We start from the raw sequence: 144,179 nt of genomic DNA, 5'->3' as shown, positions 1-144,179 counted from the left end.
GAGTACAGAAAAACTTTTACTACAAAAGTTGTAGCAAATTGTGCCCTTAACGCAATGGTCTGTAACATTTTTGCTCCCAGATGCATCAATATCGAGAATTTTTCAAAAATGTGGAAAATAGAAGAGTGTTGAAAAAAAACGGTATCGGAAGCAGAGTACAGAAAAACTTTTACTACAAAAGTTGTAGCAAATTGTGCCCTTAACGCAATGGTCTGTAACATTTTTGCTCCCAGATGCATCAATATCGAGAATTTTTCAAAAATGTGGAAAATAGAAGAGTGTTGAAAAAAAACGGTATCGGAAGCAGAGTACAGAAAAACTTTTACAACAAAAGTTGTAGCAAATTGTACCCTTAACGCAATGGTCTGTAACGTTTTTGCTCCCAGATGCATCAATGTCAAAAATTTTTCAAGAATGTTAAAAATAGAAGAGTGTTGAAAAAAAACGGTATCGGAAGCAGAGTACAGAAAAACTTTTACTACAAAAGTTGTAGCAAATTGTACCCTTAACGCAATGGTCTGTAACATTTTTGCTCCCAGATGCATCAATATCGAGAATTTTTCAAAAATGTGGAAAATAGAAGTGTTGAAAAAAAACGGTATCGGAAGCAGAGTACAGAAAAACTTTTACTACAAAAGATGTAGCAAATTGTGCCCTTAACGCAATGGTCTGTAACATTTTTGCTCCCAGATGCATCAATGTCGAAAATTTTTCAAGAATGTTAAAAATAGAAGAGTGTTGAAAAAAAACGGTATCGGAAGCAGAGTACAGAAAAACTTTTACTACAAAAGTTGTAGCAAATTGTGCCCTTAACGCAATGGTCTGTAACATTCTTGCTCCCAGATGCATCAATATCGAGAATTTTTCAAAAATATGTAAAATAGAAGAGTGTTGAAAAAAAACGGTATCGGAAGCAGAGTACAGAAAAACTTTTACTACAAAAGTTGTAGCAAATTGTGCCCTTAACGCAATGGTCTGTAACATTTTTGCTCCCAGATGCATCAATATCGAGAATTTTTCAAAAATGTGGAAAATAGAAGAGTGTTGAAAAAAAACGGTATCGGAAGCAGAGTACAGAAAAACTTTTACTACAAAAGTTGTAGCAAATTGTGCCCTTAACGCAATGGTCTGTAACATTTTTGCTCCCAGATGCATCAATATCGAGAATTTTTCAAAAATGTGGAAAATAGAAGAGTGTTGAAAAAAAACGGTATCGGAAGCAGAGTACAGAAAAACTTTTACAACAAAAGTTGTAGCAAATTGTACCCTTAACGCAATGGTCTGTAACATTTTTGCTCCCAGATGCATCAACGTCGAAAATTGTTCAAGAATGTTAAAAATAGAAGAGTGTTGAAAAAAACGGTATGGGAAGCATAGTACAGAAAAACTTTTACTACAAAAGTTGTAGCAAATTGTGCCCTTAACGCAATGGTCTGTAACATTTTTGCTCCCAGATGCATCAATGTCGAAAATTTTTCAAAAATGTGGAAAATAGAAGAGTGTTGAAAAAAAACGGTATCGGAAGCAGAGTACAGAAAAACTTTTACTACAAAAGTTGTAGCAAATTGTGCCCTTACCGCAATGGTCTGTAACATTTTTGCTCCCAGATGCATCAATATCGAGAATTTTTCAAAAATGTTGAAAATAGAAGAGTGTTGAAAAAAAACGGTATCGGAAGCAGAGTACAGAAAAACTTTTACAACAAAAGTTGTAGCAAATTGTACCCTTAACGCAATGGTCTGTAACGTTTTTGCTCCCAGATGCATCAATGTCAAAAATTTTTCAAGAATGTTAAAAATAGAAGAGTGTTGAAAAAAAACGGTATCGGAAGCAGAGTACAGAAAAACTTTTACTACAAAAGTTGTAGCAAATTGTACCCTTAACGCAATGGTCTGTAACATTTTTGCTCCCAGATGCATCAATATCGAGAATTTTTCAAAAATGTGGAAAATAGAAGTGTTGAAAAAAAACGGTATCGGAAGCAGAGTACAGAAAAACTTTTACTACAAAAGATGTAGCAAATTGTGCCCTTAACGCAATGGTCTGTAACATTTTTGCTCCCAGATGCATCAATGTCGAAAATTTTTCAAGAATGTTAAAAATAGAAGAGTGTTGAAAAAAAACGGTATCGGAAGCAGAGTACAGAAAAACTTTTACTACAAAAGTTGTAGCAAATTGTGCCCTTACCGCAATGGTCTGTAACATTTTTGCTCCCAGATGCATCAATATCGAGAATTTTTCAAAAATGTTGAAAATAGAAGAGTGTTGAAAAAAAACGGTATCGGAAGCAGAGTACAGAAAAACTTTTACAACAAAAGTTGTAGCAAATTGTACCCTTAACGCAATGGTCTGTAACGTTTTTGCTCCCAGATGCATCAATGTCAAAAATTTTTCAAGAATGTTAAAAATAGAAGAGTGTTGAAAAAAAACGGTATCGGAAGCAGAGTACAGAAAAACTTTTACTACAAAAGTTGTAGCAAATTGTACCCTTAACGCAATGGTCTGTAACATTTTTGCTCCCAGATGCATCAATATCGAGAATTTTTCAAAAATGTGGAAAATAGAAGTGTTGAAAAAAAACGGTATCGGAAGCAGAGTACAGAAAAACTTTTACTACAAAAGTTGTAGCAAATTGTGCCCTTAACGCAATGGTCTGTAACATTTTTGCTCCCAGATGCATCAATGTCGAAAATTTTTCAAAAATGTGGAAAATAGAAGAGTGTTGAAAAAAAACGGTATCGGAAGCAGAGTACAGAAAAACTTTTACTACAAAAGTTGTAGCAAATTGTGCCCTTACCGCAATGGTCTGTAACATTTTTGCTCCCAGATGCATCAATATCGAGAATTTTTCAAAAATGTTGAAAATAGAAGAGTGTTGAAAAAAAACGGTATCGGAAGCAGAGTACAGAAAAACTTTTACAACAAAAGTTGTAGCAAATTGTACCCTTAACGCAATGGTCTGTAACGTTTTTGCTCCCAGATGCATCAATGTCAAAAATTTTTCAAGAATGTTAAAAATAGAAGAGTGTTGAAAAAAAACGGTATCGGAAGCAGAGTACAGAAAAACTTTTACTACAAAAGTTGTAGCAAATTGTACCCTTAACGCAATGGTCTGTAACATTTTTGCTCCCAGATGCATCAATATCGAGAATTTTTCAAAAATGTGGAAAATAGAAGTGTTGAAAAAAAACGGTATCGGAAGCAGAGTACAGAAAAACTTTTACTACAAAAGATGTAGCAAATTGTGCCCTTAACGCAATGGTCTGTAACATTTTTGCTCCCAGATGCATCAATGTCGAAAATTTTTCAAGAATGTTAAAAATAGAAGAGTGTTGAAAAAAAACGGTATCGGAAGCAGAGTACAGAAAAACTTTTACTACAAAAGTTGTAGCAAATTGTGCCCTTACCGCAATGGTCTGTAACATTTTTGCTCCCAGATGCATCAATATCGAGAATTTTTCAAAAATGTTGAAAATAGAAGAGTGTTGAAAAAAAACGGTATCGGAAGCAGAGTACAGAAAAACTTTTACAACAAAAGTTGTAGCAAATTGTACCCTTAACGCAATGGTCTGTAACGTTTTTGCTCCCAGATGCATCAATGTCAAAAATTTTTCAAGAATGTTAAAAATAGAAGAGTGTTGAAAAAAAACGGTATCGGAAGCAGAGTACAGAAAAACTTTTACTACAAAAGTTGTAGCAAATTGTACCCTTAACGCAATGGTCTGTAACATTTTTGCTCCCAGATGCATCAATATCGAGAATTTTTCAAAAATGTGGAAAATAGAAGTGTTGAAAAAAAACGGTATCGGAAGCAGAGTACAGAAAAACTTTTACTACAAAAGTTGTAGCAAATTGTGCCCTTAACGCAATGGTCTGTAACATTTTTGCTCCCAGATGCATCAATGTCGAAAATTTTTCAAAAATGTGGAAAATAGAAGAGTGTTGAAAAAAAACGGTATCGGAAGCAGAGTACAGAAAAACTTTTACTACAAAAGTTGTAGCAAATTGTGCCCTTACCGCAATGGTCTGTAACATTTTTGCTCCCAGATGCATCAATATCGAGAATTTTTCAAAAATGTTGAAAATAGAAGAGTGTTGAAAAAAAACGGTATCGGAAGCAGAGTACAGAAAAACTTTTACAACAAAAGTTGTAGCAAATTGTACCCTTAACGCAATGGTCTGTAACGTTTTTGCTCCCAGATGCATCAATGTCAAAAATTTTTCAAGAATGTTAAAAATAGAAGAGTGTTGAAAAAAAACGGTATGGGAAGCAGAGTACAGAAAAACTTTTACTACAAAAGTTGTAGCAAACTGTACCCTTAACGCAATGGTCTGTAACATTTTTGCTCCCAGATGCATCAATATCGAGAATTTTTCAAAAATGTGGAAAATAGAAGTGTTGAAAAAAAACGGTATCGGAAGCAGAGTACAGAAAAACTTTTACTACAAAAGATGTAGCAAATTGTGCCCTTAACGCAATGGTCTGTAACATTTTTGCTCCCAGATGCATCAATGTCGAAAATTTTTCAAGAATGTTAAAAATAGAAGAGTGTTGAAAAAAAACGGTATCGGAAGCAGAGTACAGAAAAACTTTTACTACAAAAGTTGTAGCAAATTGTGCCCTTACCGCAATGGTCTGTAACATTTTTGCTCCCAGATGCATCAATATCGAGAATTTTTCAAAAATGTTGAAAATAGAAGAGTGTTGAAAAAAAACGGTATCGGAAGCAGAGTACAGAAAAACTTTTACAACAAAAGTTGTAGCAAATTGTACCCTTAACGCAATGGTCTGTAACGTTTTTGCTCCCAGATGCATCAATGTCAAAAATTTTTCAAGAATGTTAAAAATAGAAGAGTGTTGAAAAAAAACGGTATCGGAAGCAGAGTACAGAAAAACTTTTACTACAAAAGTTGTAGCAAATTGTACCCTTAACGCAATGGTCTGTAACATTTTTGCTCCCAGATGCATCAATATCGAGAATTTTTCAAAAATGTGGAAAATAGAAGTGTTGAAAAAAAACGGTATCGGAAGCAGAGTACAGAAAAACTTTTACTACAAAAGTTGTAGCAAATTGTGCCCTTAACGCAATGGTCTGTAACATTTTTGCTCCAAGATGCATCAATGTCGAAAATTTTTCAAGAATGTTAAAAATAGAAGAGTGTTGAAAAAAAACGTTATCGGAAGCATAGTACAGAAAAACTTTTACTACAAATGTTGTAGCAAATTGTGCCCTTAACGCAATGGTCTGTAACATTTTTGCTCCCAGATGCATCAATATCGAGAATTTTTCAAAAATATGTAAAATAGAAGAGTGTTAAAAAAAAACGGTATCGGAAGCAGAGTACAGAAAAACTTTTACTACAAAAGTTGTAGCAAATTGTGCCCTTAACGCAATGGTCTGTAACATTTTTGCTCCCAGATGCATCAATATCGAGAATTTTTCAAAAATATGTAAAATAGAAGAGTGTTAAAAAAAAACGGTATCGGAAGCAGAGTACAGAAAAACTTTTACTACAAAAGTTGTAGCAAATTGTGCCCTTAACGCAATGGTCTGTAACATTTTTGCTTCCAGATGCATCAATATCGAGAATTTTTCAAAAATGTGGAAAATAGAAGAGTGTTGAAAAAAACGGTATCGGAAGCAGAGTACAGAAAAACTTTTACTACAAAAGTTGTAGCAAATTGTGCCCTTAACGCAATGGTCTGTAACATTTTTGCTCCCAGATGCATCAATGTCGAAAATTTTTCAAGAATGTTAAAAATAGAAGAGTGTTGAAAAAAAACGGTATCGGAAGCATAATATAGAAAAACTTTTACTACAAAAGTTGTAGCAAATTGTGCCCTTAACGCAATGGTCTGTAACATTCTTGCTCCCAGATGCATCAATATCGAGAATTTTTCAAAAATATGTAAAATAGAAGAGTGTTGAAAAAAAACGGTATCGGAAGCAGAGTACAGAAAAACTTTTACTACAAAAGTTGTAGCAAATTGTGCCCTTACCGCAATGGTCTGTAACATTTTTGCTCCCAGATGCATCAATATCGAGAATTTTTCAAAAATGTTGAAAATAGAAGAGTGTTGAAAAAAAACGGTATCGGAAGCAGAGTACAGAAAAACTTTTACAACAAAAGTTGTAGCAAATTGTACCCTTAACGCAATGGTCTGTAACGTTTTTGCTCCCAGATGCATCAATGTCAAAAATTTTTCAAGAATGTTAAAAATAGAAGAGTGTTGAAAAAAAACGGTATCGGAAGCAGAGTACAGAAAAACTTTTACTACAAAAGTTGTAGCAAATTGTACCCTTAACGCAATGGTCTGTAACATTTTTGCTCCCAGATGCATCAATATCGAGAATTTTTCAAAAATGTGGAAAATAGAAGTGTTGAAAAAAAACGGTATCGGAAGCAGAGTACAGAAAAACTTTTACTACAAAAGTTGTAGCAAATTGTGCCCTTAACGCAATGGTCTGTAACATTTTTGCTCCCAGATGCATCAATTTCGAAAATTTTTCAAGAATGTTAAAAATAGAAGAGTGTTGAAAAAAAACGTTATCGGAAGCATAGTACAGAAAAACTTTTACTACAAATGTTGTAGCAAATTGTGCCCTTAACGCAATGGTCTGTAACATTTTTGCTCCCAGATGCATCAATATCGAGAATTTTTCAAAAATATGTAAAATAGAAGAGTGTTAAAAAAAAACGGTATCGGAAGCAGAGTACAGAAAAACTTTTACTACAAAAGTTGTAGCAAATTGTGCCCTTAACGCAATGGTCTGTAACATTTTTGCTCCCAGATGCATCAATATCGAGAATTTTTCAAAAATATGTAAAATAGAAGAGTGTTAAAAAAAAACGGTATCGGAAGCAGAGTACAGAAAAACTTTTACTACAAAAGTTGTAGCAAATTGTGCCCTTAACGCAATGGTCTGTAACATTTTTGCTTCCAGATGCATCAATATCGAGAATTTTTCAAAAATGTGGAAAATAGAAGAGTGTTGAAAAAAACGGTATCGCAAGCAGAGTACAGAAAAACTTTTACTACAAAAGTTGTAGCAAATTGTGCCCTTAACGCAATGGTCTGTAACATTTTTGCTCCCAGATGCATCAATGTCGAAAATTTTTCAAGAATGTTAAAAATAGAAGAGTGTTGAAAAAAAACGGTATCGGAAGCATAATATAGAAAAACTTTTACTACAAAAGTTGTAGCAAATTGTGCCCTTAACGCAATGGTCTGTAACATTCTTGCTCCCAGATGCATCAATATCGAGAATTTTTCAAAAATATGTAAAATAGAAGAGTGTTGAAAAAAAACGGTATCGGAAGCAGAGTACAGAAAAACTTTTACTACAAAAGTTGTAGCAAATTGTGCCCTTAACGCAATGGTCTCTAACATTTTTGCTCCCAGATGCATCAATATCGAGAATTTTTCAAAAATGTGGAAAATAGAAGAGTGTTGAAAAAAAACGGTATCGGAAGCAGAGTACAGAAAAACTTTTACTACAAAAGTTGTAGCAAATTGTGCCCTTAACGCAATGGTCTGTAACATTTTTGCTCCCAGATGCATCAATGTCGAAAATTTTTCAAGAATGTTAAAAATAGAAGAGTGTTGAAAAAAAACGGTATCGGAAGCATAATATAGAAAAACTTTTACTACAAAAGTTGTAGCAAATTGTGCCCTTAACGCAATGGTCTGTAACATTCTTGCTCCCAGATGCATCAATATCGAGAATTTTTCAAAAATATGTAAAATAGAAGAGTGTTGAAAAAAAACGGTATCGGAAGCAGAGTACAGAAAAACTTTTACTACAAAAGTTGTAGCAAATTGTGCCCTTAACGCAATGGTCTCTAACATTTTTGCTCCCAGATGCATCAATATCGAGAATTTTTCAAAAATGTGGAAAATAGAAGAGTGTTGAAAAAAAACGGTATCGGAAGCAGAGTACAGAAAAACTTTTACTACAAAAGTTGTAGCAAATTGTGCCCTTAACGCAATGGTCTGTAACATTTTTGCTCCCAGATGCATCAATATCGAGAATTTTTCAAAAATGTGGAAAATAGAAGAGTGTTGAAAAAAAACGGTATCGGAAGCAGAGTACAGAAAAACTTTTACAACAAAAGTTGTAGCAAATTGTACCCTTAACGCAATGGTCTGTAACATTTTTGCTCCCAGATGCATCAATATCGAGAATTTTTCAAAAATGTGGAAAATAGAAGAGTGTTGAAAAAAACGGTATCGGAAGCAGAGTACAGAAAAACTTTTACTACAAAAGTTGTAGCAAATTGTGCCCTTAACGCAATGGTCTGTAACATTTTTGCTCCCAGATGCATCAATGTCGAAAATTTTTCAAGAATGTTAAAAATAGAAGAGTGTTGAAAAAAAACGGTATCGGAAGCATAATATAGAAAAACTTTTACTACAAAAGTTGTAGCAAATTGTGCCCTTAACGCAATGGTCTGTAACATTCTTGCTCCCAGATGCATCAATATCGAGAATTTTTCAAAAATATGTAAAATAGAAGAGTGTTGAAAAAAAACGGTATGGGAAGCATAGTACAGAAAAACTTTTACTACAAAAGTTGTAGCAAATTGTGCCCTTAACGCAATGGTCTGTAACATTTTTGCTCCCAGATGCATCAATGTCGAAAATTTTTCAAAAATGTGGAAAATAGAAGAGTGTTGAAAAAAAACGGTATCGGAAGCAGAGTACAGAAAAACTTTTACTACAAAAGTTGTAGCAAATTGTGCCCTTACCGCAATGGTCTGTAACATTTTTGCTCCCAGATGCATCAATATCGAGAATTTTTCAAAAATGTTGAAAATAGAAGAGTGTTGAAAAAAAACGGTATCGGAAGCAGAGTACAGAAAAACTTTTACAACAAAAGTTGTAGCAAATTGTACACTTAACGCAATGGTCTGTAACGTTTTTGCTCCCAGATGCATCAATGTCAAAAATTTTTCAAGAATGTTAAAAATAGAAGAGTGTTGAAAAAAAACGGTATCGGAAGCAGAGTACAGAAAAACTTTTACTACAAAAGTTGTAGCAAATTGTACCCTTAACGCAATGGTCTGTAACATTTTTGCTCCCAGATGCATCAATATCGAGAATATTTCAAAAATGTGGAAAATAGAAGTGTTGAAAAAAAACGGTATCGGAAGCAGAGTACAGAAAAACTTTTACTACAAAAGATGTAGCAAATTGTGCCCTTAACGCAATGGTCTGTAACATTTTTGCTCCCAGATGCATCAATGTCGAAAATTTTTCAAGAATGTTAAAAATAGAAGAGTGTTGAAAAAAAACGGTATCGGAAGCATAGTACAGAAAAACTTTTACTACAAAAGTTGTAGCAAATTGTGCCCTTAACGCAATGGTCTGTAACATTTTTGCTCCCAGATGCATCAATATCGAGAATTTTTCAAAAATATGTAAAATAGAAGAGTGTTAAAAAAAAACGGTATCGGAAGCAGAGTACAGAAAAACTTTTACTACAAAAGTTGTAGCAAATTGTGCCCTTAACGCAATGGTCTGTAACATTTTTGCTTCCAGATGCATCAATATCGAGAATTTTTCAAAAATGTGGAAAATAGAAGAGTGTTGAAAAAAACGGTATCGGAGGCAGAGTACAGAAAAACTTTTACTACAAAAGTTGTAGCAAATTGTGCCCTTAACGCAATGGTCTGTAACATTTTTGCTCCCAGATGCATCAATGTCGAAAATTTTTCAAGAATGTTAAAAATAGAAGAGTGTTGAAAAAAAACGGTATCGGAAGCATAATACAGAAAAACTTTTACTACAAAAGTTGTAGCAAATTGTGCCCTTAACGCAATGGTCTGTAACATTCTTGCTCCCAGATGCATCAATATCGAGAATTTTTCAAACGTATGTAAAATAGAAGAGTGTTGAAAAAAAACGGTATCGGAAGCAGAGTACAGAAAAACTTTTACTACAAAAGTTGTAGCAAATTGTGCCCTTAACGCAATGGTCTCTAACATTTTTGCTCCCAGATGCATCAATATCGAGAATTTTTCAAAAATGTGGAAAATAGAAGAGTGTTGAAAAAAAACGGTATCGGAAGCAGAGTACAGAAAAACTTTTACTACAAAAGTTGTAGCAAATTGTGCCCTTAACGCAATGGTCTGTAACATTTTTGCTCCCAGATGCATCAATATCGAGAATTTTTCAAAAATGTGGAAAATAGAAGAGTGTTGAAAAAAAACGGTATCGGAAGCAGAGTACAGAAAAACTTTTACAACAAAAGTTGTAGCAAATTGTACCCTTAACGCAATGGTCTGTAACATTTTTGCTCCCAGATGCATCAACGTCGAAAATTGTTCAAGAATGTTAAAAATAGAAGAGTGTTGAAAAAAACGGTATGGGAAGCATAGTACAGAAAAACTTTTACTACAAAAGTTGTAGCAAATTGTGCCCTTAACGCAATGGTCTGTAACATTTTTGCTCCCAGATGCATCAATGTCGAAAATTTTTCAAAAATGTGGAAAATAGAAGAGTGTTGAAAAAAAACGGTATCGGAAGCAGAGTACAGAAAAACTTTTACTACAAAAGTTGTAGCAAATTGTGCCCTTAACGCAATGGTCTCTAACATTTTTGCTCCCAGATGCATCAATATCGAGAATTTTTCAAAAATGTGGAAAATAGAAGAGTGTTGAAAAAAAACGGTATCGGAAGCAGAGTACAGAAAAACTTTTACAACAAAAGTTGTAGCAAATTGTACCCTTAACGCAATGGTCTGTAACATTTTTGCTCCCAGATGCATCAACGTCGAAAATTGTTCAAGAATGTTAAAAATAGAAGAGTGTTGAAAAAAACGGTATGGGAAGCGTAGTACAGAAAAACTTTTACTACAAAAGTTGTAGCAAATTGTGCCCTTAACGCAATGGTCTGTAACATTTTTGCTCCCAGATGCATCAATGTCGAAAATTTTTCAAAAATGTGGAAAATAGAAGAGTGTTGAAAAAAAACGGTATCGGAAGCAGAGTACAGAAAAACTTTTACTACAAAAGTTGTAGCAAATTGTGCCCTTACCGCAATGGTCTGTAACATTTTTGCTCCCAGATGCATCAATATCGAGAATTTTTCAAAAATGTTGAAAATAGAAGAGTGTTGAAAAAAAACGGTATCGGAAGCAGAGTACAGAAAAACTTTTACAACAAAAGTTGTAGCAAATTGTACCCTTAACGCAATGGTCTGTAACGTTTTTGCTCCCAGATGCATCAATGTCAAAAATTTTTCAAGAATGTTAAAAATAGAAGAGTGTTGAAAAAAAACGGTATCGGAAGCAGAGTACAGAAAAACTTTTACTACAAAAGTTGTAGCAAATTGTACCCTTAACGCAATGGTCTGTAACATTTTTGCTCCCAGATGCATCAATATCGAGAATTTTTCAAAAATGTGGAAAATAGAAATGTTGAAAAAAAACGGTATCGGAAGCAGAGTACAGAAAAACTTTTACTACAAAAGTTGTAGCAAATTGTGCCCTTAACGCAATGGTCTGTAACATTTTTGCTCCCAGATGCATCAATATCGAGAATTTTTCAAAAATGTGGAAAATAGAAGAGTGTTGAAAACAAAAGATATCGGAAGCAGAGTAGAGAAAAACTTTTACAACAAAAGTTGTAGCAAATTGTACCCTTAACGCAATGGTCTGTAACATTTTTGCTCCCAGATGCATCAACGTCGAAAATTGTTCAAGAATGTTAAAAATAGAAGAGTGTTGAAAAAAACGGTATGGGAAGCATAGTACAGAAAAACTTTTACTACAAAAGTTGTAGCAAATTGTGCCCTTAACGCAATGGTCTGTAACATTTTTGCTCCCAGATGCATCAATGTCGAAAATTTTTCAAAAATGTGGAAAATAGAAGAGTGTTGAAAAAAAACGGTATCGGAAGCATAGTACAGAAAAACTTTTACTACAAAAGTTGTAGCAAATTGTGCCCTTACCGCAATGGTCTGTAACATTTTTGCTCCCAGATGCATCAATATCGAGAATTTTTCAAAAATGTTGAAAATAGAAGAGTGTTGAAAAAAAACGGTATCGGAAGCAGAGTACAGAAAAACTTTTACAACAAAAGTTGTAGCAAATTGTACCCTTAACGCAATGGTCTGTAACATTTTTGCTCCCAGATGCATCAACGTCGAAAATTGTTCAAGAATGTTAAAAATAGAAGAGTGTTGAAAAAAACGGTATCGGAAGCATAGTACAGAAAAACTTTTACTACAAAAGTTGTAGCAAATTGTGCCCTTAACGCAATGGTCTGTAACATTTTTGCTCCCAGATTCATCAATATCGAGAATTTTTCAAAAATGTGGAAAATAGAAGAGTGTTGAAAAAAAACGGTATCGGAAGCAGAGTACAGAAAAACTTTTACTACAAAAGTTGTAGCAAATTGTGCCCTTAACGCAATGGTCTGTAACATTTTTGCTCCCAGATGCATCAATATCGAGAATTTTTCAAAAATGTGGAAAATAGAAGAGTGTTGAAAAAAAACGGTATCGGAAGCAGAGTACAGAAAAACTTTTACAACAAAAGTTGTAGCAAATTGTACCCTTAACGCAATGGTCTGTAACATTTTTGCTCCCAGATGCATCAACGTCGAAAATTGTTCAAGAATGTTAAAAATAGAAGAGTGTTGAAAAAAACGGTATGGGAAGCATAGTACAGAAAAACTTTTACTACAAAAGTTGTAGCAAATTGTGCCCTTAACGCAATGGTCTGTAACATTTTTGCTCCCAGATGCATCAATGTCGAAAATTTTTCAAAAATGTGGAAAATAGAAAAGTGTTGAAAAAAAACGGTATCGGAAGCAGAGTACAGAAAAACTTTTACTACAAAAGTTGTAGCAAATTGTGCCCTTACCGCAATGGTCTGTAACATTTTTGCTCCCAGATGCATCAATATCGAGAATTTTTCAAAAATGTTGAAAATAGAAGAGTGTTGAAAAAAAAACGGTATCGGAAGCAGAGTACAGAAAAACTTTTACAACAAAAGTTGTAGCAAATTGTACCCTTAACGCAATGGTCTGTAACGTTTTTGCTCCCAGATGCATCAATGTCAAAAATTTTTTAAGAATGTTAAAAATAGAAGAGTGTTGAAAAAAAACGGTATCGGAAGCAGAGTACAGGGTGTCCCAATTTCGATGTCCGCATAGGCTATCTCCGAAACTAAAAGAGATACAAAAAAAGTAGCTTACATGTCATGATCTCGTTTTTCGAGAAAATGCTAATGCCGAAAACTGCGAACAGCTATCGTCTTTTGTTTTCGCCCTAGCGGCAAAAATTGAAAATTTTGCGAAAACGACATTCGCGAATATCTCACTTATTATCAAAGATGGAGTATTATAAATAAAACATTATATGGGCAACTTTTTACGAAGAATTCAGTGGCGTAGGTAGAATTTTTTTCCCATCTTTTATTTTCGAGATTTTAGACGTAACTTTATTTTTTTAAATGGAAACCATAGTTGGCTATGACCTAAAATAATTTGTTATTTTCTTCTGATAACAAATATATATAGTTTGTGGGGTATATTTCTTATAGTTATTGAATAATTAACAAAAATTCATTTTGTCCTATCTAAAACTAATGTATGTGTTTAAAAGTTAATGTTGTTATGGTGATAACCATACCATGATGGAAATCATTGTTTCCAATTATTGCCAAAGTTTGTAGTAGTATTTAAAAATTCACTAACAACTCTGGCATTATGTTTTGGTGCTCCGTCATATTGAAAATATATCATTTGAAACATATTTAATGGCAAATTGTCGACCAAAGGCTCAATGTGCTGCCTTAATATATTGAGATATTTACCATAGTTTAGGTTTTTATGGTAGATACTATATGCCAAAATTCTATTATCTAAAAGAGCACACCATACATTGAATCCTAATCTTCTTCGAACACTCAGAGACTTCATCGGTCCAGATGATATTTTGAACAAATAGCAGATTATTTAATTTTTCTAAGTATCATCTAAAAAATTCTAATCTTAGATTGACGGCACGTAAATAATGAGTTAGCCCCGCTTTGTATTGTTTATACTTATTTTTCTTTCATATTCGGAAGCAGCGGTTTTTGGGTCAGACGTCTTGTTCAATTTCTCTGCAAGATGTTGATGGATTTATCGCAACTGAAGCCAACACATTGACTTCATCTTCTTGCAGGTCATTTTGGTATGTTTTTGCACATGCTTTCCGGATACCTTGTGAAATACAATTCCGCGGCTAACGTCGCATTCTTATCTGATAACATATAGCATTCCATCATGTTACATTTTTCATAATTTTCGAAGTTCATTGTAAAGTTTTATTCAGTTTTGTTATACTTTGACACTTAACATGCTGGTGGTTCATAACAGCACATAATGCCAGAGTTGTTATCGAATTTTTAAATACAAACTTAAGCAATTATTTGATACATTATGTGCCATCATAGTATGTATGGTTATCACCATAGCAACATAACTTTTAAATACATACATTACTTTTAGATAGAACAAAATGAATTTTTGTTAATTATTTAATAACTATAAGAAATATACCCGACAAACTATATATATTTGTTATCAGAAGAAAATAACAAATTATTTTAGATCATAGCCAACTATGGTTTCCATTTAAAAAAATAAAGTTACGTCTAAAATCTCGAAAGTAAAAGATGGGAAAAAAATTCTATCTACGGCACTGAATTCTTCGTAAAAAGTTGCCCATATAATGTTTTATTTATAATACTCCATCTTTGATAATAAGTGAGATATTCGTGATTGTCGTTTTAGCAAAATTTTCAGTTTTTGCCGATAGGGCGAAAACAAAAGACGATAGCTGTTCGGAGTTTCCGGCATTAGCATTTTCTCGAAAAACGAGATCATGACATGTAAGCTACTTTTTTTCTATCTCTTTTAGTTTCGGAGATAGCCTATGCGGACATCGAAATTGGGACACCCTGTACAGAAAAACTTTTACTACAAAAGTTGTAGCAAATTGTACCCTTAACGCAATGGTCTGTAACATTTTTGCTCCCAGATGCATCAATATCGAGAATATTTCAAAAATGTGGAAAATAGAAGTGTTGAAAAAAAACGGTATCGGAAGCAGAGTACAGAAAAACTTTTACAACAAAAGTTGTAGCAAATTGTACCCTTAACGCAATGGTCTGTAACATTTTTGCTCCCAGATGCATCAACGTCGAAAATTGTTCAAGAATGTTAAAAATAGAAGAGTGTTGAAAAAAACGGTATCGGAAGCATAGTACAGAAAAACTTTTACTACAAAAGTTGTAGCAAATTGTGCCCTTAACGCAATGGTCTGTAACATTTTTGCTCCCAGATTCATCAATATCGAGAATTTTTCAAAAATGTGGAAAATAGAAGAGTGTTGAAAAAAAACGGTATCGGAAGCAGAGTACAGAAAAACTTTTACTACAAAAGTTGTAGCAAATTGTGCCCTTAACGCAATGGTCTGTAACACTTTTGCTCCCAGATGCATCAATATCGAGAATTTTTCAAAAATGTGGAAAATAGAAGAGTGTTGAAAAAAAACGGTATCGGAAGCAGAGTACAGAAAAACTTTTACAACAAAAGTTGTAGCAAATTGTACCCTTAACGCAATGGTCTGTAACATTTTTGCTCCCAGATGCATCAACGTCGAAAATTGTTCAAGAATGTTAAAAATAGAAGAGTGTTGAAAAAAACGGTATGGGAAGCATAGTACAGAAAAACTTTTACTACAAAAGTTGTAGCAAATTGTGCCCTTAACGCAATGGTCTGTAACGTTTTTGCTCCCAGATGCATCAATGTCAAAAATTTTTTAAGAATGTTAAAAATAGAAGAGTGTTGAAAAAAAACGGTATCGGAAGCAGAGTACAGAAAAACTTTTACTACAAAAGTTGTAGCAAATTGTACCCTTAACGCAATGGTCTGTAACATTTTTGCTCCCAGATGCATCAATATCGAGAATTTTTCAAAAATGTGGAAAATAGAAGTGTTGAAAAAAAACGGTATCGGAAGCAGAGTACAGAAAAACTTTTACTACAAAAGTTGTAGCAAATTGTGCCCTTAACGCAATGGTCTGTAACATTTTTGCTCCCAGATGCATCAATGTCGAAAATTTTTCAAGAATGTTAAAAATAGAAGAGTGTTGAAAAAAAACGGTATCGGAAGCATAATACAGAAAAACTTTTACTACAAAAGTTGTAGCAGATTGTGCCCTTAACGCAATGGTCTGTAACATTCTTGCTCCCAGATGCATCAATATCGAGAATTTTTCAAAAATATGTAAAATAGAAGAGTGTTGAAAAAAAACGGTATCGGAAGCAGAGTACAGAAAAACTTTTACTACAAAAGTTGTAGCAAATTGTGCCCTTAACGCAATGGTCTCTAACATTTTTGCTCCCAGATGCATCAATATCGAGAATTTTTCAAAAATGTGGAAAATAGAAGAGTGTTAAAAAAAAACGGTATCGGAAGCAGAGTACAGAAAAACTTTTACTACAAAAGTTGTAGCAAATTGTGCCCTTAACGCAATGGTCTGTAACATTTTTGCTCCCAGATGCATCAATATCGAGAATTTTTCAAAAATGTGGAAAATAGAAGAGTGTTGAAAAAAACGGTATCGGAAGCAGAGTACAGAAAAACTTTTACTACAAAAGTTGTAGCAAATTGTGCCCTTAACGCAATGGTCTGTAACATTTTTGCTCCCAGATGCATCAATGTCGAAAATTTTTCAAGAATGTTAAAAATAGAAGAGTGTTGAAAAAAAACGGTATCGGAAGTATAGTACAGAAAAACTTTTACTACAAAAGTTGTAGCAAATTGTGCCCTTAACGCAATGGTCTGTAACATTCTTGCTCCCAGATGCATCAATATCGAGAATTTTTCAAAAATATGTAAAATAGAAGAGTGTTGAAAAAAACGGTATCGGAAGCAGAGTACAGAAACACTTTTACTACAAAAGTTGTAGCAAATTGTGCCCTTAACGCAATGGTCTCTAACATTTTTGCTACCAGATGCATCAATATCGAGAATTTTTCAAAAATGTGGAAAATAGAAGTGTTGAAAAAAAACGGTATCGGAAGCAGAGTACAGAAAAACTTTTACTACAAAAATTGTAGCAAATTGTGCCCTTAACGCAATGGTCTGTAACATTTTTGCTCCCAGATGCATCAATGTCGAAAATTTTTCAAGAATGTTAAAAATAGAAGAGTGTTGAAAATAAACGGTATCGGAAGCATAGTACAGAAAAACTTTTACTACAAAAGTTGTAGCAAATTGTGCCCTTAACGCAATGGTCTGTAACATTTTTGCTCCCAGATGCATCAATATCGAGAATTTTTCAAAAATATGTAAAATAGAAGAGTGTTAAAAAAAAACGGTATCGGAAGCAGAGTACAGAAAAACTTTTACTACAAAAGTTGTAGCAAATTGTGCCCTTAACGCAATGGTCTGTAACATTTTTGCTCCCAGATGCATCAATATCGAGAATTTTTCAAAAATATGTAAAATAGAAGAGTGTTAAAAAAAAACGGTATCGGAAGCAGAGTACAGAAAAACTTTTACTACAAAAGTTGTAGCAAATTGTGCCCTTAACGCAATGGTCTGTAACATTTTTGCTTCCAGATGCATCAATATCGAGAATTTTTCAAAAATGTGGAAAATAGAAGAGTGTTGAAAAAACGGTATCGGAAGCAGAGTACAGAAAAACTTTTACTACAAAAGTTGTAGCAAATTGTGCCCTTAACGCAATGGTCTGTAACATTCTTGCTCCCAGATGCATCAATATCGAGAATTTTTCAAAAATATGTAAAATAGAAGAGTGTTGAAAAAAAAACGGTATCGGAAGCAGTGTACAGAAAAACTTTTACTACAAAAGTTGTAGCAAATTGTGCCCTTAACGCAATGGTCTCTAACATTTTTGCTCCCAGATGCATCAATATCGAGAATTTTTCAAAAATGTGGAAAATAGAAGTGTTGAAAAAAAACGGTATCGGAAGCAGAGTACAGAAAAACTTTTACTACAAAAGTTGTAGCAAATTGTGCCCTTAACGCAATGGTCTGTAACATTTTTGCTCCCAGATGCATCAATGTCGAAAATTTTTCAAGAATGTTAAAAATAGAAGAGTGTTGAAAAAAAACGGTATCGGAAGCATAGTACAGAAAAACTTTTACTACAAAAGTTGTAGCAAATTGTGCCCTTAACGCAATGTTCTGTAACATTTTTGCTCCCAGATGCATCAATATCGAGAATTTTTCAAAAATATGTAAAATACAAGAGTGTTAAAAAAAAACGGTATCGGAAGCAGAGTACAGAAAAACTTTTACTACAAAAGTTGTAGCAAATTGTGCCCTTAACGCAATGGTCTGTAACAGTCTTGCTCCCAGATGCATCAATATCGAGAATTTTTCAAAAATATGTAAAATAGAAGAGTGTTGAAAAAAAAACGGTATCGGAAGCAGTGTACAGAAAAACTTTTACTACAAAAGTTGTAGCAAATTGTGCCCTTAACGCAATGGTCTCTAACATTTTTGCTCCCAGATGCATCAATATCGAGAATTTTTCAAAAATATGTAAAATAGAAGAGTGTTAAAAAAAAACGGTATCGGAAGCAGAGTACAGAAAAACTTTTACTACAAAAGTTGTAGCAAATTGTGCCGTTAACGCAATGGTCTGTAACATTTTTGCTCCCAGATGCATCAATATCGAGAATTTTTCAAAAATGTGGAAAATAGAAGAGTGTTAAAAAAAAACGGTATCGGAAGCAGAGTACAGAAAAACTTTTACTACAAAAGTTGTAGCAAATTGTGCCCTTAACGCAATGGTCTCTAACATTTTTGCTCCCAGATGCATCAATATCGAGAATTTTTCAAAAATGTGGAAAATAGAAGAGTGTTGAAAAAAACGGTATCGGAAGCAGAGTACAGAAAAACTTTTACTACAAAAGTTGTAGCAAATTGTGCCCTTAACGCAATGGTCTGTAACATTTTTGCTCCCAGATGCATCAATGTCGAAAATTTTTCAAGAATGTTAAAAATAGAAGAGTGTTGAAAAAAAACGGTATCGGAAGCATAGTACAGAAAAACTTTTACTACAAAAGTTGTAGCAAATTGTGCCCTTAACGCAATGGTCTGTAACATTCTTGCTCCCAGATGCATCAATATCGAGAATTTTTCAAAAATATGTAAAATAGAAGAGTGTTGAAAAAAAAACGGTATCGGAAGCAGTGTACAGAAAAACTTTTACTACAAAAGTTGTAGCAAATTGTGCCCTTAACGCAATGGTCTCTAACATTTTTGCTCCCAGATGCATCAATATCGAGAATTTTTCAAAAATGTGGAAAATAGAAGTGTTGAAAAAAAACGGTATCGGAAGCAGAGTACAGAAAAACTTTTACTACAAAAGTTGTAGCAAATTGTGCCCTTAACGCAATGGTCTGTAACATTTTTGCTCCCAGATGCATCAATGTCGAAAATTTTTCAAGAATGTTAAAAATAGAAGAGTGTTGAAAAAAAACGGTATCGGAAGCATAGTACAGAAAAACTTTTACTACAAAAGTTGTAGCAAATTGTGCCCTTAACGCAATGTTCTGTAACATTTTTGCTCCCAGATGCATCAATATCGAGAATTTTTCAAAAATATGTAAAATACAAGAGTGTTAAAAAAAAACGGTATCGGAAGCAGAGTACAGAAAAACTTTTACTACAAAAGTTGTAGCAAATTGTGCCCTTAACGCAATGGTCTGTAACATTTTTGCTCCCATATGCATCAATATCGAGAATTTTTCAAAAATGTGGAAAATAGAAGAGTGTTGAAAAAAACGGTATCGGAAGCAGAGTACAGAAAAACTTTTACTACAAAAGTTGTAGCAAATTGTGCCCTTAACGCAATGGTCTGTAACATTTTTGCTCCCAGATGCATCAATGTCGAAAATTTTTCAAGAATGTTAAAAATAGAAGAGTGTTGAAAAAAAACGGTATCGGAAGCATAGTACAGAAAAACTTTTACTACAAAAGTTGTAGCAAATTGTGCCCTTAACGCAATGGTCTGTAACATTTTTGCTCCCAGATGCATCAATATCGAGAATTTTTCAAAAATGTGGAAAATAGAAGAGTGTTGAAAAAAACGGTATCGGAAGCAGAGTACAGAAAAACTTTTACTACAAAAGTTGTAGTAAATTGTGCCCTTAACGCAATGGTCTGTAACATTCTTGCTCCCAGATGCATCAATATCGAGAATTTTTCAAAAATATGTAAAATAGAAGGGTGTTGAAAAAAAAACGGTATCGGAAGCAGTGTACAGAAAAACTTTTACTACAAAAGTTGTAGCAAATTGTGCCCTTAACGCAATGGTCTCTAACATTTTTGCTCCCAGATGCATCAATATCGAGAATTTTTCAAAAATGTGGAAAATAGAAGTGTTGAAAAAAAACGGTATCGGAAGCAGAGTACAGAAAAACTTTTACTACAAAAGTTGTAGCAAATTGTGCCCTTAACGCAATGGTCTGTAACATTTTTGCTCCCAGATGCATCAATGTCGAAAATTTTTCAAGAATGTTAAAAATAGAAGTGTGTTGAAAAAAAACGGTATCGGAAGCATAGTACAGAAAAACTTTTACTACAAAAGTTGTAGCAAATTGTGCCCTTAATGCAATGGTCTGTAACATTCTTGCTCCCAGATGCATCAATATCGAGAATTTTTCAAAAATATGTAAAATAGAAGAGTGTTGAAAAAAGACGGTATCGGAAGCAGAGTTCAGAAAAACTTTTACTACAAAAGTTGTAGCAAATTGTGCCCTTAACGCAATGGTCTCTAACATTTTTGCTCCCAGATGCATCAATATCGAGAATTTTTCAATAATGTGGAAAATAGAAGAGTGTTGAAAAAAAACGGTATCGGAATCAGAGTACAGAAAAACTTTTACTACAAAAGTTGTAGCAAATTGTGCCCTTAACGCAATGGTCTGTAACATTTTTGCTCCCAGATGCATCAATATCGAGAATTTTTCAAAAATGTGGAAAATAGAAGAGTGTTGAAAAAAACGGTATCGGAAGCAGAGTACAGAAAAACTTTTACTACAAAAGTTGTAGCAAATTGTGCCCTTAACGCAATGGTCTGTAACATTCTTGCTCCCAGATGCATCAATATCGAGAATTTTTCAAAAATATGTAAAATAGAAGAGTGTTGAAAAAAAAACGGTATCGGAAGCAGTGTACAGAAAAACTTTTACTACAAAAGTTGTAGCAAATTGTGCCCTTAACGCAATGGTCTCTAACATTTTTGCTCCCAGATGCATCAATATCGAGAATTTTTCAAAAATGTGGAAAATAGAAGTGTTGAAAAAAAACGGTATCGGAAGCAGAGTACAGAAAAACTTTTACTACAAAAGTTGTAGCAAATTGTGCCCTTAACGCAATGGTCTGTAACATTTTTGCTCCCAGATGCATCAATGTCGAAAATTTTTCAAGAATGTTAAAAATAGAAGAGTGTTGAAAAAAAACGGTATCGGAAGCATAGTACAGAAAAACTTTTACTACAAAAGTTGTAGCAAATTGTGCCCTTAACGCAATGTTCTGTAACATTTTTGCTCCCAGATGCATCAATATCGAGAATTTTTCAAAAATATGTAAAATACAAGAGTGTTAAAAAAAAACGGTATCGGAAGCAGAGTACAGAAAAACTTTTACTACAAAAGTTGTAGCAAATTGTGCCCTTAACGCAATGGTCTGTAACAGTCTTGCTCCCAGATGCATCAATATCGAGAATTTTTCAAAAATATGTAAAATAGAAGAGTGTTGAAAAAAAAACGGTATCGGAAGCAGTGTACAGAAAAACTTTTACTACAAAAGTTGTAGCAAATTGTGCCCTTAACGCAATGGTCTCTAACATTTTTGCTCCCAGATGCATCAATATCGAGAATTTTTCAAAAATATGTAAAATAGAAGAGTGTTAAAAAAAAACGGTATCGGAAGCAGAGTACAGAAAAACTTTTACTACAAAAGTTGTAGCAAATTGTGCCCTTAACGCAATGGTCTGTAACATTTTTGCTCCCAGATGCATCAATATCGAGAATTTTTCAAAAATGTGGAAAATAGAAGAGTGTTAAAAAAAAACGGTATCGGAAGCAGAGTACAGAAAAACTTTTACTACAAAAGTTGTAGCAAATTTTGCCCTTAACGCAATGGTCTCTAACATTTTTGCTCCCAGATGCATCAATATCGAGAATTTTTCAAAAATGTGGAAAATAGAAGAGTGTTGAAAAAAACGGTATCGGAAGCAGAGTACAGAAAAACTTTTACTACAAAAGTTGTAGCAAATTGTGCCCTTAACGCAATGGTCTGTAACATTTTTGCTCCCAGATGCATCAATGTCGAAAATTTTTCAAGAATGTTAAAAATAGAAGAGTGTTGAAAAAAAACGGTATCGGAAGCATAGTACAGAAAAACTTTTACTACAAAAGTTGTAGCAAATTGTGCCCTTAACGCAATGGTCTGCAACATTTTTGCTCCCAGATGCATCAATATCGAGAATTTTTCAAAAATATGTAAAATAGAAGAGTGTTAAAAAAAAACGGTATCGGAAGCAGAGTACAGAAAAACTTTTACTACAAAAGTTGTAGCAAATTGTGCCCTTAACGCAATGGTCTGTAACATTTTTGCTCCCAGATGCATCAATATCGAGAATTTTTCAAAAATGTGGAAAATAGAAGAGTGTTGAAAAAAACGGTATCGGAAGCAGAGTACAGAAAAACTTTTACTACAAAAGTTGTAGCAAATTGTGCCCTTAACGCAATGGTCTGTAACATTTTTGCTCCCAGATGCATCAATATCGAGAATTTTTCAAAAATGTGGAAAATAGAAGTGTTGAAAAAAAACGGTATCGGAAGCAGAGTACAGAAAAACTTTTACTACAAAAGTTGTAGCAAATTGTGCCCTTAACGCAATGGTCTGTAACATTTTTGCTCCCAGATGCATCAATGTCGAAAATTTTTCAAGAATGTTAAAAATAGAAGAGTGTTGAAAAAAACGGTATCGGAAGCATAGTACAGAAAAACTTTTACTACAAAAGTTGTAGCAAATTGTGCCCTTAACGCAATGTTCTGTAACATTTTTGCTCCCAGATGCATCAATATCGAGAATTTTTCAAAAATATGTAAAATACAAGAGTGTTAAAAAAAAACGGTATCGGAAGCAGAGTACAGAAAAACTTTTACTACAAAAGTTGTAGCAAATTGTGCCCTTAACGCAATGGTCTCTAACATTTTTGCTCCCAGATGCATCAATATCGAGAATTTTTCAAAAATATGTAAAATAGAAGAGTGTTAAAAAAAAACGGTATCGGAAGCAGAGTACAGAAAAACTTTTACTACAAAAGTTGTAGCAAATTGTGCCCTTAACGCAATGGTCTGTAACATTTTTGCTCCCAGATGCATCAATATCGAGAATTTTTCAAAAATGTGGAAAATAGAAGAGTGTTAAAAAAAAACGGTATCGGAAGCAGAGTACAGAAAAACTTTTACTACAAAAGTTGTAGCAAATTGTGCCCTTAACGCAATGGTCTCTAACATTTTTGCTCCCAGATGCATCAATATCGAGAATTTTTCAAAAATGTGGAAAATAGAAGAGTGTTGAAAAAAACGGTATCGGAAGCAGAGTACAGAAAAACTTTTACTACAAAAGTTGTAGCAAATTGTGCCCTTAACGCAATGGTCTGTAACATTTTTGCTCCCAGATGCATCAATGTCGAAAATTTTTCAAGAATGTTAAAAATAGAAGAGTGTTGAAAAAAAACGGTATCGGAAGCATAGTACAGAAAAACTTTTACTACAAAAGTTGTAGCAAATTGTGCCCTTAACGCAATGGTCTGCAACATTTTTGCTCCCAGATGCATCAATATCGAGAATTTTTCAAAAATATGTAAAATAGAAGAGTGTTAAAAAAAAACGGTATCGGAAGCAGAGTACAGAAAAACTTTTACTACAAAAGTTGTAGCAAATTGTGCCCTTAACGCAATGGTCTGTAACATTTTTGCTCCCAGATGCATCAATATCGAGAATTTTTCAAAAATGTGGAAAATAGAAGAGTGTTGAAAAAAACGGTATCGGAAGCAGAGTACAGAAAAACTTTTACTACAAAAGTTGTAGCAAATTGTGCCCTTAACGCAATGGTCTGTAACATTTTTGCTCCCAGATGCATCAATGTCGAAAATTTTTCAAGAATGTTAAAAATAGAAGAGTGTTGAAAAAAAACGGTATCGGAAGCATAGTACAGAAAAACTTTTACTACAAAAGTTGTAGCAAATTGTGCCCTTAACGCAATGGTCTGTAACATTTTTGCTCCCAGATGCATCAATATCGAGAATTTTTCAAAAATGTGGAAAATAGAAGAGTGTTGAAAAAAACGGTATCGGAAGCAGAGTACAGAAAAACTTTTACTACAAAAGTTGTAGTAAATTGTGCCCTTAACGCAATGGTCTGTAACATTCTTGCTCCCAGATGCATCAATATCGAGAATTTTTCAAAAATATGTAAAATAGAAGGGTGTTGAAAAAAAAACGGTATCGGAAGCAGTGTACAGAAAAACTTTTACTACAAAAGTTGTAGCAAATTGTGCCCTTAACGCAATGGTCTCTAACATTTTTGCTCCCAGATGCATCAATATCGAGAATTTTTCAAAAATGTGGAAAATAGAAGTGTTGAAAAAAAACGGTATCGGAAGCAGAGTACAGAAAAACTTTTACTACAAAAGTTGTAGCAAATTGTGCCCTTAACGCAATGGTCTGTAACATTTTTGCTCCCAGATGCATCAATGTCGAAAATTTTTCAAGAATGTTAAAAATAGAAGTGTGTTGAAAAAAAACGGTATCGGAAGCATAGTACAGAAAAACTTTTACTACAAAAGTTGTAGCAAATTGTGCCCTTAATGCAATGGTCTGTAACATTCTTGCTCCCAGATGCATCAATATCGAGAATTTTTCAAAAATATGTAAAATAGAAGAGTGTTGAAAAAAGACGGTATCGGAAGCAGAGTTCAGAAAAACTTTTACTACAAAAGTTGTAGCAAATTGTGCCCTTAACGCAATGGTCTCTAACATTTTTGCTCCCAGATGCATCAATATCGAGAATTTTTCAATAATGTGGAAAATAGAAGAGTGTTGAAAAAAAACGGTATCGGAATCAGAGTACAGAAAAACTTTTACTACAAAAGTTGTAGCAAATTGTGCCCTTAACGCAATGGTCTGTAACATTTTTGCTCCCAGATGCATCAATATCGAGAATTTTTCAAAAATATGTAAAATAGAAGAGTGTTAAAAAAAAACGGTATCGGAAGCAGAGTACAGAAAAACTTTTACTACAAAAGTTGTAGCAAATTGTGCCCTTAACGCAATGGTCTGTAACATTTTTGCTCCCAGATGCATCAATATCGAGAATTTTTCAAAAATGTGGAAAATAGAAGAGTGTTGAAAAAAACGGTATCGGAAGCAGAGTACAGAAAAACTTTTACTACAAAAGTTGTAGCAAATTGTGCCCTTAACGCAATGGTCTGTAACATTCTTGCTCCCAGATGCATCAATATCGAGAATTTTTCAAAAATATGTAAAATAGAAGAGTGTTGAAAAAAAAACGGTATCGGAAGCAGTGTACAGAAAAACTTTTACTACAAAAGTTGTAGCAAATTGTGCCCTTAACGCAATGGTCTCTAACATTTTTGCTCCCAGATGCATCAATATCGAGAATTTTTCAAAAATGTGGAAAATAGAAGTGTTGAAAAAAAACGGTATCGGAAGCAGAGTACAGAAAAACTTTTACTACAAAAGTTGTAGCAAATTGTGCCCTTAACGCAATGTTCTGTAACATTTTTGCTCCCAGATGCATCAATATCGAGAATTTTTCAAAAATATGTAAAATACAAGAGTGTTAAAAAAAAACGGTATCGGAAGCAGAGTACAGAAAAACTTTTACTACAAAAGTTGTAGCAAATTGTGCCCTTAACGCAATGGTCTGTAACATTTTTGCTCCCATATGCATCAATATCGAGAATTTTTCAAAAATGTGGAAAATAGAAGAGTGTTGAAAAAAACGGTATCGGAAGCAGAGTACAGAAAAACTTTTACTACAAAAGTTGTAGCAAATTGTGCCCTTAACGCAATGGTCTGTAACATTTTTGCTCCCAGATGCATCAATGTCGAAAATTTTTCAAGAATGTTAAAAATAGAAGAGTGTTGAAAAAAAACGGTATCGGAAGCATAGTACAGAAAAACTTTTACTACAAAAGTTGTAGCAAATTGTGCCCTTAACGCAATGGTCTGTAACATTTTTGCTCCCAGATGCATCAATATCGAGAATTTTTCAAAAATGTGGAAAATAGAAGAGTGTTGAAAAAAACGGTATCGGAAGCAGAGTACAGAAAAACTTTTACTACAAAAGTTGTAGTAAATTGTGCCCTTAACGCAATGGTCTGTAACATTCTTGCTCCCAGATGCATCAATATCGAGAATTTTTCAAAAATATGTAAAATAGAAGGGTGTTGAAAAAAAAACGGTATCGGAAGCAGTGTACAGAAAAACTTTTACTACAAAAGTTGTAGCAAATTGTGCCCTTAACGCAATGGTCTCTAACATTTTTGCTCCCAGATGCATCAATATCGAGAATTTTTCAAAAATGTGGAAAATAGAAGAGTGTTGAAAAAAACGGTATCGGAAGCAGAGTACAGAAAAACTTTTACTACAAAAGTTGTAGCAAATTGTGCCCTTAACGCAATGGTCTGTAACATTCTTGCTCCCAGATGCATCAATATCGAGAATTTTTCAAAAATATGTAAAATAGAAGAGTGTTGAAAAAAAAACGGTATCGGAAGCAGTGTACAGAAAAACTTTTACTACAAAAGTTGTAGCAAATTGTGCCCTTAACGCAATGGTCTCTAACATTTTTGCTCCCAGATGCATCAATATCGAGAATTTTTCAAAAATGTGGAAAATAGAAGTGTTGAAAAAAAACGGTATCGGAAGCAGAGTACAGAAAAACTTTTACTACAAAAGTTGTAGCAAATTGTGCCCTTAACGCAATGTTCTGTAACATTTTTGCTCCCAGATGCATCAATATCGAGAATTTTTCAAAAATATGTAAAATACAAGAGTGTTAAAAAAAAACGGTATCGGAAGCAGAGTACAGAAAAACTTTTACTACAAAAGTTGTAGCAAATTGTGCCCTTAACGCAATGGTCTGTAACATTTTTGCTCCCATATGCATCAATATCGAGAATTTTTCAAAAATGTGGAAAATAGAAGAGTGTTGAAAAAAACGGTATCGGAAGCAGAGTACAGAAAAACTTTTACTACAAAAGTTGTAGCAAATTGTGCCCTTAACGCAATGGTCTGTAACATTTTTGCTCCCAGATGCATCAATGTCGAAAATTTTTCAAGAATGTTAAAAATAGAAGAGTGTTGAAAAAAAACGGTATCGGAAGCATAGTACAGAAAAACTTTTACTACAAAAGTTGTAGCAAATTGTGCCCTTAACGCAATGGTCTGTAACATTTTTGCTCCCAGATGCATCAATATCGAGAATTTTTCAAAAATGTGGAAAATAGAAGAGTGTTGAAAAAAACGGTATCGGAAGCAGAGTACAGAAAAACTTTTACTACAAAAGTTGTAGTAAATTGTGCCCTTAACGCAATGGTCTGTAACATTCTTGCTCCCAGATGCATCAATATCGAGAATTTTTCAAAAATATGTAAAATAGAAGGGTGTTGAAAAAAAAACGGTATCGGAAGCAGTGTACAGAAAAACTTTTACTACAAAAGTTGTAGCAAATTGTGCCCTTAACGCAATGGTCTCTAACATTTTTGCTCCCAGATGCATCAATATCGAGAATTTTTCAAAAATGTGGAAAATAGAAGTGTTGAAAAAAAACGGTATCGGAAGCAGAGTACAGAAAAACTTTTACTACAAAAGTTGTAGCAAATTGTGCCCTTAACGCAATGGTCTGTAACATTTTTGCTCCCAGATGCATCAATGTCGAAAATTTTTCAAGAATGTTAAAAATAGAAGTGTGTTGAAAAAAAACGGTATCGGAAGCATAGTACAGAAAAACTTTTACTACAAAAGTTGTAGCAAATTGTGCCCTTAATGCAATGGTCTGTAACATTCTTGCTCCCAGATGCATCAATATCGAGAATTTTTCAAAAATATGTAAAATAGAAGAGTGTTGAAAAAAGACGGTATCGGAAGCAGAGTTCAGAAAAACTTTTACTACAAAAGTTGTAGCAAATTGTGCCCTTAACGCAATGGTCTCTAACATTTTTGCTCCCAGATGCATCAATATCGAGAATTTTTCAATAATGTGGAAAATAGAAGAGTGTTGAAAAAAAACGGTATCGGAATCAGAGTACAGAAAAACTTTTACTACAAAAGTTGTAGCAAATTGTGCCCTTAACGCAATGGTCTCTAACATTTTTGCTCCCAGATGCATCAATATCGAGAATTTTTCAAAAATATGTAAAATAGAAGAGTGTTAAAAAAAAACGGTATCGGAAGCAGAGTACAGAAAAACTTTTACTACAAAAGTTGTAGCAAATTGTGCCCTTAACGCAATGGTCTGTAACATTTTTGCTCCCAGATGCATCAATATCGAGAATTTTTCAAAAATATGTAAAATAGAAGAGTGTTAAAAAAAAACGGTATCGGAAGCAGAGTACAGAAAAACTTTTACTACAAAAGTTGTAGCAAATTGTGCCCTTAACGCAATGGTCTGTAACATTTTTGCACCCAGATGCATCAATATCGAGAATTTTTCAAAAATGTGGAAAATAGAAGAGTGTTGAAAAAAACGGTATCGGAAGCAGAGTACAGAAAAACTTTTACTACAAAAGTTGTAGTAAATTGTGCCCTTAACGCAATGGTCTGTAACATTCTTGCTCCCAGATGCATCAATATCGAGAATTTTTCAAAAATATGTAAAATAGAAGAGTGTTGAAAAAAAAACGGTATCGGAAGCAGTGTACAGAAAAACTTTTACTACAAAAGTTGTAGCAAATTGTGCCCTTAACGCAATGGTCTCTAACATTTTTGCTCCCAGATGCATCAATATCGAGAATTTTTCAAAAATGTGGAAAATAGAAGTGTTGAAAAAAAACGGTATCGGAAGCAGAGTACAGAAAAACTTTTACTACAAAAGTTGTAGCAAATTGTGCCCTTAACGCAATGGTCTGTAACATTTTTGCTCCCAGATGCATCAATGTCGAAAATTTTTCAAGAATGTTAAAAATAGAAGAGTGTTGAAAAAAAACGGTATCAGAAGCATAGTACAGAAAAACTTTTACTACAAAAGTTGTAGCAAATTGTGCCCTTAACGCAATGGTCTGTAACATTCTTGCTCCCAGATGCATCAATATCGAGAATTTTTCAAAAATATGTAAAATAGAAGAGTGTTGAAAAAAAAACGGTATCGGAAGCAGTGTACAGAAAAACTTTTACTACAAAAGTTGTAGCAAATTGTGCCCTTAACGCAATGGTCTGTAACATTTTTGCTCCCAGATGCATCAATGTCGAAAATTTTTCAAGAATGTTAAAAATAGAAGAGTGTTGAAAAAAAACGGTATCAGAAGCATAGTACAGAAAAACTTTTACTACAAAAGTTGTAGCAAATTGTGCCCTTAACGCAATGGTCTGTAACATTCTTGCTCCCAGATGCATCAATATCGAGAATTTTTCAAAAATATGTAAAATAGAAGAGTGTTGAAAAAAAACGGTATCGGAAGCAGAGTTCAGAAAAACTTTTACTACAAAAGTTGTAGCAAATTGTGCCCTTAACGCAATGGTCTCTAACATTTTTGCTCCCAGATGCATCAATATCGAGAATTTTTCAATAATGTGGAAAATAGAAGAGTGTTGAAAAAAAACGGTATCGGAATCAGAGTACAGAAAAACTTTTACTACAAAAGTTGTAGCAAATTGTGCCCTTAACGCAATGGTCTGTAACATTTTTGCTCCCAGATGCATCAATATCGAGAATTTTTCAAAAATATGTAAAATAGAAGAGTGTTAAAAAAAAACGGTATCGGAAGCAGAGTACAGAAAAACTTTTACTACAAAAGTTGTAGCAAATTGTGCCCTTAACGCAATGGTCTGTAACATTTTTGCTCCCAGATGCATCAATATCGAGAATTTTTCAAAAATATGTAAAATAGAAGAGTGTTAAAAAAAAACGGTATCGGAAGCAGAGTACAGAAAAACTTTTACTACAAAAGTTGTAGCAAATTGTGCCCTTAACGCAATGGTCTGTAACATTTTTGCACCCAGATGCATCAATATCGAGAATTTTTCAAAAATGTGGAAAATAGAAGAGTGTTGAAAAAAACGGTATCGGAAGCAGAGTACAGAAAAACTTTTACTACAAAAGTTGTAGTAAATTGTGCCCTTAACGCAATGGTCTGTAACATTCTTGCTCCCAGATGCATCAATATCGAGAATTTTTCAAAAATATGTAAAATAGAAGAGTGTTGAAAAAAAAACGGTATCGGAAGCAGTGTACAGAAAAACTTTTACTACAAAAGTTGTAGCAAATTGTGCCCTTAACGCAATGGTCTCTAACATTTTTGCTCCCAGATGCATCAATATCGAGAATTTTTCAAAAATGTGGAAAATAGAAGTGTTGAAAAAAAACGGTATCGGAAGCAGAGTACAGAAAAACTTTTACTACAAAAGTTGTAGCAAATTGTGCCCTTAACGCAATGGTCTGTAACATTTTTGCTCCCAGATGCATCAATGTCGAAAATTTTTCAAGAATGTTAAAAATAGAAGAGTGTTGAAAAAAAACGGTATCAGAAGCATAGTACAGAAAAACTTTTACTACAAAAGTTGTAGCAAATTGTGCCCTTAACGCAATGGTCTGTAACATTCTTGCTCCCAGATGCATCAATATCGAGAATTTTTCAAAAATATGTAAAATAGAAGAGTGTTGAAAAAAAACGGTATCGGAAGCAGAGTTCAGAAAAACTTTTACTACAAAAGTTGTAGCAAATTGTGCCCTTAACGCAATGGTCTCTAACATTTTTGCTCCCAGATGCATCAATATCGAGAATTTTTCAATAATGTGGAAAATAGAAGAGTGTTGAAAAAAAACGGTATCGGAATCAGAGTACAGAAAAACTTTTACTACAAAAGTTGTAGCAAATTGTGCCCTTAACGCAATGGTCTGTAACATTTTTGCTCCCAGATGCATCAATGTCGAAAATTTTTCAAGAATGTTAAAAATAGAAGAGTGTTGAAAAAAAACGGTATCGGAAGCATAGTACAGAAAAACTTTTACTACAAAAGTTGTAGCAAATTGTGCCCTTAATGCAATGGTCTGTAACATTCTTGCTCCCAGATGCATCAATATCGAGAATTTTTCAAAAATATGTAAAATAGAAGAGTGTTGAAAAAAGACGGTATCGGAAGCAGAGTTCAGAAAAACTTTTACTACAAAAGTTGTAGCAAATTGTGCCCTTAACGCAATGGTCTCTAACATTTTTGCTCCCAGATGCATCAATATCGAGAATTTTTCAATAATGTGGAAAATAGAAGAGTGTTGAAAAAAAACGGTATCGGAATCAGAGTACAGAAAAACTTTTACTACAAAAGTTGTAGCAAATTGTGCCCTTAACGCAATGGTCTGTAACATTTTTGCTCCCAGATGCATCAATATCGAGAATTTTTCAAAAATATGTAAAATAGAAGAGTGTTAAAAAAAAACGGTATCGGAAGCAGAGTACAGAAAAACTTTTACTACAAAAGTTGTAGCAAATTGTGCCCTTAACGCAATGGTCTGTAACATTTTTGCTCCCAGATACATCAATATCGAGAATTTTTCAAAAATATGTAAAATAGAAGAGTGTTAAAAAAAAACGGTATCGGAAGCAGAGTACAGAAAAACTTTTACTACAAAAGTTGTAGCAAATTGTGCCCTTAACGCAATGGTCTGTAACATTTTTGCACCCAGATGCATCAATATCGAGAATTTTTCAAAAATGTGGAAAATAGAAGAGTGTTGAAAAAAACGGTATCGGAAGCAGAGTACAGAAAAACTTTTACTACAAAAGTTGTAGTAAATTGTGCCCTTAACGCAATGGTCTGTAACATTCTTGCTCCCAGATGCATCAATATCGAGAATTTTTCAAAAATATGTAAAATAGAAGAGTGTTGAAAAAAAAACGGTATCGGAAGCAGTGTACAGAAAAACTTTTACTACAAAAGTTGTAGCAAATTGTGCCCTTAACGCAATGGTCTCTAACATTTTTGCTCCCAGATGCATCAATATCGAGAATTTTTCAAAAATGTGGAAAATAGAAGTGTTGAAAAAAAACGGTATCGGAAGCAGAGTACAGAAAAACTTTTACTACAAAAGTTGTAGCAAATTGTGCCCTTAACGCAATGGTCTGTAACATTTTTGCTCCCAGATGCATCAATGTCGAAAATTTTTCAAGAATGTTAAAAATAGAAGAGTGTTGAAAAAAAACGGTATCAGAAGCATAGTACAGAAAAACTTTTACTACAAAAGTTGTAGCAAATTGTGCCCTTAACGCAATGGTCTGTAACATTCTTGCTCCCAGATGCATCAATATCGAGAATTTTTCAAAAATATGTAAAATAGAAGAGTGTTGAAAAAAAACGGTATCGGAAGCAGAGTTCAGAAAAACTTTTACTACAAAAGTTGTAGCAAATTGTGCCCTTAACGCAATGGTCTCTAACATTTTTGCTCCCAGATGCATCAATATCGAGAATTTTTCAATAATGTGGAAAATAGAAGAGTGTTGAAAAAAAACGGTATCGGAATCAGAGTACAGAAAAACTTTTACTACAAAAGTTGTAGCAAATTGTGCCCTTAACGCAATGGTCTGTAACATTTTTGCTCCCAGATGCATCAATGTCGAAAATTTTTCAAGAATGTTAAAAATAGAAGAGTGTTGAAAAAAAACGGTATCGGAAGCATAGTACAGAAAAACTTTTACTACAAAAGTTGTAGCAAATTGTGCCCTTAATGCAATGGTCTGTAACATTCTTGCTCCCAGATGCATCAATATCGAGAATTTTTCAAAAATATGTAAAATAGAAGAGTGTTGAAAAAAGACGGTATCGGAAGCAGAGTTCAGAAAAACTTTTACTACAAAAGTTGTACCAAATTGTGCCCTTAACGCAATGGTCTCTAACATTTTTGCTCCCAGATGCATCAATATCGAGAATTTTTCAATAATGTGGAAAATAGAAGAGTGTTAAAAAAAAACGGTATCGGAATCAGAGTACAGAAAAACTTTTACTACAAAAGTTGTAGCAAATTGTGCCCTTAACGCAATGGTCTGTAACATTTTTGCTCCCAGATGCATCAATGTCGAAAATTTTTCAAGAATGTTAAAAATAGAAGAGTGTTGAAAAAAAACGGTATCGGAAGCATAGTACAGAAAAACTTTTACTACAAAAGTTGTAGCAAATTGTGCCCTTAACGCAATGGTCTGTAACATTTTTGCTCCCAGATGCATCAATATCGAGAATTTTTCAATAATGTGGAAAATAGAAGAGTGTTGAAAAAAAACGGTATCGGAATCAGAGTACAGAAAAACTTTTACTACAAAAGTTGTAGCAAATTGTGCCCTTAACGCAATGGTCTGTAACATTTTTGTGCCCAGATGCATCAATATCGAAAATTTTTCAAAAATGTGGAAAATAGAAGAGTGTTGAAGAAAAAACGGTATCGGAAGCAGAGTACAGAAAAACTTTTACTACAAAAGTTGTAGCAAATTGTGCCCTTAACGCAATGGTCTGTAACATTTTTGCTCCCAGATGCATCAATGTCGAAAATTTTTCAAGAATGTTAAAAATAGAAGAGTGTTGAAAAAAAAACGGTATCGGAAGCATAGTACAGAAAAACTTTTACTACAAAAGTTGTAGCAAATTGTGCCCTTAACGCAATGGTCTTAACATTCTTGCTCCCGGATGCATCAATATCGAGAATTTTTCAAAAATATGTAAAATAGAAGAGTGTTGAAAAAAAACGGTATCGGAAGCAGAGTACAGAAAAACTTTTACTACAAAAGTTGTAGCAAATTGTGCCCTTAACGCAATGGTCTCTAACATTTTTGCTCGCAGATGCATCAATATCGAGAATTTTTCAAAAATGTGGAAAATAGAAGAGTGTTGAAAAAAAACGGTATCGGAATCAGAGTACAGAAAAACTTTTACTACAAAAGTTGTAGCAAATTGTGCCCTTAACGCAATGGTCTGTAACATTTTTGTGCCCAGATGCATCAATATCGAAAATTTTTCCAAAATGTGGAAAATAGAAGAGTGTTGAAAAAAAAACGGTATCGAAAGCATAGTACAGAAAAACTTTTACTACAAAAGTTGTAGCAAATTGTACCCTTAACGCAATGGTCTGTAACACTTTTGCTCCCAGATGCATCAATGTCGAAAATTTTTCAAGAATGTTAAAAATAGAAGAGTGTTGAAAAAAACGGTATCGGAAGCATAGTACAGAAAAACTTTTACTACAAAAGTTGTAGCAAATTGTGCCCTTAACGCAATGGTCTGTAACATTCTTGCTCCCAGATGCATCAATATCGAGAATTTTTCAAAAATATGTAAAATAGAAGAGTGTTGAAAAAAAACGGTATCGGAAGCAGAGTTCAGAAAAACTTTTACTACAAAAGTTGTAGCAAATTGTGCCCTTAACGCAATGGTCTCTAACATTTTTGCTCCCAGATGCATCAATTTCGAGAATTTTTCAAAAATGTGGAAAATAGAAGAGTGTTGAAAAAAAACGGTATCGGAAGCAGAGTACAGAAAAACTTTTACAACAAAAGTTGTAGCAAATTGTACCCTTAACGCAATGGTCTGTAACATTTTTGCTCCCAGATGCATCAACGTCGAAAATTGTTCAAGAATGTTAAAAATAGAAGAGTGTTGAAAAAAACGGTATCGGAAGCATAGTACAGAAAAACTTTTACTACAAAAGTTGTAGCAAATTGTGCCCTTAACGCAATGGTCTTAACATTCTTGCTCCCAGATGCATCAATATCGAGAATTTTTCAAAAATATGTAAAATAGAAGAGTGTTGAAAAAAAACGGTATCGGAAGCAGAGTACAGAAAAACTTTTACTACAAAAGTTGTAGCAAATTGTGCCCTTAACGCAATGGTCTCTAACATTTTTGCTCGCAGATGCATCAATATCGAGAATTTTTCAAAAATGTGGAAAATAGAAGAGTGTTGAAAAAAAACGGTATCGGAATCAGAGTACAGAAAAACTTTTACTACAAAAGTTGTAGCAAATTGTGCCCTAAACGCAATGGTCTGTAACATTTTTGTGCCCAGATGCATCAAAATCGAAAATTTTTCAAAAATGTGGAAAATAGAAGAGTGTTGAAAAAAAAACGGTATCGGAAGCATAGTACAGAAAAACTTTTACTACAAAAGTTGTAGCAAATTGTACCCTTAACGCAATGGTCTGTAACACTTTTGCTCCCAGATGCATCAATGTCGAAAATTTTTCAAGAATGTTAAAAATAGAAGAGTGTTGAAAAAGACGGTATCGGAAGCATAGTACAGAAAAACTTTTACTACAAAAGTTGTAGCAAATTGTGCCCTTAACGCAATGGTCTGTAACATTTTTGCTCCCAGATGCATCAATATCGAGAATTTTTCAAAAATGTGGAAAATAGAAGAGTGTTGAAAAAAAACGGTATCGGAAGCAGAGTACAGAAAAACTTTTACAACAAAAGTTGTAGCAAATTGTACCCTTAACGCAATTGTCTGTAACATTTTTGCTCCCAGATGCATCAACGTCGAAAATTGTTCAAGAATGTTAAAAATAGAAGAGTGTTGAAAAAAACGGTATCGGAAGCATAGTACAGAAAAACTTTTACTACAAAAGTTGTAGCAAATTGTGCCCTTAACGCAATGGTCTGTAACATTTTTGCTCCCAGATGCATCAATATCGAGAATTTTTCAAAAATGTGGAAAATAGAAGAGTGTTGAAAAAAACGGTATCGGAAGCAGAGTACAGAAAAACTTTTACTACAAAAGTTGTAGCAAATTGTGCCCTTAACGCAATGGTCTGTAACATTTTTGTGCCCAGATGCATCAATATCGAAAATTTTTCAAAAATGTGGAAAATAGAAGAGTGTTGAAGAAAAAACGGTATCGGAAGCAGAGTACAGAAAAACTTTTACTACAAAAGTTGTAGCAAATTGTGCCCTTAACGCAATGGTCTGTAACATTTTTGCTCCCAGATGCATCAATGTCGAAAATTTTTCAAGAATGTTAAAAATAGAAGAGTGTTGAAAAAAAAACGGTATCGGAAGCATAGTACAGAAAAACTTTTACTACAAAAGTTGTAGCAAATTGTGCCCTTAACGCAATGGTCTTAACATTCTTGCTCCCGGATGCATCAATATCGAGAATTTTTCAAAAATATGTAAAATAGAAGAGTGTTGAAAAAAAACGGTATCGGAAGCAGAGTACAGAAAAACTTTTACTACAAAAGTTGTAGCAAATTGTGCCCTTAACGCAATGGTCTCTAACATTTTTGCTCGCAGATGCATCAATATCGAGAATTTTTCAAAAATGTGGAAAATAGAAGAGTGTTGAAAAAAAACGGTATCGGAATCAGAGTACAGAAAAACTTTTACTACAAAAGTTGTAGCAAATTGTGCCCTTAACGCAATGGTCTGTAACATTTTTGTGCCCAGATGCATCAATATCGAAAATTTTTCCAAAATGTGGAAAATAGAAGAGTGTTGAAAAAAAAACGGTATCGGAAGCATAGTACAGAAAAACTTTTACTACAAAAGTTGTAGCAAATTGTACCCTTAACGCAATGGTCTGTAACACTTTTGCTCCCAGATGCATCAATGTCGAAAATTTTTCAAGAATGTTAAAAATAGAAGAGTGTTGAAAAAAACGGTATCGGAAGCATAGTACAGAAAAACTTTTACTACAAAAGTTGTAGCAAATTGTGCCCTTAACGCAATGGTCTGTAACATTCTTGCTCCCAGATGCATCAATATCGAGAATTTTTCAAAAATATGTAAAATAGAAGAGTGTTGAAAAAAAACGGTATCGGAAGCAGAGTTCAGAAAAACTTTTACTACAAAAGTTGTAGCAAATTGTGCCCTTAACGCAATGGTCTCTAACATTTTTGCTCCCAGATGCATCAATTTCGAGAATTTTTCAAAAATGTGGAAAATAGAAGAGTGTTGAAAAAAAACGGTATCGGAAGCAGAGTACAGAAAAACTTTTACAACAAAAGTTGTAGCAAATTGTACCCTTAACGCAATGGTCTGTAACATTTTTGCTCCCAGATGCATCAACGTCGAAAATTGTTCAAGAATGTTAAAAATAGAAGAGTGTTGAATAAAACGGTATCGGAAGCATAGTACAGAAAAACTTTTACTACAAAAGTTGTAGCAAATTGTGCCCTTAACGCAATGGTCTTAACATTCTTGCTCCCAGATGCATCAATATCGAGAATTTTTCAAAAATATGTAAAATAGAAGAGTGTTGAAAAAAAACGGTATCGGAAGCAGAGTACAGAAAAACTTTTACTACAAAAGTTGTAGCAAATTGTGCCCTAAACGCAATGGTCTCTAACATTTTTGCTCGCAGATGCATCAATATCGAGAATTTTTCAAAAATGTGGAAAATAGAAGAGTGTTGAAAAAAAACGGTATCGGAATCAGAGTACAGAAAAACTTTTACTACAAAAGTTGTAGCAAATTGTGCCCTAAACGCAATGGTCTGTAACATTTTTGTGCCCAGATGCATCAATATCGAAAATTTTTCAAAAATGTGGAAAATAGAAGAGTGTTGAAAAAAAAACGGTATCGGAAGCATAGTACAGAAAAACTTTTACTACAAAAGTTGTAGCAAATTGTACCCTTAACGCAATGGTCTGTAACACTTTTGCTCCCAGATGCATCAATGTCGAAAATTTTTCAAGAATGTTAAAAATAGAAGAGTGTTGAAAAAGACGGTATCGGAAGCATAGTACAGAAAAACTTTTACTACAAAAGTTGTAGCAAATTGTGCCCTTAACGCAATGGTCTGTAACATTTTTGCTCCCAGATGCATCAATATCGAGAATTTTTCAATAATGTGGAAAATAGAAGAGTGTTGAAAAAAAACGGTATCGGAATCAGAGTACAGAAAAACTTTTACTACAAAAGTTGTAGCAAATTGTGCCCTTAACGCAATGGTCTGTAACATTTTTGCTCCCAGATGCATCAATGTCGAAAATTTTTCAAGAATGTTAAAAATAGAAGAGTGTTGAAAAAAAACGGTATCGGAAGCATAGTACAGAAAAACTTTTACTACAAAAGTTGTAGCAAATTGTGCCCTTAACGCAATGGTCTGTAACATTTTTGCTCCCAGATGCATCAATATCGAGAATTTTTCAATAATGTGGAAAATAGAAGAGTGTTGAAAAAAAACGGTATCGGAATCAGAGTACAGAAAAACTTTTACTACAAAAGTTGTAGCAAATTGTGCCCTTAACGCAATGGTCTGTAACATTTTTGTGCCCAGATGCATCAATATCGAAAATTTTTCAAAAATGTGGAAAATAGAAGAGTGTTGAAGAAAAAACGGTATCGGAAGCAGAGTACAGAAAAACTTTTACTACAAAAGTTGTAGCAAATTGTGCCCTTAACGCAATGGTCTGTAACATTTTTGCTCCCAGATGCATCAATGTCGAAAATTTTTCAAGAATGTTAAAAATAGAAGAGTGTTGAAAAAAAACGGTATCGGAAGCATAGTACAGAAAAACTTTTACTACAAAAGTTGTAGCAAATTGTGCCCTTAACGCAATGGTCTTAACATTCTTGCTCCCGGATGCATCAATATCGAGAATTTTTCAAAAATATGTAAAATAGAAGAGTGTTGAAAAAAAACGGTATCGGAAGCAGAGTACAGAAAAACTTTTACTACAAAAGTTGTAGCAAATTGTGCCCTTAACGCAATGGTCTCTAACATTTTTGCTCGCAGATGCATCAATATCGAGAATTTTTCAAAAATGTGGAAAATAGAAGAGTGTTGAAAAAAAACGGTATCGGAATCAGAGTACAGAAAAACTTTTACTACAAAAGTTGTAGCAAATTGTGCCCTTAACGCAATGGTCTGTAACATTTTTGTGCCCAGATGCATCAATATCGAAAATTTTTCCAAAATGTGGAAAATAGAAGAGTGTTGAAAAAAAAACGGTATCGGAAGCATAGTACAGAAAAACTTTTACTACAAAAGTTGTAGCAAATTGTACCCTTAACGCAATGGTCTGTAACACTTTTGCTCCCAGATGCATCAATGTCGAAAATTTTTCAAGAATGTTAAAAATAGAAGAGTGTTGAAAAAAACGGTATCGGAAGCATAGTACAGAAAAACTTTTACTACAAAAGTTGTAGCAAATTGTGCCCTTAACGCAATGGTCTGTAACATTCTTGCTCCCAGATGCATCAATATCGAGAATTTTTCAAAAATATGTAAAATAGAAGAGTGTTGAAAAAAAACGGTATCGGAAGCAGAGTTCAGAAAAACTTTTACTACAAAAGTTGTAGCAAATTGTGCCCTTAACGCAATGGTCTCTAACATTTTTGCTCCCAGATGCATCAATTTCGAGAATTTTTCAAAAATGTGGAAAATAGAAGAGTGTTGAAAAAAAACGGTATCGGAAGCAGAGTACAGAAAAACTTGTACAACAAAAGTTGTAGCAAATTGTACCCTTAACGCAATGGTCTGTAACATTTTTGCTCCCAGATGCATCAACGTCGAAAATTGTTCAAGAATGTTAAAAATAGAAGAGTGTTGAAAAAAACGGTATCGGAAGCATAGTACAGAATAACTTTTACTACAAAAGTTGTAGCAAATTGTGCCCTTAACGCAATGGTCTTAACATTCTTGCTCCCAGATGCATCAATATCGAGAATTTTTCAAAAATATGTAAAATAGAAGAGTGTTGAAAAAAAACGGTATCGGAAGCAGAGTTCAGAAAAACTTTTACTACAAAAGTTGTAGCAAATTGTGCCCTTAACGCAATGGTCTCTAACATTTTTGCTCCCAGATGCATCAATTTCGAGAATTTTTCAAAAATGTGGAAAATAGAAGAGTGTTGAAAAAAAACGGTATCGGAAGCAGAGTACAGAAAAACTTTTACAACAAAAGTTGTAGCAAATTGTACCCTTAACGCAATGGTCTGTAACATTTTTGCTCCCAGATGCATCAACGTCGAAAATTGTTCAAGAATGTTAAAAATAGAAGAGTGTTGAAAAAAACGGTATCGGAAGCATAGTACAGAATAACTTTTACTACAAAAGTTGTAGCAAATTGTGCCCTTAACGCAATGGTCTTAACATTCTTGCTCCCAGATGCATCAATATCGAGAATTTTTCAAAAATATGTAAAATAGAAGAGTGTTGAAAAAAAACGGTATCGGAAGCAGAGTTCAGAAAAACTTTTACTACAAAAGTTGTAGCAAATTGTGCCCTTAACGCAATGGTCTCTAACATTTTTGCTCCCAGATGCATCAATTTCGAGAATTTTTCAAAAATGTGGAAAATAGAAGAGTGTTGAAAAAAAACGGTATCGGAAGCAGAGTACAGAAAAACTTTTACAACAAAAGTTGTAGCAAATTGTACCCTTAACGCAATGGTCTGTAACATTTTTGCTCCCAGATGCATCAACGTCGAAAATTGTTCAAGAATGTTAAAAATAGAAGAGTGTTGAAAAAAACGGTATCGGAAGCATAGTACAGAATAACTTTTACTACAAAAGTTGTAGCAAATTGTGCCCTTAACGCAATGGTCTTAACATTCTTGCTCCCAGATGCATCAATATCGAGAATTTTTCAAAAATATGTAAAATAGAAGAGTGTTGAAAAAAAACGGTATCGGAAGCAGAGTACAGAAAAACTTTTACTACAAAAGTTGTAGCAAATTGTGCCCTTAACGCAATGGTCTCTAACATTTTTGCTCGCAGATGCATCAATATCGAGAATTTTTCAAAAATGTGGAAAATAGAAGAGTGTTGAAAAAAAACGGTATCGGAATCAGAGTACAGAAAAACTTTTACTACAAAAGTTGTAGCAAATTGTGCCCTAAACGCAATGGTCTGTAACATTTTTGTGCCCAGATGCATCAATATCGAAAATTTTTCAAAAATGTGGAAAATAGAAGAGTGTTGAAAAAAAAACGGTATCGGAAGCATAGTACAGAAAAACTTTTACTACAAAAGTTGTAGCAAATTGTACCCTTAACGCAATGGTCTGTAACACTTTTGCTCCCAGATGCATCAATGTCGAAAATTTTTCAAGAATGTTAAAAATAGAAGAGTGTTGAAAAAGACGGTATCGGAAGCATAGTACAGAAAAACTTTTACTACAAAAGTTGTAGCAAATTGTGCCCTTAACGCAATGGTCTGTAACATTTTTGCTCCCAGATGCATCAATATCGAGAATTTTTCAAAAATGTGGAAAATAGAAGAGTGTTGAAAAAAAACGGTATCGGAAGCAGAGTACAGAAAAACTTTTACAACAAAAGTTGTAGCAAATTGTACCCTTAACGCAATTGTCTGTAACATTTTTGCTCCCAGATGCATCAACGTCGAAAATTGTTCAAGAATGTTAAAAATAGAAGAGTGTTGAAAAAAACGGTATCGGAAGCATAGTACAGAAAAACTTTTACTACAAAAGTTGTAGCAAATTGTGCCCTTAACGCAATGGTCTGTAACATTTTTGCTCCCAGATGCATCAATATCGAAAATTTTTCAAAAATGTGGAAAATAGAAGATTGTTGAAAAAAAACGGTATCGGAAGCAGAGTACAGAAAAACTTTTACAACAAAAGTTGTAGCAAATTGTACCCTTAACGCAATGGTCTGTAACATTTTTGCTCCCAGATGCATCAACGTCGAAAATTGTTCAAGAATGTTAAAAATAGAAGAGTGTTGAAAAAAACGGTATCGGAAGCAGAGTACAGAAAAACTTTTACTACAAAAGTTGTAGCAAATTGTGCCCTTAACGCAATGGTCTGTAACATTTTTGCTCCCAGATGCATCAATGTCGAAAATTTTTCAAGAATGTTAAAAATAGAAGAGTGTTGAAAAAAAACGGTATCGGAAGCATAGTACAGAAAAACTTTTACTACAAAAGTTGTAGCAAATTCTGCCCTTAACGCAATGGTCTGTAACATTCTTGCTCCCAGATGCATCAATATCGAGAATTTTTCAAAAATATGTAAAATAGAAGAGTGTTGAAAAAAAACGGTATCGGAAGCAGAGTTCAGAAAAACTTTTACTACAAAAGTTGTAGCAAATTGTGCCCTTAACGCAATGGTCTCTAACATTTTTGCTCCCAGATGCATCAATATCGAGAATTTTTCAAAAATGTGGAAAATAGAAGAGTGTTGAAAAAAAACGGTATCGGAAGCAGAGTACAGAAAAACTTTTACAACAAAAGTTGTAGCAAATTGTACCCTTAACGCAATGGTCTGTAACATTTTTGCTCCCAGATGCAACAACGTCGAAAATTGTTCAAGAATGTTAAAAATAGAAGAGTGTTGAAAAAAACGGTATCGGAAGCATAGTACAGAAAAACTTTTACTACAAAAGTTGTAGCAAATTGTGCCCTTAACGCAATGGTCTTAACATTCTTGCTCCCAGATGCATCAATATCGAGAATTTTTCAAAAATGTGGAAAATAGAAGAGTGTTGAAAAAAAACGGTATCGGAAGCAGAGTACAGAAAAACTTTTACAACAAAAGTTGTAGCAAATTGTACCCTTAACGCAATTGTCTGTAACATTTTTGCTCCCAGATGCATCAACGTCGAAAATTGTTCAAGAATGTTAAAAATAGAAGAGTGTTGAAAAAAACGGTATCGGAAGCATAGTACAGAAAAACTTTTACTACAAAAGTTGTAGCAAATTGTGCCCTTAACGCAATGGTCTGTAACATTTTTGCTCCCAGATGCATCAACGTCGAAAATTGTTCAAGAATGTTAAAAATAGAAGAGTGTTGAAAAAAACGGTATCGGAAGCATAGTACAGAAAAACTTTTACTACAAAAGTTGTAGCAAATTGTGCCCTTAACGCAATGGTCTCTAACATTTTTGCTCGCAGATGCATCAATATCGAGAATTTTTCAAAAATGTGGAAAATAGAAGAGTGTTGAAAAAAAACGGTATCGGAATCAGAGTACAGAAAAACTTTTACTACAAAAGTTGTAGCAAATTGTACCCTTAACGCTATGGTCTGTAACATTTTTGCTCCCAGATGCATCAATGTCGAAAATTTTTCAAAAATGTGGAAAATAGAAGATTGTTGAAAAAAAACGGTATCGGAAGCAGAGTACAGAAAAACTTTTACAACAAAAGTTGTAGCAAATTGTACCCTTAACGCAATGGTCTGTAACATTTTTGCTCCCAGATGCATCAAAGTCGAAAATTGTTCAAGAATGTTAAAAATAGAAGAGTGTTGAAAAAAACGGTATCGGAAGCATAGTACAGAAAAACTTTTACTACAAAAGTTGTAGCAAATTGTGCCCTTAACGCAATGGTCTGTAACATTTTTGCTCCCAGATGCATCAATATCGAGAATTTTTCAAAAATGTGGAAAATAGAAGAGTGTTGAAAAAAAACGGTATCGGAAGCAGAGTTCAGAAAAACTTTTACTACAAAAGTTGTAGCAAATTGTGCCCTTAACGCAATGGTCTCTAACATTTTTGCTCCCAGATGCATCAATATCGAGAATTTTTCAAAAATGTGGAAAATAGAAGAGTGTTGAAAAAAAACGGTATCGGAAGCAGAGTACAGAAAAACTTTTACAACAAAAGTTGTAGCAAATTGTACCCTTAACGCAATTGTCTGTAACATTTTTGCTCCCAGATGCATCAACGTCGAAAATTGTTCAAGAATGTTAAAAATAGAAGAGTGTTGAAAAAAACGGTATCGGAAGCATAGTACAGAAAAACTTTTACTACAAAAGTTGTAGCAAATTGTGCCCTTAACGCAATGGTCTGTAACATTTTTGCTCCCAGATGCATCAATATCGAGAATTTTTCAAAAATGTGGAAAATAGAAGAGTGTTGAAAAAAAACGGTATCGGAAGCAGAGTACAGAAAAACTTTTACAACAAAAGTTGTAGCAAATTGTACCCTTAACGCAATGGTCTGTAACATTTTTGCTCCCAGATGCATCAACGTCGAAAATTGTTCAAGAATGTTAAAAATAGAAGAGTGTTGAAAAAAACGGTATCGGAAGCATAGTACAGAAAAACTTTTACTACAAAAGTTGTAGCAAATTGTGCCCTTAACGCAATGGTCTGTAACATTTTTGCTCCCAGATGCATCAATATCGAGAATTTTTCAAAAATGTGGAAAATAGAAGAGTGTTGAAAAAAACGGTATCGGAAGCAGAGTACAGAAAAACTTTTACTACAAAAGTTGTAGCAAATTGTGCCCTTAACGCAATGGTCTGTAACATTTTTGCTCCCAGATACATCAATGTCGAAAATTTTTCAAGAATGTTAAAAATAGAAGAGTGTTGAAAAAAAACGGTATCGGAAGCATAGTACAGAAAAACTTTTACTACAAAAGTTGTAGCAAATTCTGCCCTTAACGCAATGGTCTGTAACATTCTTGCTCCCAGATGCATCAATATCGAGAATTTTTCAAAAATATGTAAAATAGAAGAGTGTTGAAAAAAAACGGTATCGGAAGCAGAGTTCAGAAAAACTTTTACTACAAAAGTTGTAGCAAATTGTGCCCTTAACGCAATGGTCTCTAACATTTTTGCTCCCAGATGCATCAATATCGAGAATTTTTCAAAAATGTGGAAAATAGAAGAGTGTTGAAAAAAAACGGTATCGGAAGCAGAGTACAGAAAAACTTTTACAACAAAAGTTGTAGCAAATTGTACCCTTAACGCAATGGTCTGTAACATTTTTGCTCCCAGATGCAACAACGTCGAAAATTGTTCAAGAATGTTAAAAATAGAAGAGTGTTGAAAAAAACGGTATCGGAAGCATAGTACAGAAAAACTTTTACTACAAAAGTTGTAGCAAATTGTGCCCTTAACGCAATGGTCTTAACATTCTTGCTCCCAGATGCATCAATATCGAGAATTTTTCAAAAATATGTAAAATAGAAGAGTGTTGAAAAAAAACGGTATCGGAAGCAGAGTACAGAAAAACTTTTACTACAAAAGTTGTAGCAAATTGTGCCCTTAACGCAATGGTCTCTAACATTTTTGCTCGCAGATGCATCAATATCGAGAATTTTTCAAAAATGTGGAAAATAGAAGAGTGTTGAAAAAAAACGGTATCGGAATCAGAGTACAGAAAAACTTTTACTACAAAAGTTGTAGCAAATTGTGCCCTAAACGCAATGGTCTGTAACATTTTTGTGCCCAGATGCATCAATATCGAAAATTTTTCAAAAATGTGGAAAATAGAAGAGTGTTGAAAAAAAAACGGTATCGGAAGCATAGTACAGAAAAACTTTTACTACAAAAGTTGTAGCAAATTGTACCCTTAACGCAATGGTCTGTAACATTTTTGCTCCCAGATGCATCAAAGTCGAAAATTGTTCAAGAATGTTAAAAATAGAAGAGTGTTGAAAAAAACGGTATCGGAAGCATAGTACAGAAAAACTTTTACTACAAAAGTTGTAGCAAATTGTGCCCTTAACGCAATGGTCTGTAACATTTTTGCTCCCAGATGCATCAATATCGAGAATTTTTCAAAAATGTGGAAAATAGAAGAGTGTTGAAAAAAAACGGTATCGGAAGCAGAGTTCAGAAAAACTTTTACTACAAAAGTTGTAGCAAATTGTGCCCTTAACGCAATGGTCTCTAACATTTTTGCTCCCAGATGCATCAATATCGAGAATTTTTCAAAAATGTGGAAAATAGAAGAGTGTTGAAAAAAAACGGTATCGGAAGCAGAGTACAGAAAAACTTTTACAACAAAAGTTGTAGCAAATTGTACCCTTAACGCAATTGTCTGTAACATTTTTGCTCCCAGATGCATCAACGTCGAAAATTGTTCAAGAATGTTAAAAATAGAAGAGTGTTGAAAAAAACGGTATCGGAAGCATAGTACAGAAAAACTTTTACTACAAAAGTTGTAGCAAATTGTGCCCTTAACGCAATGGTCTGTAACATTTTTGCTCCCAGATGCATCAATATCGAGAATTTTTCAAAAATGTGGAAAATAGAAGAGTGTTGAAAAAAAACGGTATCGGAAGCAGAGTTCAGAAAAACTTTTACTACAAAAGTTGTAGCAAATTGTGCCCTTAACGCAATGGTCTCTAATATTTTTGCTCCCAGATGCATCAATATCGAGAATTTTTCAAAAATGTGGAAAATAGAAGAGTGTTGAAAAAAAACGGTATCGGAAGCAGAGTACAGAAAAACTTTTACAACAAAAGTTGTAGCAAATTGTACCCTTAACGCAATGGTCTGTAACATTTTTGCTCCCAGATGCATCAACGTCGAAAATTGTTCAAGAATGTTAAAAATAGAAGAGTGTTGAAAAAAACGGTATCGGAAGCATAGTACAGAAAAACTTTTACTACAAAAGTTGTAGCAAATTGTGCCCTTAACGCAATGGTCTGTAACATTTTTGCTCCCAGATGCATCAATATCGAGAATTTTTCAAAAATGTGGAAAATAGAAGAGTGTTGAAAAAAACGGTATCGGAAGCAGAGTACAGAAAAACTTTTACTACAAAAGTTGTAGCAAATTGTGCCCTTAACGCAATGGTCTGTAACATTCTTGCTCCCAGATGCATCAATATCGAGAATTTTTCAAAAATATGTAAAATAGAAGAGTGTTGAAAAAAAACGGTATCGGAAGCATAGTACAGAAAAACTTTTACTACAAAAGTTGTAGCAAATTGTGCCCTTAACGCAATGGTCTGTAACATTTTTGCTCCCAGATACATCAATGTCGAAAATTTTTCAAGAATGTTAAAAATAGAAGAGTGTTGAAAAAAAACGGTATCGGAAGCATAGTACAGAAAAACTTTTACTACAAAAGTTGTAGCAAATTCTGCCCTTAACGCAATGGTCTGTAACATTCTTGCTCCCAGATGCATCAATATCGAGAATTTTTCAAAAATATGTAAAATAGAAGAGTGTTGAAAAAAAACGGTATCGGAAGCAGAGTTCAGAAAAACTTTTACTACAAAAGTTGTAGCAAATTGTGCCCTTAACGCAATGGTCTCTAACATTTTTGCTCCCAGATGCATCAATATCGAGAATTTTTCAAAAATGTGGAAAATAGAAGAGTGTTGAAAAAAAACGGTATCGGAAGCAGAGTACAGAAAAACTTTTACAACAAAAGTTGTAGCAAATTGTACCCTTAACGCAATGGTCTGTAACATTTTTGCTCCCAGATGCAACAACGTCGAAAATTGTTCAAGAATGTTAAAAATAGAAGAGTGTTGAAAAAAACGGTATCGGAAGCATAGTACAGAAAAACTTTTACTACAAAAGTTGTAGCAAATTGTGCCCTTAACGCAATGGTCTTAACATTCTTGCTCCCAGATGCATCAATATCGAGAATTTTTCAAAAATATGTAAAATAGAAGAGTGTTGAAAAAAAACGGTATCGGAAGCAGAGTACAGAAAAACTTTTACTACAAAAGTTGTAGCAAATTGTGCCCTTAACGCAATGGTCTCTAACATTATTGCTCGCAGATGCATCAATATCGAGAATTTTTCAAAAATGTGGAAAATAGAAGAGTGTTGAAAAAAAACGGTATCGGAATCAGAGTACAGAAAAACTTTTACTACAAAAGTTGTAGCAAATTGTGCCCTAAACGCAATGGTCTGTAACATTTTTGTGCCCAGATGCATCAATATCGAAAATTTTTCAAAAATGTGGAAAATAGAAGAGTGTTGAAAAAAAAACGGTATCGGAAGCATAGTACAGAAAAACTTTTACTACAAAAGTTGTAGCAAATTGTACCCTTAACGCAATGGTCTGTAACACTTTTGCTCCCAGATGCATCAATGTCGAAAATTTTTCAAGAATGTTAAAAATAGAAGAGTGTTGAAAAAAACGGTATCGGAAGCATAGTACAGAAAAACTTTTACTACAAAAGTTGTAGCAAATTGTGCCCTTAACGCAATGGTCTGTAACATTTTTGCTCCCAGATGCATCAATATCGAGAATTTTTCAAAAATGTGGAAAATAGAAGAGTGTTGAAAAAAAACGGTATCGGAAGCAGAGTACAGAAAAACTTTTACAACAAAAGTTGTAGCAAATTGTACCCTTAACGCAATGGTCTGTAACATTTTTGCTCCCAGATGCATCAACGTCGAAAATTGTTCAAGAATGTTAAAAATAGAAGAGTGTTGAAAAAAACGGTATCGGAAGCATAGTACAGAAAAACTTTTACTACAAAAGTTGTAGCAAATTGTGCCCTTAACGCAATGGTCTGTAACATTTTTGCTCCCAGATGCATCAACGTCGAAAATTGTTCAAGAATGTTAAAAATAGAAGAGTGTTGAAAAAAACGGTATCGGAAGCATAGTACAGAAAAACTTTTACTACAAAAGTTGTAGCAAATTGTGCCCTTAACGCAATGGTCTTAACATTCTTGCTCCCAGATGCATCAATATCGAGAATTTTTCAAAAATGTGGAAAATAGAAGAGTGTTGAAAAAAAACGGTATCGGAAGCAGAGTACAGAAAAACTTTTACAACAAAAGTTGTAGCAAATTGTACCTTTAACGCAATTGTCTGTAACATTTTTGCTCCCAGATGCATCAACGTCGAAAATTGTTCAAGAATGTTAAAAATAGAAGAGTGTTGAAAAAAACGGTATCGGAAGCATAGTACAGAAAAACTTTTACTACAAAAGTTGTAGCAAATTGTGCCCTTAACGCAATGGTCTGTAACATTTTTGCTCCCAGATGCATCAATATCGAGAATTTTTCAAAAATGTGGAAAATAGAAGAGTGTTGAAAAAAACGGTATCGGAAGCAGAGTACAGAAAAACTTTTACTACAAAAGTTGTAGCAAATTGTGCCCTTAACGCAATGGTCTGTAACATTTTTGCTCCCAGATGCATCAATGTCGAAAATTTTTCAAGAATGTTAAAAATAGAAGAGTGTTGAAAAAAAACGGTATCGGAAGCATAGTACAGAAAAACTTTTACTACAAAAGTTGTAGCAAATTGTGCCCTTAACGCAATGGTCTGTAACATTCTTGCTCCCAGATGCATCAATATCGAGAATTTTTCAAAAATATGTAAAATAGAAGAGTGTTGAAAAAAAACGGTATCGGAAGCAGAGTTCAGAAAAACTTTTACTACAAAAGTTGTAGCAAATTGTGCCCTTAACGCAATGGTCTCTAACATTTTTGCTCCCAGATGCATCAATATCGAGAATTTTTCAAAAATGTGGAAAATAGAAGAGTGTTGAAAAAAAACGGTATCGGAAGCAGAGTACAGAAAAACTTTTACAACAAAAGTTGTAGCAAATTGTACCCTTAACGCAATGGTCTGTAACATTTTTGCTCCCAGATGCATCAACGTCGAAAATTGTTCAAGAATGTTAAAAATAGAAGAGTGTTGAAAAAAACGGTATCGGAAGCATAGTACAGAAAAACTTTTACTACAAAAGTTGTAGCAAATTGTGCCCTTAACGCAATGGTCTTAACATTCTTGCTCCCAGATGCATCAATATCGAGAATTTTTCAAAAATATGTAAAATAGAAGAGTGTTGAAAAAAAACGGTATCGGAAGCAGAGTACAGAAAAACTTTTACTACAAAAGTTGTAGCAAATTGTGCCCTTAACGCAATGGTCTCTAACATTTTTGCTCGCAGATGCATCAATATCGAGAATTTTTCAAAAATGTGGAAAATAGAAGAGTGTTGAAAAAAAACGGTATCGGAATCAGAGTACAGAAAAACTTTTACTACAAAAGTTGTAGCAAATTGTGCCCTAAACGCAATGGTCTGTAACATTTTTGTGCCCAGATGCATCAATATCGAAAATTTTTCAAAAATGTGGAAAATAGAAGAGTGTTGAAAAAAAAACGGTATCGGAAGCATAGTACAGAAAAACTTTTACTACAAAAGTTGTAGCAAATTGTACCCTTAACGCAATGGTCTGTAACACTTTTGCTCCCAGATGCATCAATGTCGAAAATTTTTCAAGAATGTTAAAAATAGAAGAGTGTTGAAAAAAACGGTATCGGAAGCATAGTACAGAAAAACTTTTACTACAAAAGTTGTAGCAAATTGTGCCCTTAACGCAATGGTCTGTAACATTTTTGCTCCCAGATGCATCAATATCGAGAATTTTTCAAAAATGTGGAAAATAGAAGAGTGTTGAAAAAAAACGGTATCGGAAGCAGAGTACAGAAAAACTTTTACTACAAAAGTTGTAGCAAATTGTACCCTTAACGCAATGGTCTGTAACATTTTTGCTCCCAGATGCATCAATATCGAGAATTTTTCAAAAATGTGGAAAATAGAAGTGTTGAAAAAAAACGGTATCGGAAGCATAGTACAGAAAAACTTTTACTACAAAAGTTGTAGCAAATTGTGCCCTTAACGCAATGGTCTGTAACACTTTTGCTCCCAGAAGCATCAATGTCGAAAATTTTTCAAGAATGTTAAAAATAGAAGAGTGTTGAAAAAAACGGTATCGGAAGCATAGTACAGAAAAACTTTTACTACAAAAGTTGTAGCAAATTGTACCCTTAACGCAATGGTCTGTAACACTTTTGCTCCCAGATGCATCAATATCGAGAATTTTTCAAAAATGTGGAAAATAGAAGAGTGTTGAAAAAAAACGGTATCGGAAGCAGAGTACAGAAAAACTTTTACTACAAAAGTTGTAGCAAATTGTACCCTTAACGCAATGGTCTGTAACATTTTTGCTCCCAGATGCATCAATATCGAGAATTTTTCAAAAATGTGGAAAATAGAAGAGTGTTGAAAAAAAACGGTATCGGAATCAGAGTACAGAAAAACTTTTACTACAAAAGTTGTAGCAAATTGTGCCCTTAACGCAATGGTCTGTAACATTTTTGTGCCCAGATGCATCAATATCGAAAATTTTTCAAAAATGTGGAAAATAGAAGAGTGTTGAAAAAAAAACGGTATCGGAAGCATAGTACAGAAAAACTTTTACTACAAAAGTTGTAGCAAATTGTACCCTTAACGCAATGGTCTGTAACACTTTTGCTCCCAGATGCATCAATGTCGAAAATTTTTCAAGAATGTTAAAAATAGAAGAGTGTTGAAAAAAAACGGTATCGGAAGCAGAGTACAGAAAAACTTTTACAACAAAAGTTGTAGCAAATTGTACCCTTAACGCAATGGTCTGTAACATTTTTGCTCCCAGATGCATCAACGTCGAAAATTGTTCAAGAATGTTAAAAATAGAAGAGTGTTGAAAAAAACGGTATCGGAAGCATAGTACAGAAAAACTTTTACTACAAAAGTTGTAGCAAATTGTGCCCTTAACGCAATGGTCTTAACATTCTTGCTCCCAGATGCATCAATATCGAGAATTTTTCAAAAATATGTAAAATAGAAGAGTGTTGAAAAAAAACGGTATCGGAAGCAGAGTACAGAAAAACTTTTACTACAAAAGTTGTAGCAAATTGTGCCCTTAACGCAATGGTCTCTAACATTTTTGCTCGCAGATGCATCAATATCGAGAATTTTTCAAAAATGTGGAAAATAGAAGAGTGTTGAAAAAAAACGGTATCGGAATCAGAGTACAGAAAAACTTTTACTACAAAAGTTGTAGCAAATTGTGCCCTAAACGCAATGGTCTGTAACATTTTTGTGCCCAGATGCATCAATATCGAAAATTTTTCAAAAATGTGGAAAATAGAAGAGTGTTGAAAAAAAAACGGTATCGGAAGCATAGTACAGAAAAACTTTTACTACAAAAGTTGTAGCAAATTGTACCCTTAACGCAATGGTCTGTAACACTTTTGCTCCCAGATGCATCAATGTCGAAAATTTTTCAAGAATGTTAAAAATAGAAGAGTGTTGAAAAAAACGGTATCGGAAGCATAGTACAGAAAAACTTTTACTACAAAAGTTGTAGCAAATTGTGCCCTTAACGCAATGGTCTGTAACATTTTTGCTCCCAGATGCATCAATATCGAGAATTTTTCAAAAATGTGGAAAATAGAAGAGTGTTGAAAAAAAACGGTATCGGAAGCAGAGTACAGAAAAACTTTTACTACAAAAGTTGTAGCAAATTGTACCCTTAACGCAATGGTCTGTAACATTTTTGCTCCCAGATGCATCAATATCGAGAATTTTTCAAAAATGTGGAAAATAGAAGTGTTGAAAAAAAACGGTATCGGAAGCATAGTACAGAAAAACTTTTACTACAAAAGTTGTAGCAAATTGTGCCCTTAACGCAATGGTCTGTAACACTTTTGCTCCCAGAAGCATCAATGTCGAAAATTTTTCAAGAATGTTAAAAATAGAAGAGTGTTGAAAAAAACGGTATCGGAAGCATAGTACAGAAAAACTTTTACTACAAAAGTTGTAGCAAATTGTACCCTTAACGCAATGGTCTGTAACACTTTTGCTCCCAGATGCATCAATATCGAGAATTTTTCAAAAATGTGGAAAATAGAAGAGTGTTGAAAAAAAACGGTATCGGAAGCAGAGTACAGAAAAACTTTTACTACAAAAGTTGTAGCAAATTGTACCCTTAACGCAATGGTCTGTAACATTTTTGCTCCCAGATGCATCAATATCGAGAATTTTTCAAAAATGTGGAAAATAGAAGAGTGTTGAAAAAAAACGGTATCGGAATCAGAGTACAGAAAAACTTTTACTACAAAAGTTGTAGCAAATTGTGCCCTTAACGCAATGGTCTGTAACATTTTTGTGCCCAGATGCATCAATATCGAAAATTTTTCAAAAATGTGGAAAATAGAAGAGTGTTGAAAAAAAAACGGTATCGGAAGCATAGTACAGAAAAACTTTTACTACAAAAGTTGTAGCAAATTGTACCCTTAACGCAATGGTCTGTAACACTTTTGCTCCCAGATGCATCAATGTCGAAAATTTTTCAAGAATGTTAAAAATAGAAGAGTGTTGAAAAAAACGGTATCGGAAGCATAGTACAGAAAAACTTTTACTACAAAAGTTGTAGCAAATTGTGCCCTTAACGCAATGGTCTGTAACATTTTTGCTCCCAGATGCATCAATATCGAGAATTTTTCAAAAATATGTAAAATAGAAGAGTGTTGAAAAAAAACGGAATCGGAAGCAGAGTACAGAAAAACTTTTACTACAAAAGTTGTAGCAAATTGTACCCTTAACGCAATGGTCTGGAACATTTTTGCTCCCAGATGCATCAATATCGAGAATTTTTCAAAAATGTGGAAAATAGAAGAGTGTTGAAAAAAAACGGTATCGGAAGCAGAGTACAGAAAAACTTTTACTACAAAAGTTGTAACAAATTGTGCCCTTAACGCAATGGTCTGTAACATTTTTGCTCCCAGATGCATCAATATCGAGAATTTTTCAAAAATATGTAAAATAGAAGAGTGTTGAAAAAAAACGGTATCGGAAGCAGAGTACAGAAAAACTTTTACTACAAAAGTTGTAGCAAATTGTACCCTTAACGCAATGGTCTGTAACATTTTTGCTCCCAGATGCATCAATATCGAGAATTTTTCAAGAATGTTAAAAATAGAAGAGTGTTGAAAAAAACGGTATCGGAAGCATAGTACAGAAAAACTTTTACTACAAAAGTTGTAGCAAATTGTGCCCTTAACGCAATGGTCTGTAACATTTTTGCTCCCAGATGCATCAATGTCGAAAATTTTTCAAGAATGTTAAAAATAGAAGAGTGTTGAAAAAAAACGGTATCGGAAGCATAGTACAGAAAAACTTTTACTACAAAAGTTGTAGCAAATTGTGCCCTTAACGCAATGGTCTGTAACATTCTTGCTCCCAGATGCATCAATATCGAGAATTTTTCAAAAATATGTAAAATAGAAGAGTGTTGAAAAAAAACGGTATCGGAAGCAGAGTACACAAAAACTTTTACTACAAAAGTTGTAGCAAATTGTACCCTTAACGCAATGGTCTGTAACATTTTTGCTCCCAGATGCATCAATATCGAGAATTTTTGAAAAATGTGGAAAATAGAAGTGTTGAAAAAAAGCGGTATCGGAAGCAGAGTACAGAAAAACTTTTACTACGAAAGTTGTAGCAAATTGTACCCTTAACGCAATGGTCTGTAACATTTTTGCTCCCAGATGCATCAATATCGAGAATTTTTCAAAAATGTGGAAAATAGAAGAGTGTTGAAAAAAAGCGGTATCGGAATCAGAGTACAGAAAATCTTTTACTACAAAAGTTGTAGCAAATTGTGCCCTTAACGCAATGGTCTGTAACATTTTTGCTCCCAGATGCATCAATATCGAAAATTTTTCAAAAATGTGGAAAATAGAAGAGTGTTGAAGAAAAAACGGTATCGGAAGCATAGTACAGAAAAACTTTTACTACAAAAGTTGTAGCAAATTGTGCCCTTAACGCAATGGTCTGTAACATCACGTTTGGGCGCATTTTGTTTTTTATCTCCAACATGCTTCAATGTGACATTTGGCATCTGAATATCACATATATGGTCGACAGAATTACCGGAACCAAAAGTGATAGAAAGTTCAAACATGTCTCAGAACGGCGTATAACGTCATAATATCACGTTTTGGGCACATTTTGTTTTTTATCTCCAACATGCTCCAAGATGTCATTTGGCGCCTGAATATCACAAATATGGTCAACAGAATTACCGGAACCAAAAGTGATAGAAAGTTCAAACATGGCTCAGAACGACGTAAAACGTCATAATATCACGTTTTGGGCACATTTTGTTTTTTATCTCCAACATGCTCCAAGATGTCATTTGGCGCCTGAATATCACAAATATGGTCAACAGAATTACCGGTACCAAAAGTGATAGAAAGTTCAAACATGTCTCAGGACGGCGTATAACGTCATAATATCACGTTTTGGGCACATTTTGTTTTTTATCTCCAACATGCTCCAATGTGACATTTGGCATCTGAATATCACATATATGGTCGACAGAATTACCGGAACCAAAAGTGATAGAAAGTTCAAACATATGTCAGAACGGCGTATAACGTCATAATATCACGTTTTGGGCACATTTTGTTTTTTATCTCCAACATGCTCCATGATGTCATTTGGCGCCTGAATATCACAAATATGGTCAACAGAAGTATCGGAACCAAAAGTGATAGAAAGTTCAAACATGTCTCAGAACGGCGTATAACGTCATAATATCACGTTTTGGGCACATTTTGTTTTTTATCTCCAACATGCTCCAAGATGTCATTTGGCGCCTGAATATCACAAATATGGTCAACAGAATTACCGGAACCAAAAGTGATAGAAAGTTCAAACATGTGTCAGAACGGCGTATAACGTCACAATATCACGTTTGGGGCACATTTTGTTTTTTATCTCCAACATGCTCCAAGATGTTATTTGGCGCCTGAATATCACAAATATGGTCAACAGAAGTATCGGAACCAAAAGTGATAGAAAGTTCAAACATGTCTCAGAACGGCGTATAACGTCATAATATCACGTTTTGGGCACATTTTGTTTTTTATCTCCAACAAGCTCCAAGATGTCATTTGGCGCCTGAATATCACAAATATGGTCAACAGAATTACCGGAACCAAAAGTGATAGAAAGTTCAAACCTGGCTCAGAACGGCGTAAAACGTCATAATATCACGTTTTGGGCACATTTTGTTTTTTATCTCCAACATGCTCCAAGATGTCATTTGGCGCCTGAATATCACAAATATGGTCAACAGAATTACCGGAACCAAAAGTGATAGAAAGTTCAAACATGTCTCAGGACGGCGTATAACGTCATAATATCACGTTTTGGGCGCATTTTGTTTTTTATCTCCAACATGCTCCAATATGTCATTTGGTGCCTGAATATCACAAATATTGTCAACAGAATTATCGGAACCAAAAGTGATAGAATGTTCAAACATGTCTCAGAACGGCGTATAACGTCATAATATAACGTTTTTTCAACATGCTAAAATGTGACATTTGGCGCCTGAATATCACAAATATGGTCAACAGAATTAACGGAACCAAAAGTGATAGAAAGTTCAAACATGTCTCAGAACGGCGTATAACGTCATAATATAACGTTTTGGGCACATTTTGTTTTTTATCTCCAACATGCTCCAATGTGACATTTGGCATCTAAATATCACATATATGGTCGACAGAATTACCGGAACCAAAAGTGATAGAAAGTTCAAACATATCTCAGAACGGCGTATAACGTCATAATATCACGTTTTGGGCACATTTTCTTTTTTATCTCCAACATGCTCCAATGTGACATTTGGCATCTAAATATCACATATATGGTCGACAGAATTACCAGAACCAAAAGTGATAGAAAGTTCAAACATGTCTCAGAACGGCGTATAACGTCATAATATCACGTTTTGGGCACATTTTGTTTTTTATCTCCAACATGCTCCAAGATGTCATTTGGCGCCTGAATATCACAAATATGGTCAACAGAATTACCGGAACCAAAAGTGATAGAAAGTTCAAACATGGCTCAGAACGGCGTAAAACGTCATAATATCACGTTTTGGGCACATTTTGTTTTTTATCTCCAACATGCTCCAAGATGTCATTTGGCGCCTGAATATCACAAATATGGTCAACAGAATTACCGGTACCAAAAGTGATAGAAAGTTCAAACATGTCTCAGGACGGCGTATAACGTCATAATATCACGTTTTGGGCACATTTTGTTTTTTATCTCCAACATGCTCCAATGTGACATTTGGCATCTGAATATCACATATATGGTCGACAGAATTACCGGAACCAAAAGTGATAGAAAGTTCAAACATATGTCAGAACGGCGTATAACGTCATAATATCACGTTTTGGGCACATTTTGTTTTTTATCTCCAACATGCTCCATGATGTCATTTGGCGCCTGAATATCACAAATATGGTCAACAGAAGTATCGGAACCAAAAGTGATAGAAAGTTCAAACATGGCTCAGAACGGCGTATAACGTCATAATATCACGTTTAGGGCACATTTTGTTTTTTATATCCAACATGCCCCAACATGTCATTTGGCGCCTGAATATCACAAATATGGTCAACAGAATTACCGGAACTAAAAGTGATAGAAAGTTCAAACATGGCTCAGAACGGCGTATAACGTCATAATATCACGTTTTGGGCACATTTTCTTTTTTATCTCCAACATGCTCCAATGTGACATTTGGCATCTAAATATCACATATATGGTCGACAGAATTACCAGAACCAAAAGTGATAGAAAGTTCAAACATGTCTCAGAACGGCGTATAACGTCATAATATCACGTTTTGGGCACATTTTGTTTTTTATCTCCAACATGCTCCAAGATGTCATTTGGCGCCTGAATATCACAAATATGGTCAACAGAATTACCGGAACCAAAAGTGATAGAAAGTTCAAACATGGCTCAGAACGGCGTAAAACGTCATAATATCACGTTTTGGGCACATTTTGTTTTTTATCTCCAACATGCTCCAAGATGTCATTTGGTGCCTGAATATCACAAATATGGTCAACAGAATTACCGGTACCAAAAGTGATAGAAAGTTCAAACATGTCTCAGGACGGCGTATAACGTCATAATATCACGTTTTGGGCACATTTTGTTTTTTATCTCCAACATGCTCCAATGTGACATTTGGCATCTGAATATCACATATATGGTCGACAGAATTACCGGAACCAAAAGTGATAGAAAGTTCAAACATATGTCAGAACGGCGTATAACGTCATAATATCACGTTTTGGGCACATTTTGTTTTTTATCTCCAACATGCTCCATGATGTCATTTCTCGCCTGAATATCACAAATATGGTCAACAGAAGTATCGGAACCAAAAGTGATAGAAAGTTCAAACATGGCTCAGAACGGCGTATAACGTCATAATATCACGTTTAGGGCACATTTTGTTTTTTATATCCAACATGCCCCAACATGTCATTTGGCGCCTGAATATCACAAATATGGTCAACAGAATTACCGGAACCAAAAGTGATAGAAAGTTCAAACATGGCTCAGAACGGCGTATAACGTCATAATATCACGTTTTGGGCACATTTTGTTTTTTATCTCCAACATGCTCCAATGTGACATTTGGCATCTGAATATCACATATATGGTCGACAGAATTACCGGAAGCAAAAGTGATAGAAAGTTCAAACATGTCTCAGAACGGCGTATAACCTCATAATATAACGTTTTGGGCACATTTTGTTTTTTATCTCCAACATGCTCCAAGATGTCATTTGGCGCCTGAATATCACAAATATGGTCAACAGAATTATCGGAACCAGAAGTGATAGAAAGTTCAAACATGTCTCAGAACGGCGTATAACGTCATAATATAACGTTTTGGGCACATTTTGTTTTTTATCTCCAACATGCTCCAATGTGACATTTGGCATCTGAATATCACATATATGGTCGACAGAATTACCGGAACCAAAAGTGATAGAAAGTTCAAACATGTGTCAGAACGGCGTATAACGTCACAATATCACGTTTGGGGCACATTTTGTTTTTTATCTCCAACATGCTCCAAGATTTTATTTGGCGCCTGAATATCACAAATATGGTCAACAGAAGTATCGGAACCAAAAGTGATAGAAAGTTCAAACATGTCTCAGAACGGCGTATAACGTCATAATATCACGTTTTGGGCACATTTTGTTTTTTATCTCCAACATGCTCCAAGATGTCATTTGGCGCCTGAATATCACAAATATGGTCAACAGAATTACCGGAACCAAAAGTGATAGAAAGTTCAAACATGGCTCGGAACGGCGTAAAACGTCATAATATCACGTTTTGGGCACATTTTGTTTTTTATCTCCAACATGCTCCAAGATGTCATTTGGCGCCTGAATATCACAAATATGGTCAACAGAATTACCGGAACCAAAAGTGATAGAAAGTTCAAACATGTATCAAGACGGCGTATAACGTCATAATATCACGTTTTGGGCGCATTTTGTTTTTTATCTCCAACATGCTCCAATATGTCATTTGGTGCCTGAATATCACAAATATTGTCAACAGAATTATCGGAACCAAAAGTGATAGAATGTTCAAACATGTCTCAGAACGGCGTATAACGTCATAATATAACGTTTTGGGCACATTTTGTTTTTTATCTTCAACATGCTCCAATGTGACATTTGGCATCTGAATATCACATATATGGTCGAGAGAATTACCGGAACCAAAAGTGATAGAAAGTTCAAACATGTCTCAGAACGGCGTATAACGTCATAATATCACGTTTTGGGCACATTTTGTTTTTTATCTCCAACATGCTCCAAGATGTCATTTGGCGCCTGAATATCACAAATATGGTCAACAGAATTATCGGAACCAAAAGTGATAGAAAGTTCAAACATGTCTCAGAACGGCGTAAAACGTCATAATATAACGTTTTGGGCACATTTTGTTTTTTATCTCCAACATGCTAAAATGTGACATTTGGCGCCTGAATATCACAAATATGGTCAACAGAATTAACGGAACCAAAAGTGATAGAAAGTTCAAACATGTCTCAGAACGGCGTATAACGTCATAATATAACGTTTTGGGCACATTTTGTTTTTTATCTCCAACATGCTCCAATGTGACATTTGGCATCTAAATATCACATATATGGTCGACAGAATTACCGGAACCAAAAGTGATAGAAAGTTCAAACATATCTCAGAACGGCGTATAACGTCATAATATCACGTTTTGGGCACATTTTCTTTTTTATCTCCAACATGCTCCAATGTGACATTTGGCATCTAAATATCACATATATGGTCGACAGAATTACCAGAACCAAAACTGATAGAAAGTTCAAACATGTCTCAGAACGGCGTATAACGTCATAATATCACGTTTTGGGCACATTTTGTTTTTTATCTCCAACATGCTCCAAGATGTCATTTGGCGCCTGAATATCACAAATATGGTCAACAGAATTACCGGAACCAAAAGTGATAGAAAGTTCAAACATGGCTCAGAACGGCGTAAAACGTCATAATATCACGTTTTGGGCACATTTTGTTTTTTATCTCCAACATGCTCCAAGATGTCATTTGGCGCCTGAATATCACAAATATGGTCAACAGAATTACCGGTACCAAAAGTGATAGAAAGTTCAAACATGTCTCAGGACGGCGTATAACGTCATAATATCACGTTTTGGGCACATTTTGTTTTTTATCTCCAACATGCTCCAATGTGACATTTGGCATCTGAATATCACATATATGGTCGACAGAATTACCGGAACCAAAAGTGATAGAAAGTTCAAACATATGTCAGAACGGCGTATAACGTCATAATATCACGTTTTGGGCACATTTTGTTTTTTATCTCCAACATGCTCCATGATGTCATTTCTCGCCTGAATATCACAAATATGGTCAACAGAAGTATCGGAACCAAAAGTGATAGAAAGTTCAAACATGGCTCAGAACGGCGTATAACGTCATAATATCACGTTTAGGGCACATTTTGTTTTTTATATCCAACATGCCCCAACATGTCATTTGGCGCCTGAATATCACAAATATGGTCAACAGAATTACCGGAACCAAAAGTGATAGAAAGTTCAAACATGGCTCAGAACGGCGTATAACGTCATAATATCACGTTTTGGGCACATTTTGTTTTTTATCTCCAACATGCTCCAATGTGACATTTGGCATCTGAATATCACATATATGGTCGACAGAATTACCGGAAGCAAAAGTGATAGAAAGTTCAAACATGTCTCAGAACGGCGTATAACCTCATAATATAACGTTTTGGGCACATTTTGTTTTTTATCTCCAACATGCTCCAAGATGTCATTTGGCGCCTGAATATCACAAATATGGTCAACAGAATTATCGGAACCAGAAGTGATAGAAAGTTCAAACATGTCTCAGAACGGCGTATAACGTCATAATATAACGTTTTGGGCACATTTTGTTTTTTATCTCCAACATGCTCCAATGTGACATTTGGCATCTGAATATCACATATATGGTCGACAGAATTACCGGAACCAAAAGTGATAGAAAGTTCAAACATGTGTCAGAACGGCGTATAACGTCACAATATCACGTTTGGGGCACATTTTGTTTTTTATCTCCAACATGCTCCAAGATTTTATTTGGCGCCTGAATATCACAAATATGGTCAACAGAAGTATCGGAACCAAAAGTGATAGAAAGTTCAAACATGTCTCAGAACGGCGTATAACGTCATAATATCACGTTTTGGGCACATTTTGTTTTTTATCTCCAACATGCTCCAAGATGTCATTTGGCGCCTGAATATCACAAATATGGTCAACAGAATTACCGGAACCAAAAGTGATAGAAAGTTCAAACATGGCTCGGAACGGCGTAAAACGTCATAATATCACGTTTTGGGCACATTTTGTTTTTTATCTCCAACATGCTCCAAGATGTCATTTGGCGCCTGAATATCACAAATATGGTCAACAGAATTACCGGAACCAAAAGTGATAGAAAGTTCAAACATGTATCAAGACGGCGTATAACGTCATAATATCACGTTTTGGGCGCATTTTGTTTTTTATCTCCAACATGCTCCAATATGTCATTTGGTGCCTGAATATCACAAATATTGTCAACAGAATTATCGGAACCAAAAGTGATAGAATGTTCAAACATGTCTCAGAACGGCGTATAACGTCATAATATAACGTTTTGGGCACATTTTGTTTTTTATCTTCAACATGCTCCAATGTGACATTTGGCATCTGAATATCACATATATGGTCGAGAGAATTACCGGAACCAAAAGTGATAGAAAGTTCAAACATGTCTCAGAACGGCGTATAACGTCATAATATCACGTTTTGGGCACATTTTGTTTTTTATCTCCAACATGCTCCAAGATGTCATTTGGCGCCTGAATATCACAAATATGGTCAACAGAATTATCGGAACCAAAAGTGATAGAAAGTTCAAACATGTCTCAGAACGGCGTAAAACGTCATAATATAACGTTTTGGGCACATTTTGTTTTTTATCTCCAACATGCTAAAATGTGACATTTGGCGCCTGAATATCACAAATATGGTCAACAGAATTAACGGAACCAAAAGTGATAGAAAGTTCAAACATGTCTCAGAACGGCGTATAACGTCATAATATAACGTTTTGGGCACATTTTGTTTTTTATCTCCAACATGCTCCAATGTGACATTTGGCATCTAAATATCACATATATGGTCGACAGAATTACCGGAACCAAAAGTGATAGAAAGTTCAAACATATCTCAGAACGGCGTATAACGTCATAATATCACGTTTTGGGCACATTTTCTTTTTTATCTCCAACATGCTCCAATGTGACATTTGGCATCTAAATATCACATATATGGTCGACAGAATTACCAGAACCAAAACTGATAGAAAGTTCAAACATGTCTCAGAACGGCGTATAACGTCATAATATCACGTTTTGGGCACATTTTGTTTTTTATCTCCAACATGCTCCAAGATGTCATTTGGCGCCTGAATATCACAAATATGGTCAACAGAATTATCGGAACCAAAAGTGATAGAAAGTTCAATCATGGCTCAGAACGGCGTATAACGTCATAATATCACGTTTTGGGCACATTTTGTTTTTTATCTCCAACATGCTCCAATGTGACATTTGGCATCTAAATATCACATATATGGTCAACAGAATTATCGGAACCAAAAGTGATAGAAAGTTCAATCATGGCTCAGAACGGCGTATAACGTCATAATATCACGTTTTGGGCACATTTTGTTTTTTATCTCCAACATGCTCCAATATGTTATTTGGCCCCTGAATATCACAAATATGGTCAACAGAATTACCGGAACCAAAAGTGATAGAAAGTTCAAACATGTCTCAGGACGGCGTATAACGTCATAATATCACGTTTTGGGCACATTTTGTTTTTTATCTCCAACATGCTCCAATGTGACATTTGGCGCCTGAATATCACAAATATGGTCAACAGAATTATCGGAACCAAAAGTGATAGAAAGTTCAAACATGTCTCAGGACGGCGTATAACGTCATAATATCACGTTTTGGGCACATTTTGTTTTTTATCTCCAACATGCTCCAATGTGACATTTGGCATCTGAATATCACATATATGGTCGACAGAATTACCGGAACCAAAAGTGATAGAAAGTTCAAACATGTCTCAGAACGGCGTATAACGTCATAATATCACGTTTTGGGCACATTTTGTTTTTTATCTCCAACATGCTCCAAGATGTCATTTGGCGCCTGAATATCACAAATGTGGTCAACAGAATTATCGGAACCAAAAGTGATAGAAAGTTCAAACATGTCTCAGAACGGCGTATAACGTCATAATATCACGTTTTGGGCACATTTTGTTTTTTATCTCCAACATGCTCCAATGTGACATTTGGCATCTGAATATCACATATATGGTCGACAGAATTACCGGAACCAAAAGTGATAGAAAGTTCAAACATGTCTCAGAACGGCGTATAACGTCATAATATCACGTTATGGGCACATTTTGTTTTTTATCTCCAACATGCTCCAACATGTCATTTGGCGCCTGAATATCACAAATATGGTCAACAGAATTACCGGAACCAAAAGTGATAGAAAGTTCAAACATGTCTCAGGACGGCGTAAAACGTCATAATATCACGTTTTGGGCACATTTTGTTTTTTATCTCCAACATGCTCCAAGATGTCATTTGGCGCCTGAATATCACAAATGTGGTCAACAGAATTATCGGAACCAAAAGTGATAGAAAGTTCAAACATGTCTCAGAACGGCGTATAACGTCATAATATCACGTTTTGGGCACATTTTGTTTTTTATCTCCAACATGCTCCAATGTGACATTTGGCATCTGAATATCACATATATGGTCGACAGAATTACCGGAACCAAAAGTGATAGAAAGTTCAAACATGTCTCAGAACGGCGTATAACGTCATAATATCACGTTATGGGCACATTTTGTTTTTTATCTCCAACATGCTCCAACATGTCATTTGGCGCCTGAATATCACAAATATGGTCAACAGAATTACCGGAACCAAAAGTGATAGAAAGTTCAAACATGGCTCAGAACGGCGTAAAACGTCATAATATCACGTTTTGGGCACATTTTGTTTTTTATCTCCAACATGCTCCAAGATGTCATTTGGCGCCTGAATATCACAAATATGGTCAACAGAATTACCGGTACCAAAAGTGATAGAAAGTTCAAACATGTCTCAGGACGGCGTATAACGTCATAATATCACGTTTTGGGCACATTTTGTTTTTTATCTCCAACATGCTCCAATGTGACATTTGGCATCTGAATATCACATATATGGTCGACAGAATTACCGGAACCAAAAGTGATAGAAAGTTCAAACATATGTCAGAACGGCGTATAACGTCATAATATCACGTTTTGGGCACATTTTGTTTTTTATCTCCAACATGCTCCATGATGTCATTTGGCGCCTGAATATCACAAATATGGTCAACAGAAGTATCGGAACCAAAAGTGATAGAAAGTTCAAACATGGCTCAGAACGGCGTATAACGTCATAATATCACGTTTAGGGCACATTTTGTTTTTTATATCCAACATGCCCCAACATGTCATTTGGCGCCTGAATATCACAAATATGGTCAACAGAATTACCGGAACTAAAAGTGATAGAAAGTTCAAACATGGCTCAGAACGGCGTATAACGTCATAATATCACGTTTTGGGCACATTTTCTTTTTTATCTCCAACATGCTCCAATGTGACATTTGGCATCTAAATATCACATATATGGTCGACAGAATTACCAGAACCAAAAGTGATAGAAAGTTCAAACATGTCTCAGAACGGCGTATAACGTCATAATATCACGTTTTGGGCACATTTTGTTTTTTATCTCCAACATGCTCCAAGATGTCATTTGGCGCCTGAATATCACAAATATGGTCAACAGAATTACCGGAACCAAAAGTGATAGAAAGTTCAAACATGGCTCAGAACGGCGTAAAACGTCATAATATCACGTTTTGGGCACATTTTGTTTTTTATCTCCAACATGCTCCAAGATGTCATTTGGCGCCTGAATATCACAAATATGGTCAACAGAATTACCGGTACCAAAAGTGATAGAAAGTTCAAACATGTCTCAGGACGGCGTATAACGTCATAATATCACGTTTTGGGCACATTTTGTTTTTTATCTCCAACATGCTCCAATGTGACATTTGGCATCTGAATATCACATATATGGTCGACAGAATTACCGGAACCAAAAGTGATAGAAAGTTCAAACATATGTCAGAACGGCGTATAACGTCATAATATCACGTTTTGGGCACATTTTGTTTTTTATCTCCAACATGCTCCATGATGTCATTTCTCGCCTGAATATCACAAATATGGTCAACAGAAGTATCGGAACCAAAAGTGATAGAAAGTTCAAACATGGCTCAGAACGGCGTATAACGTCATAATATCACGTTTAGGGCACATTTTGTTTTTTATATCCAACATACCCCAACATGTCATTTGGCGCCTGAATATCACAAATATGGTCAACAGAATTACCGGAACTAAAAGTGATAGAAAGTTCAAACATGGCTCAGAACGGCGTATAACGTCATAATATCACGTTTAGGGCACATTTTGTTTTTTATATCCAACATGCCCCAACATGTCATTTGGCGCCTGAATATCACAAATATGGTCAACAGAAGTATCGGAACCAAAAGTGATAGAAAGTTCAAACATGGCTCAGAACGGCGTATAACGTCATAATATCACGTTTAGGGCACATTTTGTTTTTTATATCCAACATGCCCCAACATGTCATTTGGCGCCTGAATATCACAAATATGGTCAACAGAATTACCGGAACTAAAAGTGATAGAAAGTTCAAACATGGCTCAGAACGGCGTATAACGTCATAATATCACGTTTTGGGCACATTTTCTTTTTTATCTCCAACATGCTCCAATGTGACATTTGGCATCTGAATATCACATATATGGTCGACAGAATTACCGGAACCAAAAGTGATAGAAAGTTCAAACATGTCTCAGAACGGCGTATAACGTCATAATATCACGTTTTGGGCACATTTTGTTTTTTATCTCCAACATGCTCCAAGATGTCATTTGGCGCCTGAATATCACAAATGTGGTCAACAGAATTATCGGAACCAAAAGTGATAGAAAGTTCAAACATGGCTCAGAACGGCGTAAAACGTCATAATATCACGTTATGGGCACATTTTGTTTTTTATCTCCAACATGCTCCAACATGTCATTTGGCGCCTGAATATCACAAATATGGTCAACAGAATTACCGGAACCAAAAGTGATAGAAAGTTCAAACATGTCTCAGGACGGCGTAAAACGTCATAATATCACGTTTTGGGCACATTTTGTTTTTTATCTCCAACATGCTCCAAGATGTCATTTGGCGCCTGAATATCACAAATGTGGTCAACAGAATTATCGGAACCAAAAGTGATAGAAAGTTCAAACATGTCTCAGAACGGCGTATAACGTCATAATATCACGTTTTGGGCACATTTTGTTTATCTCCAACATGCTCCAATGTGACATTTGGCATCTGAATATCACATATATGGTCGACAGAATTACCGGAACCAAAAGTGATAGAAATGTCAAACATGTCTCAGAACGGCGTATAACGTCATAATATCACGTTTTGGGCACATTTTGTTTTTTATCTCCAACATGCTCCAAGATGTCATTTGGCGCCTGAATATCACAAATGTGGTCAACAGAATTATCGGAACCAAAAGTGATAGAAAGTTCAAACATGGCTCAGAACGGCGTAAAACGTCATAATATCACGTTTTGGGCACATTTTGTTTTTTATCTCCAACATGCTCCAAGATGTCATTTGGCGCCTGAATATCACAAATATGGTCAACAGAATTACCGGTACCAAAAGTGATAGAAAGTTCAAACATGTCTCAGGACGGCGTATAACGTCATAATATCACGTTTTGGGCACATTTTGTTTTTTATCTCCAACATGCTCCAATGTGACATTTGGCATCTAAATATCACATATATGGTCGACAGAATTACCAGAACCAAAAGTGATAGAAAGTTCAAACATGTCTCAGAACGGCGTATAACGTCATAATATCACGTTTTGGGCACATTTTGTTTTTTATCTCCAACATGCTCCAAGATGTCATTTGGCGCCTGAATATCACAAATATGGTCAACAGAATTACCGGAACCAAAAGTGATAGAAAGTTCAAACATGGCTCAGAACGGCGTAAAACGTCATAATATCACGTTTTGGGCACATTTTGTTTTTTATCTCCAACATGCTCCAAGATGTCATTTGGCGCCTGAATATCACAAATATGGTCAACAGAATTACCGGTACCAAAAGTGATAGAAAGTTCAAACATGTCTCAGGACGGCGTATAACGTCATAATATCACGTTTTGGGCACATTTTGTTTTTTATCTCCAACATGCTCCAATGTGACATTTGGCATCTGAATATCACATATATGGTCGACAGAATTACCGGAACCAAAAGTGATAGAAAGTTCAAACATATGTCAGAACGGCGTATAACGTCATAATATCACGTTTTGGGCACATTTTGTTTTTTATCTCCAACATGCTCCATGATGTCATTTCTCGCCTGAATATCACAAATATGGTCAACAGAAGTATCGGAACCAAAAGTGATAGAAAGTTCAAACATGGCTCAGAACGGCGTATAACGTCATAATATCACGTTTAGGGCACATTTTGTTTTTTATATCCAACATGCCCCAACATGTCATTTGGCGCCTGAATATCACAAATATGGTCAACAGAATTACCGGAACCAAAAGTGATAGAAAGTTCAAACATGGCTCAGAACGGCGTATAACGTCATAATATCACGTTTTGGGCACATTTTGTTTTTTATCTCCAACATGCTCCAATGTGACATTTGGCATCTGAATATCACATATATGGTCGACAGAATTACCGGAAGCAAAAGTGATAGAAAGTTCAAACATGTCTCAGAACGGCGTATAACCTCATAATATAACGTTTTGGGCACATTTTGTTTTTTATCTCCAACATGCTCCAAGATGTCATTTGGCGCCTGAATATCACAAATATGGTCAACAGAATTATCGGAACCAGAAGTGATAGAAAGTTCAAACATGTCTCAGAACGGCGTATAACGTCATAATATAACGTTTTGGGCACATTTTGTTTTTTATCTCCAACATGCTCCAATGTGACATTTGGCATCTGAATATCACATATATGGTCGACAGAATTACCGGAACCAAAAGTGATAGAAAGTTCAAACATGTGTCAGAACGGCGTATAACGTCACAATATCACGTTTGGGGCACATTTTGTTTTTTATCTCCAACATGCTCCAAGATGTTATTTGGCGCCTGAATATCACAAATATGGTCAACAGAAGTATCGGAACCAAAAGTGATAGAAAGTTCAAACATGTCTCAGAACGGCGTATAACGTCATAATATCACGTTTTGGGCACATTTTGTTTTTTATCTCCAACATGCTCCAAGATGTCATTTGGCGCCTGAATATCACAAATATGGTCAACAGAATTACCGGAACCAAAAGTGATAGAAAGTTCAAACATGGCTCGGAACGGCGTAAAACGTCATAATATCACGTTTTGGGCACATTTTGTTTTTTATCTCCAACATGCTCCAAGATGTCATTTGGCGCCTGAATATCACAAATATGGTCAACAGAATTACCGGAACCAAAAGTGATAGAAAGTTCAAACATGTATCAAGACGGCGTATAACGTCATAATATCACGTTTTGGGCGCATTTTGTTTTTTATCTCCAACATGCTCCAATGTGACATTTGGCATCTGAATATCACATATATGGTCGACAGAATTACCGGAACCAAAAGTGATAGAAAGTTCAAACATATGTCAGAACGGCGTATAACGTCATAATATCACGTTTTGGGCACATTTTGTTTTTTATCTCCAACATGCTCCATGATGTCATTTCTCGCCTGAATATCACAAATATGGTCAACAGAAGTATCGGAACCAAAAGTGATAGAAAGTTCAAACATGGCTCAGAACGGCGTATAACGTCATAATATCACGTTTAGGGCACATTTTGTTTTTTATATCCAACATGCCCCAACATGTCATTTGGCGCCTGAATATCACAAATATGGTCAACAGAATTACCGGAACCAAAAGTGATAGAAAGTTCAAACATGGCTCAGAACGGCGTATAACGTCATAATATCACGTTTTGGGCACATTTTGTTTTTTATCTCCAACATGCTCCAATGTGACATTTGGCATCTGAATATCACATATATGGTCGACAGAATTACCGGAACCAAAAGTGATAGAAAGTTCAAACATGTGTCAGAACGGCGTATAACGTCACAATATCACGTTTGGGGCACATTTTGTTTTTTATCTCCAACATGCTCCAAGATGTTATTTGGCGCCTGAATATCACAAATATGGTCAACAGAAGTATCGGAACCAAAAGTGATAGAAAGTTCAAACATGTCTCAGAACGGCGTATAACGTCATAATATCACGTTTTGGGCACATTTTGTTTTTTATCTCCAACATGCTCCAAGATGTCATTTGGCGCCTGAATATCACAAATATGGTCAACAGAATTACCGGAACCAAAAGTGATAGAAAGTTCAAACATGGCTCGGAACGGCGTAAAACGTCATAATATCACGTTTTGGGCACATTTTGTTTTTTATCTCCAACATGCTCCAAGATGTCATTTGGCGCCTGAATATCACAAATATGGTCAACAGAATTACCGGAACCAAAAGTGATAGAAAGTTCAAACATGTATCAAGACGGCGTATAACGTCATAATATCACGTTTTGGGCGCATTTTGTTTTTTATCTCCAACATGCTCCAATATGTCATTTGGTGCCTGAATATCACAAATATTGTCAACAGAATTATCGGAACCAAAAGTGATAGAATGTTCAAACATGTCTCAGAACGGCGTATAACGTCATAATATAACGTTTTGGGCACATTTTGTTTTTTATCTTCAACATGCTCCAATGTGACATTTGGCATCTGAATATCACATATATGGTCGAGAGAATTACCGGAACCAAAAGTGATAGAAAGTTCAAACATGTCTCAGAACGGCGTATAACGTCATAATATCACGTTTTGGGCACATTTTGTTTTTTATCTCCAACATGCTCCAAGATGTCATTTGGCGCCTGAATATCACAAATATGGTCAACAGAATTATCGGAACCAAAAGTGATAGAAAGTTCAAACATGTCTCAGAACGGCGTAAAACGTCATAATATAACGTTTTGGGCACATTTTGTTTTTTATCTCCAACATGCTAAAATGTGACATTTGGCGCCTGAATATCACAAATATGGTCAACAGAATTAACGGAACCAAAAGTGATAGAAAGTTCAAACATGTCTCAGAACGGCGTATAACGTCATAATATAACGTTTTGGGCACATTTTGTTTTTTATCTCCAACATGCTCCAATGTGACATTTGGCATCTAAATATCACATATATGGTCGACAGAATTACCGGAACCAAAAGTGATAGAAAGTTCAAACATATCTCAGAACGGCGTATAACGTCATAATATCACGTTTTGGGCACATTTTCTTTTTTATCTCCAACATGCTCCAATGTGACATTTGGCATCTAAATATCACATATATGGTCGACAGAATTACCAGAACCAAAACTGATAGAAAGTTCAAACATGTCTCAGAACGGCGTATAACGTCATAATATCACGTTTTGGGCACATTTTGTTTTTTATCTCCAACATGCTCCAAGATGTCATTTGGCGCCTGAATATCACAAATATGGTCAACAGAATTATCGGAACCAAAAGTGATAGAAAGTTCAATCATGGCTCAGAACGGCGTATAACGTCATAATATCACGTTTTGGGCACATTTTGTTTTTTATCTCCAACATGCTCCAATGTGACATTTGGCATCTAAATATCACATATATGGTCAACAGAATTATCGGAACCAAAAGTGATAGAAAGTTCAATCATGGCTCAGAACGGCGTATAACGTCATAATATCACGTTTTGGGCACATTTTGTTTTTTATCTCCAACATGCTCCAATATGTTATTTGGCCCCTGAATATCACAAATATGGTCAACAGAATTACCGGAACCAAAAGTGATAGAAAGTTCAAACATGTCTCAGGACGGCGTATAACGTCATAATATCACGTTTTGGGCACATTTTGTTTTTTATCTCCAACATGCTCCAATGTGACATTTGGCGCCTGAATATCACAAATATGGTCAACAGAATTATCGGAACCAAAAGTGATAGAAAGTTCAAACATGTCTCAGGACGGCGTATAACGTCATAATATCACGTTTTGGGCACATTTTGTTTTTTATCTCCAACATGCTCCAATGTGACATTTGGCATCTGAATATCACATATATGGTCGACAGAATTACCGGAACCAAAAGTGATAGAAAGTTCAAACATGTCTCAGAACGGCGTATAACGTCATAATATCACGTTTTGGGCACATTTTGTTTTTTATCTCCAACATGCTCCAAGATGTCATTTGGCGCCTGAATATCACAAATGTGGTCAACAGAATTATCGGAACCAAAAGTGATAGAAAGTTCAAACATGTCTCAGAACGGCGTATAACGTCATAATATCACGTTTTGGGCACATTTTGTTTTTTATCTCCAACATGCTCCAATGTGACATTTGGCATCTGAATATCACATATATGGTCGACAGAATTACCGGAACCAAAAGTGATAGAAAGTTCAAACATGTCTCAGAACGGCGTATAACGTCATAATATCACGTTATGGGCACATTTTGTTTTTTATCTCCAACATGCTCCAACATGTCATTTGGCGCCTGAATATCACAAATATGGTCAACAGAATTACCGGAACCAAAAGTGATAGAAAGTTCAAACATGTCTCAGGACGGCGTAAAACGTCATAATATCACGTTTTGGGCACATTTTGTTTTTTATCTCCAACATGCTCCAAGATGTCATTTGGCGCCTGAATATCACAAATGTGGTCAACAGAATTATCGGAACCAAAAGTGATAGAAAGTTCAAACATGTCTCAGAACGGCGTATAACGTCATAATATCACGTTTTGGGCACATTTTGTTTTTTATCTCCAACATGCTCCAATGTGACATTTGGCATCTGAATATCACATATATGGTCGACAGAATTACCGGAACCAAAAGTGATAGAAAGTTCAAACATGTCTCAGAACGGCGTATAACGTCATAATATCACGTTATGGGCACATTTTGTTTTTTATCTCCAACATGCTCCAACATGTCATTTGGCGCCTGAATATCACAAATATGGTCAACAGAATTACCGGAACCAAAAGTGATAGAAAGTTCAAACATGTCTCAGGACGGCGTAAAACGTCATAATATCACGTTTTGGGCACATTTTGTTTTTTATCTCCAACATGCTCCAAGATGTCATTTGGCGCCTGAATATCACAAATATGGTCAACAGAATTATCGGAACCAAAAGTGATAGAAAGTTCAAACATGGCTCAGAATGGCGTATAACGTCATAACATGGCGTTTTGGGCACATTTTGTTTTTTATCTCCAAAATGCTCCAATGTGACATTTGGCATCTGAATATCACATATATGGTCGACAGAATTACCGGTACCAAAAGTGATAGAAAGTTCAAACATGTCTCAGAACGGCGTATAACGTCATAATATCACGTTTTGGGCACATTTTGTTTTTTATCTCCAACATGCTCCAAGATGTCATTTGGCGCCTGAATATCACAAATATGGTCAACAGAATTATCGGAACCAAAAGTGATAGAAATTTCAAACATGTCTCAGAACGGCGTATAACGTCATAATATAACGTTTTGGGCACATTTTGTTTTTTATCTCCAACATGCTCCGAGATGTCATTTGGCGCCTGAATATCATAAATATGGTCAACAGAATTATCGGAACCAAAAGAGATAGAAAGTTCAAACATGTTTCAGAACGGCGTATAACATCATAATATCACGTTTTGGGCACATTTTGTTTTTTATCTCCAACATGCTCCAAGATGTCATTTGGCGCCTGAATATCACAAATATGGTCAACAGAATTATCGGAACCAAAAGTGATAGAAATTTCAAACATGTCTCAGAACGGCGTATTACGTCATAATATAACGTTTTGGGCACATTTTGTTTTTTATCTCCAACATGCTCCGAGATGTCATTTGGCGCCTGAATATCATAAATATGGTCAACAGAATTATCGGAACGAAAAGAGATAGAAAGTTCAAACATGTTTCAGAACGGCGTATAACATCATAATATCACGTTTTGGGCACATTTTGTTTTTTATCTCCAACATGCTCCAAGATGTCATTTGGCGCCTGAATATCACAAATATGGTCAACAGAATTATCGGAACCAAAAGTGATAGAAAGTTCAAACATGTCTCAAAACGGCGTATAACGTCATCATATAACGTTTTGGGCACATTTTGTTTTTTATCACCAACATGCTCCAATATGTCATTTGGCCCCTGAATATCACAAATATGGTCAACAGAATTATCGGAATCAAAAGTGATAGAAAGTTCAAACATGGCTCAGAATGGCGTATAACGTCATAACATCACGTTTTGAGCACATTTTGTTTTTTATCTCCAACATGCTCCAAGATGTCATTTGGCGCCTGAATATCACAAATATGGTCAACAGAATTACTGGAACCAAAAGTGATAGAAAGTTCAAACATGTCTCAGGACGGCGTATAACGTCATAATATCACATTTTGGGCACATTTTGTTTTTTATCTCCAACATGCTGCAAGATGTCATTTGGCGCCTGAATAACACAAATATGGTCAACAGAATTATCGGAACCAAAAGTGAAAGAAAGTTCAAACATGTCTCAAAACGGCGTATAACGTCATCATATAACGTTTTGGGCACATTTTGTTTTTTATCTCCAACATGCTCCAAGATGTCATTTGGCGCCTGAATATCACAAATATGGTCAACAGAATTATCGGAACCAAAAGTGATAGAAAGTTCAAACATGGCTCAGAATGGCGTATAACGTCATAACATGACGTTTTGGGCACATTTTGTTTTTTATCTCCAACATGCTCCAATGTGACATTTGGCATCTGAATATCACATATATGGTCGACAGAATTACCGGAACCAAAAGTGATAGAAAGTTCAAACATGTCTCAGGACGGCGTATAACGTCATAATATCACGTTTTGGGCACATTTTGTTTTTTATCTCCAACATGCTCCAAGATGTCATTTGGCGCCTGAATATCACAAATATGGTCAACAGAATTACCGGAACCAAAAGTGATAGAAAGTTCAAACATGTCTCAGGACGGCGTATAACGTCATAATATCACGTTTTGGGCACATTTTGTTATTTATCTCCAACATGCTCCAATGTGACATTAGGCATCTGAATATCACATATATGGTCGACAGAATTACCGGAACCAAAAGTGATAGAAAGTTCAAACATTTCTCTGGACGGCGTATAACGTCATAATATCACGTTTTGGGCACATTTTGTTTTCTATCTCCAACATGCTCCAAGATGTCATTTGGCGCCTGAATATCACAAATATGGTCAACAGAATTATCGGAACCAAAAGTGATAGAAAGTTCAAACATGGCTCAGAACGGCGTATAACGTCATAATATCACGTTTTGGGCACATTTTGTTTTTTATCTCCAACATGCTCCAATGTAACATTTGGCGTCTGAATATCACAAATATTGTCAACAGAATTATCGGAACCAAAAGTGATAGAAAGTTCAAACATGGCTCAGAACGGCGTATAACGTCATAATATCACGTTTTGGGCACATTTTGTTTTTTATCTCCAACATGCTTCAATGTGACATTTGGCATCTGAATATCACATATATGGTCGACAGAATTACCGGAACCAAAAGTGATAGAAAGTTCAAACATGTCTCAGAACGGCGTAAAACGTCATAATATCACGTTTTGGGCACATTTTGTTTTTTATCTCCAACATACTCCAACATGTCATTGGGCGCCTGAATATCACAAGTACGGTCAACAGAATTATCGGAACCAAAAGTGACAGAAAGTTCAAACATGTCTCAGAACGGCGATAACGTCATAATATCACGTTTTGGGCACATTTTGTTTTTTATCTCCAACATGCTCCAACATGTCATTTGGCGCCTGAATATCACAAATATGGTCAACAGAATTATCGGAACCAAAAGTGATAGAAAGTTCAAACATGTCTCAGAACGGCCTATGACGTATTAATATAACGTTTTGGGCACATTTTGTTTTTTATCTCCAACATGCTCCAATGTGACATTTGGCATCTAAATATCACATATATGGTCGACAGAATTACCGGAACCAAAAGTGATAGAAAGTTCAAAAATGTCTCAGATCGGCGTATAACGTCATAATATCACGTTTTGGGCACATTTTGTTTTTTATCTCCAACATGCTCAAAGATGTCATTTGGCGTCTGAATATCACAAATATGGTCAACAGAATTATCGGAATCAAAAGTGATAGAAAGTTCAAACATGTCTCAGAACGGCGTATAACGTCATAATATCACGTTTTGGGCACATTTTGTTTTTTATCTCCAACATGCTCCAATGTGACATTTGGCATCTAAATATCATATATATGGTCGACAGAATTACCGCAACCAAAAGTGATAGAAAGTTCAAACATGTCTCAGAATGGCGTAAAACGTCATAATATCACGTTTTGGGCACATTTTGTTTTTTATCTCCAACATGCTCCAATATGTCATTTGGCCCCTGAATATCACAAATATGGTCAACAGAATTATCGGAGCCAAAAGTGATAGAAAGTTCAAACATGTCTCAGAACGGCGTATAACGTCATAATATCACGTTTTGGGCACATTTTGCTTTTTATCTCCAACATGCTCCAATGTGACATTTGGAATCTGAATATCACATATATGGTCGACAGAATTACCGGAACCAAAAGTGATAGAAAGTTCAAACATGTCTCAGAACGGCGTATAACGTCATAATATAACGTTTTGGGCATATTTTGTTTTTTATCTCCAACATGCTTCAATGTGACATTTGGCATCTGAATATCACATATATGGTCGACAGAATTACCGGTACCAGAAGTGATAGAAAGTTCAAACATGTCTCAGAACGGCGTAAAACGTCATAATATCACGTTTTGGGCACATTTTGTTTTTTATCTCCAACATGCTCCAAGATGTCATTTGGCGCCTGAATATCACAAATATGGTCAACAGAATTATCGGAGCCAAAAGTGATAGAAAGTTCAAACATGTCTCAGAACGGCGTATAACGTCATAATATCACGTTTTGGGCACATTTTGTTTTTTATCTCCAACATGCTCCAACATGTCATTTGGCGCCTGAATATCACAAATATGGTCAACAGAATTGTCGGAACCAAAAGTGATAGAAAGTTCAAACATGTCTCAGAACGGCGTATAACGTCATAACATAACGTTTTGGGCACATTTTGTTTTTTATCTCCAACATGCTCCAATGTGACATTTGGCATCTAAATATCACATATATGGTCGACAGAATTACCGGAACCAAAAGTGATATAAAGTTCAAACATGTCTCAGAACGGCGTATTACATCATAATATCACGTTTTGTGCACATTTTGTTTTTTATCTCCAACATGCTCCAATATGTCATTTGGCCCCTGAATATCACAAATATGGTCAACAGAATTATCGGAGCCAAAAGTGATAGAAAGTTCAAACATGTCTCAGAACGGCGTATAACGTCATAATATCACGTTTTGGGCACATTTTGTTTTTTATCTCCAACATGCTCAAAGATGTCATTTGGCGTCTGAATATCACAAATATGGTCATCAGAATTATCGGAACTAAAAGTGATAGAAAGTTCATACATGTCTCAGAACGGCGTATAACGTCATAATATAACGTTTTGGGCACATTTTGTTTTTTATCTCCAACATGCTCCAATGTGACATTTGGAATCTGAATATCACATAATATGGTCGACAGAATTACCGGAACCAAAAGTGATAGAAAGTTCAAACATGTCTCAGAACGGCGTATAACGTCATAATATAACGTTTTGGGCACATTTTGTTTTTTACCTCCAACATGCTCCAATGTGACATTTGGCATCTAAATATCACATATATGGTCGACAGAATTACCGGAACCAAAAGTGATATAAAGTTCAAACATGTCTCAGAACGGCGTATTACATCATAATATCACGTTTTGTGCACATTTTGTTTTTTATCTCCAACATGCTCCAATATGTCATTTGGCCCCTGAATATCACAAATATGGTCAACAGAATTATCGGAGCCAAAAGTGATAGAAAGTTCAAACATGTCTCAGAACGGCGTATAACGTCATAATATCACGTTTTGGGCACATTTTGTTTTTTATCTCCAACATGCTCAAAGATGTCATTTGGCGTCTGAATATCACAAATATGGTCAACAGAATTATCGGAACTAAGAGTGATAGAAAGTTCAAATATGTCTCAGAACGGCGTATAACGTCATAATATAACGTTTTGGGCACATTTTTTTTTTATCTCCAACATGCTCCAATGTGACATTTGGAATCTGAATATCACATATATGGTCGACAGAATTACCGGAACCAAAAGTGATAGAAAGTTCAAACATGTCTCAGAACGGCGTATAACGTCATTATATAACGTTTTGGGCACATTTTGTTTTTTATCTCCAACATGCTCCAATGTGACATTTGGAATCTGAATAGCACATATATGGTCGACAGAATTACCGGAACCAAAAGTGATATAAAGTTCAAACATGTCTCAGAACGACGTATTACATCATAATATCACGTTTTGTGCACATTTTGTTTTTTATCTCCAACATGCTCAAAGATGTCATTTGGCGTCTGAATATCACAAATATGGTCAACAGAATTATCGGAACTAAAAGTGATAGAAAGTTCAAACATGTCTCAGAACGGCGTATAACGTCATAATATAACGTTTTGGGCACATTTTGTTTTTTATCTCCAACATGCTCCAATGTGACATTTGGAATCTGAATATCACATATATGGTCGACAGAATTACCGGAACCAAAAGTGATAGAAAGTTCAAACATGTCTCAGAACGGCGTATAACGTCATAATATAACGTTTTGGGCACATTTTGTTTTTTATCTCCAACATGCTCCAATGTGACATTTGGAATCTGAATATCACATATATGGTCAACAGAATTATCGGAACCAAAAGTGATAGAAAGTTCAAACATGTCTCAGAACGGCCTATGACGTATTAATATAACGTTTTGGGCACATTTTGTTTTTTATCTCCAACATGCTCCAATGTGACATTTGGCATCTAAATATCACATATATGGTCGACAGAATTACCGGAACCAAAAGTGATAGAAAGTTCAAAAATGTCTCAGATCGGCGTATAACGTCATAATATCACGTTTTGGGCACATTTTGTTTTTTATCTCCAACATGCTCCAATGTAACATTTGGCGTCTGAATATCACAAATATTGTCAACAGAATTATCGGAACCAAAAGTGATAGAAAGTTCAAACATGGCTCAGAACGGCGTATAACGTCATAATATCACGTTTTGGGCACATTTTGTTTTTTATCTCCAACATGCTTCAATGTGACATTTGGCATCTGAATATCACATATATGGTCGACAGAATTACCGGAACCAAAAGTGATAGAAAGTTCAAACATGTCTCAGAACGGCGTAAAACGTCATAATATCACGTTTTGGGCACATTTTGTTTTTTATCTCCAACATACTCCAACATGTCATTGGGCGCCTGAATATCACAAGTACGGTCAACAGAATTATCGGAACCAAAAGTGACAGAAAGTTCAAACATGTCTCAGAACGGCGATAACGTCATAATATCACGTTTTGGGCACATTTTGTTTTTTATCTCCAACATGCTCCAACATGTCATTTGGCGCCTGAATATCACAAATATGGTCAACAGAATTATCGGAACCAAAAGTGATAGAAAGTTCAAACATGTCTCAGAACGGCCTATGACGTATTAATATAACGTTTTGGGCACATTTTGTTTTTTATCTCCAACATGCTCCAATGTGACATTTGGCATCTAAATATCACATATATGGTCGACAGAATTACCGGAACCAAAAGTGATAGAAAGTTCAAAAATGTCTCAGATCGGCGTATAACGTCATAATATCACGTTTTGGGCACATTTTGTTTTTTATCTCCAACATGCTCAAAGATGTCATTTGGCGTCTGAATATCACAAATATGGTCAACAGAATTATCGGAATCAAAAGTGATAGAAAGTTCAAACATGTCTCAGAACGGCGTATAACGTCATAATATCACGTTTTGGGCACATTTTGTTTTTTATCTCCAACATGCTCCAATGTGACATTTGGCATCTAAATATCATATATATGGTCGACAGAATTACCGCAACCAAAAGTGATAGAAAGTTCAAACATGTCTCAGAATGGCGTAAAACGTCATAATATCACGTTTTGGGCACATTTTGTTTTTTATCTCCAACATGCTCCAATATGTCATTTGGCCCCTGAATATCACAAATATGGTCAACAGAATTATCGGAGCCAAAAGTGATAGAAAGTTCAAACATGTCTCAGAACGGCGTATAACGTCATAATATCACGTTTTGGGCACATTTTGCTTTTTATCTCCAACATGCTCCAATGTGACATTTGGAATCTGAATATCACATATATGGTCGACAGAATTACCGGAACCAAAAGTGATAGAAAGTTCAAACATGTCTCAGAACGGCGTATAACGTCATAATATAACGTTTTGGGCATATTTTGTTTTTTATCTCCAACATGCTTCAATGTGACATTTGGCATCTGAATATCACATATATGGTCGACAGAATTACCGGTACCAGAAGTGATAGAAAGTTCAAACATGTCTCAGAACGGCGTAAAACGTCATAATATCACGTTTTGGGCACATTTTGTTTTTTATCTCCAACATGCTCCAAGATGTCATTTGGCGCCTGAATATCACAAATATGGTCAACAGAATTATCGGAGCCAAAAGTGATAGAAAGTTCAAACATGTCTCAGAACGGCGTATAACGTCATAATATCACGTTTTGGGCACATTTTGTTTTTTATCTCCAACATGCTCCAACATGTCATTTGGCGCCTGAATATCACAAATATGGTCAACAGAATTGTCGGAACCAAAAGTGATAGAAAGTTCAAACATGTCTCAGAACGGCGTATAACGTCATAACATAACGTTTTGGGCACATTTTGTTTTTTATCTCCAACATGCTCCAATGTGACATTTGGCATCTAAATATCACATATATGGTCGACAGAATTACCGGAACCAAAAGTGATATAAAGTTCAAACATGTCTCAGAACGGCGTATTACATCATAATATCACGTTTTGTGCACATTTTGTTTTTTATCTCCAACATACTCAAAGATGTCATTTGGCGTCTGAATATCACAAATATGGTCAACAGAATTATCGGAACTAAAAGTGATAGAAAGTTCAAACATGTCTCAGAACGGCGTATAACGTCATAATATAACGTTTTGGGCACATTTTGTTTTTTATCTCCAACATGCTCCAATGTGACATTTGGAATCTGAATATCACATATATGGTCGACAGAATTACCGGAACCAAAAGTGATATAAAGTTCAAACATGTCTCAGAACGGCGTATTACATCATAATATCACGTTTTGTGCACATTTTGTTTTTTATCTCCAACATACTCAAAGATGTCATTTGGCGTCTGAATATCACAAATATGGTCAACAGAATTATCGGAACTAAAAGTGATAGAAAGTTCAAACATGTCTCAGAACGGCGTATTACATCATAATATCACGTTTTGTGCACATTTTGTTTTTTATCTCCAACATACTCAAAGATGTCATTTGGCGTCTGAATATCACAAATATGGTCAACAGAATTATCGGAACCAAAAGTGATAGAAAGTTCAAAAATGTCTCAGATCGGCGTATAACGTCATAATATCACGTTTTGGGCACATTTTGTTTTTTATCTCCAACATGCTCAAAGATGTCATTTGGCGTCTGAATATCACAAATATGGTCAACAGAATTATCGGAATCAAAAGTGATAGAAAGTTCAAACATGTCTCAGAACGGCGTATAACGTCATAATATCACGTTTTGGGCACATTTTGTTTTTTATCTCCAACATGCTCCAATGTGACATTTGGAATCTGAATAGCACATATATGGTCGACAGAATTACCGGAACCAAAAGTGATATAAAGTTCAAACATGTCTCAGAACGGCGTATTACATCATAATATCACGTTTTGTGCACATTTTGTTTTTTATCTCCAACATACTCAAAGATGTCATTTGGCGTCTGAATATCACAAATATGGTCAACAGAATTATCGGAACTAAAAGTGATAGAAAGTTCAAACATGTCTCAGAACGGCGTATAACGTCATAATATAACGTTTTGGGCACATTTTGTTTTTTATCTCCAACATGCTCCAATGTGACATTTGGAATCTGAATATCACATATATGGTCGACAGAATTACCGGAACCAAAAGTGATAGAAAGTTCAAACATGTCTCAGAACGGCGTATAACGTCATAATATAACGTTTTGGGCATATTTTGTTTTTTATCTCCAACATGCTTCAATGTGACATTTGGCATCTGAATATCACATATATGGTCGACAGAATTACCGGAACCAAAAGTGATAGAAAGTTCAAACATGTCTCAGAACGGCGTAAAACGTCATAATATCACGTTTTGGGCACATTTTGTTTTTTATCTCGAACATGCTCCAAGATGTTATTTGGCGCCTGAATATCACAAATATGGTCAACAGAATTATCGGAGCCAAAAGTGATAGAAAGTTCAAACATGTCTCAGAACGGCGTATAACGTCATAATATCACGTTTTGGGCACATTTTGTTTTTTATCTCCAACATGCTCCAACATGTCATTTGGCGCCTGAATATCACAAATATGGTCAACAGAATTGTCGGAACCAAAAGTGATAGAAAGTTCAAACATGTCTCAGAACGGCGTATAACGTCATAACATAACGTTTTGGGCACATTTTGTTTTTTATCTCCAACATGCTCCAATGTGACATTTGGCATCTAAATATCACATATATGGTCGACAGAATTACCGGAACCAAAAGTGATATAAAGTTCAAACATGTCTCAGAACGGCGTATTACATCATAATATCACGTTTTGTGCACATTTTGTTTTTTATCTCCAACATGCTCCAATATGTCATTTGGCCCCTGAATATCACAAATATGGTCAACAGAATTATCGGAGCCAAAAGTGATAGAAAGTTCAAACATGTCTCAGAACGGCGTATAACGTCATAATATCACGTTTTGGGCACATTTTGTTTTTTATCTCCAACATGCTCAAAGATGTCATTTGGCGTCTGAATATCACAAATATGGTCATCAGAATTATCGGAACTAAAAGTGATAGAAAGTTCATACATGTCTCAGAACGGCGTATAACGTCATAATATAACGTTTTGGGCACATTTTGTTTTTTATCTCCAACATGCTCCAATGTGACATTTGGAATCTGAATATCACATAATATGGTCGACAGAATTACCGGAACCAAAAGTGATAGAAAGTTCAAACATGTCTCAGAACGGCGTATAACGTCATAATATCACGTTTTGGGCACATTTTGTTTTTTATCTCCAACATGCTCAAAGATGTCATTTGGCGTCTGAATATCACAAATATGGTCAACAGAATTATCGGAACTAAAAGTGATAGAAAGTTCAAACATGTCTCAGAACGGCGTATAACGTCATAATATAACGTTTTGGGCACATTTTGTTTTTTATCTCCAACATGCTCCAATGTGACATTTGGAATCTGAATATCACAAATATGGTCAACAGAATTATCGGAACCAAAAGTGGTAGAAAGTTCAAACATGTCTCAAAACGGCGTATAACGTCATAATATAACGTTTTGGGCACATTTTGTTTTTTTAACACCAACATGCTCCAATGTGACATTTGGCATCTAAATATCACATATATGGTCAACAGAATTATCGGAACCAAAAGTGATATAAAGTTCAAACATGTCTCAGAACGGCGTATTACATCATAATATCACGTTTTGTGCACATTTTGTTTTTTATCTCCAACATGCTCCAATATGTCATTTGGCCCCTGAATATCACAAATATGGTCAACAGAATTATCGGAGTCAAAAGTGATAGAAAGTTCAAACATGTCTCAGAACGGCGTATAACGTCATAATATCACGTTTTGGGCACATTTTGTTTTTTATCTCCAACATGCTCCAATGTGACATTTGGAATCTGAATATCACATATATGGTCGACAGAATTACCGGAACCAAAAGTGATATAAAGTTCAAACATGTCTCAGAACGGCGTATTACATCATAATATCACGTTTTGTGCACATTTTGTTTTTTATCTCCAACATGCTCCAATATGCCATTTGGCCCCTGAATATCACAAATATGGTCAACAGAATTATCGGAGCCAAAAGTGATAGAAAGTTCAAACATGTCTCAGAACGGCGTTAACGTCATAATATCACGTTTTGGGCACATTTTGTTTTTTATCTCCAACATGCTCAAAGATGTCATTTGGCGTCTGAATATCACAAATATGGTCAACAGAATTATCGGAACTAAAAGTGATAGAAAGTTCAAACATGTCTCAGAACGGCGTATAACGTCATAATATAACGTTTTGGGCACATTTTGTTTTTTATCTCCAACATGCTCCAATGTGACATTTGGAATCTGAATATCACATATATGGTCGACAGAATTACCGGAACCAAAAGTGATAGAAAGTTCAAACATGTCTCAGAACGGCGTATAACGTCATAATATAACGTTTTGGGCACATTTTGTTTTTTATCTCCAACATGCTCCAATGTGACATTTGGAATCTGAATATCACATATATGGTCGACAGAATTACCGGAACCAAAAGTGATAGAAAGTTCAAACATGGCTCAGAAGGGCGTATAACGTCATAATATCACGTTTTGGGCACATTTTGTTCTTTATCTCCAACATGCTCCAATGTGACATTTGGCATCTGAATATCACATATATGGTCGACAGAATTACCGGAACCAAAAGTGATAGAAAGTTCAAACATGTCTCAGGACGGCGTATAACGCCATAATATCACGTTTTGGGCACATTTTGTTTTTTATCTCCAACATGCTCCAACATGTCATTTGGCGCCTGAATATCACAAATATGGTCAACAGAATTATCGGAACCAAAAGTGATAGAAAGTTCAAACATGGCTCAGAACGGCGTAAAACGTCATAATATCACGTTTTGTGCACATTTTGTTTTTTATCTCCAACATGCTCCAAGATGTCATTTGGCGCCTGAATATCACAAATATGGTCAACAGAATTATCGGAACCAAAAGTGATAGAAAGTTCAAACATGTCTCAGAACGGCGTATAATGTCATAATATAACGTTTTGGGCACATTTTGTTTTTTATCTCCAACATGCTCCAATGTGACATATGGCATCTAAATATCACATATATGGTCGACAGAATTACCGGAACCAAAAGTGATAGAAAGATCAAACATGTCTCAGAACGGCGTAAAACGTCATAATATCACGTTTTGGGCACATTTTGTTTTTTATCTCCAACATGCTCCAAGATGTCATTTGGCGCCTGAATATCACAAATATGGTCAACAGAATTATCGGAACCAAAAGTGATAGAAAGTTCAAACATGTCTCAGAACGGCGTAAAACGTCATAATATCACGTTTTGGGCACATTTTGTTTTTTATCTCCAACATGCTCCAAGATGTCATTTGGCGCTTGAATATCACAAATATGGTCAACAGAATTATCGGAACCAAAAGTGATAGAAAGTTCAAACATGTCTCAGAACGGCGTATAACGTCATAACATAACGTTTTGGGCACATTTTGTTTTTAATCTCCAACAAGCTCCAATGTGAAATTTGGCATCTAAATATCACATATATGGTCGACAGAATTACCGGAACCACAAGTGATATAAAGTTCAAACATGTCTCAGAACGGCGTATTACATCATAATATCACGTTTTGTGCACATTTTGTTTTTTATCTCCAACATGCTCCAATATGTCATTTGGCCCCTGAATATCACAAATATGGTCAACAGAATTATCGGAGCCAAAAGTGATAGAAAGTTCAAACATGTCTCAGAACGGCGTATAACGTCATAATATCACGTTTTGGGCACATTTTGTTTTTCATCTCCAACATGCTCAAAGATGTCATTTGGCGTCTGAATATCACAAATATGGTCAACAGAATTATCGGAACTAAAAGTGATAGAAAGTTCAAACATGTCTCAGAACGGCGTATAACGTCATAATATAACGTTTTGGGCACATTTTGTTTTTTATCTCCAACATGCTCCAATGTGACATTTGGAATCTGAATATCACAAACATGGTCAACAGAATTATCGGAACCAAAAGTGGTAGAAAGTTCAAACATGTCTCAAAACGGCGTATAACGTCATAATATAACGTTTTGGGCACATTTTGTTTTTTTATCACCAACATGCTCCAATGTGACATTTGGCATCTAAATATCACATATATGGTCAACAGAATTATCGGAACCAAAAGTGATATAAAGTTCAAACATGTCTCAGAACGGCGTATTACATCATAATATCACGTTTTGTGCACATTTTGTTTTTTATCTCCAACATGCTCCAATATGTCATTTGCCCCTGAATATCACAAATATGGTCAACAGAATTATCGGAGTCAAAAGCGATAGATAGTTCAAACATGGCTCAGAACGGCGTATAACGTCATAATATCACGTTTTGGGCACATTTTGTTTTTTATCCCCAACATGCTCCAACATGTCATTTGGCGCCTGAATATCACAAATATGGTCAACAGAATTATCGGAACCAAAAGTGATAGAAAGTTCAAACATGTCTCGGAACGGCGTATAACGTCATAACATAACGTTTTGGGCACATTTTGTTTTTTATCTCCAACATGCTCCAATGTGACATTTGGCATCTAAATATCACATATATGGTCGACAGAATTACCGGAACCAAAAGTGATATAAAGTTCAAACATGTCTCAGAACGGCGTATTACATCATAATATCACGTTTTGTGCACATTTTGTTTTTTATCTCCAACATGCTCCAATATGTCATTTGGCCCCTGAATATCACAAATATGGTCAACAGAATTATCGGAGCCAAAAGTGATAGAAAGTTCAAACATGTCTCAGAACGGCGTATAACGTCATAATATCACGTTTTGGGCACATTTTGTTTTTTATCTCCAACATGCTCAAAGATGTCATTTGGCGTCTGAATATCACAAATATGGTCATCAGAATTATCGGAACTAAAAGTGATAGAAAGTTCATACATGTCTCAGAACGGCGTATAACGTCATAATATAACGTTTTGGGCACATTTTGTTTTTTATCTCCAACATGCTCCAATGTGACATTTGGAATCTGAATATCACATAATATGGTCGACAGAATTACCGGAACCAAAAGTGATAGAAAGTTCAAACATGTCTCAGAACGGCGTATAACGTCATAATATAACGTTTTGGGCACATTTTGTTTTTTACCTCCAACATGCTCCAATGTGACATTTGGCATCTAAATATCACATATATGGTCGACAGAATTACCGGAACCAAAAGTGATATAAAGTTCAAACATGTCTCAGAACGGCGTATTACATCATAATATCACGTTTTGTGCACATTTTGTTTTTTATCTCCAACATGCTCCAATATGTCATTTGGCCCCTGAATATCACAAATATGGTCAACAGAATTATCGGAGCCAAAAGTGATAGAAAGTTCAAACATGTCTCAGAACGGCGTATAACGTCATAATATCACGTTTTGGGCACATTTTGTTTTTTATCTCCAACATGCTCAAAGATATCATTTGGCGTCTGAATATCACAAATATGGTCAACAGAATTATCGGAACTAAAAGTGATAGAAAGTTCAAACATGTCTCAGAACGGCGTATAACGTCATAATATAACGTTTTGGGCACATTTTGTTTTTTATCTCCAACATGCTCCAATGTGACATTTGGAATCTGAATATCACATATATGGTCGACAGAATTACCGGAACCAAAAGTGATAGAAAGTTCAAACATGTCTCAGAACGGCGTATAACGTCATAATATAACGTTTTGGGCACATTTTGTTTTTTATCTCCAACATGCTCCAATATGTCATTTGGCCCCTGAATATCACAAATATGGTCAACAGAATTATCGGAGTCAAAAGTGATAGAAAGTTCAAACATGGCTCAGAACGGCGTATAACGTCATAATATCACGTTTTGGGCACATTTTGTTTTTTATCTCCAACATGTCATTTGGCGCCTGAATATCACAAATATGGTCAACAGAATTATCGGAACCAAAAGTGATAGAAAGTTCAAACATGTCTCAGAACGGCGTATAACGTCATAATATAACGTTTTGGGCACATTTTGTTTTTTATCTCCAACATGCTCAAAGATGTCATTTGGCGCCTGAATATCACAAATATGGTCAACAGAATTATCGGAACCAAAACTGATAGAAAGTTCAAACATGTCTCAGAACGGCGTATAACGTCATGATATCACGTTTTGGGCACATTTTGTTTTTTATCTCCAACATGCTCCAAGATGTCATTTGGCGCCTGAATATCACAAATATGGTCAACAGAATTATCGGAAGCAAAAGTGATAGAAAGTTCAAACATGGCTCAGAATGGCGTATAACGTCACAATATCACGTTTTGGGCACACTTTGTTTTTTATCTCCAACATGCTCCAATGTGACATTTGGCATCTGAATATCACAAATATGGTCAACAGAACTATCGGAACCAAAAGTGATAGAAAGTTCAAACATGTCTCAGAACGGCGTATAACGTCATGATATCACGTTTTGGGCACATTTTGTTTTTTATCTCCAACATGCTCCAAGATGTCATTTAGCGCCTGAATATCACAAATATGGTCAACAGAATTATCGGAACCAAAAGTGATAGAAAGTTCAAACATGTCTCAGAACGGCGTATAACGTCATGATATCACGTTTTGGGCACATTTTGTTTTTTATCTCCAACATGCTCCAACATGTCATTTGGCGCCTGAATATCACAAATATGGTCAACAGAATTATCGGAACCAAAAGTGATAGAAAGTTCAAACATGTCTCAGAACGGCGTATTACGTCATGATATCACGTTTTGGGCACATTTTGTTTTTTATCTCCAACATGCTCCAAGATGTCATTTAGCGCCTGAATATCACAAATATGGTCAACAGAATTATCGGAACCAAAAGTGATAGAAAGTTCAAACATGTCTCAGAACGGCGTATAACGTCATAATATCAGGTTTTGGGCACATTTTGTTTTTTATCTCCAACATGCTCCAATGTGACATTTGGCATCTTAATATCACATATATGGTCGACAGAATTACCGGAACCAAAAGTGATGGAAAGTTTAAACATGTCTCAGAACGGCGTATAACGTCATAATATAACGTTTTGGGCACATTTTGTTTTCTATCTTCAACATGCTCCAATGTGACATTTGGCATCTGAATATCACAAATATGGTCAACAGAATTATCGGAACCAAAAGTGATAGAAAGTTCAAACATGTCTCAGAACGGCGTATAACGACATAATATAACGTTTTGGGCACATTTTGTTTTTTATCTCCAACATGCTCAAAGATGTCATTTGGCGTCTGAATATCAAAAATATGGTCAACAGTATTATCGAAACCAAAAGTGATAGAAAGTTCAAACATGTCTCAGAACGGCGTAAAACATCATAATATCACGTTTTGGGCACATTTTGTTTTTTATCTCCAACATGCTCCAACATTTCATTTGGCGCCTGAATATCACAAATATGGTCAACAGAATTATCGGAACCAAAAGTGATAGAAAGTTCAAACATGTCTCAGAACGGCGTATAACGTCATGATATCACGTTTTGGGCACATTTTGTTTTTTATCTCCAACATGCTCCAAGATGTCATTTGGCGCCTGAATATCACAATTATGGTCAACAGAATTATCGGAACCAAAAGTGATAGAAAGTTCAAACATGTCTCAGAACGGCGTATAACGTCATAATATAACGTTTTGGGCACATTTTGTTTTTTATCTCCAACATGCTCCAATGTGACATTTGGAATCTGAATATCACATATATGGTCGACAGAATTACCGGAACCAAAAGTGATAGAAAGTTCAAACATGGCTCAGAATGGCGTATAACGTCATAATATAACGTTTTGGGCACATTTTGTTTTTTATCTCCAACATGCTCCAATGTGACATTTGGCATCTGAATATCACATATATGGTCGACAGAATTACCGGACCCAAAAGTGATAGAAAGTTCAAACATGTCTCAGAACGGCGTATAACGTCATAATAGCACGTTTTGGGCACATTTTGTTTTTTATCTCCAACATGCTCCAAGATGTCATTTGGCGCCTGAATATCACAAATATGGTCAACAGAGTTATCGGAACCAAAAGTGATAGAAAGTTCAAACATGTCTCAGAACAGCGTATAACGTCATGATATCACGTTTTGGGCACATTTTGTTTTTTATCTCCAACATGCTCCAAGATGTCATTTGGCGCCTGAATATCACAAATATGGTCAACAGAATTATCGGAACCAAAAGTGATAGAAAGTTCAAACATGTCTCAGAACGGCGTATAACGTCATGATATCACGTTTTGGGCACATTTTGTTTTTTATCTCCAACATGCTCCAAGATGTCATTTGGCGCCTGAATATCACAAATATGGTCAACAGAATTATCGGAAGCAAAAGTGATAGAAAGTTCAAACATGGCTCAGAATGGCGTATAACGTCACAATATCACGTTTTGGGCACACTTTGTTTTTTATCTCCAACATGCTCCAATGTGACATTTGGCATCTGAATATCACAAATATGGTCAACAGAACTATCGGAACCAAAAGTGATAGAAAGTTCAAACATGTCTCAGAACGGCGTATAACGTCATGATATCACGTTTTGGGCACATTTTGTTTTTTATCTCCAACATGCTCCAAGATGTCATTTAGCGCCTGAATATCACAAATATGGTCAACAGAATTATCGGAACCAAAAGTGATAGAAAGTTCAAACATGTCTCAGAACGGCGTATAACGTCATGATATCACGTTTTGGGCACATTTTGTTTTTTATCTCCAACATGCTCCAACATGTCATTTGGCGCCTGAATATCACAAATATGGTCAACAGAATTATCGGAACCAAAAGTGATAGAAAGTTCAAACATGTCTCAGAACGGCGTATTACGTCATGATATCACGTTTTGGGCACATTTTGTTTTTTATCTCCAACATGCTCCAAGATGTCATTTAGCGCCTGAATATCACAAATATGGTCAACAGAATTATCGGAACCAAAAGTGATAGAAAGTTCAAACATGTCTCAGAACGGCGTATAACGTCATAATATCAGGTTTTGGGCACATTTTGTTTTTTATCTCCAACATGCTCCAATGTGACATTTGGCATCTTAATATCACATATATGGTCGACAGAATTACCGGAACCAAAAGTGATGGAAAGTTTAAACATGTCTCAGAACGGCGTATAACGTCATAATATAACGTTTTGGGCACATTTTGTTTTCTATCTTCAACATGCTCCAATGTGACATTTGGCATCTGAATATCACAAATATGGTCAACAGAATTATCGGAACCAAAAGTGATAGAAAGTTCAAACATGTCTCAGAACGGCGTATAACGACATAATATAACGTTTTGGGCACATTTTGTTTTTTATCTCCAACATGCTCAAAGATGTCATTTGGCGTCTGAATATCAAAAATATGGTCAACAGTATTATCGAAACCAAAAGTGATAGAAAGTTCAAACATGTCTCAGAACGGCGTAAAACATCATAATATCACGTTTTGGGCACATTTTGTTTTTTATCTCCAACATGCTCCAACATTTCATTTGGCGCCTGAATATCACAAATATGGTCAACAGAATTATCGGAACCAAAAGTGATAGAAAGTTCAAACATGTCTCAGAACGGCGTATAACGTCATGATATCACGTTTTGGGCACATTTTGTTTTTTATCTCCAACATGCTCCAAGATGTCATTTGGCGCCTGAATATCACAATTATGGTCAACAGAATTATCGGAACCAAAAGTGATAGAAAGTTCAAACATGTCTCAGAACGGCGTATAACGTCATAATATAACGTTTTGGGCACATTTTGTTTTTTATCTCCAACATGCTCCAATGTGACATTTGGAATCTGAATATCACATATATGGTCGACAGAATTACCGGAACCAAAAGTGATAGAAAGTTCAAACATGGCTCAGAATGGCGTATAACGTCATAATATAACGTTTTGGGCACATTTTGTTTTTTATCTCCAACATGCTCCAATGTGACATTTGGCATCTGAATATCACATATATGGTCGACAGAATTACCGGACCCAAAAGTGATAGAAAGTTCAAACATGTCTCAGAACGGCGTATAACGTCATAATAGCACGTTTTGGGCACATTTTGTTTTTTATCTCCAACATGCTCCAAGATGTCATTTGGCGCCTGAATATCACAAATATGGTCAACAGAGTTATCGGAACCAAAAGTGATAGAAAGTTCAAGCATGTCTCATAACGGCGTATAACGTCATAATATAACGTTTTGGGCACATTTTGTTTTTTATCTCCAACATGCTCCAATGTGACATTTGGAATCTGAATATCACATATATGGTCGACAGAATTACCGGAACCAAAAGTGATAGAAAGTTCAAACATGTCTCAGAACGGCGTATAACGTCATAATATAACGTTTTAGGCACATTTTGTTTTTTGTCTCCAACATGCTCCAATGTTACATTTGGAATCTGAATATCACATATATGGTCGACAGAATTACCCCAACCAAAAGTGGTAGAAAGTTCAAACATGGCTCAGAATGGCGTATAACGTCATAATGTAACGTTTTGGGCACATTTTGTTTTTTATCTCCAACATGCTCCAATGTGACATTTGGCATCTGAATATCACATATATGGTCGACAGAATTACCGGAACCAAAAGTGATAGAAAGTTCAAACATGTCTCAGAACGGCGTGTAACGTCATAATATCAGGCTTTGGGCACATTTTGTTTTTTATCTCCAACATGCTCCAAGATGTCATTTGGCGTCTGAATATCACAAATATGGTCAACAGAATTATCGGAACCAAAAGTGATAGAAAGTTCATCCATGGCTCAGAACGGCGTATAACGTCATAATATCACGTTTTGGGCACATTTTGTTTTTTATCTCCAACATGCTCCAACATGTCATTTGGCGCCTGAATATCACAAATATGGTCAACAGAATTATCGGAACCAAAAGTGATAGAAAGTTCAAACATGTCTCAGAACGGCGTATAACGTCATAATATCACGTTTTGGGCACATTTTTTTTTATCTCCAACATGCTCCATCATGTCATTTGGCGCCTGAATATCACAAATATGGTCAACAGAATTATCGGAACCAAAAGTGATAGAAAGTTCAAACATGTCTCAGAACGGCGTATAACGTCATGATATCACGTTTTGGGCACATTTTGTTTTTTATCTCCAACATGCTCCAGGATGTCATTTGGCGCCTGAATATCACAAATATGGTCAACAAAGTTATCGGAACCAAAAGTGATAGAAAGTTCAAACATGTCTCAGAACGGCGTATAACGTCATGATATCACGTTTTGGGCACATTTTGTTTTTTATCTCCAACATGCTCCAAGATGTCATTTGGCGCCTGAATATCACAAATATGGTCAACAGAGTTATCGGAACCAAAAGTGATAGAAAGTTCAAGCATGTCTCAGAACGGCGTATAACGTCATAATATCACGTTTTGGGCACATTTTGTTTTTTATCTCCAACATGCTCAAAGATGTCATTTGGCGTCTGAATATCACAAATATGGTCAACAGAATTATCGGAACCAAAGGTGATAGAAAGTTCAAACATGTCTCAGAACGGCGTATAACGTCATAATATAACGTTTTGGGCACATTTTGTTTTTTATCTCCAACATGCTCCAATGTGACATTTGGAATCTGAATATCACATGTATGGTCGACAGAATTACCGGAACCAAAAGTGATAGAAAGTTCAAACATGGCTCAGAATGGCGTATAACGTCATAATGTAACGTTTTGGGCACATTTTGTTTTTTATCTCCAACATGCTCAAAGATGTCATTTGGCGTCTGAATATCACAAATATGGTCAACAGAATTATCGGAACCAAAGGTGATAGAAAGTTCAAACATGTCTCAGAACGGCGTATAACGTCATAATATAACGTTTTGGGCACATTTTGTTTTTTATCTCCAACATGCTCCAATGTGACATTTGGAATCTGAATATCACATATATGGTCGACAGAATTACCGGAACCAAAAGTGATAGAAAGTTCAAACATGGCTCAGAATGGAGTATAACGTCATAATGTAACGTTTTGGGCACATTTTGTTTTTTATCTCCAACATGCTCCAATGTGACATTTGGCATCTGAATATCACATATATGGTCGACAGAATTACCGGAACCAAAAGTGATAGAAAGTTCAAACATGTCTCAGAACGGCGTATAACGTCATAGTATCAGGCTTTGGGCACATTTTGTTTTTTATCTCCAACATGCTCCAAGATGTCATTTGGCGCCTGAATATCACAAATATGGTCAACAGAATTATCGGAACCAAAAGTGATAGAAAGTTCAAACATGGCTCAGAACGGCGTATAACGTCATAATATCACGTTTTGGGCACATTTTGTTTTTTATCTCCAACATGCTCCAACATGTCATTTGGCGCCTGAATATCACAAATATGGTCAACAGAATTATCGGAACCAAAAGTGATAGAAAGTTCAAACATGTCTCAGAACGGCGTATAACGTCATAATATAACGTTTTGGGCACATTTTGTTTTTTATCTCCAACATGCTCAAAGATGTCATTTGGCGCCTGAATATCACAAATATGGTCAACAGAATTATCGGAACCAAAAGTGATAGAAAGTTCAAACATGTCTCAGAACGGCGTATAACGTCATGATATCACGTTTTGGGCACATTTTGTTTTTTATCTCCAACATGCTCCAAGATGTCATTTGGCGCCTGAATATCACAAATATGATCAACAGAATTATCGGAAGCAAAAGTGATAGAAAGTTCAAACATGGCTCAGAATGGCGTATAACGTCACAATATCACGTTTTGGGCACACTTTGTTTTTTATCTCCAACATGCTCCAATGTGACATTTGGCATCTGAATATCACAAATATGGTCAACAGAACTATCGGAACCAAAAGTGATAGAAAGTTCAAACATGTCTCAGAACGGCGTATAACGTCATGATACCACGTTTTGGGCACATTTTGTTTTTTATCTCCAACATGCTCCAAGATGTCATTTAGCGCCTGAATATCACAAATATGGTCAACAGAATTATCGGAACCAAAAGTGATAGAAAGTTCAAACATGTCTCAGAACGGCGTATAACGTCATAATATCAGGTTTTGGGCACATTTTGTTTTCTATCTCCAACATGCTCCAAGATGTCATTTGGCGCCTGAATATCACAAATATGGTCAACAGAATTATCGGAACCAAAAGTGATAGAAAGTTCAAACATGTCTCAGAACGGCGTATAACGTCATAATATCACGTTTTGGGCACATTTTGTTTTTTATCACCAACATGCTCCAAGATGTCATTTGGCGCCTGAATATCACAAATATGGTCAACAGAATTATCGGAACCAAAAGTGATAGAAAGTTCTAACATGGCTCAGAATGGCGTATAACGTCATAATATCACGTTTTGGGCACATTTTGTTTTTTATCTCCAACATGCTCCAAGATGTCATTTGGCGCCTGAATATCACAAATATGGTCAACAGAATTATTGGAACCAAAAGTGATAGAAAGTTCAAACATGTCTCAGAACGGCGTATAACGTCATAATATCACGTTTTGGCCACATTTTGTTTTTTATCTCCAACATGCTCAAAGATGTCATTTGGCGCCTGAATATCACAAATATGGTCAACTGAATTATCGGAACCAAAAGTGATAGAAAGTTCAAACATGTCTCAGAACGGCGTATAACGTCATAATATCACGTTTTGGGCACATTTTGTTTTTTATCAAAAACATGCTCCAAGATGTCATTTGGCGCCTGAATATCACAAATATGGTCAACAGAATAATCGGAACCAAAAGTGATAGAAAGTTCTAACATGGCTCAGAATGGCGTATAACGTCATAATATCACGTTTTGGGCACATTTTGTTTTCTATCTCCAACATGCTCCAAGATGTCATTTGGCGCCTGAATATCACAAATATGGTCAACAGAATTATCGGAACCAAAAGTGATAGAAAGTTCAAACATGTCTCAGAACGGCGTATAACGTCATAATATCACGTTTTGGGCACATTTTGTTTTTTATCTCCAACATGCTCCAAGATGTCACTTGGCGCCTGAATATCACAAATATGGTCAACAGAATTATTGGAACCAAAAGTGATAGAAAGTTCAAACATGTCTCAGAACGGCGTATAACGTCATAATATCACGTTTTGGCCACATTTTGTTTTTTATCTCCAACATGCTCAAAGATGTCATTTGGCGCCTGAATATCACAAATATGGTCAACTGAATTATCGGAACCAAAAGTGACAGAAAGTTCAAACATGTCTCAGAACGGCGTATAACGTCATAATATCACGTTTTGGGCACATTTTGTTTTTTATCTCCAACATGCTCCAAGATGTCATTTGGCGCCTGAATATCACAAATATGGTCAACAGAATTATTGGAACCAAAAGTGATAGAAAGTTCAAACATGTCTCAGAACGGCGTATAACGTCATAATATCACGTTTTGGCCACATTTTGTTTTTTATCTCCAACAAGCTCCAAGATGTCATTTGGCACCTGAATATCACAAATATGGTCAACAGAATTACCGGAACCAAAAGTGATAGAAAGTTCAAACATGTCTCAGAACGGCGTAAAACGTCATAATATCACGTTTTGGGCACATTTTGTTTTTTATCTCCAACATGCTCCAAGATGTCATTTGGCGCCTGAATATCACAAATATGGTCAACAGAATTATCGGAAGCAAAAGTGATAGAAAGTTCAAACATGGCTCAGAATGGCGTATAACGTCACAATATCACGTTTTGGGCACACTTTGTTTTTTATCTCCAACATGCTCCAATGTGACATTTGGCATCTGAATATCACAAATATGGTCAACAGAACTATCGGAACCAAAAGTGATAGAAAGTTCAAACATGTCTCAGAACGGCGTATAACGTCATGATATCACGTTTTGGGCACATTTTGTTTTTTATCTCCAACATGCTCCAAGATGTCATTTAGCGCCTGAATATCACAAATATGGTCAACAGAATTACCGGAACCAAAAGTGATAGAAAGTTCAAACATGTCTCAGAACGGCGTAAAACGTCATAATATCACGTTTTGGGCACATTTTGTTTTTTATCTCCAACATGCTCCAATGTGACATTTGGCATCTAAATATCACATATATGGTCGACAGAATTACCGGAACCAAAAGTGATAGAAAGTTCAAACATGTCTCAGAACGTCGTAAAACGTCATAATATCACGTTTTGGGCACATTTTGTTTTTTATCTCCAACATGCTCCAAGATGTCATTTGGCGCCTGAATATCACAAATATGGTCAACAGAATTATCGGAACCAAAAGTGATAGAAAGTTCAAACATGTCTCAGAACGGCGTAAAACGTCATAATATCACGTTTTGGGCACATTTTGTTTTTTATCTCCAACATGCTCCAAGATGTCATTTGGCGCCTGAATATCACAAATATGGTCAACAGAATTATCGGAACCAAAAGTGATAGAAAGTTCAAACATGTCTCAGAACGGCGTAAAACGTCATAATATCACGTTTTGGGCACATTTTGTTTTTTATCTCCAACATGCTCAAAGATGTCATTTGGCGCCTGAATATCACAAATATGGTCAACAGAATTATCGGAACCAAAAGTGATAGAAAGTTCAGACATGTCTCAGAACGGCGTATAACGTCATAATATCACGTTTTGGGCACATTTTGTTTTTTATCTCCAACATGCTCCAATGTGACATTTGGCATCTGAATATCACATATATGGTCGACAGAATTACCGGAACCAAAAGTGATAGAAAGTTCAAACATGTCTCAGAACGGCGTATAACGTCATAATATCAGGTTTTGGGCACATTTTGTTTTTTATCTCCAACATGCTCCAAGATGTCATTTGGCGCCTGAATATCACAAATATGGTCAACAGAATTACCGGAACCAAAAGTGATAGAAAGTTTAAACATGTCTCAGAACGGCGTATAACGTCATAGTATAACGTTTTGGGCACATTTTGTTTTTTATCTCCAACATGCTCCAATGTGACATTTGGCATCTAAATATCACATATATGGTCGACAGAATTACCGGAACCAAAAGTGATAGAAAGTTCAAACATGTCTCAGAACGGCGTAAAACGTCATAATATCACGTTTTGGGCACATTTTGTTTTTTATCTCCAACATGCTCCAAGATGTCATTTGGCGCCTGAATATCACAAATATGGTCAACAGAATTATCGGAACCAAAAGTGATAGAATGTTCAAACATGTCTCAGAACGGCGTAAAATGTCATAATATCACGTTTTGGGCACATTTTGTTTTTTATCTCCAACATGCTCAAAGATGTCATTTGGCGCCTGAATATCACAAATATGGTCAACAGAATTATCGGAACCAAAAGTGATAGAAAGTTCAAACATGTCTCGGAACGGCATATAACGTCATAATATAACGTTTTGGGCACATTTTGTTTTTTATCTCCAACATGCTCCAATGTGACATTTGGCATCTAAATATCAGATATATGGTCGACAGAATTACCGGAACCAAAAGTGATAGAAAGTTCAAACATGTCTCAGAACGGCGTAAAACGTCATAATATCACGTTTTGGGCACATTTTGTTTTTTATCTCCAACATGCTCCAAGATGTCATTTGGCGCTTGAATATCACAAATATGGTCAACAGAATTATCGGAACCAAAAGTGATAGAAAGTTCAAACATGTCTCAGAACTGCGTATAACGTCATAATATAACGTTTTGGGCACATTTTGTTTTTTATCTCCAACATGCTCCAATGTGACATTTGGCATCTAAATATCACATATATGGTCGACAGAATTACCGGAACCAAAAGTGATAGAAAGTTCAAACATGTCTCAGAACGGCGTAAAACGTCATAATATCACGTTTTGGGCACATTTTGTTTTTTATCTCCAACATGCTCCAAGATGTCATTTGGCGCCCGAATATCACAAATATGGTCAACAGAATTATCGGAACCAAAAGTGATAGAATGTTCAAACATGTCTCAGAAAGGCGTAAAATGTCATAATATCACGTTTTGGGCACATTTTGTTTTTTATCTCCAACATGCTCAAAGATGTCATTTGGCGCCTGAATATCACAAATATGGTCAACAGAATTATCGGAACCAAAAGTGATAGAAAGTTCAAACATGTCTCAGAACGGCGTATAACGTCATAATATAACGTTTTGGGCACATTTTGTTTTTTATCTCCAACATGCTCCAATGTGACATTTGGCATCTAAATATCACATATATGGTCGACAGAATTACCGGAACCAAAAGTGATAGAAAGTTCAAACATGTCTCAGAACGTCGTAAAACGTCATAATATCACGTTTTGGGCACATTTTGTTTTTTATCTCCAACATGCTCCAAGATGTCATTTGGCGCCTGAATATCACAAATATGGTCAACAGAATTATCGGAACCAAAAGTGATAGAAAGTTCAAACATGTCTCAGAACGGCGTAAAACGTCATAATATCACGTTTTGGGCACATTTTGTTTTTTATCTCCAACATGCTCCAAGATGTCATTTGGCGCCTGAATATCACAAATATGGTCAACAGAATTATCGGAACCAAAAGTGATAGAAAGTTCAAACATGTCTCAGAACGGCGTAAAACGTCATAATATCACGTTTTGGGCACATTTTGTTTTTTATCTCCAACATGCTCCAATGTGACATTTGGCATCTAAATATCAGATATATGGTCGACAGAATTACCGGAACCAAAAGTGATAGAAAGTTCAAACATGTCTCAGAACGGCGTAAAACGTCATAATATCACGTTTTGGGCACATTTTGTTTTTTATCTCCAACATGCTCCAAGATGTCATTTGGCGCTTGAATATCACAAATATGGTCAACAGAATTATCGGAACCAAAAGTGATAGAAAGTTCAAACATGTCTCGGAACGGCATATAACGTCATAATATAACGTTTTGGGCACATTTTGTTTTTTATCTCCAACATGCTCCAATGTGACATTTGGCATCTAAATATCAGATATATGGTCGACAGAATTACCGGAACCAAAAGTGATAGAAAGTTCAAACATGTCTCAGAACGGCGTAAAACGTCATAATATCACGTTTTGGGCACATTTTGTTTTTTATCTCCAACATGCTCCAAGATGTCATTTGGCGCTTGAATATCACAAATATGGTCAACAGAATTATCGGAACCAAAAGTGATAGAAAGTTCAAACATGTCTCAGAACTGCGTATAACGTCATAATATAACGTTTTGGGCACATTTTGTTTTTTATCTCCAACATGCTCCAATGTGACATTTGGCATCTAAATATCACATATATGGTCGACAGAATTACCGGAACCAAAAGTGATAGAAAGTTCAAACATGTCTCAGAACGGCGTAAAACGTCATAATATCACGTTTTGGGCACATTTTGTTTTTTATCTCCAACATGCTCCAAGATGTCATTTGGCGCCTGAATATCACAAATATGGTCAACAGAATTATCGGAACCAAAAGTGATAGAATGTTCAAACATGTCTCAGAAAGGCGTAAAATGTCATAATATCACGTTTTGGGCACATTTTGTTTTTTATCTCCAACATGCTCAAAGATGTCATTTGGCGCCTGAATATCACAAATATGGTCAACAGAATTATCGGAACCAAAAGTGATAGAAAGTTCAAACATGTCTCAGAACGGCGTATAACGTCATAATATAACGTTTTGGGCACATTTTGTTTTTTATCTCCAACATGCTCCAATGTGACATTTGGCATCTAAATATCACATATATGGTCGACAGAATTACCGGAACCAAAAGTGATAGAAAGTTCAAACATGTCTCAGAACGTCGTAAAACGTCATAATATCACGTTTTGGGCACATTTTGTTTTTTATCTCCAACATGCTCCAAGATGTCATTTGGCGCCTGAATATCACAAATATGGTCAACAGAATTATCGGAACCAAAAGTGATAGAAAGTTCAAACATGTCTCAGAACGGCGTAAAACGTCATAATATCACGTTTTGGGCACATTTTGTTTTTTATCTCCAACATGCTCCAAGATGTCATTTGGCGCCTGAATATCACAAATATGGTCAACAGAATTATCGGAACCAAAAGTGATAGAAAGTTCAAACATGTCTCAGAACGGCGTAAAACGTCATAATATCACGTTTTGGGCACATTTTGTTTTTTATCTCCAACATGCTCAAAGATGTCATTTGGCGCCTGAATATCACAAATATGGTCAACAGAATTATCGGAACCAAAAGTGATAGAAAGTTCAGACATGTCTCAGAACGGCGTATAACGTCATAATATCACGTTTTGGGCACATTTTGTTTTTTATCTCCAACATGCTCCAATGTGACATTTGGCATCTGAATATCACATATATGGTCGACAGAATTACCGGAACCAAAAGTGATAGAAAGTTCAAACATGTCTCAGAACGGCGTATAACGTCATAATATCAGGTTTTGGGCACATTTTGTTTTTTATCTCCAACATGCTCCAAGATGTCATTTGGCGCCTGAATATCACAAATATGGTCGACAGAAATACCGGAACCAAAAGTGATAGAAAGTTCAAACATGTCTCAGAACGGCGTAAAACGTCATAATATCACGTTTTGGGCACATTTTGTTTTTTATCTCCAACATGCTCCAAGATGTCATTTGGCGCCTGAATATCACAAATATGGTCAACAGAATTATCGGAACCAAAAGTGATAGAATGTTCAAACATGTCTCAGAACGGCGTAAAATGTCATAATATCACGTTTTGGGCACATTTTGTTTTTTATCTCCAACATGCTCAAAGATGTCATTTGGCGCCTGAATATCACAAATATGGTCAACAGAATTATCGGAACCAAAAGTGATAGAAAGTTCAAACATGTCTCGGAACGGCATATAACGTCATAATATAACGTTTTGGGCACATTTTGTTTTTTATCTCCAACATGCTCCAATGTGACATTTGGCATCTAAATATCAGATATATGGTCGACAGAATTACCGGAACCAAAAGTGATAGAAAGTTCAAACATGTCTCAGAACGGCGTAAAACGTCATAATATCACGTTTTGGGCACATTTTGTTTTTTATCTCCAACATGCTCCAAGATGTCATTTGGCGCTTGAATATCACAAATATGGTCAACAGAATTATCGGAACCAAAAGTGATAGAAAGTTCAAACATGTCTCAGAACGGCGTATAACGTCATAATATAACGTTTTGGGCACATTTTGTTTTTTATCTCCAACATGCTCCAATGTGACATTTGGCATCTAAATATCACATATATGGTCGACAGAATTACCGGAACCAAAAGTGATAGAAAGTTCAAACATGTCTCAGAACGGCGTAAAACGTCATAATATCACGTTTTGGGCACATTTTGTTTTTTATCTCCAACATGCTCCAAGATGTCATTTGGCGCCTGAATATCACAAATATGGTCAACAGAATTATCGGAACCAAAAGTGATAGAATGTTCAAACATGTCTCAGAAAGGCGTAAAATGTCATAATATCACGTTTTGGGCACATTTTGTTTTTTATCTCCAACATGCTCAAAGATGTCATTTGGCGCCTGAATATCACAAATATGGTCAACAGAATTATCGGAACCAAAAGTGATAGAAAGTTCAGGCATGTCTCAGAACGGCGTATAACGTCATAATATCACGTTTTGGGCACATTTTGTTTTTTATCAAAAACATGCTCCAAGATGTCATTTGGCGCCTGAATATCACAAATATGGTCAACAGAATAATCGGAACCAAAAGTGATAGAAAGTTCTAACATGGCTCAGAATGGCGTATAACGTCATAATATCACGTTTTGGGCACATTTTGTTTTCTATCTCCAACATGCTCCAAGATGTCATTTGGCGCCTGAATATCACAAATATGGTCAACAGAATTATCGGAACCAAAAGTGATAGAAAGTTCAAACATGTCTCAGAACGGCGTATAACGTCATAATATCACGTTTTGGGCACATTTTGTTTTTTATCACCAACATGCTCCAAGATGTCATTTGGCGCCTGAATATCACAAATATGGTCAACAGAATTATCGGAACCAAAAGTGATAGAAAGTTCTAACATGGCTCAGAATGGCGTATAACGTCATAATATCACGTTTTGGGCACATTTTGTTTTTTATCTCCAACATGCTCCAAGTTGTCATTTGGCGCCTGAATATCACAAATATGGTCAACAGAATTATTGGAACCAAAAGTGATAGAAAGTTCAAACATGTCTCAGAACGGCGTATAACGTCATAATATCACGTTTTGGCCACATTTTGTTTTTTATCTCCAACATGCTCAAAGATGTCATTTGGCGCCTGAATATCACAAATATGGTCAACTGAATTATCGGAACCAAAAGTGATAGAAAGTTCAAACATGTCTCAGAGCGGCGTATAACGTCATAATATCACGTTTTGGGCACATTTTGTTTTTTATCAAAAACATGCTCCAAGATGTCATTTGGCGCCTGAATATCACAAATATGGTCAACAGAATAATCGGAACCAAAAGTGATAGAAAGTTCTAACATGGCTCAGAATGGCGTATAACGTCATAATATCACGTTTTGGGCACATTTTGTTTTCTATCTCCAACATGCTCCAAGATGTCATTTGGCGCCTGAATATCACAAATATGGTCCACAGAATTATCGGAACCAAAAGTGATAGAAAGTTCAAACATGTCTCAGAACGGCGTATAACGTCATAATATAACGTTTTGGGCACATTTTGTTTTTTATCTCCAACATGCTCCAATGTGACATTTGGCATCTAAATATCACATATATGGTCGACAGAATTACCGGAACCAAAAGTGATAGAAAGTTCAAACATGTCTCAAAACGGCGTAAAACGTCATAATATCACGTTTTGGGCACATTTTGTTTTTTATCTCCAACATGCTCCAAGATGTCATTTGGCGCCTGAATATCACAAATATGGTCAACAGAATTATTGGAACCAAAAGTGATAGAAAGTTCAAACATGTCTCAGAACGGCGTATAACGTCATAATATCACGTTTTGGCCACATTTTGTTTATTATCTCCAACATGCTCAAAGATGTCTTTGGCGCATGAATATCACAAATATGGTCAACTGAATTATCGGAACCAAAAGTGACAGAAAGTTCAAACATGTCTCAGAACGGCGTATAACGTCATAATATCACGTTTTGGGCACATTTTGTTTTTTATCTCCAACATGCTCCAAGATGTCATTTGGCGCCTGAATATCACAAATATGGTCAACAGAATTATTGGAACCAAAAGTGATAGAAAGTTCAAACATGTCTCAGAACGGCGTATAACGTCATAATATCACGTTTTGGCCACATTTTGTTTTTTATCTCCAACATGCTCAAAGATGTCATTTGGCGCCTGAATATCACAAATATGGTCAACTGAATTATCGGAACCAAAAGTGATAGAAAGTTCAAACATGTCTCAGAACGGCGTATAACGTCATAATATCAGGTTTTGGGCACATTTTGTTTTTTATCTCCAACATGCTCCAAGATGTCATTTGGCGCCTGAATATCACAAATATGGTCAACTGAATTATCGGAACCAAAAGTGATAGAAAGTTCAAACATGTCTCAGAACGGCGTATAACGTCATAATATCACGTTTTGGGCACATTTTGTTTTTTATCTCCAACATGCTCCAAGATGTCATTTGGCGCCTGAATATCACAAATATGGTCAACTGAATTATCGGAACCAAAAGTGATAGAAAGTTCAAACATGGCTCAGAACGGCGTATAACGTCATAATATCACGTTTTGGACACATTTTGTTTTTTATCTCCAACATGCTCCAACATGTCATTTGGCGCCTGAATATCACAAATATGGTCAACAGAATTATCGGAACCAAAAGTGATAGAAAGTTCAAACATGTCTCAGAACGGCGTATAACGTCATGATATCACGTTTTGGGCACATTTTGTTTTTTATCTCCAACATGCTCCAATGTGACATTTGGAATCTGAATATCACATATATGGTCGACAGAATTACCTTAACCAAAAGTGATAGAAAGTTCAAACATGGCTCAGAATGGCGTATAACGTCATAATATAACGTTTTGGGCACATTTTGTTTTTTATCTCCAACATGCTCCAATGTGACATTTGGCATCTGAATATCACATATATGGTCGACTGAATTACCGGAACCAAATGTGATAGAAAGTTCAAACATGTCTCAGAACGGCGTATAACGTCATAATATCAGGTTTTGGGCACATTTTGTTTTTTATCTCCAACATGCTCCAAGATGTCATTTGGCGCCTGAATATCACAAATATGGTCAACAGAATTATCGGAACCAAAAGTGATAGAAAGTTCAAGCATGTCTCAGAACGGCGTATAACGTCATAATATAACGTTTTGGGCACATTTTGTTTTTTATCTCCAACATGCTCCAATATGTCATTTGGCCCCTGAATATCACAAATATGGTCAACAGAATTATCGGAACCAAAAGTGATAGAAAGTTCAAGCATGTCTCAGAACGGCGTATAACGTCATAATATAACGTTTTGGGCACATTTTGTTTTTTATCTCCAACATGCTCCAATATGTCATTTGGCCCCTGAATATCACAAATATGGTCAACAGAATTATCGGAACCAAAAGTGATAGAAAGTTCAAACATGTCTCAGAACGGCGTCTAACGTCATAATATCACGTTTTGGGCACATTTTGTTTTTTATCTCCAACATGCTCAAAGATGTCATTTGGCGTCTGAATATCACAAATATGGTCAACAGAATTATCGGAACCAAAAGTGATAGAAAGTTCAAACATGTCTCAGAACGGCGTATAACGTCATAATATAACGTTTTGGGCTCATTTTGTTTTTTATCTCCAACATGCTCCAATGTGACATTTGGCATCTAAATATCACATATATGGTCGACAGAATTACTGGAACCAAAAGTGATAGAAAGTTCAAACATGTCTCAGAACGGCGTAAAACTTCATAATATCACGTTTTGGGCACATTTTGCTTTTATCTAACACATGCTCCAAGATGTCATTTGGCGCCTGAATATCACAAATATGGTCAACAGAATTATCGGAACCAAAAGTGATAGAAAGTTCAAACATGTCTCAGAACGGCGTATAACGTCATAATATCACGTTTTGGGCACATTTTGTTTTTTATCTCCAACATGCTCCAAGATGTCATTTGGCGCCTGAATATCACAAATATGGTCAACTGAAATATCGGAACCAAAAGTGATAGAAAGTTCAAACATGTCTCAGAACGGCGTATAACGTCATAATATCACGTTTTGGGCACATTTTGTTTTTTATTACCAACATGCTCCAAGATGTCATTTGGCGCCTGAATATCACAAATATGGTCAACTGAAATATCGGAACCAAAAGTGATAGAAAGTTCAAACATGTCTCAGAACGGCGTATAACGTCATAATATCACGTTTTGGGCACATTTTGTTTTTTATTACCAACATGCTCCAAGATGTCATTTGGCGCCTGAATATCACAAATATGGTCAACAGAATTATCGGAACCAAAAGTGATAGAAAGTTCAAACATGTCTCAGAACGGCGTATAACGTCATAATATCAGGTTTTGGGCACATTTTGTTTTTTATCTCCAACATGCTCCAAGATGTCATTTGGCGCCTGAATATCACAAATATGGTCAACAGAATTACCGGAACCAAAAGTGATAGAAACTTCAAACATGGCTCAAAACGGCGTATAACGTCATAATATCACGTTTTGGGCACATTTTGTTTTTTATCTCCAACATGCTCCAAGATGTCATTTGGCGCCTGAATATCACAAATATGGTCAACAGAATTATCGGAACCAAAAGTGATAGAAAGTTCAAACATGTCTCAGAACGGCGTAAAACGTCATAATATCACGTTTTGGGCACATTTTGTTTTTTATCTCCAACATGCTCCAAGATGTCATTTGGCGCCTGAATATCACAAATATGGTCAACAGAATTATCGGAACCAAAAGTGATAGAAAGTTCAAACATGTCTCAGAACGGCTTAAAACGTCATAATATCACGTTTTGGGCACATTTTGTTTTTTATCTCCAACATGCTCAAAGATGTCATTTGGCGCCTGAATATCACAAATATGGTCAACAGAATTATCGGAACCAAAAGTGATAGAAAGTTCAGACATGTCTCAGAACGGCGTATAACGTCATAATATCACGTTTTGGGCACATTTTGTTTTTTATCTCCAACATGCTCCAACATGTCATTTGGCGCCTGAATAGCACAAATATGGTCAACAGAATTATCGGAACCAAAAGTGATAGAAAGTTCAGACATGTCTCAGAACGGCGTATAACGTCATAATATCACGTTTTGGGCACATTTTGTTTTTTATCTCCAACAAGCTCCAAGATGTCATTTGGCACCTGAATATCACAAATATGGTCAACAGAATTACCGGAACCAAAAGTGATAGAAAGTTCAAACATGGCTCAGAATGGCGTATAACGTCATAATATAACGTTTTGGGCACATTTTGTTTTTTATCTCCAACATGCTCCAATATGTCATTTGGCCCCTGAATATCACAAATATGGTCAACAGAATTATCGGAACCAAAAGTGATAGAAAGTTCAAACATGTCTCAGAACGGCGTATAACGTCATAATATCACGTTTTGGGCACATTTTGTTTTTTATCTCCAACATGCTCAAAGATGTCATTTGGCGTCTGAATATCACAAATATGGTCAACAGAATTATCGGAACCAAAAGTGATAGAAAGTTCAAACATGTCTCAGAACGGCGTATAACGTCATAATATAACGTTTTGGGCTCATTTTGTTTTTTATCTCCAACATGCTCCAATGTGACATTTGGCATCTAAATATCACATATATGGTCGACAGAATTACTGGAACCAAAAGTGATAGAAAGTTCAAACATGTCTCAGAACGGCGTAAAACTTCATAATATCACGTTTTGGGCACATTTTGCTTTTATCTAACACATGCTCCAAGATGTCATTTGGCGCCTGAATATCACAAATATGGTCAACAGAATTATCGGAACCAAAAGTGATAGAAAGTTCAAGCATGTCTCAGAACGGCGTATAACGTCATAATATAACGTTTTGGGCACATTCTTTTTTTTATCTCCAACATGCTCCAATATGTCATTTGGCCCCTGAATATCACAAATATGGTCAACAGAATTATCGGAACCAAAAGTGATAGAAAGTTCAAACATGTCTCAGAACGGCGTCTAACGTCATAATATCACGTTTTGGGCACATTTTGTTTTTTATCTCCAACATGCTCCAAGATGTCATTTGGCGCCTGAATATCACAAATATGGTCAACAGAATTATCGGAACCAAAAGTGATAGAAAGTTCAAACATGTCTCAGAACGGCGTATAACGTCATAATATCACGTTTTGGGCACATTTTGTTTTTTATCACCAACATGCTCCAAGATGTCATTTGGCGCCTGAATATCACAAATATGGTCAACAGAATTATCGGAACCAAAAGTGATAGAAAGTTCTAACATGGCTCAGAATGGCGTATAACGTCATAATATCACGTTTTGGGCACATTTTGTTTTTTATCTCCAACATGCTCCAAGATGTCATTTGGCGCCTGAATATCACAAATATGGTCAACAGAATTATTGGAACCAAAAGTGATAGAAAGTTCAAACATGTCTCAGAACGGCGTATAACGTCATAATATCACGTTTTGGGCACATTTTGTTTTTTATCTCCAACATGCTCAAAGATGTCATTTGGCGTCTGAATATCACAAATATGGTCAACTGAATTATCGGAACCAAAAGTGATAGAAAGTTCAAACATGTCTCAGAACGGCGTATAACGTCATAATATCACGTTTTGGGCACATTTTGTTTTTTATCTCCAACATGCTCCAAGATGTCATTTGGCGCCTGAATATCACAAATATGGTCAACTGAAATATCGGAACCAAAAGTGATAGAAAGTTCAAACATGTCTCAGAACGGCGTATAACGTCATAATATCACGTTTTGGGCACATTTTGTTTTTTATTACCAACATGCTCCAAGATGTCATTTGGCGCCTGAATATCACAAATATGGTCAACAGAATTATCGGAACCAAAAGTGATAGAAAGTTCAAACATGTCTCAGAACGGCGTATAACGTCATAATATCAGGTTTTGGGCACATTTTGTTTTTTATCTCCAACATGCTCCAAGATGTCATTTGGCGCCTGAATATCACAAATATGGTCAACAGAATTACCGGAACCAAAAGTGATAGAAACTTCAAACATGGCTCAAAACGGCGTATAACGTCATAATATCACGTTTTGGGCACATTTTGTTTTTTATCTCCAACATGCTCCAAGATGTCATTTGGCGCCTGAATATCACAAATATGGTTAACAGAATTATCGGAACCAAAAGTGATAGAAAGTTGAAACATGTCTCAGAACGGCGTATAACGTCATAATATAACGTTTTGGGCTCATTTTGTTTTTTATCTCCAACATGCTCCAATGTGACATTTGGCATCTAAATATCACATGTATGGTCGACAGAATTACTGGAACCAAAAGTGATAGAAAGTTCAAACATGTCTCAGAACGGCGTAAAACTTCATAATATCACGTTTTGGGCACATTTTGCTTTTATCTAACACATGCTCCAAGATGTCATTTGGCGCCTGAATATCACAAATATGGTCAACAGAATTATCGGAACCAAAAGTGATAGAAAGTTCAAGCATGTCTCAGAACGGCGTATAACGTCATAATATAACGTTTTGGGCACATTTTTTTTTTTATCTCCAACATGCTCCAATATGTCATTTGGCCCCTGAATATCACAAATATGGTCAACAGAATTATCGGAACCAAAAGTGATAGAAAGTTCAAACATGTCTCAGAACGGCGTCTAACGTCATAATATCACGTTTTGGGCACATTTTGTTTTTTATCTCCAACATGCTCCAAGATGTCATTTGGCGCCTGAATATCACAAATATGGTCAACAGAATTATTGGAACCAAAAGTGATAGAAAGTTCAAACATGTCTCAGAACGGCGTATAACGTCATAATATCACGTTTTGGGCACATTTTGTTTTTTATCACCAACATGCTCTAAGATGTCATTTGGCGCCTGAATATCACAAATATGGTCAACAGAATTATCGGAACCAAAAGTGATAGAAAGTTCAAACATGTCTCAGAACGGCGTATAACGTCATAATATAACGTTTTGGGCTCATTTTGTTTTTTATCTCCAACATGCTCCAATGTGACATTTGGCATCTAAATATCACATATATGGTCGACAGAATTACTGGAACCAAAAGTGATAGAAAGTTCAAACATGTCTCAGAACGGCGTAAAACTTCATAATATCACGTTTTGGGCACATTTTGCTTTTATCTAACACATGCTCCAAGATGTCATTTGGCGCCTGAATATCACAAATATGGTCAACAGAATTATCGGAACCAAAAGTGATAGAAAGTTCAAGCATGTCTCAGAACGGCGTATAACGTCATAATATAACGTTTTGGGCACATTTTTTTTTTTATCTCCAACATGCTCCAATATGTCATTTGGCCCCTGAATATCACAAATATGGTCAACAGAATTATCGGAACCAAAAGTGATAGAAAGTTCAAACATGTCTCAGAACGGCGTCTAACGTCATAATATCACGTTTTGGGCACATTTTGTTTTTTATCTCCAACATGCTCCAAGATGTCATTTGGCGCCTGAATATCACAAATATGGTCAACAGAATTATTGGAACCAAAAGTGATAGAAAGTTCAAACATGTCTCAGAACGGCGTATAACGTCATAATATCACGTTTTGGGCACATTTTGTTTTTTATCACCAACATGCTCCAAGATGTCATTTGGCGCCTGAATATCACAAATATGGTCAACAGAATTATCGGAACCAAAAGTGATAGAAAGTTCTAACATGGCTCAGAATGGCGTATAACGTCATAATATCACGTTTTGGGCACATTTTGTTTTTTATCTCCAACATGCTCCAAGATGTCATTTGGCGCCTGAATATCACAAATATGGTCAACAGAATTATTGGAACCAAAAGTGATAGAAAGTTCAAACATGTCTCAGAACGGCGTATAACGTCATAATATCACGTTTTGGGCACATTTTGTTTTTTATCTCCAACATGCTCAAAGATGTCATTTGGCGTCTGAATATCACAAATATGGTCAACTGAATTATCGGAACCAAAAGTGATAGAAAGTTCAAACATGTCTCAGAACGGCGTATAACGTCATAATATCACGTTTTGGGCACATTTTGTTTTTTATCTCCAACATGCTCCAAGATGTCATTTGGCGCCTGAATATCACAAATATGGTCAACTGAAATATCGGAACCAAAAGTGATAGAAAGTTCAAACATGTCTCAGAACGGCGTATAACGTCATAATATCACGTTTTGGGCACATTTTGTTTTTTATTACCAACATGCTCCAAGATGTCATTTGGCGCCTGAATATCACAAATATGGTCAACAGAATTATCGGAACCAAAAGTGATAGAAAGTTCAAACATGTCTCAGAACGGCGTATAACGTCATAATATCAGGTTTTGGGCACATTTTGTTTTTTATCTCCAACATGCTCCAAGATGTCATTTGGCGCCTGAATATCACAAATATGGTCAACAGAATTACCGGAACCAAAAGTGATAGAAACTTCAAACATGGCTCAAAACGGCGTATAACGTCATAATATCACGTTTTGGGCACATTTTGTTTTTTATCTCCAACATGCTCCAAGATGTCATTTGGCGCCTGAATATCACAAATATGGTCAACAGAATTATCGGAACCAAAAGTGATAGAAAGTTCAAACATGTCTCAGAACGGCGTATAACGTCATAATATAACGTTTTGGGCACATTTTGTTTTTTATCTCCAACATGCTCCAATGTGACATTTGGCATCTAAATATCACATATATGGTCGACAGAATTACCGGAACCAAAAGTGATAGAAAGTTCAAACATGTCTCAGAACGGCGTAAAACGTCATAATATCACGTTTTGGGCACATTTTGTTTTTTATCTCCAACATGCTCCAAGATGTCATTTGGCGCCTGAATATCACAAATATGGTCAACAGAATTATCGGAACCAAAAGTGATAGAAAGTTCAAACATGTCTCAGAACGGCTTAAAACGTCATAATATCACGTTTTGGGCACATTTTGTTTTTTATCTCCAACATGCTCAAAGATGTCATTTGGCGCCTGAATATCACAAATATGGTCAACAGAATTATCGGAACCAAAAGTGATAGAAAGTTCAGACATGTCTCAGAACGGCGTATAACGTCATAATATCACGTTTTGGGCACATTTTGTTTTTTATCTCCAACATGCTCCAACATGTCATTTGGCGCCTGAATAGCACAAATATGGTCAACAGAATTATCGGAACCAAAAGTGATAGAAAGTTCAGACATGTCTCAGAACGGCGTATAACGTCATAATATCACGTTTTGGGCACATTTTGTTTTTTATCTCCAACAAGCTCCAAGATGTCATTTGGCACCTGAATATCACAAATATGGTCAACAGAATTACCGGAACCAAAAGTGATAGAAAGTTCAAACATGGCTCAGAATGGCGTATAACGTCATAATATAACGTTTTGGGCACATTTTGTTTTTTATCTCCAACATGCTCCAATATGTCATTTGGCCCCTGAATATCACAAATATGGTCAACAGAATTATCGGAACCAAAAGTGATAGAAAGTTCAAACATGTCTCAGAACGGCGTCTAACGTCATAATATCACGTTTTGGGCACATTTTGTTTTTTATCTCCAACATGCTCAAAGATGTCATTTGGCGTCTGAATATCACAAATATGGTCAACAGAATTATCGGAACCAAAAGTGATAGAAAGTTCAAACATGTCTCAGAACGGCGTATAACGTCATAATATAACGTTTTGGGCTCATTTTGTTTTTTATCTCCAACATGCTCCAATGTGACATTTGGCATCTAAATATCACATATATGGTCGACAGAATTACTGGAACCAAAAGTGATAGAAAGTTCAAACATGTCTCAGAACGGCGTAAAACTTCATAATATCACGTTTTGGGCACATTTTGCTTTTATCTAACACATGCTCCAAGATGTCATTTGGCGCCTGAATATCACAAATATGGTCAACAGAATTATCGGAACCAAAAGTGATAGAAAGTTCAAGCATGTCTCAGAACGGCGTATAACGTCATAATATAACGTTTTGGGCACATTCTTTTTTTTATCTCCAACATGCTCCAATATGTCATTTGGCCCCTGAATATCACAAATATGGTCAACAGAATTATCGGAACCAAAAGTGATAGAAAGTTCAAACATGTCTCAGAACGGCGTCTAACGTCATAATATCACGTTTTGGGCACATTTTGTTTTTTATCTCCAACATGCTCCAAGATGTCATTTGGCGCCTGAATATCACAAATATGGTCAACAGAATTATCGGAACCAAAAGTGATAGAAAGTTCAAACATGTCTCAGAACGGCGTATAACGTCATAATATCACGTTTTGGGCACATTTTGTTTTTTATCACCAACATGCTCCAAGATGTCATTTGGCGCCTGAATATCACAAATATGGTCAACAGAATTATCGGAACCAAAAGTGATAGAAAGTTCTAACATGGCTCAGAATGGCGTATAACGTCATAATATCACGTTTTGGGCACATTTTGTTTTTTATCTCCAACATGCTCCAAGATGTCATTTGGCGCCTGAATATCACAAATATGGTCAACAGAATTATTGGAACCAAAAGTGATAGAAAGTTCAAACATGTCTCAGAACGGCGTATAACGTCATAATATCACGTTTTGGGCACATTTTGTTTTTTATCTCCAACATGCTCAAAGATGTCATTTGGCGTCTGAATATCACAAATATGGTCAACTGAATTATCGGAACCAAAAGTGATAGAAAGTTCAAACATGTCTCAGAACGGCGTATAACGTCATAATATCACGTTTTGGGCACATTTTGTTTTTTATCTCCAACATGCTCCAAGATGTCATTTGGCGCCTGAATATCACAAATATGGTCAACTGAAATATCGGAACCAAAAGTGATAGAAAGTTCAAACATGTCTCAGAACGGCGTATAACGTCATAATATCACGTTTTGGGCACATTTTGTTTTTTATTACCAACATCCTCCAAGATGTCATTTGGCGCCTGAATATCACAAATATGGTCAACAGAATTATCGGAACCAAAAGTGATAGAAAGTTCAAACATGTCTCAGAACGGCGTATAACGTCATAATATCAGGTTTTGGGCACATTTTGTTTTTTATCTCCAACATGCTCCAAGATGTCATTTGGCGCCTGAATATCACAAATATGGTCAACAGAATTACCGGAACCAAAAGTGATAGAAACTTCAAACATGGCTCAAAACGGCGTATAGCGTCATAATATCACGTTTTGGGCACATTTTGTTTTTTATCTCCAACATGCTCCAAGATGTCATTTGGCGCCTGAATATCACAAATATGGTCAACAGAATTATCGGAACCAAAAGTGATAGAAAGTTGAAACATGTCTCAGAACGGCGTATAACGTCATAATATAACGTTTTGGGCTCATTTTGTTTTTTATCTCCAACATGCTTCAATGTGACATTTGGCATCTAAATATCACATATATGGTCGACAGAATTACTGGAACCAAAAGTGATAGAAAGTTCAAACATGTCTCAGAACGGCGTAAAACTTCATAATATCACGTTTTGGGCACATTTTGCTTTTATCTAACACATGCTCCAAGATGTCATTTGGCGCCTGAATATCACAAATATGGTCAACAGAATTATCGGAACCAAAAGTGATAGAAAGTTCAAGCATGTCTCAGAACGGCGTATAACGTCATAATATAACGTTTTGGGCACATTTTTTTTTTTATCTCCAACATGCTCCAATATGTCATTTGGCCCCTGAATATCACAAATATGGTCAACAGAATTATCGGAACCAAAAGTGATAGAAAGTTCAAACATGTCTCAGAACGGCGTCTAACGTCATAATATCACGTTTTGGGCACATTTTGTTTTTTATCTCCAACATGCTCCAAGATGTCATTTGGCGCCTGAATATCACAAATATGGTCAACAGAATTATTGGAACCAAAAGTGATAGAAAGTTCAAACATGTCTCAGAACGGCGTATAACGTCATAATATCACGTTTTGGGCACATTTTGTTTTTTATCACCAACATGCTCTAAGATGTCATTTGGCGCCTGAATATCACAAATATGGTCAACAGAATTATCGGAACCAAAAGTGATAGAAAGTTCTAACATGGCTCAGAATGGCGTATAACGTCATAATATCACGTTTTGGGCACATTTTGTTTTTTATCTCCAACATGCTCCAAGATGTCATTTGGCGCCTGAATATCACAAATATGGTCAACAGAATTACCGGAACCAAAAGTGATAGAAACTTCAAACATGGCTCAAAACGGCGTATAGCGTCATAATATCACGTTTTGGGCACATTTTGTTTTTTATCTCCAACATGCTCCAAGATGTCATTTGGCGCCTGAATATCACAAATATGGTCAACAGAATTATCGGAACCAAAAGTGATAGAAAGTTGAAACATGTCTCAGAACGGCGTATAACGTCATAATATAACGTTTTGGGCTCATTTTGTTTTTTATCTCCAACATGCTTCAATGTGACATTTGGCATCTAAATATCACATATATGGTCGACAGAATTACTGGAACCAAAAGTGATAGAAAGTTCAAACATGTCTCAGAACGGCGTAAAACTTCATAATATCACGTTTTGGGCACATTTTGCTTTTATCTAACACATGCTCCAAGATGTCATTTGGCGCCTGAATATCACAAATATGGTCAACAGAATTATCGGAACCAAAAGTGATAGAAAGTTCAAGCATGTCTCAGAACGGCGTATAACGTCATAATATAACGTTTTGGGCACATTTTTTTTTTTATCTCCAACATGCTCCAATATGTCATTTGGCCCCTGAATATCACAAATATGGTCAACAGAATTATCGGAACCAAAAGTGATAGAAAGTTCAAACATGTCTCAGAACGGCGTCTAACGTCATAATATCACGTTTTGGGCACATTTTGTTTTTTATCTCCAACATGCTCCAAGATGTCATTTGGCGCCTGAATATCACAAATATGGTCAACAGAATTATTGGAACCAAAAGTGATAGAAAGTTCAAACATGTCTCAGAACGGCGTATAACGTCATAATATCACGTTTTGGGCACATTTTGTTTTTTATCACCAACATGCTCTAAGATGTCATTTGGCGCCTGAATATCACAAATATGGTCAACAGAATTATCGGAACCAAAAGTGATAGAAAGTTCTAACATGGCTCAGAATGGCGTATAACGTCATAATATCACGTTTTGGGCACATTTTGTTTTTTATCTCCAACATGCTCCAAGATGTCATTTGGCGCCTGAATATCACAAATATGGTCAACAGAATTATTGGAACCAAAAGTGATAGAAAGTTCAAACATGTCTCAGAACGGCGTATAACGTCATAATATCACGTTTTGGGCACATTTTGTTTTTTATCTCCAACATGCTCAAAGATGTCATTTGGCGTCTGAATATCACAAATATGGTCAACTGAATTATCGGAACCAAAAGTGATAGAAAGTTCAAACATGTCTCAGAACGGCGTATAACGTCATAATATCACGTTTTGGGCACATTTTGTTTTTTATCTCCAACATGCTCCAAGATGTCATTTGGCGCCTGAATATCACAAATATGGTCAACTGAAATATCGGAACCAAAAGTGATAGAAAGTTCAAACATGTCTCAGAACGGCGTATAACGTCATAATATCACGTTTTGGGCACATTTTGTTTTTTATTACCAACATGCTCCAAGATGTCATTTGGCGCCTGAATATCACAAATATGGTCAACAGAATTATCGGAACCAAAAGTGATAGAAAGTTCAAACATGTCTCAGAACGGCGTATAACGTCATAATATCAGGTTTTGGGCACATTTTGTTTTTTATCTCCAACATGCTCCAAGATGTCATTTGGCGCCTGAATATCACAAATATGGTCAACAGAATTACCGGAACCAAAAGTGATAGAAACTTCAAACATGGCTCAAAACGGCGTATAACGTCATAATATCACGTTTTGGGCACATTTTGTTTTTTATCTCCAACATGCTCCAAGATGTCATTTGGCGCCTGAATATCACAAATATGGTCAACAGAATTATCGGAACCAAAAGTGATAGAAAGTTCAAACATGTCTCAGAACGGCGTATAACGTCATAATATAACGTTTTGGGCACATTTTGTTTTTTATCTCCAACATGCTCCAATGTGACATTTGGCATCTAAATATCACATATATGGTCGACAGAATTACCGGAACCAAAAGTGATAGAAAGTTCAAACATGTCTCAGAACGGCGTAAAACGTCATAATATCACGTTTTGGGCACATTTTGTTTTTTATCTCCAATATGCTCCAAGATGTCATTTGGCGCCTGAATATCACAAATATGGTCAACAGAATTATCGGAACCAAAAGTGATAGAAAGTTCAAACATGTCTCAGAACGGCGTATAACGTCATAATATAACGTTTTGGGCACATTTTGTTTTTTATCTCCAACATGATCAAAGATGTCATTTGGCGCCTGAATATCACAAATATGGTCAACAGAATTATCGGAACCAAAAGTGATAGAAAGTTCAGACATGTCTCAGAACGGCGTATAACGTCATAATATCACGTTTTGGGCACATTTTGTTTTTTATCTCCAACATGCTCCAACATGTCATTTGGCGCCTGAATAGCACAAATATAGTCAACAGAATTATCGGAACCAAAAGTGATAGAAAGTTCAGACATGTCTCAGAACGGCGTATAACGTCATAATATCACGTTTTGGGCACATTTTGTTTTTTATCTCCAACAAGCTCCAAGATGTCATTTGGCACCTGAATATCACAAATATGGTCAACAGAATTACCGGAACCAAAAGTGATAGAAAGTTCAAACATGGCTCAGAATGGCGTATAACGTCATAATATAACGTTTTGGGCACATTTTGTTTTTTATCTCCAACATGCTCCAAGATGTCATTTGGCGCCTGAATATCACAAATATGGTCGACAGAATTACCGGAACCAAAAGTGATAGAAAGTTCAAACATGTCTTAGAACGGCGTATAACGTCATAATATCAGGTTTTGGGCACATTTTGTTTTTTATCTCCAACATGCTCCAAGATGTCATTTGGCGCCTGAATATCACAAATATGGTCAACTGAAATATCGGAACCAAAAGTGATAGAAAGTTCAAACATGTCTCAGAACGACGTATAACGTCATAATATCACGTTTTGGGCACATTTTGTTTTTTATCACCAACATGCTCCAAGATGTCATTTGGCGCCTGAATATCACAAATATGGTCAACAGAATTATCGGAACCAAAAGTGATAGAAAGTTCAAACATGTCTCAGAACGGCGTATAACGTCATAATATCAGGTTTTGGGCACATTTTGTTTTTTATCTCCAACATGCTCCAAGATGTCATTTGGCGCCTGAATATCACAAATATGGTCAACAGAATTACCGGAACCAAAAGTGATAGAAAGTTCAAACATGGCTCAAAACGGCGTATAACGTCATAATATCACGTTTTGGGCACATTTTGTTTTTTATCTCCAACATGCTCCAAGATGTCATTTGGCGCCTGAATATCACAAATATGGTCAACAGAATTATCGGAACCAAAAGTGATAGAAAGTTCAAACATGTCTCAGAACGGCGTATAACGTCATAATATAACGTTTTGGGCACATTTTGTTTTTTATCTCCAACATGCTCCAATGTGACATTTGGCATCTAAATATCACATATATGGTCGACAGAATTACCGGAACCAAATGTGATAGAAAGTTCAAACATGTCTCAGAACGGCGTAAAACGTCATAATATCACGTTTTGGGCACATTTTGTTTTTTATCTCCAACATGCTCAAAGATGTCATTTGGCGCCTGAATATCACAAATATGGTCAACAGAATTATCGGAACCAAAAGTGATAGAAAGTTCAGACATGTCTCAGAACGGCGTAAAACGTCATAATATCACGTTTTGGGCACATTTTGTTTTTTATCTCCAACATGCTCCAACATGTCATTTGGCGCCTGAATAGCACAAATATGGTCAACAGAATTATCGGAACCAAAAGTGATAGAAAGTTCAGACATGTCTCAGAACGGCGTATAACGTCATAATATCACGTTTTGGGCACATTTTGTTTTTTATCTCCAACAAGCTCCAAGATGTCATTTGGCACCTGAATATCACAAATATGGTCAACAGAATTACCGGAACCAAAAGTGATAGAAAGTTCAAACATGGCTCAGAATGGCGTATAACGTCATAATATAACGTTTTGGGCACATTTTGTTTTTTATCTCCAACATGCTCCAAGATGTCATTTGGCGCCTGAATATCACAAATATGGTCGACAGAATTACCGGAACCAAAAGTGATAGAAAGTTCAAACATGTCTCAGAACGGCGTATAACGTCATAATATCAGGTTTTGGGCACATTTTGTTTTTTATCTCCAACATGCTCCAAGATGTCATTTGGCGCCTGAATATCACAAATATGGTCAACAGAATTATCGGAACCAAAAGTGATAGAAAGTTCAAGCATGTCTCAGAACGGCGTATAACGTCATAATATAACGTTTTGGGCACATTTTGTTTTTTATCTCCAACATGCTCCAATATGTCATTTGGCCCCTGAATATCACAAATATGGTCAACAGAATTATCGGAACCAAAAGTGATAGAAAGTTCAAACATGTCTCAGAACGGCGTCTAACGTCATAATATCACGTTTTGGGCACATTTTGTTTTTTATCTCCAACATGCTCAAAGATGTCATTTGGCGTCTGAATATCACAAATATGGTCAACAGAATTATCGGAACCAAAAGTGATAGAAAGTTCAAACATGTCTCAGAACGGCGTATAACGTCATAATATAACGTTTTGGGCTCATTTTGTTTTTTATCTCCAACATGCTCCAATGTGACATTTGGCATCTAAATATCACATATATGGTCGACAGAATTACCGGAACCAAAAGTGATAGAAAGTTCAAACATGTCTCAGAACGGCGTAAAACGTCATAATATCACGTTTTGGGCACATTTTGTTTTTTATCTCCAACATGCTCCAAGGTGTCATTTGGCGCCTGAATATCACAAATATGGTCAACAGAATTATCGGAACCAAAAGTGATAGAAAGTTCAAACATGTCTCAGAACGGCGTATAACGTCATAATATAACGTTTTGGGCACATTTTGTTTTTTATCTCCAACATGCTCCAATGTGACATTTGGCATCTAAATATCACATATATGGTCGACAGAATTACCGGAACCAAAAGTGATAGAAAGTTCAAACATGTCTCAGAACGGCGAAAACGTCATAATATCACGTTTTGGGCACATTTTGTTTTTTATCTCCAACATGCTCCAAGATGTCATTTGGCGCCTGAATATCACAAATATGGTCAACAGAATTATCGGAACCAAAAGTGATAGAATGTTCAAACATGTCTCAGAACGGCGTAAAACGTCATAATATCACGTTTTGGGCACATTTTGTTTTTTATCTCCAACATGCTCAAAGATGTCATTTGGCGCCTGAATATCACAAATATGGTCAACAGAATTATCGGAACCAAAAGTGATAGAAAGTTCAGACATGTCTCAGAACGGCGTATAACGTCATAATATCACGTTTTGGGCACATTTTGTTTTTTATCTCCAACATGCTCCAACATGTCATTTGGCGCCTGAATATCACAAATATGGTCAACAGAATTATCGGAACCAAAAGTGATAGAAAGTTCAGACATGTCTCAGAACGGCGTATAACGTCATAATATCACGTTTTGGGCACATTTTGTTTTTTATCTCCAACATGCTCAAAGATGTCATTTGGCGTCTGAATATCACAAATATGGTCAACAGAATTATCGGAACCAAAAGTGATAGAAAGTTCAAACATGTCTCAGAACGGCGTATAACGTCATAATATCACGTTTTGGGCACATTTTGTTTTTTATCACCAACATGCTCCAAGATGTCATTTGGCGCCTGAATATCACAAATGTGGTCAACAGAATTATCGGAACCAAAAGTGATAGAAAGTTCTAACATGGCTCAGAATGGCGTATAACGTCATAATATCACGTTTTGGGCACATTTTGTTTTCTATCTCCAACATGCTCCAAGATGTCATTTGGCGCCTGAATATCACAAATATGGTCAACAGAATTATCGGAGCCAAAAGTGATAGAAAGTTCAAACATGTCTCAGAACGGCGTATAACGTCATAATATCAGGTTTTGGGCACATTTTGTTTTTTATCTCCAACATGCTCCAAGATGTCATTTGGCGCCTGAATATCACAAATATGGTCAACAGAATTATCGGAACCAAAAGTGATAGAAAGTTCAAGCATGTCTCAGAACGGCGTATAACGTCATAATATAACGTTTTGGGCACATTTTGTTTTTTATCTCCAACATGCTCCAATATGTCATTTGGCCCCTGAATATCACAAATATGGTCAACAGAATTATCGGAACCAAAAGTGATAGAAAGTTCAAACATGTCTCAGAACGGCGTCTAACGTCATAATATCACGTTTTGGGCACATTTTGTTTTTTATCTCCAACATGCTCAAAGATGTCATTTGGCGTCTGAATATCACAAATATGGTCAACAGAATTATCGGAACCAAAAGTGATAGAAAGTTCAAACATGTCTCAGAACGGCGTATAACGTCATAATATAACGTTTTGGGCTCATTTTGTTTTTTATCTCCAACATGCTCCAATGTGACATTTGGCATCTAAATATCACATATATGGTCGACAGAATTACCGGAACCAAAAGTGATAGAAAGTTCAAACATGTCTCAGAACGGCGTAAAACGTCATAATATCACGTTTTGGGCACATTTTGTTTTTTATCTCCAACATGCTCCAAGGTGTCATTTGGCGCCTGAATATCACAAATATGGTCAACAGAATTATCGGAACCAAAAGTGATAGAAAGTTCAAACATGTCTCAGAACGGCGTATAACGTCATAATATAACGTTTTGGGCACATTTTGTTTTTTATCTCCAACATGCTCCAATGTGACATTTGGCATCTAAATATCACATATATGGTCGACAGAATTACCGGAACCAAAAGTGATAGAAAGTTCAAACATGTCTCAGAACGGCTAAAACGTCATAATATCACGTTTTGGGCACATTTTGTTTTTTATCTCCAACATGCTCCAAGATGTCATTTGGCGCCTGAATATCACAAATATGGTCAACAGAATTATCGGAACCAAAAGTGATAGAATGTTCAAACATGTCTCAGAACGGCGTAAAACGTCATAATATCACGTTTTGGGCACATTTTGTTTTTTATCTCCAACATGCTCAAAGATGTCATTTGGCGCCTGAATATCACAAATATGGTCAACAGAATTATCGGAACCAAAAGTGATAGAAAGTTCAGACATGTCTCAGAACGGCGTATAACGTCATAATATCACGTTTTGGGCACATTTTGTTTTTTATCTCCAACATGCTCCAACATGTCATTTGGCGCCTGAATATCACAAATATGGTCAACAGAATTATCGGAACCAAAAGTGATAGAAAGTTCAGACATGTCTCAGAACGGCGTATAACGTCATAATATCACGTTTTGGGCACATTTTGTTTTTTATCTCCAACATGCTCAAAGATGTCATTTGGCGTCTGAATATCACAAATATGGTCAACAGAATTATCGGAACCAAAAGTGATAGAAAGTTCAAACATGTCTCAGAACGGCGTATAACGTCATAATATCACGTTTTGGGCACATTTTGTTTTTTATCACCAACATGCTCCAAGATGTCATTTGGCGCCTGAATATCACAAATGTGGTCAACAGAATTATCGGAACCAAAAGTGATAGAAAGTTCTAACATGGCTCAGAATGGCGTATAACGTCATAATATCACGTTTTGGGCACATTTTGTTTTCTATCTCCAACATGCTCCAAGATGTCATTTGGCGCCTGAATATCACAAATATGGTCAACAGAATTATCGGAACCAAAAGTGATAGAAAGTTCAAACATGTCTCAGAACGGCGTATAACGTCATAATATCACGTTTTGGGCACATTTTGTTTTTTATCTCCAACATGCTCAAAGATGTCATTTGGCGTCTGAATATCACAAATATGGTCAACAGAATTATCGGAACCAAAAGTGATAGAAAATTCAAACATGTCTCAGAACGGCGTATAACGCCATAATATCACGTTTTGGGCACATTTTGTTTTTTATCACCAACATGCTCCAAGATGTCATTTGGCGCCTGAATATCACAAATATGGTCAACAGAATTATCGGAATCAAAAGTGATAGAAAGTTCTAACATGGCTCAGAATGGCGTATAACGTCATAATATCACGTTTTGGGCACATTTTGTTTTTTATCTCCAACATGCTCCAAGATGTCATTTGGCGCCTGAATATCACAAATATGGTCAACAGAATTATTGGAACCAAAAGTGATAGAAAGTTCAAACATGCATCAAAACGGCGTATAACGTCATAATATCACGTTTTGGGCACATTTTGTTTTTTATCTCCAACATGCTCAAAGATGTCATTTGGCGTCTGAATATTACAAATATGGTCAACTGAATTATCGGAACCAAAAGTGATAGAAAGTTCAAACATGTCTCAGAACGGCGTATAACGTCATAATATCACGTTTTGGGCACATTTTGTTTTTTATTTCCAACATGCTCCAAGATGTCATTTGGCGCCTGAATATCACAAATATGGTCAACTGAATTTTCGGAACCAAAAGTGATAGAAAGTTCAAACATGTCTCAGAACGGCGTATAACGTCATAATATCACGTTTTGGGCACATTTTGTTTTTTATCTCCAACATGCTTAAAGATGTCATTTGGCGTCTGAATATCACAAATATGGTCAACTGAATTATCGGAACCAAAAGTGATAGAAAGTTCAAACATGTCTCAGAACGACGTATAACGTCATAGTATCACGTTTTGGGCACATTTTGTTTTTTGTCTCCAACATGCTCAAAGATGTCATTTGGCGTCTGAATATCACAAATATGGTCAACAGAATTATCGGAACCAAAAGTGGTAGAAAGTTCAAACATGTCTCAGAACGGCGTATAACGTCATAATATAACGTTTTGGGCACATTTTGTTTTTTATCTCCAACATGCTCAAAGATGTCATTTGGCGCCTGAATATCACAAATATGGTCAACAGAATTATCGGAACCAAAAGTGATAGAAAGTTCAGTCATGTCTCAGAACGGCGTATAACGTCTTATATCACGTTTTGGGCACATTTTGTTTTTTATCTCCAACATGCTCCAACATGTCATTTGGCGCCTGAATATCACAAATATGGTCAACAGAATTATCGGAACCAAAAGTGATAGAAAGTTCTAACATGGCTCAGAATGGCGTATAACGTCATAATATCACGTTTTGGGCACATTTTGTTTTCTATCTCCAACATGCTCCAAGATGTCATTTGGCGCCTGAATATCACAAATATGGTCAACTGAAATATCGGAACCAAAAGTGATAGAAAGTTCAAACATGTCTCAGAACGGCGTATAACGTCATAATATCACGTTTTGGGCACATTTTGTTTTTTATCTCCAACATGCTCCAAGATGTCATTTGGCGCCTGAATATCACAAATATGGTCAACTGAAATATCGGAACCAAAAGTGATAGAAAGTTCAAACATGTCTCAGAACGGCGTATAACGTCATAATATCACGTTTTGGGCACATTTTGTTTTTTATTACCAACATGCTCCAAGATGTCATTTGGCGCCTGAATATCACAAATATGGTCAACAGAATTATCGGAACCAAAAGTGATAGAAAGTTCAAACATGTCTCAGAACGGCGTATAACGTCATAATATCAGGTTTTGGGCACATTTTGTTTTTTATCTCCAACATGCTCCAAGATGTCATTTGGCGCCTGAATATCATAAATATGGTCAACAGAATTACCGGAACCAAAAGTGATAGAAACTTCAAACATGGCTCAAAACGGCGTATAACGTCATAATATCACGTTTTGGGCACATTTTGTTTTTTATCTCCAACATGCTCCAAGATGTCATTTGGCGCCTGAATATCACAAATATGGTCAACAGAATTATCGGAACCAAAAGTGATAGAAAGTTCAAACATGTCTCAGAACGGCGTATAACGTCATAATATAACGTTTTGGGCTCATTTTGTTTTTTATCTCCAACATGCTCCAATGTGACATTTGGCATCTAAATATCACATATATGGTCGACAGAATTACTGGAACCAAAAGTGATAGAAAGTTCAAACATGTCTCAGAACGGCGTAAAACTTCATAATATCACGTTTTGGGCACATTTTGCTTTTATCTAACACATGCTCCAAGATGTCATTTGGCGCCTGAATATCACAAATATGGTCAACAGAATTATCGGAACCAAAAGTGATAGAAAGTTCAAGCATGTCTCAGAACGGCGTATAACGTCATAATATAACGTTTTGGGCACATTTTTTTTTTTATCTCCAACATGCTCCAATATGTCATTTGGCCCCTGAATATCACAAATATGGTCAACAGAATTATCGGAACCAAAAGTGATAGAAAGTTCAAACATGTCTCAGAACGGCGTATAACGTCATAATATCACGTTTTGGGCACATTTTGTTTTTTATTACCAACATGCTCCAAGATGTCATTTGGCGCCTGAATATCACAAATATGGTCAACAGAATTATCGGAACCAAAAGTGATAGAAAGTTCAAACATGTCTCAGAACGGCGTATAACGTCATAATATCAGGTTTTGGGCACATTTTGTTTTTTATCTCCAACATGCTCCAAGATGTCATTTGGCGCCTGAATATCACAAATATGGTCAACTGAAATATCGGAACCAAAAGTGATAGAAAGTTCAAACATGTCTCAGAACGGCGTATAACGTCATAATATCACGTTTTGGGCACATTTTGTTTTTTATCACCAACATGCTCCAAGATGTCATTTGGCGTCTGAATATCACAAATATGGTCAACAGAATTATCGGAACCAAAAGTGATAGAAAGTTCAAACATGTCTCAGAACGGCGTATAACGTCATAATATAACGTTTTGGGCTCATTTTGTTTTTTATCTCCAACATGCTCCAATGTGACATTTGGCATCTAAATATCACATATATGGTCGACAGAATTACCGGAACCAAAAGTGATAGAAAGTTCAAACATGTCTCAGAACGGCGTAAAACGTCATAATATCACGTTTTGGGCACATTTTGTTTTTTATCTCCAACATGCTCCAAGGTGTCATTTGGCGCCTGAATATCACAAATATGGTCAACAGAATTATCGGAACCAAAAGTGATAGAAAGTTCAAACATGTCTCAGAACGGCGTATAACGTCATAATATAACGTTTTGGGCACATTTTGTTTTTTATCTCCAACATGCTCCAATGTGACATTTGGCATCTAAATATCACATATATGGTCGACAGAATTACCGGAACCAAAAGTGATAGAAAGTTCAAACATGTCTCAGAACGGCGAAAACGTCATAATATCACGTTTTGGGCACATTTTGTTTTTTATCTCCAACATGCTCCAAGATGTCATTTGGCGCCTGAATATCACAAATATGGTCAACAGAATTATCGGAACCAAAAGTGATAGAATGTTCAAACATGTCTCAGAACGGCGTATAACGTCATAATATCACGTTTTGGGCACATTTTGTTTTTTATCTCCAACATGCTCAAAGATGTCATTTGGCGTCTGAATATCACAAATATGGTCAACAGAATTATCGGAACCAAAAGTGATAGAAAATTCAAACATGTCTCAGAACGGCGTATAACGCCATAATATCACGTTTTGGGCACATTTTGTTTTTTATCACCAACATGCTCCAAGATGTCATTTGGCGCCTGAATATCACAAATATGGTCAACAGAATTATCGGAATCAAAAGTGATAGAAAGTTCTAACATGGCTCAGAATGGCGTATAACGTCATAATATCACGTTTTGGGCACATTTTGTTTTTTATCTCCAACATGCTCCAAGATGTCATTTGGCGCCTGAATATCACAAATATGGTCAACAGAATTATTGGAACCAAAAGTGATAGAAAGTTCAAACATGTATCAAAACGGCGTATAACGTCATAATATCACGTTTTGGGCACATTTTGTTTTTTATCTCCAACATGCTCAAAGATGTCATTTGGCGTCTGAATATTACAAATATGGTCAACTGAATTATCGGAACCAAAAGTGATAGAAAGTTCAAACATGTCTCAGAACGGCGTATAACGTCATAATATCACGTTTTGGGCACATTTTGTTTTTTATCTCCAACATGCTCCAAGATTTCATTTGGCGCCTGAATATCACAAATATGGTCAACTGAATTATCGGAACCAAAAGTGATAGAAAGTTCAAACATGTCTCAGAACGGCGTATAACGTCATAATATCACGTTTTGGGCACATTTTGTTTTTTATCTCCAACATGCTTAAAGATGTCATTTGGCGTCTGAATATCACAAATATGGTCAACTGAATTATCGGAACCAAAAGTGATAGAAAGTTCAAACATGTCTCAGAACGGCGTATAACGTCATAGTATCACGTTTTGGGCACATTTTGTTTTTTGTCTCCAACATGCTCAAAGATGTCATTTGGCGTCTGAATATCACAAATATGGTCAACAGAATTATCGGAACCAAAAGTGGTAGAAAGTTCAAACATGTCTCAGAACGGCGTATAACGTCATAATATAACGTTTTGGGCACATTTTGTTTTTTATCTCCAACATGCTCAAAGATGTCATTTGGCGCCTGAATATCACAAATATGGTCAACAGAATTATCGGAACCAAAAGTGATAGAAAGTTCAGTCATGTCTCAGAACGGCGTATAACGTCATAATATCACGTTTTGGGCACATTTTGTTTTTTATCTCCAACATGCTCCAACATGTCATTTGGCGCCTGAATATCACAAATATGGTCAACAGAATTATCGGAACCAAAAGTGATAGAAAGTTCAGTCATGTCTCAGAACGGCGTATAACGTCATAATATCACGTTTTGGGCACATTTTGTTTTTTATCTCCAACATGCTCCAACATGTCATTTGGCGCCTGAATATCACAAATATGGTCAACAGAATTATCGGAACCAAAAGTGATAGAAAGTTCTAACATGGCTCAGAATGGCGTATAACGTCATAATATCACGTTTTGGGCACATTTTGTTTTCTATCTCCAACATGCTCCAAGATGTCATTTGGCGCCAGAATATCACAAATATGGTCAACAGAATTATCGGAACCAAAAGTGATAGAAAGTTCAAACATGTGTCAGAACGGCGTATAACGTCATAATATCACGTTTTGGGCACATTTTGTTTTTTATCACCAACATGTTCCAAGATGTCATTTGGCGCCTGAATATCACAAATATGGTCAACAGAATTATCGGAACCAAAAGTGATAGAAAGTTCTAACATGGCTCAGAATGGCGTATAACGTCATAATATCACGTTTTGGGCACATTTTGTTTTTTATCTCCAACATGCTCCAAGATGTCATTTGGCGCCTGAATATCACAAATATGGTCAACAGAATTATTGGAACCAAAAGTGATAGAAAGTTCAAACATGTCTCAGAACGGCGTATAACGTCATAATATCACGTTTTGGGCACATTTTGTTTTTTATCTCCAACATGCTTAAAGATGTCATTTGGCGTCTGAATATCACAAATATGGTCAACTGAATTATCGGAACCAAAAGTGATAGAAAGTTCAAACATGTCTCAGAACGGCGTATAACGTCATAGTATCACGTTTTGGGCACATTTTGTTTTTTGTCTCCAACATGCTCAGAGATGTCATTTGGCGTCTGAATATCACAAATATGGTCAACAGAATTATCGGAACCAAAAGTGGTAGAAAGTTCAAACATGTCTCAGAACGGCGTATAACGTCATAATATAACGTTTTGGGCACATTTTGTTTTTTATCTCCAACATGCTCCAATGTGACATTTGGAATCTGAATATCACATATATGGTCGACAGAATTACCGGAACCAAAAGTGATAGAAAGTTCAAACATGTCTCAGAACGGCGTATAACGTCATAATATCACGTTTTGGGCACATTTTGTTTTTTATCTCCAACATGCTCAAAGATGTCATTTGGCGTCTGAATATCACAAATATGGTCAACAGAATTATCGGAACCAAAAGTGATAGAAAGTTCTAACATGGCTCAGAATGGCGTATAACGTCATAATATCACGTTTTGGGCACATTTTGTTTTTTATCTCCAACATGCTCCAAGATGTCATTTGGCGCCTGAATATCACAAATATGGTCAACTGAATTACCGAAACCAAAAGTGATAGAAAGTTCAAACATGTCTCAGAACGGCGTATAACGTCATAATATCACGTTTTGGGCACATTTTGTTTTTTAGCTCCAACATGCTCCAAGATGTCATTTGGCGCCTGAATATCACAAATATGGTCAACTGAATTATCGGAACCAAAAGTGATAGAAAGTTCAGACATGTCTCAGAACGGCGTATAACGTCATAATATCACGTTTTGGGCACATTTTGTTTTTTATCTCCAACATGCTCAAAGATGTCATTTGGCGTCTGAATATCACAAATATGGTCAACAGAATTATCGGAACCAAAAGTGATAGAAAGTTCAAACATGTCTCAGAACGGCGTATAACGTCATAATATCACGTTTTGGGCACATTTTGTTTTTTATCACCAACATGCTCCAAGATGTCATTTGGCGCCTGAATATCACAAATGTGGTCAACAGAATTATCGGAACCAAAAGTGATAGAAAGTTCTAACATGGCTCAGAATGGCGTATAACGTCATAATATCACGTTTTGGGCACATTTTGTTTTCTATCTGCAACATGCTCCAAGATGTCATTTGGCGTCTGAATATCACAAATATGGTCAACAGAATTATCGGAACCAAAAGTGATAGAAAATTCAAACATGTCTCAGAACGGCGTATAACGCCATAATATCACGTTTTGGGCACATTTTGTTTTTTATCACCAACATGCTCCAAGATGTCATTTGGCGCCTGAATATCACAAATATGGTCAACAGAATTATCGGAACCAAAAGTGATAGAAAGTTCTAACATGGCTCAGAATGGCGTATAACGTCATAATATCACGTTTTAGGCACATTTTGTTTTTTATCTCCAACATGCTCCAAGATGTCATTTGGCGCCTGAATATCACAAATATGGTCAACTGAATTACCGGAACCAAAAGTGATAGAAAGTTCAAACATGTCTCAGAACGGCGTATAACGTCATAATATCACGTTTTGGACACATTTTGTTTTTTATCTCCAACATGCTCCAAGATGTCATTTGGCGCCTGAATATCACAAATATGGTCAACAGAATTATCGGAACCAAAAGTGATAAAAAGTTCAAACATGTCTCAGAACGGCGTATAACGTCATAATATCACGTTTTGGGCACATTTTGTTTTTTATCTCCAAACATGCTCCAAGATGTCATTTGGCGCCTGAATATCACAAATATGGTCAACAGAATTATCGGAACCAAAAGTGATAAAAAGTTCAAACATGTCTCAGAACGGCGTATAACGTCATAATATCACGTTTTGGGCACATTTTGTTTTTTATCTCCAACATGCTCAAAGATGTCATTTGGCGTCTGAATATCACAAATATGGTCAACAGAATTATCGGAACCAAAAGTGATAGAAAGTTCAAACATGTCTCAGAACGGCGTATGATGTCATAATATAACGTTTTGGGCACATTTTGATTTTTATCTCCAACATGCTCCAATGTGACATTTGGAATCTGAATATCACATATATGGTCGACAGAATTACCGGAACCAAAACTGATAGAAAGTTCAAACATGTCTCAGAACGGCGTATAACGTCATAATATCACGTTTTGGGCACATTTTGTTTTTTATCTCCAACATGCTCCAAGATATCATTTGGCGCCTGAATATCACAAATATGGTCAACAGAGTTATCGGAACCAAAAGTGATAAAAAGTTCAAACATGTCTCAGAACGGCGTATAACGTCATAATATCACGTTTTGGGAACATTTTGTTTTTTATCTCCAACATGCTCAAAGATGTCATTTGGCGTCTGAATATCATAAATATGGTCAACAGAATTATCGGAACCAAAAGTGATAGAAAGTTCTAACATGGCTCAGAATGGCGTATAACGTCATAATATCAGGTTTTGGGCACATTTTGTTTCTTATCTCCAACATGCTCCAAGATGTCATTTGGCGCCTGAATATCACAAATATGGTCAACAGAATTATCGGAACCAAAAGTGATAGAAAGTTCAAACATGTCTCAGAACGGCGTATAACGTCATAATATCACGTTTTGGGCACATTTTGTTTTTTATCTCCAACATGCTCAAAGATGTCATTTGGCGTCTGAATATCACAAATATGGTCAACAGAATTATCGGAACCAAAAGTGATAGAAAGTTCAAACATGTCTCAGAACGGCGTATAACGTCATAATATAACGTTTTGGGCACATTTTGATTTTTATCTCCAACATGCTCCAATGTGACATTTGGAATCTGAATATCACATATATGGTCGACAGAATTACCGGAACCAAAAGTGATAGAAAGTTCAAACATGTCTCAGACCGGCGTATAACGTCATAATATCACGTTTTGGGCACATTTTGTTTTTTATCTCCAACATGCTCCAAGATGTCATTTGGCGCCTGAATATCACAAATATGGTCAACAGAATTATCGGAACCAAAAGTGATAGAAAGTTCAAACATGTCTCAGAACGGCGTATAACGTCATAATATCACGTTTTGGGCACATTTTGTTTTTTATCTCCAACATGCTCCAATATGACATTTGGCATCTAAATATCACATATATGGTCGACAGAATTACCGGAACCAAAAGTGATAGAAAGTTCAAACATGTCTCAGAACGGCGTAAAACGTCATAATATCACGTTTTGGGCACATTTTGTTTTTTATCTCCAACATGCTTCAAGATGTCATTTGGTGCCTGAATATCACAAATATGGTCAACAGAATTATCGGAACCAAAAGTGATAGAATGTTCAAACATGTCTCAGAACGGCGTAAAACGTCATAATATCACGTTTTGGGCACATTTTGTTTTTTATCTCCAACATGCTTAAAGATGTCATTTGGCGCCTGAATATCACAAATATGGTCAACAGAATTATCGGAACCAAAAGTGATAGAAAGTTCAGACATGTCTCAGAACGGCGTATAACGTCATAATATCACGTTTTGGGCACATTTTGTTTTTTATCTCCAACATGCTCCAACATGTCATTTGGCGCCTGAATATCACAAATATGGTCAACAGAATTATCGGAACCAAAAGTGATAGAAAGTTCAGACATGTCTCAGAACGGCGTAAAACGTCATAATATCACGTTTTGGGCACATTTTGTTTTTTATCTCCAACATGCTTCAAGATGTCATTTGGTGCCTGAATATCACAAATATGGTCAACAGAATTATCGGAACCAAAAGTGATAGAATGTTCAAACATGTCTCAGAACGGCGTAAAACGTCATAATATCACGTTTTGGGCACATTTTGTTTTTTATCTCCAACATGCTCAAAGATGTCATTTGGCGCCTGAATATCACAAATATGGTCAACAGAATTATCGGAACCAAAAGTGATAGAAAGTTCAGACATGTCTCAGAACGGCGTATAACGTCATAATATCACGTTTTGGGCACATTTTGTTTTTTATCTCCAACATGCTCCAACATGTCATTTGGCGCCTGAATATCACAAATATGGTCAACAGAATTATCGGAACCAAAAGTGATAGAAAGTTCAGACATGTCTCAGAACGGCGTATAACGTCATAATATCACGTTTTGGGCACATTTTGTTTTTTATCTCCAACATGCTCCAATGCGACATTTGGCATCTAAATATCACATATATGGTCGACAGAGTTACCGGAACCAAAAGTGATAGAAAGTTCAAACATGTCTCAGAACGGCGAAAACGTCATAATATCACGTTTTGGGCACATTTTGTTTTTTATCTCCAACATGCTCCAAGATGTCATTTGGCGCCTGAATATCACAAATATGGTCAACAGAATTATCGGAACCAAAAGTGATAGAAAGTTCAAACATGTCTCAGAACGGCGTATAACGTCATAGTATCACGTTTTGGGCACATTTTGTTTTTTATCTCCAACATGCTCAAAGATGTCATTTGGCGTCTGAATATCACAAATATGGTCAACAGAATTATCGGAACCAAAAGTGATAGAAAGTTCAAACATGTCTCAGAACGGCGTATAACGTCATAATATAACGTTTTGGGCACATTTTGTTTTTTATCTCCAACATGCTCCAATGTGACATTTGGAATCTGAATATCACATATATGGTCGACAGAATTACCGGAACCAAAAGTGATAGAAAGTTCTAACATGGCTCAGAATGGCGTATAACGTCATAATATCACGTTTTGGGCACATTTTGTTTTTTATCTCCAACATGCTCCAAGATGTCATTTGGCGCCTGAATATCACAAATATGGTCAACTGAATTATCGGAACCAAAAGTGATAGAAAGTTCAAACATGTCTCAGAACGGCGTATAACGTCATAGTATCACGTTTTGGGCACATTTTGTTTTTTATCTCCAACATGCTCCAAGATGTCATTTGGCGCCTGAATATCACAAATATGGTCAACAGAATTATCGGAACCAAAAGTGATAGAAAGTTCAAACATGTCTCAGAACGGCGTATAACGTCATAGTATCACGTTTTGGGCACATTTTGTTTTTTATCTCCAACATGCTCAAAGATGTCATTTGGCGTCTGAATATCACAAATATGGTCAACAGAATTATCGGAACCAAAAGTGATAGAAAGTTCAAACATGTCTCAGAACGGCGTATAACGTCATAATATAACGTTTTGGGCACATTTTGTTTTTTATCTCCAACATGCTCCAATGTGACATTTGGAATCTGAATATCACATATATGGTCGACAGAATTACCGGAACCAAAAGTGATAGAAAGTTCAAACATGTCTCAGAACGGCGTATAACGTCATAATATCACGTTTTGGGCACATTTTGTTTTTTATCTCCAACATGCTCCAAGATGTCATTTGGCGCCTGAATATCACAAATATGGTCAACTGAATTACCGGAACCAAAAGTGATATTAAGTTCAAACATGTCTCAGAACGGCGTATAACGTCATAATATAACGTTTTGGGCACATTTTGTTTTTTGTCACCAACATGCTCCAATGTGACATTTGGCATCTGAATATCACAAATATGGTCAACAGAATTATCGGAACCAAAAGTGATAGAAAGTTCAAACATGTCTCAGAACGGCGTATAACGTCATAATATCACGTTTTGGGCACATTTTGTTTTTTATCTCCAACATGCTCCAACATGTCATTTGGCGCCTGAATATCACAAATATGGTCAACAGAATTATCGGAACCAAAATTGATAGAAAGTTCAAACATGGCTCAGAACGGCATATAACGTCATAACATCACGTTTTGGGCACATTTTGTTTTTTATCTCCAACATGCTCCAACATGTCATTTGGCGCCTGAATATCACAAATATGGTCAACAGAATTACCGCAACCAAAAGTGATAGAAAGTTCAAACATGGCTCAGAACGGCGTATAACGTCATAATATCACGTTTTGGGCACATTTTGTTTTTTATCTCCAACATGCTCCAACATGTCATTTGGCGCCTGAATATCACAAATATGGTCAACAGAATTACCGGAACCAAAAGTGATAGAAAGTTCAAACATGGCTCAGAACGGCGTATAACGTCATAATATCACGTTTTGGGCACATTTTGTTTTTTATCTTACACATGCTCCAAGATGTCATTTGGCGCCTGAATATCACAAATATGGTCAACAGAATTATCGGAACCAAAAGTGATAGAAAGTTCAAGCATGTCTCAGAACGGCGTATAACGTCATAATATAACGTTTTGGGCACATTTTGTTTTTTATCTCCAACATGTTCCAATATGTCATTTGGCCCCTGAATATCACAAATATGGTCAACAGAATTATCGGAACCAAAAGTGATAGAAAGTTCAAACATGTCTCAGAACGGCGTATAACGTCATAATATCACGTTTTGGGCAGATTTTGTTTTTTATCTCCAACATGCTCAAAGATGTCATTTGGCGTCTAAATATCACAAATATGGTCAACAGAATTATCGGAACCAAAAGTGATAGAAAGTTCAAACATGTCTCAGAACGGCGTATAACGTCATAATATAACGTTTTGGGCACATTTTGTTTTTTATCTCCAACATGCTCCAATGTGACATTTGGAATCTGAATATCACATATATGGTCGACAGAATTACCGGAACCAAAAGTGATAGAAAGTTCAAACGTGGCTCAGAATGGCGTATAACGTCATAATATAACGTTTTGGGCACATTTTGTTTTTTATCTCCAACATGCTCCAATGTGACATTTGGCATCTGAATATCACATATATGGTCGACATAATTACCGGAACTAAAAGTGATAGAAAGTTCAAACATGTCTCAGAACGGCGTATAACGTCATAATATCAGGTTTTGGGCACATTTTGTTTTTTATCTCCAACATGCTCCAAGATGTCATTTGGCGCCTGAATATCACAAATATGGTCAACAGAATTATCGGAACCAAAAGTGATAGAAAGTTCAAACATGGCTCAGAATGGCGTATAACGTCATAATATCACGTTTTGGGCACATTTTGTTTTTTATCTCCAACATGCTCCAACATGTCATTTGGCGCCTGAATATCACAAATATGGTCAACAGAATTATCGGAACCAAAAGTGATAGAAAGTTCAAACATGTCTCAGAACGGCGTATAACGTCATAATATAACGTTTTGGGCACATTTTGTTTTTTATCTCCAACATGCTCCAAGATGTCATTTGGCGCCTGAATATCACAAATATGGTCAACAGAATTATCGGAACCAAAAGTAATAGAAAGTTCAAACGTGGCTCAGAATGGCGTATAACGTTTTGGGCACATTTTGTTTTTTATCTCCAACATGCTCCAATGTGACATTTGGCATCTGAATATCACATATATGGTCGACATAATTACCGGAACCAAAAGTGATAGAAAGTTCAAACATGTCTCAGAACTGCGTATAACGTCATAATATCAGGTTTTGGGCACATTTTGTTTTTTATCTCCAACATGCTCCAATGTGACATTTGGCATCTGAATATCACATATATGGTCGACAGAATTACCGGAACCAAAAGTGATAGAAAGTTCAAACATGTCTCAGAACGGCGTATAACGTCATAGTATCACGTTTTGGGCACATTTTGTTTTTTATCTCCAACATGCTCCAAGATGTCATTTGGCGCCTGAATATCACAAATATTTTCAACAGAATTATCGGAATCAAAAGTGATAGAAAGTTCAAACATGTCTCAGAACGACGTATAACGTCATAATATAACGTTTTGGGCACATTTTGTTTTTTATCTCCAACATGCTCCAATGTGACATTTGGCATCTGAATATCACATATATGGTCGACAGAATTACCGGAACCAAAAGTGATAGAAAGTTCAAACATGTCTCAGAACGGCGTATAACGTCATAGTATCACGTTTTGGGCACATTTTGTTTTTTATCTCCAACATGCTCCAAGATGTCATTTGGCGCCTGAATATCACAAATATGGTCAACAGAATTATCGGAACCAAAAGTGATAGAAAGTTCAAACATGTCTCAGAACGGCGAATAACGTCATAATATCACGTTTTGGGCACATTTTGTTTTTTATCTCCAACATGCTCAAAGATGTCATTTGGCGTCTGAATATCACAAATATGGTCAACAGAATTATCGAAACCAAAAGTGATAGGAAGTTCAAACATGTCTCAAAACGGCGTATAACGTCATAATATAACGTTTTGGGCACATTTTGTTTTTTATCTCCAACATGCTCCAAGATGTCATTTGGCGCCTGAATATCACAAATATGGTCAACAGAATTATCGAAACCAAAAGTGATAGAAAGTTCAAACATGTCTCAGAACGGCGTAAAACGTCATAATATCACGTTTTGGGCACATTTAGCTTTTTATCTCCATCATGCTCCAATGTGACTTTTGGCATCTGAATATCACATATATGGTCGACAGAATTATCGGAACCAAAAGTGATAGAAAGTTCAAACATGTCTCAGAACGGCGTATAACGTCATAATATCACGTTTTGGGCACATTTTGTTTTTTATCTCCAACATGCTCAAAGATGTCATTTGGCGTCTGAATATCACAAATATGGTCAACAGAATTATCGGAATCAAAAGTGATAGAAAGTTCAAACATGTCTCAGAACGGCGTATAACGTCATAATATCACGTTTTGGGCACATTTTGTTTTTTATCTCCAACATGCTCCAACATGTCATTTGGCGCCTGAATATCACAAATATGGTCAACAGAATTATCGGAACCAAAATTGATAGAAAGTTCAAACATGGCTCAGAACGGCATATAACGTCATAACATCACGTTTTGGGCACATTTTGTTTTTTATCTCCAACATGCTCCAACATGTCATTTGGCGCCTGAATATCACAAATATGGTCAACAGAATTACCGCAACCAAAAGTGATAGAAAGTTCAAACATGGCTCAGAACGGCGTATAACGTCATAATATCACGTTTTGGGCACATTTTGTTTTTTATCTCCAACATGCTCCAACATGTCATTTGGCGCCTGAATATCACAAATATGGTCAACAGAATTACCGGAACCAAAAGTGATAGAAAGTTCAAACATGGCTCAGAACGGCGTATAACGTCATAATATCACGTTTTGGGCACATTTTGTTTTTTATCTTACACATGCTCCAAGATGTCATTTGGCGCCTGAATATCACAAATATGGTCAACAGAATTATCGGAACCAAAAGTGATAGAAAGTTCAAGCATGTCTCAGAACGGCGTATAACGTCATAATATAACGTTTTGGGCACATTTTGTTTTTTATCTCCAACATGCTCCAATATGTCATTTGGCCCCTGAATATCACAAATATGGTCAACAGAATTATCGGAACCAAAAGTGATAGAAAGTTCAAACATGTCTCAGAACGGCGTATAACGTCATAATATCACGTTTTGGGCAGATTTTGTTTTTTATCTCCAACATGCTCAAAGATGTCATTTGGCGTCTAAATATCACAAATATGGTCAACAGAATTATCGGAACCAAAAGTGATAGAAAGTTCAAACATGTCTCAGAACGGCGTATAACGTCATAATATAACGTTTTGGGCACATTTTGTTTTTTATCTCCAACATGCTCCAATGTGACATTTGGAATCTGAATATCACATATATGGTCGACAGAATTACCGGAACCAAAAGTGATAGAAAGTTCAAACGTGGCTCAGAATGGCGTATAACGTCATAATATAACGTTTTGGGCACATTTTGTTTTTTATCTCCAACATGCTCCAATGTGACATTTGGCATCTGAATATCACATATATGGTCGACATAATTACCGGAACTAAAAGTGATAGAAAGTTCAAACATGTCTCAGAACGGCGTATAACGTCATAATATCAGGTTTTGGGCACATTTTGTTTTTTATCTCCAACATGCTCCAAGATGTCATTTGGCGCCTGAATATCACAAATATGGTCAACAGAATTATCGGAACCAAAAGTGATAGAAAGTTCAAACATGGCTCAGAATGGCGTATAACGTCATAATATCACGTTTTGGGCACATTTTGTTTTTTATCTCCAACATGCTCCAACATGTCATTTGGCGCCTGAATATCACAAATATGGTCAACAGAATTATCGGAACCAAAAGTGATAGAAAGTTCAAACATGTCTCAGAACGGCGTATAACGTCATAATATAACGTTTTGGGCACATTTTGTTTTTTATCTCCAACATGCTCCAAGATGTCATTTGGCGCCTGAATATCACAAATATGGTCAACAGAATTATCGGAACCAAAAGTAATAGAAAGTTCAAACGTGGCTCAGAATGGCGTATAACGTTTTGGGCACATTTTGTTTTTTATCTCCAACATGCTCCAATGTGACATTTGGCATCTGAATATCACATATATGGTCGACATAATTACCGGAACCAAAAGTGATAGAAAGTTCAAACATGTCTCAGAACTGCGTATAACGTCATAATATCAGGTTTTGGGCACATTTTGTTTTTTATCTCCAACATGCTCCAATGTGACATTTGGCATCTGAATATCACATATATGGTCGACAGAATTACCGGAACCAAAAGTGATAGAAAGTTCAAACATGTCTCAGAACGGCGTATAACGTCATAGTATCACGTTTTGGGCACATTTTGTTTTTTATCTCCAACATGCTCCAAGATGTCATTTGGCGCCTGAATATCACAAATATTTTCAACAGAATTATCGGAATCAAAAGTGATAGAAAGTTCAAACATGTCTCAGAACGACGTATAACGTCATAATATAACGTTTTGGGCACATTTTGTTTTTTATCTCCAACATGCTCCAATGTGACATTTGGCATCTGAATATCACATATATGGTCGACAGAATTACCGGAACCAAAAGTGATAGAAAGTTCAAACATGTCTCAGAACGGCGTATAACGTCATAGTATCACGTTTTGGGCACATTTTGTTTTTTATCTCCAACATGCTCCAAGATGTCATTTGGCGCCTGAATATCACAAATATGGTCAACAGAATTATCGGAACCAAAAGTGATAGAAAGTTCAAACATGTCTCAGAACGGCGAATAACGTCATAATATCACGTTTTGGGCACATTTTGTTTTTTATCTCCAACATGCTCAAAGATGTCATTTGGCGTCTGAATATCACAAATATGGTCAACAGAATTATCGAAACCAAAAGTGATAGGAAGTTCAAACATGTCTCAAAACGGCGTATAACGTCATAATATAACGTTTTGGGCACATTTTGTTTTTTATCTCCAACATGCTCCAAGATGTCATTTGGCGCCTGAATATCACAAATATGGTCAACAGAATTATCGAAACCAAAAGTGATAGAAAGTTCAAACATGTCTCAGAACGGCGTAAAACGTCATAATATCACGTTTTGGGCACATTTAGCTTTTTATCTCCATCATGCTCCAATGTGACTTTTGGCATCTGAATATCACATATATGGTCGACAGAATTATCGGAACCAAAAGTGATAGAAAGTTCAAACATGTCTCAGAACGGCGTATAACGTCATAATATCACGTTTTGGGCACATTTTGTTTTTTATCTCCAACATGCTCAAAGATGTCATTTGGCGTCTGAATATCACAAATATGGTCAACAGAATTATCGGAACCAAAAGTGAAAGAAAGTTCAAACATGTCTCAGAACGGCGTATAACGTCATAATATAACGTTTTGGGCACATTTTGATTTTTATCTCCAACATGCTCCAATGTGACATTTGGAATCTGAATATCACATATATGGTCGACAGAATTACCGGAACCAAAAGTGATAGAAAGTTCAAACATGTCTCAGACCGGCGTATAACGTCATAATATCACGTTTTGGGCACATTTTGTTTTTTATCTCCAACATGCTCCAAGATGTCATTTGGCGCCTGAATATCACAAATATGGTCAACAGAATTATCGGAACCAAAAGTGATAGAAAGTTCAAACATGTCTCAGAACGGCGTATAACGTCATAATATCACGTTTTGGGCACATTTTGTTTTTTATCTCCAACATGCTCCAATGTGACATTTGGCATCTAAATATCACATATATGGTCGACAGAATTACCGGAACCAAAAGTGATAGAAAGTTCAAACATGTCTCAGAACGGCGTAAAACGTCATAATATCACGTTTTGGGCACATTTTGTTTTTTATCTCCAACATGCTTCAAGATGTCATTTGGTGCCTGAATATCACAAATATCTTCAACAGAATTATCGGAACCAAAAGTGATAGAATGTTCAAACATGTCTCAGAACGGCGTAAAACGTCATAATATCACGTTTTGGGCACATTTTGTTTTTTATCTCCAACATGCTCCAACATGTCATTTGGCGCCTGAATATCACAAATATGGTCAACAGAATTATCGGAACCAAAAGTGATAGAAAGTTCAAACATGGCTCAGAATGGCGTATAACGTCATAATATCACGTTTTGGGCACATTTTGTTTTTTATCTCCAACATGCTCCAACATGTCATTTGGCGCCTGAATATCACAAATATGGTCAACAGAATTATCGGAACCAAAAGTGATAGAAAGTTCAAACATGTCTCAGAACGGCGTATAACGTCATAATATAACGTTTTGGGCACATTTTGTTTTTTATCTCCAACATGCTCCAAGATGTCATTTGGCGCCTGAATATCACAAATATGGTCAACAGAATTATCGGAACCAAAAGTGATAGAAAGTTCAAACGTGGCTCAGAATGGCGTATAACGTTTTGGGCACATTTTGTTTTTTATCTCCAACATGCTCCAATGTGACATTTGGCATCTGAATATCACATATATGGTCGACATAATTACCGGAACCAAAAGTGATAGAAAGTTCAAACATGTCTCAGAACTGCGTATAACGTCATAATATCAGGTTTTGGGCACATTTTGTTTTTTATCTCCAACATGCTCCAATGTGACATTTGGCATCTGAATATCACATATATGGTCGACAGAATTACCGGAACCAAAAGTGATAGAAAGTTCAAACATGTCTCAGAACGGCGTATAACGTCATAGTATCACGTTTTGGGCACATTTTGTTTTTTATCTCCAACATGCTCCAAGATGTCATTTGGCGCCTGAATATCACAAATATTTTCAACAGAATTATCGGAATCAAAAGTGATAGAAAGTTCAAACATGTCTCAGAACGACGTATAACGTCATAATATAACGTTTTGGGCACATTTTGTTTTTTATCTCCAACATGCTCCAATGTGACATTTGGCATCTGAATATCACATATATGGTCGACAGAATTACCGGAACCAAAAGTGATAGAAAGTTCAAACATGTCTCAGAACGGCGTATAACGTCATAGTATCACGTTTTGGGCACATTTTGTTTTTTATCTCCAACATGCTCCAAGATGTCATTTGGCGCCTGAATATCACAAATATGGTCAACAGAATTATCGGAACCAAAAGTGATAGAAAGTTCAAACATGTCTCAGAACGGCGAATAACGTCATAATATCACGTTTTGGGCACATTTTGTTTTTTATCTCCAACATGCTCAAAGATGTCATTTGGCGTCTGAATATCACAAATATGGTCAACAGAATTATCGGAACCAAAAGTGATAGGAAGTTCAAACATGTCTCAAAACGGCGTATAACGTCATAATATAACGTTTTGGGCACATTTTGTTTTTTATCTCCAACATGCTCCAAGATGTCATTTGGCGCCTGAATATCACAAATATGGTCAACAGAATTATCGAAACCAAAAGTGATAGAAAGTTCAAACATGTCTCAGAACGGCGTAAAACGTCATAATATCACGTTTTGGGCACATTTAGCTTTTTATCTCCATCATGCTCCAATGTGACTTTTGGCATCTGAATATCACATATATGGTCGACAGAATTATCGGAACCAAAAGTGATAGAAAGTTCAAACATGTCTCAGAACGGCGTATAACGTCATAATATCACGTTTTGGGCACATTTTGTTTTTTATCTCCAACATGCTCAAAGATGTCATTTGGCGTCTGAATATCACAAATATGGTCAACAGAATTATCGGAACCAAAAGTGATAGAAAGTTCAAACATGTCTCAGAACGGCGTATAACGTCATAATATAACGTTTTGGGCACATTTTGATTTTTATCTCCAACATGCTCCAATGTGACATTTGGAATCTGAATATCACATATATGGTCGACAGAATTACCGGAACCAAAAGTGATAGAAAGTTCAAACATGTCTCAGACCGGCGTATAACGTCATAATATCACGTTTTGGGCACATTTTGTTTTTTATCTCCAACATGCTCCAAGATGTCATTTGGCGCCTGAATATCACAAATATGGTCAACAGAATTATCGGAACCAAAAGTGATAGAAAGTTCAAACATGTCTCAGAACGGCGTATAACGTCATAATATCACGTTTTGGGCACATTTTGTTTTTTATCTCCAACATGCTCCAATGTGACATTTGGCATCTAAATATCACATATATGGTCGACAGAATTACCGGAACCAAAAGTGATAGAAAGTTCAAACATGTCTCAGAACGGCGTAAAACGTCATAATATCACGTTTTGGGCACATTTTGTTTTTTATCTCCAACATGCTTCAAGATGTCATTTGGTGCCTGAATATCAGAAATATGGTCAACAGAATTATCGGAACCAAAAGTGATAGAATGTTCAAACATGTCTCAGAACGGCGTAAAACGTCATAATATCACGTTTTGGGCACATTTTGTTTTTTATCTCCAACATGCTCAAAGATGTCATTTGGCGCCTGAATATCACAAATATGGTCAACAGAATTATCGGAACCAAAAGTGATAGAAAGTTCAGACATGTCTCAGAACGGCGTATATCGTCATAATATCACGTTTTGGGCACATTTTGTTTTTTATCTCCAACATGCTCCAACATGTCATTTGGCGCCTGAATATCACAAATATGGTCAACAGAATTATCGGAACCAAAAGTGATAGAAAGTTCAGACATGTCTCAGAACGGCTTAAAACGTCATAATATCACGTTTTGGGCACATTTTGTTTTTTATCTCCAACATGCTTCAAGATGTCATTTGGTGCCTGAATATCACAAATATGGTCAACAGAATTATCGGAACCAAAAGTGATAGAATGTTCAAACATGTCTCAGAACGGCGTAAAACGTCATAATATCACGTTTTGGGCACATTTT

This window comes from Onthophagus taurus, unplaced genomic scaffold (genome assembly GCF_036711975.1).
Source record: "Onthophagus taurus isolate NC unplaced genomic scaffold, IU_Otau_3.0 ScKx7SY_14, whole genome shotgun sequence".
Taxonomy (NCBI): domain Eukaryota; kingdom Metazoa; phylum Arthropoda; class Insecta; order Coleoptera; family Scarabaeidae; genus Onthophagus; species Onthophagus taurus.
This window is presented reverse-complemented; position numbering follows the sequence as displayed.